The sequence below is a fragment of the Molossus molossus genome, unplaced genomic scaffold (assembly GCF_014108415.1).
Source record: "Molossus molossus isolate mMolMol1 unplaced genomic scaffold, mMolMol1.p scaffold_m16_p_15, whole genome shotgun sequence".
NCBI lineage: Eukaryota > Metazoa > Chordata > Mammalia > Chiroptera > Molossidae > Molossus > Molossus molossus.
In genome coordinates, this window is record NW_023425350.1 from 52,400,723 (window position 1) to 52,534,522 (window position 133,800).

At 37.2% G+C, this 133,800-nt stretch overlaps 1 protein-coding gene across 12 annotated transcripts; it reads left to right on the forward strand.

The window, feature by feature from the left end:
• The first annotated feature begins 35,624 nt into the window (after positions 1 to 35,624).
• On the forward strand, positions 35,625 to 119,292 carry ZNF638 (zinc finger protein 638). 12 transcript variants are annotated; one of them, XM_036263276.1, is made up of 29 exons: positions 35,625 to 35,725; positions 54,622 to 56,137; positions 60,535 to 60,596; positions 64,118 to 64,198; positions 65,939 to 65,977; positions 67,052 to 67,344; positions 68,928 to 69,205; positions 71,306 to 71,452; positions 72,821 to 72,943; positions 78,326 to 78,384; positions 78,593 to 78,645; positions 83,494 to 83,544; positions 86,200 to 86,271; positions 87,460 to 87,546; positions 87,807 to 87,875; positions 88,256 to 88,296; positions 89,871 to 90,002; positions 94,067 to 94,195; positions 95,604 to 95,645; positions 95,839 to 95,973; positions 98,837 to 98,962; positions 103,953 to 103,993; positions 108,734 to 109,946; positions 110,540 to 110,605; positions 111,914 to 112,865; positions 113,856 to 113,960; positions 116,440 to 116,541; positions 117,486 to 117,604; positions 118,978 to 119,291. In XM_036263276.1, the coding sequence occupies exons 2-29, from the start codon at positions 54,824 to 54,826 to the stop codon at positions 119,047 to 119,049; spliced, it is 6,003 nt and encodes a 2,000-aa protein (XP_036119169.1). In that variant the 5' UTR covers positions 35,625 to 35,725; positions 54,622 to 54,823; the 3' UTR covers positions 119,050 to 119,291. The 12 variants fall into 12 exon arrangements, with proteins under 12 accessions (XP_036119169.1, XP_036119170.1, XP_036119171.1 ...); XM_036263277.1 differs by lacking the exon at positions 64,118 to 64,198 and having other exon boundaries at positions 118,978 to 119,290; XM_036263278.1 differs by lacking the exon at positions 64,118 to 64,198 and having other exon boundaries at positions 35,625 to 35,715; positions 118,978 to 119,290.
• Positions 119,293 to 133,800: the final 14,508 nt, after the last annotated feature.

Below are 133,800 nucleotides of genomic sequence, written 5' to 3' on the forward strand. Positions count from 1 at the left end.
CATAGGAGATAATCAGAGATTCTTGTGGGGTGATCTTTTTAAAAAATCTTGTGGTTTTGATTCTGAGAGATAGCAGTATTCTAGGTAGTGGAGTTATGAATAAATTATAGAAGCAATAATGTGTTGGGAGTTGTCAGGAGATAGCAAATATATCAATTTGGCTGTAGCAGATGGTCTTAAGTATTATTAGCTGGTACAGTGTGAGAGGTTGATTGGGATCAGGTTATGTACTAAATACCAGGTGGATGAGTTTGGTTCATATCTTATAGGCAGCAGTAAAAGGTGCAGATTTTTATGTTGAGTAATGATCTGAAAGTGTTTTAAGGATATTAATTAGTTAGTGACTGAATTAAGATGGAGGCCAGCTATAATGTAGAGTGATGAGGCTTGTAATAGGGAGGTCATGGTGGTGAAAGGAAAAAGAAAAATACATGTTAGAGATGTTGACAGGAATACACAGAATTTTATGATTCGTTAGAAATTGAGAATAAAATAATTGGAACCTTGTTGACTGAGGGAATTGGTGTAGAGAACAGAGATTTGAAATTTAATAGTTTTTGGAGAAATTTGAATAGTCATTATAAACTGGCTAATAGTTGGCATAAGGGAGATAGGTTCTTTTTTTTTATTTTTATCCTCACCCGAGGATATTTTTCCATTTTTTTTTTTGTACAGATAGAGTGGGAGGGAGAGAGAGGAAGGGAGAGAGAGAGCGAAACATCGACGTGAAGGGACACATCGAGTGGCTGCCACCCGCACGACCAACCAGGGCTGGGGACAAACTGCAACCGAAGTACGTGCCCTTAGCGGGAACCGAACCCGGCTCTCTCCAGACCGCAGGCCGATGCTCTAACCGCTGAGCCAAATGGGCCAGGGCGGGAGATAGGTTCTTATAAAATAATTTTTTTCTGTGTTCATGGATGATTTTATCAGATAGTCCCTGAATTTACCAAAGATTTGAATGTTTTAACTGAAGCTACATTTTTGTCTTGTACTAGAATTTTGTAGCTTTGTGAGAAATACTTCATTAATAGGTTTACTTATTTATAATTTTAAAAACCATTCCAGCAGAGCTGTCTCATTAATTTGATTCAGAAATTTTAACCTTGACTATTCTAATTTTTATTTCTTTTAATTTTTTTCTTTATTGATTTTAGAGAGGAAGGGAGAGAGAGGTAGAAACATCGATGAAAGAGAACATTGATTGACTACCTCCTGCATGCCCCCCACTGCAGATCTGGCCCTCATCCCGGGCATGTGCTCCAACCCAGAAGCAAACAGGTGACCTCTTGGTGCATGGATCGAAGCTCAACCAGTGAGCCACACCACCCGGGCTTTAAAGTTGATAAATACATGTTTAGCTAGACCTTGTTATGTGAAATCTCACTTCCCTCAGTTCCCTGAAAACTATGTTACTAATCCTGTAAAACTCAATTCAAGCATTCATGACCTGTTCCAGAAATAAAATCTTTTTCTGATACCTGAGCATTGTAATAATACTAACATACCGTACTGCAGTTGGTTTACTTTGTTTTTCTTGTTAGATTGCTTGTACTTTTGCTATAGGAATCATGTTTTATTTGACTTTAAAGCTCCAGGGACTAGCATCGCTATCATTATTATTAAATTCTCAAAAAATGTTTAAGAAATTGAATGAATGATTCTGTATTTATCCCTTTCTACCAAAATCAAAAAGAAGGGGAAAGAGATCTGTGGGAAAGAAACAGCTTCTGTAACAGTCTGAGGAATGGGGTAGTCCCAGAGACGTGGAAGTGGGGTACAGACTGACAATCCCCAGAAGAGGGGGTGGTGGGGGAGAGATAAACCACAGAACTTATATGCATGAACAATGGACATGGACAACAAAACTGGGGACAGGGCAGGCAGGGAGGGGGAGGGGAGAATCAGTGGGGGAAAAAGGAGAAACCTGTAACAAAAATAAATTAATTAATTTAAAAAAAAAAGAAACAGCCTCTGAGAATTTATTGACCACAGCAAGTGGATATATCCTTCTCGCTCCTTCCCCAGTGTCATGCAGTATTTGGACACTTCTAAGGAAATTATCAGTGTTTCTCAACTACTGATGCTGCCTATTAAATGCTTCTCTCTGCCAAAAAATCAAAACAACAAAAAATAAAGCTGAGATGTACAGAAGTGGTGATAGCAGCAAAAAGCATCAGGTATGTGGCAGTGTAGGAGAGCCAGTACCTAAAAATTGGATATGGGGGAGAAGTAGTGCATAGGGAGTTATCACAGCCACCTAAGTTTAGGCCTTGAAGTGCTAGATTTTGAAACTCCTAAATAGGACTTGTTAACTATTTTGGGTTATAAACCTTTAAAAAATTGGATGATAGATTGTCTCAGTTTGAATTTACCCCCAAACAACAAAACCACTTTTGCAGAGTATTTTTTCACATGCTGGTTTCAATATTTACAATTTGTCTTTTGGCTCCAAATTCTGAAGCTCCTTTTCAACCCAGAGTTTAAAGTGTGGTTCCCAAGCCTAGTCATTAATAGCCTTTCAGTACTGTGGCCTGTGCTGTTTCTGAAAAAAATGTTTTTTATTTAGAACATCAGTTGAGCCCTGGCCGGTTTGGCTCAGCGGTTAGAGCATCAGCCTGCGGTCCAGAGAGACCCGGGTTCGGTTCCCGCTAAGGGCGCGTACCTCGGTTGCAGTTTGTCCCCGGCCCTGGTTGGGTTGTGCGGGTGGCAGCCACTCGATGTGTACCTTTCACATCGGTGTTTCTCTCTCTCTCTCTCCCCCTCCCACTCTATCTGAACAAAAACTGGAAAAATGTCCTCGGGTGAGGATAAAAAAAAAAAAATTAAAAAAAAAAAAGAACATCAGTTGATTTCTTAATTTTATTTTAATTTAAGCTGTATTTCTCCCTAAGGCAGTGAATGCTGTATGTTGCATGACTGGAAGAATAAGAAAAATGAAAAATTATAATTCCTTGTTGAAGCACATTATTAGAAGTATTTGTTTTAAAAACATTTACATTTGAAATGTAAAGGATTACTTTTTTAGCTATTAAGAGACTCAGTTATCCAGACAATGGTTTCTTCTTTAATGGTTCTGGATCATAAAGATTATCTTTGCTGTATCAAGCATTTGTTCTGAATGTATGGCTATCACTTGTTACCTTGATTGTATAAATTCTGTCATAGTAACAGTATTTAAAATTATCAAATTAGTAAATGCCACTGTTGGTTAAAAAACAAAACAAAACAAAAAACCCTTGGGTTTCTTCTAACAGCAGATTTGGAATACCTAGGACTCGATTACATTTCCCATTTTGGGGTAAGAAACCAATTTGACTTTAGATGTAGGTGAAGTGAAGTAATATTATTTACATAAGTAATACTATTGTATGGGCATTTCATCTTTAAACAGAATTTTATTTTATTGTCCATAGGCTAAATATAGAAAAGGAAAATAACTTGAAGTTTTTTTCATCCATTAGTTCTTATCCTTAAGATCTATCCTAACAGGGATGTATAGTGACATTCCTTGTTTCCCATATGCAAAATATGTATATACCATAGTTTAGTCAACCAGTTTCCAGTTTCTGCAAACCCTCTTCTAATTGTAGAGGTGTTAAAAAGGAAACATCCCGGAGATTTCTAACTATATTTTATCATTTTGGTTTCTTCAATTCTTATGGGATATTAGCTTCATCTTAAAAACTACAGTGTTGGCTCTATGAAAGAAGGGATCTGTTCTGGCTTAATAACCTACTTCTTCACCTAGAACAACGATGTCAGTTATTTTTTAATGGATAACATCTGGATTTGAAATTACTCTGATATATTTATCGTTACAAAGATGGTTTCTCTAAGTTTTTTTTTTTTTTTGGTGTGTGCCCCTAGCGAGAACTGAACCCTGGTCTCTGGTCCACAGGCCGAAACTCCCCAACTGCTGAGCCAAACCGGCCAGGGCAGATTTTTAGCATTTTTAAAAGATATCCTGAATGACCTGATACTTGATTTTGGAGTTTTATTGGCGTGGATCTATTGAGAACACCATACATTTCTGTGTTTCTATCAGGTGTTAGTATTTGCATTAAGTAGTTTTATCCTGAGGCATCATTGACAGCATTAAAGTTTAAACATGAGAAAGGGGAGAGCCCTGGCCAGTTTGGCTCAGTGGTTAGAGTGTAGGCCTGTGGTCCGGAGAGACCGGGGTTCGGTTCCTGCTAAGGGCCCAAACCTCGGTTGCAGTTTGTCCCCGGCCCTGTTTGGTTGTGCTGGTGGCAGCCACTCGATGTGTCCCTTACACGTCGATGTTTCTCTCTCTCTCTTCCTCTCTCTCCCTCCCACTCTGAACAAAATATGGAAAAATGTCCTCGGATGAGGATAAAAAAAAAAAGAAAGAAAGGAGGTTGGTGGAGGACACTTATTGAAAGTGACATTTGTGTGCATTGATAGATTTTCCAGGATATACGTGACAAGAGAGAAACTTTAGCTAGATGATGTTGGAATCAGAATACTTAAATAACTGGCTATACAGACCTTTAACTTGTCTTACCACTGTGGCTGAACAGGACTATAACTTGTCTTACCAAGAGACGGGGAAGATCTGTTTGGGAGAGCTAGGACTGTTAAATTTGTCGTCATTATATTAGATCTCACAATGGACTAACTATATAGGAAGTCCAGTGTGAGTTTTTTAAGGCTGCTAAAAAAATGCAGACCAGCCAAAACTCTGCTTTTTGATAGTTGAAATTCTTTAATTAGGAAAAGGCCTTTTAATTCTTCTCTTGTATATATTTGACTATTGTGTGAAAAACTGGTGTCTTTTCAGGACTGATACTCAGTGACTGCACACTGGTACAGATATGCTGGTTGTTAAAATACTGAAATAATTTTTCCCTGATTAGTAAGTAGCTGTTGCCCCAAAGGTGGACTTCTGTTTTCCCCACTGTTGTACTTCCTTCCTGAGGACCACCCTGCCATCACCTTATGCACAGCAGCTGAAAACTTAATGGGAGTGGAGGAAGAAGGGGCTTAGGGCCCTGCTTACACACAGTAAGGCACAAATTGTTGATTGTTCACTGCTTGTGCTTTACCAATTACTAAATATTCCGAATACCACTCCTGGGTATATACATGAAGGAAAATTCAAGGTTGGGAAGTGCGAAATGAGTAATGGTTTTTTGATAAACAACAGTGGACCTCAGAGCCTTTATTAAATAAGCCTTTAATATGACCTCTAAGAAACATAGCATGTGAATACATTTCATACTTTTTTGACAAGAGAATTCCTTTGTAGAAGACCTACAATCTTACAGGACACTAGTTTCTAAACACATTATGTGAAGGGCTGCTCTCTTGCAGTCTATAAATGTATACTTGTATCAATGTTAAGAGCACTGGTCACATTAGGAAATATGTACATACATAGTTTTTTCACTTTTAAAGACTTAAAATGTAGGTACTTCTAATGATACATGTTCACAATTCCATGTAATAATTAGATGACTGAAATCGGTTTCTTTTGGTTTATTCTGGGGGAAAACAATAGTTGGAAGAGTTTGTGCTTCTGAAGTTGTGTAAGGAATCTTTACCAATTCAGGAAAATAGTACAGAAAGAATGTAACTAGATGACAAACTGCTTGCTTGCATAACAATGATTTTTTCTTTTTTTGCATTTATCTTCAGATAGAGCAGGAGAGAGAGGGGGAGGAAGAGAGAGAGAGAAACATCCATGTGAGAGAGATGCATCGAGTGGTTGCCACCCACACAACCCCAACCAGGACTGGGGACAAACTGCACCCGAGGTTCATGCCCTTAGCAGGAACCCAATCTGGGACTCTCCGGTCCACGGGTTTACACTCTAACCACTGAGCCAAATCAGCCAGGGTGCAATGATTGTTTTTAAGGACTGGGTCAAGACAAAGTTGTTCTTGGAAGTGCTTTTATTTTGTAAAGGTAGGTACAGTTTTTTATGATTTATGATTGTTGAAAAAGACCTGGAATTTGTGATAAATAAGCATTATTTACAGAGAATTTATGTATCATTGTATAGTAAACTTATGCCTGCTGCTTGCATCTGGTGAATCAGAAGCTTTTGTAATATTGTATTTTTGTATTGTTTCATTCTAATTTGAAAATTAATAATCTATGCCAATTATGAGTACTTTGGATGTGATCATTCAAATAGCTTAAGAAGTATTTGAGGGTATTTTGCATAAGAATAGAGTTATATCCTTGGGCGATAAGACAACAATGAACATGCCTTCAGTTAGACTAGATTGTTGAAAAAGACTGCACCTGTGAACACAAAAAGAAGATAATAAAAGGTACGAGTCCCAAAATGGTATAAGCAGTAAATAAAAAAGTTTGTTGGAAGACTCACTCTGGGCCTTGGTGGTCAAGGAAGGTTTAATGGAGTCTGACTTTGAAGGATGGGTAAAATAAAATAAATCAAGTCTATGGCAAAGTTGTTTTGTTCATGTGTTGTTTTGTTTTGTTTCTTATCCTCACCCGAGGATATTTTCCATTTTTTTTTGTACAGATAGAGTGGGAGGGAGAGAGAGAGGAAGGGAGAGAGAGAGAGAAACATCGATGTGAAGGGACACATCGAGTGGCTGCCACCCGCACGACCAACCAGGGCCGGGGACAAACTGCAACCAAAGTATGTGCTCTTAGCGGGAACCGAACCCGGGTCTCTCCGGACTGCAGGCCGAAGCTCTAACCGCTGAGCCAAACCGGCCAGGGCTGTTCATGTGTTTTTGATTGGAAGGGAAGAAGTGAGGTAGAAAGAGGAATACGAGCAAAGGCCTAGCTGAAATAAGTGTTTAGTAAAATTAGAAGTGTAGAGGTTGCCTAGATTGATTATACCTTTCACATAAAACCAAAAAGTAAAGGGGATGAGATTCTCTTGGATTTTTTTTTTTATCCTCACCTGAGGACATTTTTTCATTTCTTTGTTCAGATAGAGTGGGAGGGAGAGAGAGAGAAACATCAATGCGAAAGGTACACATCGAGTGGCTGCCACCCGCATGACCTAGCCTGGCTGGTGACAAACTGCAACCAAGATATGTGCCCTTAGCAGGAACCGAACCCTGGTCTCTCTGGACCGAAGGCCGACGCTCTAACCGCTGAGCCAAACCGGCCAGGGCTCTCTTGCAGTTTTGAGTGGAGAGTTGTGGTAAACCACAGAATTTATATGCATGTATGCATGAACAATGGACATGGACAACAAAGCTGGGGACAGGGCAGGGACGGGGGGTGGGGTGGGGGGAGGAGTATCAGTGCTGGGAAAAAGACACATCTGTAACAAAAATAAATAATTAATTAAAATAATTTTTTCTAAAGGCCGCTTGGCTGAAACTCAAAGTATTTTCCCAGAAATAATATAATAAGGGAAATAAATCTGCAAAGTCTCAAAAAAAAAAAAAAAAAAGGTTAATTGTGGTGGCAGCCTGTAAGATGGTTGAAAGAGTGTTATCAGATAAAGCCCATTTCTCAGCCAAATCACCGTTTCACTAACATATATAAAGAAGATAGTGTATAGTGGAGTTGTAGATGAAGTAGTTTGAATCAGAAAGTGATGATTATAAAATAGGATACATAGTCTGGGTTTTCCATAGTAGGCATAAGTGCCTGAATATCTCACATTTCCCACCATGCATTTCTATTGGGTATAAAAGTAGGCACTTGATAGAAAGCATAGGAATGGTCTGTGGTTTTTCTTTTTTCTTTTTTTTTTAAACAAAGAGAAGGGAAGTTCTGTGACTGCTGACCACGGTCCTGAATGATAGCTCAAGTACTATTTCTCTGAGAAGTGGGTTGGAATGAGTTATGCTGCATTCCAAAGGGCTGGACAGCAACCTTTTTTAAATTTTTTTATCCTCACCTGAGGACATTTTTCCATTTTTGTTGTTCAGACAGAGTGGAAGGGAGAGAGAGGAAGAGAGAGAAACATTGGTGTGAAAGGGATACATCGAGTGACCACCACCCTCACAACCCAAGCAGGGCTGGGGACAAGCTGCAACCGAGGTACATTCCCTTAGCAGGAACTGAACCCGGGTCTCTTGGGACCGCAGGCCGACACTCTAACCGCTGAGCCTAACCAGCCAGGGCTCTGTAGGAGGATAGTGGAGGTTAATTTTAACCAACAAGTCGAGAAAAAGGATACAGTCCTTTTTACCCACTCTTTAGGATTTGATGACCAGTAAAATGTGAGAAATAAGAGAAGAATAAATAATGATATCGTAAAAGTAGCCCAGTTTCCTGGAGAGAGCGCTGAACTTAAAGTCAGAAGTCTTGGTTCTAGCCTCTGTCACTTAACTAAGCCATGAAACCTTGGGCATATCAGTTTTTAACTCTCTTGGTTTTGCTTTCTTTATCTGTGAAGAAATAGGGATAATAATGATTTTACCTACCTATCTCACACAAGATAAATGCTAAGTGAATGATTTGTATGTGAAAGGGATTTGTGAAGTACTATGCAACAGTGTAAGGCATTTCAGCTACTGAAGGTAATCAAGAAGGCTTGGAACCAGTTTCTGTCTTTGTCTTCCCCCAAGATCATATTATGCAGTATCAGCTAACATGAAAGTGCTTCTTACATATTGTTTATTCTGCTAGGTTTTAACTTGTTTTTTCACTTGTGATTCTTACAAGGGTCTTAGTCCATCAGTTTGGGCTAGTTGGGTTGTTTTTGTTTTTTGAGTTTTTGTTTTTTGTTTGGAAGGGCTTCAGTACAGGGCATCAGAATTATTCTCTGCTCACATCCTTTTCCCCTTAATCCACATTCTTTTCCCCAACCCAACTGCATATACAAGGTAACTCTTGACAGTAATTATTGAACTTCTATTACCCTTTAAATTCTTTCTGGAACAATTTATAAATAAAATGAGCTGTTAGCTTTAGTCTATTTCCTTTAAATTCATTTAATAAGGTTAAACAGATTTACCTATGTAGTCCTTACATCAGAGAATCTTGGAAGAGTGGTTTGGTGGGATTAACTAAGGAAGATTTACTTAGAGAGGGAGCCATAAATTAATCTTTGAAGGAAGGGATTATCTAAAGTTTGCTTTACAAAGGTTGTAAATTTATTTTAAATGACCTTTAAAAAAAAAAAAGTGGATGACTTCAGTTGATGAAGAATCTGACTTTAAGTATACAGAACCAGAACGAAAACGCAAGAAGACTGAGGACTCTTCCTCAGGGAACTCAGTGGAAGTTGATGCCTCTGAAGGTGAAGTAACAATAACATTTTTTTTCTTTTTTATTGACTTTTAGAGAGAAAGGAAGGGAGAGGGAAAGAGAGATAGTAACATTGATGAGAGAGAAAATCGATTGGCCGCCTCCTGCATGCCCCACAGCGGGACTGGGCCCACAACCTGGGCATGTGCCCTGACCGGGAATCGAACTTGCGACCTCCTGGTGCATGGGTTGACGCTCAACCACTGAACCACAACATGACATTTTTTTTCTTATCCATATGAAATAAAAATTCAGTGCCATAACAGAGGTTCCTTTGTTTAGAAGAGTGATGGAATAACCTTGCTTAGATGATTATTTTAGAGTGGAAATTAGCAAGTTTGGCACTTCTGTAGATTTCACCTAGCAAGGATATTTTATTGATTGTACTCTTGAAGTCTAGGATATGTCCCTTTTCTAATTTTTTTATTTGTGGTACTTTCTTTACTACTCTGGTAAGAATTGAATTAATACTTGCCCAGGTAGAAATTTTATTTTAAGTAGAACATACTAAAAAGCTTAGCTAACAAACTTTGTTCATGGCTAGCTAAGATGATCTAAGGGGCTCCTTATTTGTCAGAATAGTCCTCAAGCAGACAGTTGCCCATCATTCTGCCTCTTTCCTGTTTTATTTTAATAGGGGATTCCAAAGAGGTTTATTTCAAAGACTCTCTATGAGAATAATTTCTAATGAATTTCTGTTGTGAAGGAATTCCCTGGCATTCCTGGGGCTCTGGAATATTATGGAATTTGCTAAATAAAGACCTAGTTTTTGTGATTAAAAGCTCAATTGCTCTTGATCCCTAGATATATAGTAGTGTATATTACGTTTGTATGTAAGTATATACTGTGCTTAGTTTTTTGTCATGTTTAGATAAATTAATTAACATGGCTAAAATATCATTTTTCTCCTTTCTCTTTCCCCTCTCTCTTCTTTTCCTCTGATTTAGACTTTCTTATACTGAAGCCTGGATTCTTCTGTGCAGTTTGTTCTCTCTTCTGCTCAGGTGAAAGAGCAATGACAAATCACTGCAAGAGTACTCGTCATAAGAAAAATACAGAGGTAAATTATTTTTATTCTCAACTCATCAAATCTTCAGGTGATGGTATTGTAATCATGCTAGTTAAGTGTCCACCTAAAATGTACAGTTGATTTCTCTTAAGTTCAGAATCCTATTCCTCTCCTTCATTGTACGTGCCGGTAACTTCTAATCTTTCTTTCCTCTGGCAGCATTTGCCAGAGTAGATTGTGCAGGTCACTAGCCCCATGTGACACTTCTTTAAGTGTGGGAAACTGTATTCTAGTACGCTCTTGCAGAGTCATGGGCACATAGCATATTACAGTTTCTGAATTGTCTAGTCAGAAAGAACCGCTTCACTATAGCCCATTTTCTAAACTGATTTAATCACAACCCCTCCCTTTTTTCCAACTTGTACACAACTTCAGGGAATGCTACTCTAAAGAATCATGGTCAGCCATAGTTCTGGTTTCTCCTGTTTGAATAGAGTTGTTTATACATTTTCCATATTGAATTTATGGCACAGACACTCACCTAACATTTAAGTTCTTATTTGCTGGTAACTTGTTTAATTTCCCCCTCATCAATTTTATGAGGTGGAGGCTATCATTCCAATTTTAAAGATGAGGAAATAGGCTTAAAGAGTATCTAAACCCAAGGTCATATCGCTAGTTAATGGAAGACCTAGGATTTGAACGTAGCTTTGTGTTATTGTAGGCTCAAGCCCTTAATTGCTATGTTCCGGGGTTTTTTTTTTTTTGCTCTTTGTTTATTTTATGTACACAAAAGCCCTGTTGCTGCCTTTATACTTTTATATTGCTGGTTATTCTTCATCTTTTAGGTTTCTACTTAAATATCAGCTTTCCAGAAAGGGTTTTGCCTAGAAAAGACCGAGCTAAAGTGGAATGTTCTCTCCCCCACATGAAGGGTCAGTCTTAATTGATTACCTTATTAATTTTTTTCTTTATAGGGCTTACCACCACCCAAAATTATCTTATCTATTTTTTTATTATTTCTCTTCCCCCACTAGAATGTAAGCTCCATGAGGTAAGGGGCTTTACCTATCCTTTTGACCTCTGAGTCCCCAAGCAGCAAGCATAATGCCTGGTAACCATTAATATCAGATGACTGGTGAGTGGAAGGAAGGAATGTTAATGTAAGGCACTGTGTTTCAGATCTTTATTTTATAGGATCGGGCTCTTTTAAATTGTAAATGCAATGAAATATATTAGATTTGTTTGTATACGCAGCAAAGCAACATTAATAAATACTTTGTATTGCAAATTGGTTTTAACAGAAGTTCATGGCCAAGCAAAGAAAGGAAAAGGAGCAGAATGAGGTTGAAGAAAGAAGCTCCAGCTCTAGGTGATTGGGGGAAAGGGGAAAAATTTGTTAGAAATTTGTTTAGGGTCCAGTTGATTTGTGTATTTTTGTTATCACGTAATTTGTAGTTTTTGTTTCAGAAGCAAATATTCATGTTGTACAAATTTCTTTTTTTTTTTTTTTTCGATATTTTTGTTCAGATAGAGTGGGAGGGAGGGGAGAGAGAGAGAGAAACATCCATGTGAAAGGACACATCGAGTGGTCGCCACCCACACGACCCAACCAGGGCCAGGGACAAACTGCAACCGAGGTATGTGCCCTCAGCGGGAACCGAACCCGGGTCTCTCCAGACCGCAGGCCAACGCTCTAACCGCTGAGCCAAACCGGCCAGGGCCATGTTGTACAAATTTCTGATTGCCCTTGATGTAGAGACTGATGGGGAAAGTATGATGGGTTTGATTTTTATATCAAATCATCAGGCATGGAGAAATATCTTTTAGAAGTGTTAAAATAAATGTTCCTACTGTATATTTAAAATACCATCTTGTGTTTGTGGTGATTTATTAAAGACTTGTTTACCTCTGATCACATACAAGCTTATTCTCTATGACCACGGTGGCTTGGAATATTTGGGAATTCTTCAAGTATTAAAGCATGCCAGTGTTTTACTTTTCTTCAGCTATCCATGTACAGGTCAAAGATTTCATACAACTCTCTATTTTTCTGGCTAAAATTAGTTTGCAAGATGTTTGGCCCAGATCTGTTTGAGTAAAATTCTACTTGATTTTTAAGATGTGTTGGGAAGCTATTTTTTTCTGCTTCTGGACATAGCTACTATTTCTGCCACAACTATTTCAGGTAGCTTCTTACAAGTCATTTAATATTAGTCTGAAACAACAAAGACAAAGCAGCCTTTACTTCTATGCACCATTAGAGTCACATTTTTTTCCCATGAATTTTGTTTTTTAATCATTTGATGCTTGCAACATAAGCTACAAAGAAATGTATTTTAATTTGTCTAAAAATTCTAAGATTATGAATAACTGAAAAGGTTTAGCAATGAGCAAACATGCCTAATACAGGAAAGAAGAGGTGAGAATGAACTCTTACCCTGAATTAGTTTAGAGATAAATCAATCTATTAGTCTTTCCCATAAAATGTTAGAAGCAGGTAAGATGACTTTAATAAAACATATACCAAAATAGATGAAATTTTATAGCCTTCCTTTGAGATCAAATATGCTGTCATAGCTCTTGATTTTAGATTGCATATACGCAAATTATTATATTTTAAATATTTGCAATAGGAACAAATGCAACTTCTTTCATTGAAAAATCCTTAATCCAAAGCAATTACTCATTTTGCTTCAAACTTTTATCCCCCCCAAAATTGAATAACAATACCAGTGATAATAACAATCTTTAGCACTTCTGTACCAGGCATAATGCCATGTGCTTTACATACATTATATTTTTTGAACTCATATGACAAATTTAAGAGATAGGAATAGAGTCGCTTTTTAATCATTTGACTTATTATTTAATACAGTGGATTGTAAATGCTGGGCACAGTCCTGTACTATAAATTTTAGATTAGGCCATGCTTCAGAAATAAGCCTGCTGACTTTGAATTATTTTGGTACCTGATATTTTAGCTCTTCCAAGTTTAGAATGTATCAATTAATAATAGAGATTAATAATAGAGGGTGAGTGAAGGGAATTTCAATACAACATTTTCAACATTTTTAGGTTTCTTTCTCATCACAGCACAAGAGTTACCTCCCAACAAGAGTGAAGTGAAGAACAAAAAGCAGCAACTTCTAGTTCTTGCTCACCAAACTCACTGCACACTCAGTTCAGACTTAGCCTCAGCCTGAGAGAAGTGACAAAATACTACATGACATAGACTAAGTAGTGGGATGGATTGTGAGGTGAGAGAAGAGCTTTTAACCGTTTGGAGAATAAGATGCCAACAAGCTAAAGCAGAGTAAATAAGAAACTTATTTTTAAAGAAACTTCTCCTGAGTTGCTTCTGAAACTTTTAAAACCAGAGAAGTTGCCCTGGTCCCTGAGGCTCCGTTGGAGCGTTGTCCTTGTACGAAAAGGTCGTTCATGGTTTCGGTTCTTGATCAGGACACATACCCAGGTTGCAGGTTTAATCCCAAGGTGCATGCTGGAGGCAACTGATTGATGATTCTCATTCTCTCTCTCTCTCTCTCTCTCTCTCTCTCTCTCTCTCTCTCTGTCTCCCCCCTCCCCTTTCTTTCCTCTCTCTCTCAAATCAATGGGGGGAGAAAAACATCCTTGGGTGAGGATTAAAATAAAAAGGTTATGGGCCTCCTAAATCTTGTCTGGATCAACATTAGAATTTAATCTTAAGAATTTAAGTGTGAAACTCTTATTTCTGTCAAATTAATTATGTAGACAATGGAATTCTAAATTAGAATAAAAGGAACCGCTAAAGCATAAAAATGGTAAGGCCGATTTTTCTGTTCATCCTAGTGATAGACATTGATAGTTAGCTATAAATAGTAAATAATGTTCCTTTCTGCTGCTTTTTGCACTTAAGACCAGGGATTTTTATCACAGGGCTCCAAATACAAAAGATTTTTGTGTTTTTCTAAAAATAAATATACATGCCCTGGCCGGTTTGTCTCAGCAGTTACAGCGTCAGCCTGCGGACCAGGGAGTCCCGGGTTCGGTTCCCACTAAGAACTTGGTTGCAATTTGTCCCCGGCCCCAGTTGGGGTCGTGTGTGTGGCAACCAGTCGATGTGTCTCTTTCACGTCGATATTTCTCTTTTTCTCCCTTTCTCCCTTCCTTTCTATCTTAATATAAATGCAAAAATGTCCTCAGGTGAGGATAAAAATAAAATAAAAAATAAAAATAAATATATGCTCTGGATATTTTAGAATTGTTCTAGATATTTTCAGAAAACCTTTAAATACCTCCTTTGTTCACACTTCACATATTGACTGTCATCTAAGTAGCAGTTTCTGCTTACTAGTTGTTTGAGGAATATAAATGGATTGCAGCTTACTTTTTTCTATCATTTCATCATCTAGACACCAAAGCAAGAAAAGATTGCATTCAACACCATCTCTAATAAGTTTTTAGATTATGTTACCCTTCTGGCACAGAATGCTATGAAAGTTGGCCTGTCCGAAACTGCTTCTTTTACATTTATTTTTTAGAAAGAAATTTATGAGGAAAAATGACAACTAAACTACAGAACAACCATCATTCAGAACCGCCTGACATCAAGTTGAGTGAAAGTCCTACAACTATGAGATTAAAGAAGCAGCCACATGGAGACTGGTGGTAGAGGCGGAGGTGGATGGGCTGGTCCCACAACTACGTGTGATGGATAAAATCAGAAGGATACCTTGGCTAGGAAGGTTCTCCCTGAGGAGTAAGGGGTCCTCGTCCCACACCAAGTACCCAGCTCAGGGTTCCAGTTCCAGGAAGAGAATCCCCATCACTTCTGGCTGTAAAACCAGTGGGAACAGGCTGAGGAAAGTTGAAGCTGCTGGAGCCCCAGGCAGTTTCTCTTAAAAGATAGTCATCTTGGTTGTAGGCTGCGCACAGACTTACTTGGACCCGCTCCCTCCAGGCTCCAGCATGAGGGAGACAGATTGAAAGGCACCAGAGGCCCTGGCCAGTTTGGCTCAGCGGTTAGAGCGTCGGCCTGCGGTCCGGAGAGACCCGGGTTCGGTTCCCGCTAAGGGCACGTACTTCGGTTGCAGTTTGTCCCTGGCCCTGGTTGGTCGTGCGGGTGGCAGCCACTCGATGTGTCCCTTCACGTCGATGTTTCTCTCTCTCTCTCCCTTCCTCTCTCTCCCTCCCACTCTATCTGTACAAAAAATGGAAAAATATCCTCGGGTGAGGATAAAAACAAAACAAAACGAAAGGCACCAGAGACATACAGGGAAGAACCGAGTTGTTTGGCATTGGCGTGAGAGCTATAGTATAGGGCAGCTTTCTCCCAGACAGACATGCTGGTGGAGGAAAAGCAAGGAAAAACCAAGTGAGGAAAAACAACGACCTACAACCAAGATGACTCTATCCTGCAAAGCTATCATTTAGAATTGATGGACATAGAGTTTCCCAGACAAGAAAAAGATAAAGGAGTTCATCATCACCAAACCAGTATTATATGAAATATTGAAGGGTCATCTTGAAGAAAAAGTTAAAAAATATGAACAATAAAATGGCAATTAATACATATCTATCAATAATTGAATCTACAAACAAAATGAACAAGCAGAACAAACAGACTCATAGATACAGAGAACTTTTTGTTGGTTGCCACATGGGGGATGAGGGGACTGGAAAAGGTGAAGCAATTAAGAAGTACAAATTGAAAAAAAAAAAGGAGTACACGTTGCTTGTTAGCCTGGGGAACCTCAGAGGGAAGGGGCGGGAAGAGATAAACCAAAGAGCTTATATGCATATATGCATAACCAATGGACACAGACGATAGTGTGGGGAAAGGCAGAAGGGGGGTGGGAGCAGGGAGGAGGGAGTCAATAGGGGAAAAGGGGGGGACATCTGTAATACATTCAACAATAAAGATAAGTTAGAAAAGAAAGATACATCAACTGGGAAGAACACAGGATACTCAAAAAAAAAAAAATGAGTCAGCCCTGGCCGGTTTGGCTCAGCGGTTAGAGCGTCCGCCTGCGGTCCGGAAAGACCCGGCTTCGGTTCCCGCTAAGGGCATGTACCTTGGTTGCAGTTTGTCCCCGGCCCTGGTTGGTCGTGCGGGTGGCGGCCACTCGATGTGTCCCTTTCACATCGATGTTTCCCTCTCTCTCTCTTCCTCTCTCTCCCTCCCACTCTGTGCAAAAAATGGAAAAGTGTCCTCGAATGAGGATAAAAAAAAAAATAAAAAAAAATGAGTCAGATTTTATAGTTTAAAATTTTTATTTTAACATTTAGTTTGTAGAAAACATCAAGCATAGCCCTGGCCAGTTTGGCTCAGCGGTTAGAGCGTCGGCCTGTGGTCCTGAGAGACCCGGGTTCGGTTCCCGCTAAGGGCACGTACCTCGGTTGTAGTTTGTTCCCAGCCCTGGTCGGTCGTGCGGGTGGCAGCCGCTCGATGTGTCCCTTTCACGTCGATGTTTCTCTCTCTCTCTCTGTTCCTCTCTCTCTCCCACTCTACCTGAACAAAAAAATGGGAAAATGTCCTCGGGTGAGGATACAAAATAAAATTTAAAAAAAGAGAAAACATCAAGCATATTTCCACAAAGAATAGGATAATTTACCCTTATATACTATACCTAATTTCAACAATTATTAACTCAAGGTCAATTATATATTTCCACTTTTACCTCGTATTATTTTAAAGTAAATCTCAGCATGCCCTTTTACCCATAAGTATTTCATTATGTATTTCTAAAAGGAGGATCTTTTAATGCAGCCAATAATATCATTGAAAGTATTTTTTTATTTAAATAAAATCCAGTTCAGATTTTCTGCTGTCTTAGAAATGATTTCTGTTTTGTTTTACTGCGTTTAGATCAAGATCCAAATAAGGTCCATACATTGTGACTGGCTTGATAGGCCTTTGAAATTATTTTTAATATATAAGCTCTTCTTGGAATTTATTGGATAAGAAAATGAGATGATTTGGTTCTGCAAAGCCATGCTACTCAAATTTACATCTAGTGCCAGCCCACGAACTGTTTGGTACCAGTTTGTGATGGCGTAAGTACAGAAATTGAGAATGTTTAAAACGTTTATTGTAGTTTGACTTTTCCGTTTGTTGAATCTAATAATTAAATATGGGATTTGTATGTTTTTGTGGTTTCTTTTTATTTTAATTTTATAAATCTTTTGGCATTTTACAAAGTCTTAGTCTGTGATGGATTAGAAATTAGGGGTAAAGGAAAAATAAACTGCTCCAACATGATAAGTATGTGATGCCTTTTCGTTACCAATTTTTTTCAGAATTTAACATGTTTGATACTGAACATATTTGCAGTATTAGCCTTGTTGATGCTCAAATTGTCTACTTTTTGGCCTTTTTGATTTGACTTCTAGTTTCTTTAAATGTTACACTACTAATTTTCATAGGTTCCTTACTATCTTGTTTATGAAGATACAGGTTTACCAGATACACTTCCTGCCCCAGCCCTGAAGTCAGGCATTTCTTTAAGGAAGAGTGGCTACTTAGGACATTCACTGCTTCTGTTGTGGTTATTGCTTCTTAGTGGACAGAACTTGGAAATACATGTTCTGTGTTTTTTTGTTTTTTTTTATCCTCACCCGAGGACATTTTTCCATCTTTTGTTCAGATAGAGTGGGAGGGAGGGAGAGGAAGAGAGAGAGAGAAACATCTCGATGTGAAAGGGACACATCAAGTGGCTGCCACCCGCACGACCAACCAGGGCCGGGGACAAACTGCAACCGAGGTACATGCCCTTAGCGGGAACCGAACCCGGGTCTCTCCGGACCGCAGGCTGATGCTCTAACCGCTGAGCCAAACTGGCCAGGGCCATGTTCTGTGTTTTAAGATAAAATGTATCATGATTATACTGATTCTTCTGGTTCAAATTCAGGACTCTCAGGTTTTTATTCACCTTTTCTATCTTAAATCTAAGTCATCTTTGCCCTATATCAGAAATTTTAATTCTCAAGGATAATCAGGATGACAGAATTTATCACAAATTGCTTAGCTGTATCTCATTTTACATATATCACAGTCAGAATCATGGTACTAAGACCGCAACAGTGTGATTATTAAAAATGGTTTAATTTTTTTTCCATTGAAAGTCCTAGTCATAGCAATCAGATAAGACAAATAAAAGACATCCAAATTGGAAAATAATAAGTAAACTCTCATTATTTGCAGATGACATGATACTGTGTATAGAAAATCCTAAAGACTCGACCGAAAAACTATTAGAAATAATGACTTCAGTAAAGTGCTCTGGCTGCCATTCCCCAACCGTAAGTTTCTCTAGGCTTTGGGGAAAAGGTGTGCTGTGGCCAGCAAAGCAGAGAAAGAGCATACCTGGGTCAGGGTGACATCCTTATGCTATTGGATCAACCAGTGTGGAAGCCTTTACCTCCAGATAACTGGTTCTGAGAGCTGATTTAAATATTTTTTAATCCTCACCCGAGGGCATGTTTGCATTTATCTTCAGATAGAGCGGGAGGGAGGGAGGGAGGAAGAGGGAGAGAAACATCAATGTGAGAGAGATACACCGACTGGTTGCCACCCACATGACCCCAACCGGGATTGGGGTTGAACCACATCGAAGTACGTACTCTTAGTAGGAACTGAACCGGGGACTCTCTGGTCTGCAGGCCAGTGCTCTAACCACTGAACAAAACTATCCAGGGCTGATTTATATTTTTTTAATCCTCACTTGAGGATATGTTTATTTTTTTTTATTTTTATATTTTATTTATTTATTTATTTATTTTATCCTCACCTGAGGACACTTTTCCATTTTTTGTTCAGGTACAGTGAGAGGAAGATAGAGAGAGAGAAACATCGACGTGAAAGGGACACATCGAGTGGCTGCCACCCACACGACCAACCAGGGCCCGGGACAAACTGCAACCGAGGTACGCGCCCTTAGCGGGAACCGAACCCGGGTCTCTCCAGACCGCAGGCCGACACTCTAACCGCTGAGCCAAACCGGCCAGGGCGAGGATATGTTTATTGATTTTCTTTTTTGCAGAAAGAGGAAGGGAGTGGAGAAACATCAATTGGTTACCTCCCTTATACACCCCAACTGGAGATCAAACCCGCAACCTAGGTATGTGCCCTAAGTGGGAATTGAACCCTCAGTCTCTTTGGTGTTAGGGGATGAAGCTCCAACCAACTGAGCCACTTGCCCAGGGCCCAGCAAGTTTTTCTGTAGATATGGACAAGCTTATTCTAAAGTTTACGTGGAAAAGGAAAAGCCAAAACAGTTTTGTAAAAGAAGAATAAAATGGGAGGGATCACTTTCCAGTATTAAGTCTTACTATATAGGTGCTGGCAGAGGGAAAGATACCTAGATCAATGGAATAGAAAAGAAAACCTAGATATAGATGGACAGAAATTTACATTTCTGTCCCATTTATTTACAAATCTACCCATTTATTTACAAAGAAACAAAGAGGAAGAGGAGCAATTGGGCATCCATCAGCAAAAAAGGAACTTCAACCTAAATTTTTCACGAAGTGAAACTTTTGTTTTGCAAAAAACCCAGTTAAAACTATGGAAAGACAAATTATAATTGGCATAGAATGTATACAAACCACATAGTCAGCAAAGGCCTTATATCTAGAATATATAAAGAAGTCTCAAAAGTTTAAAAATTTGCCCTGGCTGATTTGGCTCAGCAGTTAGAGCGTCGGCCTGTGGTCCAGAGAGACCCTGGTTCGGTTCCTGCTAAGGGCATGTACCCCGGTTGTCCCCGGCCCTGGTTGGGTCGTGCGGGTGGCAACCACTCGATGTGTCCCTTTCACATCGATGTTTCTCTCTCTTCCTCTCTCTACCTACCACTCTATCTGAACAAAAAATAGAAAAATGTCCTCGGGTGAGGATAAAAAACAGAAAAAAGTTGAAAAAATATTTTAAATGTATATGTGTGTTTTGTTTTTTTCTTTATTGATTTAGAGAGAGGAAGGGAGAGGGAGAAATAGAAACATCGATGAGAGAGAACATCAATTGGCCGCCTCCTGCATGCCCCACACAGGGGATTGGGCCCACAACCTGGGCATGTGCCCTGACCGGGAATCGAACCAGCGACCTCTTGGTGCATGGGTCGACTCTCAGCCACTAAGCCACACCAGCCAGGCTCAAAAGTTGAAATTTTTAAAACTCCAGTTAGAGGGGACTTCCAGTCAAGATGGCAGGATAGGTAAACGTGGTATCGCGTCCTTTCACAACCACATCAAAGTTACAACTAAACTACAGAACAACCATCATTCAAAACTGCCTGAAATCAAGCTGGAAGTCCTACAACTATGAAGTTAAAGAAGCAGCCACATTGAGACTGGTAGAAGGGGCAGAGGTGCAACAGGTTGGTCCCACACCCACGTATGGTAGAAAAAATCAGGAGGATTCCTCGGCTGGGAAGGTCCTCCCTGAGGACTGAGGGGTCCCCATCCTACACCAGGCATCCAGCTCAGGGTCCCAGTGCCAGAAGAGAAGTCCCCATAACTTCTGGCTCAGGGAGGCTGAGGCAGTTGGAGTCCCAGGCAGCTCCTCTTAAAGGGCCCACACATGGACTTACTCAGATTCGCACCCTCCAGGCTCCAGCGTGAAGGAGGCAGCTTGAAAGGCACCAGAGACATATGGGGAAGAACTGAGTTGTTTGGTATTGGAGGGAGGGCTGGAGAGGCGGCTTTCTCCTGTACAGACGTGCTATCAGAGGTCTTTGTTCCTTTGGTGAGCCCTTTCCTGTGGCAGCAGACAGCCGCCATATTCGGGACTCCAGCAACCTGGCTCATACTCTTTGTCCTGCTCTGGTGATTTCCGGAGGCCCTGCCCAATCCAACTTTCAGGCCCACCCAAGCTGTTGCCAGTTGCTATACCATAGGAATAGCCTGTCTTGGATCCTGCTTCAGGTTTTCCTAAATTCTTTCAAACAAGCAGCTAGCCCCATACCTCTTGTTAAGTAATACACAGAAACAAATACAGGGAAGCAGCCAAAATGAGGAGACAAAGAAACAGGTCCCAAATGAAAGAATAAAACTCCAGGAAAAGAATTAAGCAAAATGGAGATAAGCAACCTAACAGATGCTGAGTTCAAAACATTGCTTATAAGGATGCTCAATGAACTTAGTGAGAACCTAAGTGAACTTAGTGAGGGCCTCAAGAGCATAAAAAAGGAGCAGTCAGAAATGAAGGATGCACAGTCAGAAATGAAGGAGACACTAATGAAATAAAGGAAAATTTACACAGATTTCAGTGGTAAAGTAGGTAAAGCCAAGAAGCAAACCATCAATTTGGAATAAGGAAGCAAAAAATACCCAATCAGAACAGCAAAAAGAAAAACAACCAAAGAAATGAGGACAGTGTAAGGAGCCTCTCAGACAACTTCAAGCGTAACAACATTCGCATCTTGGGGGTGCCAGGAGGAGAAGAGAGAGAACAAGAAATCGAAAACTTATTTGAAACAATAATGGCAGAAAACTTCCCTAACTTGGTGAAGAAAACAGACATACAAGTCCAGGAAACGCAGAGAGTCCCAAACAAGATGAACCCCAAGAGGCCCACACCAAGACACATCATCATCAAAATACAAAAGGTTCAAGACAAAGAGAGAGTCTTAAAAGCAGCAAGAGAAAAGCAGTTACCTACAAGGGTGTTCCCATAAGACTGTCAGCTGATTTCTCAAAAGAAACTTTGCAGGCCAGAAGGGAGTGGCAAGAAATATTCAGAGTGATGAAAAGCAAGAACCTACAACCAAGATTACTCTATCCTGCAAAGCTGTCATTTAGAATCGATGGCCATATAAAGAGTTTCCCAGACAAGAAAAAGCTAAAGGAGTTCATCACCACCAAACAATTATTATATGAAATGTTGAAGGGTCTTTTTGAAGGAAAAAATAAAAAATATGAACAAGCAAAATGGTAATAAATACATATCTATTGACAACTGAATCTACAAACAAAATGAACAGGCAGAATAGAAGCATTCTTATAGATACAGAGAACATTTTATTGGTTGCCAGATGGGAAAGGGTTAGGGGAATGGGTAAAAAAGGTAAAGGGATTAAGAAGCACCAATTGGGCCCTGGCCTGTTTGGCTCAGCAGTTAGAGCATTGGCCTGCGGTCCAGGGAGACCTGGGTTCGGTTCCCGCTAAGGGTATATACCTCAGTTGCAGTTTGTCCTTGGCCCCGGTTGGGTGATGCAGGAGGCAGCCACTCGATGTGTCCCTTTCACGTCGATGTTTCTCTCTCTCCTTCCCACTCTATCTGAACAAAAAATGGAAAAATGTCCTCAGGTGAGGATAAAAAAAGAAGTACAAATTGGTTGTTAGACTGACAAAAGTTAAAGGGAAGGGGGTGTGGGGGGTGGGAAGAGATAAACCAAAGAACTTGTATGTATATATGCATAACCAATGGACACAGACAACAGTGTGGGGAAAGGCAGGAGGTGGGTGGGAGTGGGGAGGAGGGGGCTCAAAGGAAAAACAAGGAACATCTGTAATACATTCAACAATAAAGATACATTTAAAAAAATGAAGATACATTAAAAACAAATAAAAATAGAACTAATTAGATGACAATTTCTCTAAAAAAATAAAAGTCACAATTAGAAAATTGTGAAAGACAAGACATTTCGCCAAAGACGATACATCAATAACAAACACATGAAAAGATGTTCAACATCATTAGTTATTTTTAGAGAAATGCAAATTAAAATAATGAGATATCACTACACAACTATTAGAATGGCTCAAATGAAAAATAATAATATTAAATGTTGACAAGGAAGTGGAGACACTGGATTACTTATACATTGCTGATGGGAATGTAAAATAGCACAGCCACTCTGCAAAATTGTCTGACAGGTCCTTTCAAAAACTAAACATGGACTTCATATGACCCAGCACTTTTCACTTGTGGGCATTTATACCAGAGAAATGAAGACTTATTTTTACACAAGAACTTGTACATGGATATTCATAACAGCTTTATTTATAATAGTTTCAAGCTGGAAACTACTGAAATACTCTTCCTTCAGTAGCTGAATGGTTAAACGGTGGTACATCCACACTGTGAAATGCTATTCAACAATAAAAACGAAAACTTGGATGAACCTCAGGGAAATTATACTGAGTAAAAAAATTTGTTCTCAAAAAGATACATCTGACATTTCCTTTATGAAATCATAACAATGAAAAAGATGAACAGCGCTGGCCAATTTGGCTCAGCAGTCAAAGTGTCGGCCCGCGGACCAGAGTCATGTGTTTGATTCTGGTGAAGGGCACATACTTCGGTTGTGGTTCAGTCCCTGGCCCTGCTCAGGGTTGTGTGGGAGGCAACCAGTCGTGTCTCCCTCACATAAATGTTTCTCTCTCTCCCTCTCATTCTATCTGAATATAAATGGAATAAAATGTCATCAGGTAAGGATTAAAAAAACATGGAGAATAGATTACTTATTGACAGGGATTAAGAATGGGAGAAAAACTCGGCTGGTGTAGCATAGTGGTTGAGCATCAACCCATACACCAAGAGGTAACCAGTTCGATTCCCGGTCAGGGCACTTGCCCAGGTTGTGGGCCAAATCCCCAGTGGAGGGCATGCAGGAGGCAGCCAGTCGATGTTCTCTCTCATCAATGTTTCTATCTCTCCCACTTCCCTTCCTCTCTCTCTAAAAATCAATAAAGAAGAAAAAAAAAGAATGGGAGAAAGGATGGGGGTAGCTATAAATTGATGGAATGATAGTACACTCGAGGATCTTGATCATCATGGTGGTGGTTATGCAAGGCTACACATCACAATTGCATAGTGCTATATAGACACACATGAGAGTACATGTAATTGGTGAAATAAAAAATGTTTTATGCCATTTGTTGACTTTGATATAGTTTAAAATGTTAACAATGGACCCTGGCCAGTTTGGTTCAGCGGTTAGAGCATTGGCCCATGGTCCAGAGAGTCCTGGGTTCAGTTCCCCCTAAGGGCACATGCCTCGGTTTCAGTTTGTCCCCACGTGTGGGTGGCAGCCAGTCGATGTGTCTCTCTCACGTCGATGTTTCTCTCTCTCTATTCCTCCCTCTCTTTCTCTCGCTCTGTCGGAAGATGAATGCAGAAATGTCCTCTTTCTTGGTGGATGAGGATAAAATAAATAAATGAATGAATTTAAATAAAATGTTAACATTGGGGAAGGGTGCACAGGACTTTCCTGTACATTTCTTTGCAACTTCCTGTGACTCTGATTATTTCAAAATGAAGTTTTAAAAATTGGCTTCAGGGGTTGAGTTGGTCATATATTAAAGGGGTACATGTATAACCTCTTTGCCAGGGGTGAATAGGACGCAGTAATCTGGGGTGTGCAATGTCATCACAGTTATTCAAATTATCACCAGTGGCATCAAGAAACGAAGTGCAGGTAGAAGGCAGGAACTGGAAGACCAAGTATTTGTGGCACTGAAGTCACTACGACAACAATAGTGACTACAAAGAGTTTTTTGTTTCTTACTGCCCCACTAAGTATATTTAGGGGAAAAGAGAAATAAAAGTATACAATTGAAATGCACGGAGAAGCAGAGGCCTGGGGCAGCTTTGAAGGAGCTTTTTATCTGCTGGTGTCACAAGGAAGGTAACGGTGAGGAGCCCCTGATGAACACATTCTCCTAGGGTATGTGTACCCTACTTTGTAGCGGGTCAACTATATTTAACCCCTCTAAATATAGAAGGTACAATGCTTGTCCTCAACAGGGAAATTACATGTTCTGCATATGGATTTGCCTTCCCTGAGAACTCAGGGCTTCTGATAGTACCACCATTTGTAGACTTATGAATAAATTTACCCATCACCATGGAATAATGCCTAACATCACTCTGATAAGTAGATACATTTTTTGTAAATGGACATGTGGGCCATGGGCTCACACCCACAGACTTCACCAGTTGTATTATGTGCTCCATCACCCAGAAGCAGCTGGCTTGGTAGGTGGAATAACCTAGTTAAGACTAGTTATTGTGCCCTGGCCAGTTTGGCTCAGCGGTTAGAGCGTCGGCCTGTGGTCTGGAGAGACCCGGGTTCGGTTCCCGCTAAGGGCACGTACTTCGGTTGCAGTTTGTCCCCGGCCCTGGTTGGTCGTGCGGGTGGCAGCCACTCGATGTGTCCCTTCACGTCGATGTTTCTCTCTCTCTCTCCCTCCCACTCTATCTGTACAAAAAATGGAAAAATATCCTCGGGTGAGGAAAAAAAAAAAAAAAAAAAAAAGACTAGTTATTGTACAAAGTAGAGACAACAGTTGGCAGTGTGGGTGTTGTCCTATAGATGCTTTATATACCGTAGAGACCCTTATGTGGTGCTATCTCCCCCATGGCCAGAATTCATGGGTTTGGGGATCAAGGAGTAGAGGTGGGAGTGCTCCCTCTCACTATTATACTGACTAACCCACTTGAAGGATTTTTATTTCTCATCACTGTGACCTTGGCCTCAGTCTTTTTGGAAGTCCAAGAGCCCAAGAGAAGAACGCATACAGCAGGAAATAAGGGTACGGTTCCAATGAATTGGAATGCGAGGCTGCCCTCTCACCTTTTGGGGTTCCTCATGTCACTGAACCAACAGGAAGGGAAAGAGATCATGGTACCCAATTGCTCTCGCTTACCAGAGGGAACTTGAACTACTGCTATATAGTAGACTATGTTTGGAACCCAGAAGATTCATGGGAATGCCCCTTACGACTTGCCCAGCAGTCCTCTCAATGGAAAACTGGCAATTTGGTCAAGACAAGACCAGCAAAGATTCAGATCTGCCCTGTCTTTATGCTGGCATAGGGTAGGAGGAGGATGGAATGACTAGTACAAAAATGCAACTGTGATTATCAACAAAAGCCTTGTTATCAGATACAGATGTTGGGATTATAGCAGCCATTTGGTATGAGAGCAGGCGATGGAGGTCCCAGCTCAAGCAGAGAGTAAATTTACCCTTTGCAGTGTTCTTCTCAGTCTTTTCGGCCTTCAAAAGACTGAATGATGCCCCCCTGCACTGGTGAGGGTGATTTTCATTCAACCTACTGATTCAAATGCTAATCTCTTTCAGAAACACCCTCAACAGACACACCCAGTAATAATATTTTAGCAGCTCTCTGGGCATCCCTTAGGTTAGTCAAGTTGACCTAAAGTTAACATCATAAGCACTTATCCTATGAGGAAGATGTACTGATAGTCCCCATTTTACAGATAAGAAAACTGAGGCTCAGGAACGGTACGGTAACTTGCCCAAGACCATACAGCTAGTAGGTAAAGAGAACTAAGGATTGAATCCAGGTGGTCCAACTCCAGAGTCATCCTTTACACTGCTGCCATTGTTCTCTTCATGTCCTACTGGTTATATGGCTTTTAGGTGAATACTATCTTCCTCGCCTTCTCCCCACTCCTCCGATGCTGTCTTTTTCCAGACAGTCTTCTCAGTCCTTGTTAAAATGTACTCCATCTGGATTCATGAGTGCATTCATCTGGCATTTTAGATTATGATCCAAAGAGCCAAAGCCTGTTCTTTGACAATACCTAGGCCTGTGTTCTTGGTCTTTGGTCAGCCCAGAATAACTGGGGAGCTTTCAAAAGCCAGATTCCTGGGCCATTTTCAGAGATTTTGATTCCATAGGTTTAGGAGTACAGGAGACCTCGGTGTCTCCATTTTTTACAGGAAGGTTCTAATGCAAGAAACACTTTAAGAAACATTGATAAGTCAAATATTCACTTCTTTTTTTGGGGGGGGCGGGGGGACAAATATTCACTTCTTTTGGTTTCCTTTCATTTCCAAAATGCCAGCCTTTGGCCAAGGGAGAAAAAAAACTGGAAATGCCAGCAGTTTGTTGCCCTCCTAACTCCTAGAAATATTCTCTAGGCCTTTTCTGGTGGTGTTTCCTCCTAAATCAACAGGATCCCTTTGGTATGTGAGCTTCAGGAAGCTGTCTGGTTCATCTCTGCCCTGAGACACAGCAGTGATGCCTCAGACCTGCTCCCCCTCATCTGCAGCAACCCTGCACTCATTCTGTACATCATCCATCACTGAACCTGACTCTTCCCCTGCTGAGGCCTGGGACAGATTTCCTCACATTTGCCAACATCAGTGCATCCTGGAATATTGTGACCTCTCCTAGAAGATGAGGTCATCTCACTTTAGAAGAAGTTTCATTTCTGTTCTACCCTTCACTCCATCACCTTAGTTTGAATCTTCCTGCTTCCTCAGAAGCACAAGCTCGCTTTTCCTCCTGTTCCCACCCTGTGCACCATGCTTTCCATCGTCCTGTCTAGAGACTCCTCATTCTCTAGAATTAAGTAAAAAGGAAGACTGTGCCATGAATGACCCAAAGCACTTCACCCTGCCTTTCAGCAGACAAGCTGCTCTCCGCTCTGCTCAGGGTGAGGGCTTTCAAGGGGCATTTTAGACCAGAGGAACCCCCAACCCTCCATTCTGAGCACAGTCCTTCCTGCTGTGTCAGCAGCCAGGCCTGGATGGATTAAAATGCTTCTCTATTTTTTGAATGTTTATTAAGTGTTAATTATGGCAGATTCTTTCGTGGGAAACTGACTCTGGCACTACCAGGAGTTTTTCTTTGGGGAAGCAGATGAGATAACCAGTCTGTGACCAGGGTCTGTGGTCCTTAGCAAGCTGTCACAAAGATCTGTGTGCAGACAATATAACAATCATGTCATGTATTCACATGATCTCTTCTGTTAAAAATCTGTTGCTGCTTTTTTTTCTTTCTTTCTTTCTGTTTTCTATTGGAAAATAGTATCAAAACATGTCCCTTGGTTTCTCAGTGAAGTTGGAGAGCTGACCCTCCTTTTTTGCCCTTTTCAACGATGTTCTGGTTGCGCTGTCAGAGGCTCAGTGTGTTAGTTTCCTGTGGCTGCGCTAACCAATTGTCACAGCTGTGGTGATTAAAAGAACAAATGTAGTGTTTCACCGTTCTGGAGACCAAAAGTCCAAGATCAAGGTATCAGCAGAGACACGCTCCCACCAGAGGCTTTGGGTAGAATCCATTCCTTGCTTCTTAGTTTTTGGTGGCTGCATGACCCATGACCTCATCACCTCAGTCTCTGCCTCCATCTTTACATCGCCTTCTCTGCGCCTGTCCAATCTCTCTCTGCTCTCTCTGACAGGGTGCCTGTGATTGCATCTGGGCCCAGTAGGATAACCTGGGATGAATCCCTCCTCTCTGGATCATTAAATTCATCACGTGTTTTGCCATATAAGTAATATTCACAGGTTCTGGGGATTAGGAAAAGAATATGTCTTTGTGGAGGCATTTTTCTGCCTACCTCACTTGGCTATGGGAAGTAGGAAGCCTATGTTGTTAGCCCCCAAAGACCAAGAAAGAGAAGTCCACCCTCATGGCTCTGGACCATTCAGGGAACTCAAGAATCTCACATTTTGCAGAGGGCAAAAAAGGAGTGGACATTTTTTAACATTTGATAGGAAATAAAGGATTAATAAAAATTTGATTATCTTCTGTATCCTGGTGTGTTATAATGTCTTACCTGCTATGATTAAAAAAATAAAAGTCAAAAAAGAAAACGCCAGAGCAAGTAGAAGGGGGGAAATAGTAAAGATCAGAGCAGAAATAAATGACATAGAGATCAAAGAAACAATTCAAAGGATCCATAAAACAAAGAGCTGATTTTTCGGAAAGATAAACATGATTGATGGACCCTTAGCTAGACTCACCAAGAAACAAAGAAAGAAAACCCAAATACACAAAATCAGAAATGAAAGAGAAGTAATAACTGACACCACAGAAATAAAAAAGATCCTTAACAACTACTATGAACAATTATATGGCAAAAAATTCAACCATCGAAGCAAAATGAACAAATTTCTAGAAACACATAATCTCCCAAAACTGGACCAGGAAGAGATAGAAAACTTGAACAGACCAGTAACAACTAAGGAAATTGAAGAGGTAATCAAGACTCTCCCAGCAAACAAAAGCCCAGGCCCGGATGGCTTAACGGGGAGTTATACCGAACATTCAAAAAAGAACTAACACCCATTCTCCTCAACTCTTTCAAAAAATTCAAGAAGAAAGAAGACTTCCAAACTCGTTCTATGAGGCCAGCATAATTCTAATTCCAAAACCAGAAAAAGACACTACAAAGAAAGAAAACTACAGGCCAATATCCCTCATGAACATAGACATCAAAATCCTGAACAAAATACTAGCACATCAGATCCAGCAATACATCAAAAAAATTATTCACCATGACCAAGTAGGATTCATCCCAGGGATGCAAGGCTGGTACAATATTCGCAAATCAATAAATGTGATATACCACATAAATAAAATGAAGAATAACAACCACATGGTCATATCAATAGATACTGAAAAAGCATTCAACAAAATCCAGCACCAATTTCTGATAAAAATGCTCAGCAATGTGGGAATAGAGGGATCATATCTCGACATAATAAAGGCCATATATGAAAGACCTACAGCCAACATCATACTCAATGGGCAGAAACTAAAAGCATTTCCCTTAAGAACAGGAACAAGACAGGGATGCCCACTTTTGCCATTCTTATTTAACATAGTACTGAAAGTCTTAGCCACAGCAATCAGACATGAAGAAAAAATAAAAGGAATCCAAATTGGAAAGGAGGAAGTGAAACTGTCATTATTTGCAGATGACAAGATATTATACATAGAAAACCCTAAAGACTCCATCAAAAATCTACTATACTTAATAAATGAATTTGGAAAAGTAGCAGGATACAAAATTAACGTCAAGAAATCGACGGCATTCTTATACACCAATGATGAACTCACAGAAAGAGAAACTGAAAAAACAATCCCATTTACCATTGCAGCAAAAAATTAAGATACCTAGGAATAAACTTAACCAAAGAAGTAAAGGGCCTATTTGCAGAAAAGTACAGGACATGGAAAAAAGAAATGGAGGAAGATTTAAAAAAGTGGAAGCACATACCTTGTTCATGGATTGGAAGACTTAACATCATTAAAATGTCCATATTACCCAAAGCAATCTATAGATTCAATGCAATCCCCATCAAAATACCAATGACATATTTCACAGAACTAGAACGAATACTTCAAAAGTTCATATGGAACAAAAAAGACCACCAATAGCCACAGCAATCTTGAAAAAGAAAGACAAAGTAGGTGGGATCACAATACCAGATATCAGGTTATACAACAAAGCAACTGTAATCAAAACAGCCTGGTACTGGCACAAGAACAGGCATATAAACCAGTGGAACAGAACAGAGAACCACCCAGAAATGGACCCAAGACATTATGCTTAATTAATATTGGACAAAGGAGGCAAGAGCATACAGTGGAGTAAAGACAGCCTCTTTAACAAATGGTGTTGGGAAAATTGGACAGCTACATGCAAAAAAAAATGAAACTAGACCATCAATTGACACCATACACAAAAATAAATTCAAAATGGATAAAAGACTTAAATGGGACCCATGAATCCATAAAAATCCTAGAAGAAAATGTAGGCAACAAAATTTCGGACATCATACACAGCAGAATTTTCACTGATACATCACCTACGGCGACAGAAACAAAGGAAAAAATGAACACATGGGACTACATCAAACTCAAAAGCTTCTGCACAGCAAAAGAAACAACCATAAAAATGGAAAGCATTCCACTGTATGGGAGAGCATCATTGCCAATGATACATCAGATAAGGGGTTAATTTCCAAAATATATAGAGTACTCATACAATTGAACAAAAGGAAGACAAAGAACCCAATTAAAAAATCTGCAGAGGAGCTGAATAGACACCTCTCCAAACAGGACATACAAATGGCCAAGAGACATATGAAGAAATGCTCAACATCACTAATCATCAGAGAGATGCATCACCAAATCATCAAACAGTAAGGGCTGGGGAGGGTGTGCAGAAAAGCGAATTCTAGTACACTGCTGGTGGGAATGCAGACTGGTGCAGCCATTATGGAAAACAATATTGTGTTTCCTCAAAAAATTAAAATTGAAATGCCAATTGACTCAGTGATCCCACTTCTAGGAATATATCCTAAGGAGCCTGAAACACCAATCAGAAAGAATATATGTACCCCTATGTTCATAGCAGCACTATTTACAATAGCTAAGATCTGGAAACAGCCCAAGTATCCATCAATAGATGAGTGGATAAAAAAGCTGTGGTACATTTACACTATGGAACTCTATGCAGCTGTAAAAAAGAAAGATCTCTTATCTTTTGAGAGGACATGGAGGGACCTGAAAAGTATCATGCTAAGCAAAATAAGCCAATCAGAGAAAGACAAATATTGCATAATCTCACTTATTTGTAGAATATAATGGACAAAGTAAACTGATGAACAAAACAGACCCAGAGACATAGAAAGGAGTATGGTTCAGACTGACAAGCCTCAGAAGAGGGGGGTGAGGGGTGGGGAAGTGATAAACTAAAGAACTTATATGAACATGTGAGTAACCAATGAACATAGACAACAATGCTGGTGGTGGGAGTGGGATTGGGAGGAGGGTGTGGGAGGGGGGAAGGAGAAACATGTGTAACATCAAAAAAAAAAATGCCCTATGTTATGGACTAAATTATGTTCCCTGCAAATTCATGTGTTGAAATCTTAAACCCCAGTCCCGCTTAGAATGTATTTGGTGATTTGAGTGACATGAGGCCATAGGGTGGGCCATAATCCAGTGTGACCAGTGTCCTTATACGAAGAGGAAGAGACAGCAGGTATACACGTGTACATAGAAAAGCCATGGGAGGACATAGCAAGAAGGTAGCCCACTTGAAAACCAAGGAGAAGCCCTGGCCGGTTTGGCTCAGTGGTTAGAGCATCGGCCTGCGGTCCGGAGAGACCGGGGTTCGGTTCCCGCTAAGGGCACGTACTTCGGTTGCAGTTTGTCCCTGGCCCTGGTTGGTCGTGCGGGTGGCAGCCACTCGATGTGTCCCTTTCACATCGATGTTTCTCTCTCTCCCTCCCTCCCTCCCACTCTATCTGTACAAAAATTGGAAAAATGTCCTCGGGTGAGGATAAAAAAAAAAAAAAAATCAAGGAGAGAAGCCTCAGGAGAAAGCACACCTGTCCACACCTTATCTTGGACATCCAGTCTCCAGAGCTGTGAGAAAATACATTCTTGCTGTTCAAGCCACCCAGCTGTGGCATTTTGTCGTGGCAGTCTGAGCAGACTAATGATACAGTCTGTAAGTAGTCCTGGTTACTCTCACTTCATCTAGGTTCTCTCTTACTCATGCTGTTGTAGTAACTGGCCTTGCTGTTTCCCAAGCATGCCAAACTGGCTTTCACCTCAGAGCTGTTTTTGCCATCAAGGCTGTATGTGCCATGAGGGCAGGAGTTAGTGATGTCATCCAGTTTGCAACTGATTTATTTTGGTTTTCAGAAGAGTTCCTGGAACAGAGGAGGTCCTGAAGTAATATTTATTGGATCAGTTAATGCATAAACAAATGGAAGTGATCCATGGGTAGAGAAATAGATAAGCAACACAGACTAGAAGGTCCATACATTCATTTTTCATACAGTACTTAATAATTTATTCCTGTTGCTTGTTTGTTTTTGTTTTTTTTAAAGGGAAGAGGCATTTCAATGAAGGTGGAGGAAGAGTTGTTACCTTGTATCTAGAAACTTCATAATTAATTAAATACATTTGGAAGAAACCAAAGTTAGATCCCTACTTCATATCACAAAAATGTGCTTTAGATTAATCAAACATTTAACTATAAAAAGAAAATTGTGAAGTTGCAGACAAAAATTTTAAAAGCTTAGGAGAAATTTTGTATAATTTCTAGGTTCGTATGCTTTTGGGTGTGGGGTATGTCTTCTTAGTCAAAAAGAACACTCAGAAGTCATAAAGAAATGGATTGACAAAAACAAAAGAAAACAAAAAAAAAAGAAAAGGATTGACTACATTCAAATTTTATACTTACAGAAGACACTCAGAGACAAAATATTAATGGGGAGAAACCAGTTGCAACATATTTGATAAAAGGTTAATATTCTTGTATACTAAGAACTGCCACCAGATTTAAAAAAAAAAGACAACCAGCTCCTTAGAAATATGAACAACGAATATTAAAACTTTTTTTTTTTTAAAGGAAGAAATTCATAGGGCTAGGAGATCTGAAAGGATGCTCAACAGTTTTATTCATACACAAACACACACCCAGAGTTTTTTGCCCATCACAGTCATTCATTCATTCATCAAATACATACAGAGTTTTTAGTGTGTGCCAAGTATCATTTTAGGTATTAGAGATGAAGCAGTGAAGAAAACAGAGAAATACCCTGACATGATGGAGCTCATGTTCTAGTGGCGAGAGATAGATAAGAACAATAAGAAATAAAGTATATGACATGTTAGAAGGTGATAAGTGCTATAGAATTAAACAAAGCCTTGTAGTACTTGGGTTGCAGTTTGTCCTTGGCCCTGACCCAACCAGGGCCGGGCAGTAGGCAGCCACTCAGTGTGTCCCTTTCACGTCAATGTTTCTCTTTCTCTCTTTTTCTTCCTCTCTCTCACTCCTACTCTATCTGAACAAAAAATAGAAAAATGTCCTCGGGTGAGGATAAAAAAAAAAAAATTGTGGAGAAGAAGACATTGTAATCAAATTATATATCATAAAATACCTAGAGAAAGATGTTCAAGAGCAACCCCTAGAAAAAGCACCAGACAAAATATTTCAGAGGTGAATTCTACCACACCTTTAAAGAACTGGGAAGTCCAATGACATTTAAGTTATTTCAGAGTTCAGAGAAAGAAATAATGTTGTGGAGAAATGGTCATTCTCCTTTGTATTTAGTGGACGTGGAAATTTGTACTGTATAAACTGTTTGGAAAATATTCCAACAATATCTATTAAAATTATATACATGCATGTGATTATTTATTTATTTATTTTAATCCTTACCCTAGGATATTTTCCCATTGATTTTTAGATAGAGCAGAAGGGAGGGAGGGGGAAAGAGAGAGAGAGACAAACATGGTTGTGAGAGAGATGCATTGATTGGTTGCCTCCTGCACAATTGCGACAAGAGAAGGGCCAGGGATAGAACCTGCATCCCAGGTATGTGCCCTTGACCAGGAATCAAACCAGAGAACCTCTGTCAGTTGGGTCCAGGCTCTAACCGCTGAGCCAAACCAGCCAGGGCTGTATATGTCTTTTAATCAAGCATGCTCACTATTGGAATTCTAGGCTTTAGAAATAGAAACATCAGTTCATAAGGCTAATTGTATATAGCAATGTTTGTAGTATAAAAAAGACTCAAAACAACTTCAGTGTTCATTAACGGATTGAATAATTGATGATAGAGCTGTGCTATGCATATTATACCACAGTTTAAAAAAGAGAGGAGACTATATATATTTATATATATATAGATAGAGATAGATATGTATATATGTATATATATGTATATAGATATAGATATATAGATAGAGATATATCTTTATCTCTCTCTCTCTCTCTCTCTCTCTATATATATATAGTTTATGTGGAGAAATGCCAGTGATCAAAAAAGCAAATACCAGACTAACATGTAAATTTTTGGAAAAAAGAATAAAGAATATTTCCGAATACATACTGATAATATGTTTGTGTTTATTTGTATGAATAGAAAGAAATGTATGGATGGAAACACATCAAACTTTAACATTGGTTATATGTAGCTGGGGAGAGCTTGTTGGTCTTTGTTGTTCTTGGCTTGTTGCCTTTGGCAGGATTTTTAGTTTGAAAGGAAAATCTGATAAGATATATTTCATAAAAAATGTTCCCTTCAGCCTTTTCTAATGTGGATAAAAGAAAGACATCAACTTGGATGCTAGGAAAAATTGATTCATGAGACTCAGGGTACGTGGTAGGATTTGTTTGCTATCCATAAAGGCAGGACTTGCGACTTTTCCCAGATTCTTCCCAATGATTGAGCTTTGATGTTGAAGGTTTTAATTAAATTCGAATTCACTGATATTTTGAGTGGCTATGATATGTGCTATAAGGATGCAAAAAAAAAAAAGTGCAAGGCGAGATGCTAAAGGCAGGTAAAATCTTAACCATGCAAAGCATGATATCAAGTGCCAGACGAATATATTACATAATGTATTATTGAAGACAAAAATGATCAGGAAGACCATGGAAGGAAGAGGTGAGACAATACAGGTTAGCGATGCGCATGATTTGGATGGGACTGGCAGAGAACATGCACAGGTATTGATACTGCCTGGAGCTTGAGTTTTACTAGATGCCTGAGTAGATGCGAGAGCGACCCCTTCCGGAACCAAGCTTGCCTGGCCCATTTTTCGTGCCTCCGGGCGAGCGCGGTGCCCGCGGTACGCAGGCGCCGGGAGCTGAGGAGGGCAGGCAGACTCCCGAAAGGCGCGCATGCGTGCAGTTCAGTGGAGGCGGTAGCTTCTTCGGCGTCGGGACTGGAGGCTGGGAGCTAAACTGTGTGGGGCGCAAATGGGATCCGGCTGTTAGTCGGGTAGGCATAGGTAGGACTGCTGCCTTGTGGGGACTAGGGGCTTGGAAGGCGGGAGCCTACAGCGTGGGGGTCCTGAACCTTTCCTATGAGATCCGGGCCGACTATTGTATGTGTCGCAGCGGCTGCGCACAAAATGGCGGCGGGCAGGCGGCGGGGGCGGGAGGAGGCTGGGGGACCCTCGGGATGGGAAGGGAAGTCGGGCTGCCCTGCTACCGCGTCGGCTCACCTCACTGCCCCGGAGGGCCGGGTCGGGCACCCGTGCTAGGACCCTGCTTCAGGAAGAGCCGCCCGCGGCCGCTGCACCGGGCGGAGGAACGAGCAGCAAGCCTTTGGCAAGGCCGTGGCGGCCCCTTCCCCATCGGCGCCGGGCCTGCCGAGACCGCGCCAGGCCTGACAGCCAGAGCAAGCGGTGGTGAGGGAGCACCAAGGAGGGAGTAACCGTCCCCGCTGGGCCTTGAAGAGAGGCGCTGGAGCTTGAGCTGAGCCTTTTGGCTGGCGACGTTGTGCAAGAAACGTGGCGAGAGAAGAGCATGTTTGGTCCTGGGGATGGGGAGTCGGATGAAAGGGGAATGTTACAACCCAGCAGCTTCTGCTGGTCGGTGCTTCGTACGCCTACCGTATGCGGGTCCGAAAGCAAGGAGATTGTCACCCCGGTGCGGGACAGGCTCCCAGATGGCTGTGCTGTTTGTGTCCAGATCTCTCAGAGGAAAGTTGATCGTTAGTGTATTTTTGTGTGATTCCCGGCTTGGGCCCTGCTTGTTGAAGGCGGTGGGGAGAATGTATATACCCCATACTTGCATCCTTGAGGACGTTTGAAACTCTCTTGTTGAGGTAAATGCGAATGAAGAAGACGTATTCCTACAAAATCTTTAGTTGAACTAGACAATGAAGACTGCATCAAGCTAGTTGTTGTTCATCTTAAATTTTACAGTCAGGCAGAATTTGGGGGGAAATATTATTTTAATCTGTTCTGGGGGAAAACTTGTTGCCGGCATCCTGCGACTTGTGTTGATTCAAATTATTTTACTAACGAGCTTTGGAATTGTGCACAAAAAAATTTCCCCCCTTTATTTGATGTAAAGTGTTAGTTTATTTTTCAGGGATGTGTATTGGTTCAGGTTTGTAGTTAAAATTGATAAACTGAAAAAAGACTTACAAAAATGATTAATGAAGTTTATACAGAAAAATGCGTAAAATACATTGTTTCAACGTAGCTTTAAATTCTGTGGAAGTTTAGGTATTCTAGATTTAGTGGGCTTATGTTGCTCTTTAGACAAATTTGACAGCATTTCATTACACTTTATTTTGTATTTTCATACACTTTAATACACACTTTTAAATCCTTACGTTTACTCAACATGTTAATACAGTACTCTATGCTGGGCTAGTTCCTTCTTGGTTGTTCATGTTCAAGCAAGTAAGGGTAAAGATAAAACAGTTGGAAGAAGTCACAAAATCTCACTCATTTTTATTAACTAGTTATTCATGTCACACATGGCTGTTATCTTGAATATTGGTTGTGTTTTAGTTATGTAATCCTTTGCCATGTAATCTTTCACTATCAAGGTGTATATAGCAGGTACTTTGGTTTAAAAAATGCTTCTTATGATCGGTGGTTACTTTGTACTTCATGGCTGTCTTAAAGATTTTTCTCTTGGGTGCTCTCAAGGTGATCCCTGGAAATTTTGTTTTCATGTAGTGAAAGAAAATGAGAGAAATAGTTTAGTGGAAAGAGAATAGGCTTTAGAATCAGAAGATCTGGATTCAAATCCCTGTTTTTCCTCTTACTATATGTGTGGGGTGTTGGGTAAGTTATTTTAGTCTTTCTGAATTTGTTTCCTTATCTGTAAAATGATGAGAATACTACCTGCTTGGGATTGTGAGCATTAAGTGAGACCATGTATGGAAAGCTCCTATCCCTTGGCACATAGTGTTTAATGTCGGTTGTTAATTTTATTACAGATTTTTAAGTGCTTAGCATCTTTTGCTAGAAAATTGTGACCTGTGCATACTCCGTTTTAATTAAAAAGAAGGGGCTTAAAGGACTTTAGATTAAATTGATAAAATTTTAGAGCTGAAAAAGTCACCTCATCTTTTATTAAAATATTTTGTGCATCTATCAACTTTATACATGCCTCTCTTGTAGCACTTATCAAAACATTGTAACCATTTTTTTGTATGATTGTTATGTTCAATTTTGTGTCTGTCCCAGTGCCTGGAAGGTTTTAGATGCTTACAATTAGAGTAAATGAACTCAGCTGGTAGTTATTAGAGCCAGGATAAGAACACAGGACAGAGCTTTGGAGTCCAAATTCTGCTCTTTCTACTATAACTATATATTTTGTATATTGGTCAAAGTTTGGATAAATCTTTCCAAATTCTTAATAAAATGCTGTACATACTAGGAAATAGTGTTTCTATTATGGCTATCTGATAGCATAATTTGGGCTGGTTTGTGTAGAAATGAGCTATTGAGTGTTGAACTGTAGTTTAGAGATCCTCCCAAACTGAAAGTAATTATATTGTGGCATGCTAGTAAGCTCCTCTTTGTGTCCAACTTTACTGACTCATTGCTTCAGCTTTATTTACTGGGGTCTGAATTTGTGATTGAAAATCAAAATAGAAGGTAAATAGATATATGGAAGATAAAAAGGGAATCATGAAAAGGAAGAGAGTAGGGAAAGAGTGAGGTGTTGATCTAAATCACAGCTATAAAGATCAGTGAGGGTTAAGAATAACAATGTTTTGCTTTGAAAAAAAGTTTGGAAAGCATAGGAGAAAGTTTTAAGATGCATGTATTTTCATATTTTCTTAGTGGTTACGTTGGGGTACCTATATTTTGGGTTATTTTTCATCTCAACCCCTTAAATACCAAAATGTATTTATTGTCCCATTCTTTTTCAAGCTTTTATACTTTTTGCTTCATTTCTGCAGTCTTCATTTTATTAAACTTTAAATTCATTTCCCTATTGTCCCTGCTAATGACCAAATATTGCCAACTTTCTTTACTTTTGAATTTCCTTCTTTAAAAATTTTATGGTAAAAAATTTAAACCTGCATGAAAGCAGAGAATATAATACATTGATTCACCACCCATGTACCTATCACGCAGCTTTAAATTTTTTTTTTTTTATCCTCACCCGAGGACATTTTTCAATATTTTGTTCAGATAGAGCGAGAGGGAGAGAGAGAGAAACATCGACGTGAAAGCAACACATCGAGTGGTTGCCGCCCACATGACCCAACCAGGGCTGGGGACAAACTGCAACCAAGGTACGTGCCCTTAGCGGGAACCGAACCCGGGCCTCTCCGGACCGCAGGCCGACGCTCTAACCGCTTGAGCCAAACCGTTCAGGGCTCACGCAGCTTTAAAAAGTAGAAGCTAAACGGTCAATCTTGTCTCAGTCCTTCACCCTATTTTTTTAAGCAGATCCTCTGTCATTCATCAATTAATAGTTCAAAGGTTTTCTAAATATTTAGAGAAAAACATGCTTTATATACCTAAAATAATAATTCCTTAATGTTAGATAATCAGCCAGTAGTCAGATTTCCGATTGTGTCTCATATACTACTCACGTGTACATACATGTAATCATGTTTCTGCTACCATATAGAAAATTTCTGAAATTATGCAAGTCTTAATAAAATGAACACATGTTCCTGCTTCCTAAGTAAAAGATTTTGTTTACTGTCTAACATTTTTTGAGCAACTGTGGAGGTATATTTTAATTATTCTTCACATCATCATTCTTTTTTTTTTTTCTTTATTGATTTTCAGAGAGGGGGAAGAGGGAGAGAGAGAAACATTGATGAGAGAGTACATCAACTGGCTGCCTCCTACATGCCCCCCACTGGGGATTTAGCCCACAAACTGGGCATGTGCACTGACCGGAATTGAACCGGCAACCTCTTGGTGTATAGGTCAATGCTCAACCACTGAGCCACACTGGCCATGCACACATCCATATTCTTAAGTGGGTATTGTTTTCATTCCCATTTTTTACATGACCAAACCGAGGCTTACTTGCTTGGGTGATATTTTTAGCAAGCAGCAGGACCAGAATTAAAACACTGAATCTAGGGTCTATGTTCTTCAAAAACACTATGCTACATTAGTGTTAAATTTTACTTATGGGAGTTAACCACTTTTGCATGAAGTCAGTGGCACCCCTCCTACAGGGCGGGTGTCTTCAGATCAGTGGAAATTTCCCCAAAGATCAGATTATTGTGCATTGCATAATGGGCTGACTAACAGTCAATAGTTAGGGAGTGAGCATGTTGTAGAAAAAGAAGGGGCCATCCGGACATTTGCTTAGGGCTGATGTTCTTCATCATATTGCATCTTTTCTTCCTGTTGGCATATTTGCTTATAGTCTAGTCCCTTTTTGACTTAGTATATAATATATAATTAAGAAGTTAGATAGTACAGTGTTGGATTTAAAACTTTGGGTTATTAACTATTTTTGAATGAAGTAAAGCCCTGGTTGAGGGGAATTCCCTGTCTCTCCCTCTTTCTTTCCTCTGTCCTACCACACCTCCCCACAGAACTATTCCCCCTGCCCTGGGACTATTTGAGAGTAAGTTGCCAACATTGTGCTCCTTTACCCTGGTTTATTTCCTAAGAATAGAATATTTTCTTTCATAGTCATAGTACAGTTACCATCTCAGTAAATTTAACATTAATAAAACTAATTTACCGTATTATGATTTTGTGAAATGACCCAAAATGTTCTTTATAGTAGTACCTGTTTTTGTGTCATGTGCCACCCACCCCAGTACAGACTTAGTCTAGGATTATATAATTGCCTTTACTTGTCATGTCTCTTTATTTAAAAAAAAAAAATTTTTTTTTAATTGGTTTGAGAGAGAGAGGAAGGAAGAGGGAGAGAGAAGCATCGATGAGGGAGAGTATCAGTTGGCTGCCTCCTGCATGCCCCTCACTGGGGATTGGGCCCACAATTTAGGCATGTGCCCTGACCAGGAATCGAACCGGGACCTCTTGGTGCATGGGTCAGTGCTCAACCACTGAGCCACACAGGTCTGGTGTGTCATGTCACTTTGGTCTTCTTTACTCTGCAACATTTCCATAGCCTTTTTTTTTTTTTTTCCCCTCACCTGAGCACATTTTTCTATTTTTTGTTCAGATAGAGCAGGAGGGGGAGAGAGGAAGAGAGAGAGAAACATCGACATGAAAGGGACACATTGAGTGGCTGCCACCCACACGACCCAACCAGGGCCGGGGACAGACTGCAACCAAGGTACATGCCCTTAGCGGGAACCGAACCCGAACCCGAGTCTCTGGACCGTAGGCTGATGGTCTACCCGCTGAGCCAAACCAGCAAGGACTCCATAGCCTTTCTTTATCTATGAAATTGATGTTTGGAGAATACAATGTACTTTTTTTTTTTTAATAGAACTTTTCTCATTTTGGATTTGTCTGATGTTTCCTATTGATTAGATTCAGATTATAAAATCCTTGGGTCGGAAAATCACGTAAGTGATGCTGTGTTTCCATGGTATGTTTGGTCACATATTTGGTCTAAATGTTTGATATTTATGCCCACTTCCCCATTTTCCTTGAACTAACTGACCTGTGAAGAGACATTTTAGGATTATGTGCAAATGTTCTCTTCCTCAAAATTTCACTCTGTATTTAACATGCACAGATGATTCTTGCCTGAACCAATCTTTACTATGGTGGTTACAAAAATGATGATTCTCCAAGTAAGCACTCCCTCTCTATTTACATTGCTCCAGTGGTATGGAGTCCTGGACTCCTGGTTTTCTCAGTTGTTTATAAGGTTTATAATTTTTGCTATCCAGTTGTTTCTTTTCCCCATTTTATATTTATATATTTCTTCTTCTATAGTGAGAACACTGGCTCCAAGCACTATCAGAACACACATTTGCTCAATCCTGGATCTAAAGTAGTTTAAGAATTGTTTCACCCATACCACTACAAAAATAAAATAAGAAGAGTAAGAAATTATTTGTAGCTGTCTCCTTTTTCCTAGCTACCCCAAAACTGAGGATATATAAATCAAATAATGGGTTCATAACTAACTTGCATTAGTTTTTTTAAAAATATGTTTTTATTGGTTTTAGAAGAAGGGAGATGGAGAGAGAGAGAAACACTGATGAGAGAGAAACATCAATCAACTGCCTCTTTCCTGCATGTCCCCTATTGGGGATTGAGCCTGTAAACCGGGCATGTGTCCTGACCAGGAATCATACTGGCGACTTCTTGGTGTAGGGGTTGTCACTCAAACCAACTGAGTCACACCGGCTGGATGCTTTAGTTTTCTTTTTCTCCTACAGTGGGCTATAGGGTTAATTTGAAAAATGATTGAATTAGTTGGCTTTTAATTTTGTATTTTTTCCCTCTTTCTCATTCTTGTTTTATTTTATTTTTTTAAAATTATTTTTCTTTATTGGTTTTAGAGATGGGGGAGAGGAGAGAGAGAGAAAGATAGAAACATCAATGAGAGAGAACATTTATTGGCCGCCTCCTGCATGCCCCCTACCAAGGATTGGGCCCATAACCTGGGCGTGTGCCCTGACTGGGAATCGAACTGGTAACCTCTTGTTGCATGGGTCAACGCTCAACCACTATGCCACACTGGCCAGGCTGTTTTAATTTCTTTTTTTAAATATAGATTGTTAACATGCTTTTAAAAGTCAAAACTAGATAATAAAATGTACTCCATGAAATATCCCCCCCCCCTTTTTTAAACCTGTCTATTACCTTTTATAGATAACCAGCTTCATTGTTTTCTATGTTATCCTACCTATGTTTTTTTGGTAACCATAAACAGGTATGTGTTTTCTTATTTCCATTTCTTATACAAAAAGTAACATACTATATAAGTTCTTTTGTACTTTGTAAAGACTTTAAGGCATTTGGCATTTTAGGCATAATTGAAGATTTTGGAAACATATTTTAGGCAGATGGGAACATTTTTTTGGCTCATGCCCTTCATGAAAGAAGTGAACAACCAAATGGCAGGGAGGGCAAGGATGCAGGTAGGCCTCAGGAACAATTGGAACTGGGTAGTGAATGTCTTCAATACTGTCTTTACCTCTTAGTCCTACTTACCTCTGTTATATTAGCTGTATTTTGTTTCAGTGTTTGCGCGTTCTTACTAAAATCGTAAATATGCTGTCAACAACATTAGAGTTTTATCAGCATCCACCACTTTTCTCATTCCTGGTTTTAAAAAATCCCCAGGGAAGACCAAATTGGATCAGGTGGTTTCTCTTGGACTAATGTATTATATTTGGTGAGGGTAGCAAAATAAGCAGGACCACCAGTGCACTTCTAGTATTATTTACTATGAATATCATGTTATATTACTATGAATACAGTTATGTATGCAGTTCATATGATCCTTACAAAAAGTGTATATCTGATTATACACATTCTGTTTATCAAATAGTTTTCCTGGAAATAACTACTATTAAATCATTGCTATGGGGTTGTTAATCGATGGTTCTTGTGGTGATTTGTTCCTGTCATTAGCAAGTTGATCTTCCAATTCCTTTCTGATCTGAAATCACGTTTGTCTTCCCAGGTAGCAGTGAAGTTTGTGATGCCCTTCATGTTACCAAATAATGTTTCTGATTGTTTACTTATTGTTTCTTTGACAATTTTCTTGAGGTACCACATTTTTGCATTTTAACAATACAGCGTGAAACTTTCTGTCCACACTTAATGGCACCTTCAGAATTATGATCTGCATATCTTTTGTTAGATCTGAGGGTACAAAACTAATGGTAGAAAAGAGCTGGCTGAGTGGATCTATGTATATACTAGGAGAAATTAGCAGATTGAGTGCCAGTTAAACTGAGGAAAGAACAGATGATATGTACTCTTGTATTATTAACTAGCCAGGGTAAAACCTGCTTTCTTAGGTGTATTTAATACAGGAAAATAAAGTGTTGATTGAAAATGGCAAATAGCGTAGTTCTAATTTCATGCAGTAAAGTTTGGTGAACTTTCCTTCTCTTACCATGCATGCATATGCATGTATACAAAACTAGAAGAAATATCAAAATGTTTGTTCACTTTAGGTGATGGTTTTATTGGTAAGGATTTCAGTTACTTCTGTTTATTGTTTTGTTTTCTTTTCTTCTCTCTTTTTTTTTTTTTGGTACGTGCCCTTAGCGGGAACTGAACCCGGGACTCTCTGGTCTACGGGCCGATGCTCCAACTGCTGAGCCAAAACGGCCAGAGTTGTTTATTGTTTTCTATAACAAGCTTAATGTTTCTTATATTATCAGGAATAAAATTTATTTTAAAGGTTTAAAACTATTTAATTGAAATTGTTTTCAAAGGAGTTAATAATTAAGAACTCCGATTGCAACCCAGATTTTTCCTAGTTAGTTTAATTTCATAAGTTGGCTGTCTGTAAATTCTTCTAGCTAAATGAACCTCTTTATGGCCAGAGCTTTTGGAGTTAAATGAAAAGGGCTTTATAATGAATGGTTGTCTTTATTTGTTCAGTTGTTTTCCAGGTGTTAATGCCAAATTAATCTTTCTCTTACTGGTTCCTGTATTTTAATAACAACGTTTTTAGGTTATATCAGTATCTCAAAAGACAGAGAGGGTTTATTTTCTTGGGTGTGGCATAACTTAATTCTTAATCAGCGATTTCTTATTAAGAACCCTTGGCTTGTTTTGTTTAATTTTACTTTTTGTTTCACAAGTTAGTGTTGTTCACCAAAAAGGTATAATGAAATAGAAAAAGAGTAGAATATGAAATTATTTAAGAACTGATAAGTCAGTTAAGTTATGTGGGAAGGATGGGTGTAGAGAATAATCAACTAAAATGAGATTTTTTTACTTAAATCTGCATTTGTTATTTGTACATTGCTTTTTTTTTTTTTTATTCTTACCTGAGGACATTTTTGCATAGGGAGAGAGAGACACGACCCCAACCTGGGCGGGATCAAACTGCAACCGAGATACGTGCCCTTGGCAGGAACCAAACCCAGGACTCTCTGGTCCGCAGGCCAACGCTCTAACCACTGTACCACACCAGCCAGGGCTGTACATTGCTTCTTGATCATAATAAGTTTTGGCTTTTGTTAGACTTTGGTTGTAATAATGTTAGTGTTGGTTTTATACTCCCATTTTTGTTTTCTATTAATGTCATACTTTATATTTAGCACTCAACTTTTTATTCTGAAAATGTTCAAACATAAAAATGTAGAGAAGAAAGGTAATAAATCCTTATTAAACTGTCATTCAGCTTCCACATAAATGTTTGCCAGTCCTGCTTCCTCAAACCTACTCATACACACACCATTATTTTCTAGAGTACTTAATTAATTAATATTTTTCTTTATTGATTTTAGAGAGAGAGGAAGGCAGAGGGACAGAGAGATAGAAACATCGGTAAGAGAGAACATTGACTGGCCTCCTCCTGCATGCCCCCCACTGGTATTGGGCCCACAACCTAGGCATGTTTTTTGACTGGGAATCAAACCAGCAGCTTCTTGGTACGTGGGTTGATGCTCAACCATTGAGCCACCCTGACCAGGCTCTAGATTATTTTAAAGAAAATCCAAATTTATCATTTTGCTTGTAAGTATTTGAGTCTATAATGTTGATTTTTATACCACTTCATCAGTAAATCTATGTGGATAACTAGATTTTCAGTTTAAATAGCCAAGGAAAAAGTGTAACTTTAGACTGAAGCAAACTATTGAGCAGTTTGGGGAGCTTGATTTCTTTGCATTTTGAGTGTTTTTTTTTTTTTAAAGTGCAGATGTTTCTATTATTAGTAATTACTACTTTAAAACACTATTTTAAAAAATAGCTGACATTTTGAATTGCTTTTACCTCTGGGGTTCCAGAGCACATTAATTACATTGTTCTTACAAAATGGGTTTTATTTTCTAGAGATTTAACAATGTTTTTGTGAATTTGTTTAGAAAGATATGTGTGAACAGCGATAGGAATTATTACTATAATTTCTGCTTTTTGCATCTTACCCCACCCTCACCCCAAATTTAACCACATCTTTGCAAAAGCAGCGATTTAAAATCTGTTGTTGCTCAGAAATGTGATTTGTCTGCTCAAGGAAGGAGGAGTGAAAGGAGAGTGGACCTAACATTTATTGGGCAACTCTTTTGTGAGACACTGTACATATTTGTATTTTATCTAACTTAGTTCTCAACAACAATCCAGAGAGGAAGATACTTTCCCCACTTTGCATGCAGACGGGGAAACTGATGCTCAGGACGTTAAGTAGCTTGTCCAAGATCTCACTAGTAAATAATGAATCTGTTAGAATTCAAACCCTTCTCATCTGGTATATATTGCTAGCTTAGAAATGAATTTGAAACATCGCATATATTACTGCATTTATTGAGCTGTGTTAGATTAATACCTTAATGTGTGTCATAGGAGATAATCATAGATTCTTGTGGGGTGATCTTTTTTAAAAATCTTGTGGTTTTGATTCTGAGAGATAGCAGTATTCTAGGTAGTGGAGTTATGAATAAATTATGGAAGCAAGAATGTGTTGGGAGTGGTCAGGAGATAGCAAATATATCAATTTGGTTGTAGCAGAAGGTCTTAAGTATTATTAGCTGGTACGGTGTGAGAGGTTGATTGGGATCAGGTTATGTACTAAATTAAATGCCAGGTGGATGAGTTTGGTTAATATCTTATAGGCAGCAGTAAAATGGTGTAGATTTGCATGTAGAGGAATGGTACTAAAAGTGTTTTAAGGATATTAATCAGTTAGTGACTGAATTAAGATGAAGGCCAGCTGTAGTGTAGAGTGATGAGGCTTGTAATAGGGAGGTCATGGTGGTGAAAGGATAAAGAAAAATACGTATTAGAGATGTTGACAGGAATACATAGAATTTTATGATTTGTTAGAAATTGAGAATAAAATAATTGGAACCTTGTTGACTGAGGGAAGTGGTGTAGAGAACAGAGATTTGAAATTTAATAGTTTTTGGAGAAATTTGAATAGTCATTATAAACTGGCTAATAGTTGGCATAAGGGAGATAGGTTCTTACAATTTTTTTCTGTGTTCATGGATGATTTTATCAGATAGTCCCTGAAGTTACCAAAGATTTGAATGTTTTAACTGAAGCTACATTTTTGTCTTGTACTAGAATTTTGTAGCTTTGTGAGAAATACTTCATTAATAGGTTTACTTATTTATAATTTTAAAAATCATTCCAGCAGAGCTGTCTCATTATAGTATTTGATTTAGAATTTTAATCAAGGCTATTCTAATTTTTAAAAAGTTGATAAATACGTGTTTAGCTAGACCTTGTTATGTGAAATCTCACTTCCCTCAGTTCCCTGAAAACTATGTTACTAATCCTGTAAAACTCAATTCAAGCATTCATGACCTGTTCCAGAAATAAAATCTTTTTCTGATACCTGAGCATTGTAATAGTACTGACATACTGTACTGCAGTTGGTTTACTTTGTTTTTCTTGTTAGATTGCTTTTACTTTCGCTATAGGAATCATGTTTTATTTGGCTTTAAAGCTCCAGGGACTAGTATCCTATCATTATTATTAAATTCTCAAAAAATGTTTAAGAAATTGAATGAATGATTCTGTATTTATCCCTTTCTACCAAAATCAAATAGAAGGGGGAAAGAGATCTGTGGTAAAGAAACAGCCACTGAGAATTTATTGACCACAGCAAGTGGATATATCCTCCTCACTCCTTCCCCAGTGTCATGCAGTATTTGGACACTTGTAAGGAAATTATCAGTGTTTTCTCAACTACTGACGCTGCCTATTAAATGCTTCTCTTCGCCAAAAATCAAAACAACAAAAAACAAGGATGAGATGTACCGAAATGGTGATGGCAGCAATAAGCATCAGGTATGTGGCAGTGTAGGAGAGCCAGTACCTAAAAATTGGATATGGGGGAGAAGTAGTGCATAGGGAGTTGTCACAGCCTCCTAAGTTTAGGCCTTGAAGTGCTAGATTTTGAAACTCCTAAATAGGACTTGTTAACTTTTTTGGGTTATAAGCCTTTAAAAAATTGGATGATAGATTGTCTCAGTTTGAATTTACCCCCAAACAACAAAACCACTTTTGCAGAGTATTGTTTCACATGCTGGTTTCAACATTTACAATTTGTCTTTTGGCTCCAAATTCTGAAGCTCCTTTTCAACCCAGAGTTTCAAGTGTGGTTCCCAAGCCTAGTCATTAATAGCCTTTCAGTACTGTGGCCTGTGCTGTTTCTGAAAAAAATGTTTTTTATTTAGAACATCAGTTGATTTCTTAATTTTATTTTAATTTAAGCTGTATTTCTCCCTAAGGCAATGAATGCCTTAAGGTATGTTGCATGACTGGAAGAATAAGAAAAATGAAAAATTATAATTCCTTGTTGAAGCACATTATTAGAAGTATTTGTTTTAAAAACATTTACATTTGAAATGTAAAGGATTACTTTTTTAGCTATTAAGAGACTCAGTTATCCAGACAATGGTTTCTTCTTTAATGGTTCTGGATCATAAAGATTATCTTTGCTGTATCAAGCATTTGTTCTGAATATATGGCTATCACTTGTTACCTTGATTGTATAAATTCTGTCATAGTAACAGTATTTAAAATTATCAAATTAGTAAATGCCACTGTTGGTTAAAAAACAAAACAAAACAAAAAACCCTTGGGTTTCTTCTAACAGCAGATTTGGAATACCAAGGACTCGATTACATTTCCCATTTTGGGGTAAGAAACCAATTTGACTTTAGATGTAGGTGAAGTGAAGTAATATTATTTACATAAGTAATACTATTGTATGGGCATTTCATCTTTAAACAGAATTTTATTTTATTGTCCATAGGCTAAATATAAAAAAGGAAAATAACTTGAAGTTTTTTTCATCCATTAGTTCTTATCCTTAAGATCTATCCTAACAGGGATGTATAGTGACATTCCTTGTTTCCCATATGCAAAATATGTATATACCATAGTTTAGTCAACCAGTTTCCAGTTTCTGCAAACCCTCTTCTAATTGTAGAGGTGTTAAAAAGGAAACATCCCGGAGATTTCTAACTATATTTTATCATTTTGGTTTCTTCAATTCTTATGGGATATTAGCTTCATCTTAAAAACTACAGTGTTGGCTCTATGAAAGAAGGGATCTGTTCTGGCTTAATAACCTACTTCTTCACCTAGAACAACGATGTCAGTTATTTTTTAATGGATTGATAACATCTGGATTTGAAATTACTCTGATATATTTATCGTTACAAGGATGGTTTCTCTAAGTTTTTTTAGGGTTTTTTTGGGTTTTTTTTTTGGTGTGTGCCCCTAGCGAGAACTGAACCCGGGTCTCTGGTCCACAGGCCGAAACTCCCCAACTGCTGAGCCAAGCTGGCCAGGGCAGATTTTTAGCATTTTTAAAAGATATCCTGAATGACCTGATACTTGATTTTGGAATTTTATTGGCGTGGATCTATTGAGAACACCATACATTTCTGTGTTTCTATCAGGTGTTAGTATTTGCATTAAGTAGTTTTATCCTGAGGCATCATTGACAGCATTAAAGTTTAAACATGAGGAAGGGGAGAGCCCTGTCCAGTTTGGCTCAGCAGTTAGAGTGTAGGCCTGTGGTCCGGAGAGACCGGGGTTCGGTTCCTGCTAAGGGCCCAAACCTCGGTTGCAGTTTGTCCCCGGCCCTGTTTGGTTGTGCTGGTGGCAGCCACTCGATGTGTCCCTTACACGTCGATGTTTCTCTCTCTCTCTTCCTCTCTCTCCCTCCCACTCTGAACAAAATATGGAAAAATGTCCTCGGATGAGGATTAAAAAAAAAAGAAAGAAAGGAGGTTGGTGGAGGAGACTTATTGAAAGTGACATTTGTGTGCATTGATAGATTTTCCAGGATATACGTGACAAGAGAGAAACTTTAGCTAGATGATGTTGGAATCAGAATACTTAAATAACTGGCTATACAGACCTTTAACTTGTCTTACCACTGTGGCTGAACAGGACTATAACTTGTCTTACCAAGAGACGGGGAAGATCTGTTTGGGAGAGCTAGGACTGTTAAATTTGTCGTCATTATATTAGATCTCACAATGGACTAACTATATAGGAAGTCCAGTGTGAGTTTTTTAAGGCTGCTAAAAAAATGCAGACCAGCCAAAACTCTGCTTTTTGATAGTTGAAATTCTTTAATTAGGAAAAGGCCTTTTAATTCTTCTCTTGTATATATTTGACTATTGTGTGAAAAACTGGTGTCTTTTCAGGACTGATACTCAGTGACTGCACACTGGTACAGATATGCTGGTTGTTAAAATACTGAAATAATTTTTCCCTGATTAGTAAGTAGCTGTTGCCCCAAAGGTGGACTTCTGTTTTCCCCACTGTTGTACTTCCTTCCTGAGGACCACCCTGCCATCACCTTATGCACAGCAGCTGAAAACTTAATGGGAGTGGAGGAAGAAGGGGCTTAGGGCCCTGCTTACACACAGTAAGGCACAAATTGTTGATTGTTCACTGCTTGTGCTTTACCAATTACTAAATATTCCGAATACCACTCCTGGGTATATACATGAAGGAAAATTCAAGGTTGGGAAGTGCAAAATGAATAAACATTTTTTGATAAACAACAGTGGACCTCAGAGCCTTTAATAAGCCTTTAACATGACCTCTAAGAAACATAGCACGTGAATACATTTCATACTTTTTTGACAAGAGAATTCCTTTGTAGAAGACCTACAATCTTACAGGACACTAGTTTCTAAACACATTATGTGAAGGGCTGCTCTCTTGCAGTCTATAAATGTATACTTGCATCATTGTTAAGAGCACTGGTCACATTAGGAAATATGTACATACATAGTTTTTTCACTTTTAAAGACTTAAAATGTAGGTACTTCTAATGATACATGTTCACAATTCCATGTAATAATTAGGTGACTGACTGAAATTGGTTCCTTTTGGTTTATTCTGGGGGAGAAACAATATTTGGAAGAGTTTGTGCTTCTAAAGTTGTGAAAGGAATCTTCACCATTCAGGAAAATAGTACATAAAGAGTGTAACTAGATGACCAACTGCTTGCTTGCATAAGCAATGATTGTTTTTGTGGACTGGGTCAAGACAAAGTTGTTTTTGGAAGTGCTTTTTTTGTGTAGAAGGTAGGTACAGTTTCATATGATTTATGATTGTTGAAAAAGACCTGGAATTTCTGCTAAATGAGCATTATTTACAGAGAATTTAGATATAGTTTTTCAGTAAACTTATGCCTGTTGCTTGCATCTGGTGAATCAGAAGCCCGTGTAATATTGTATTTTTGTGTTGTTTCATTCTAATTTGTGTTGTTTCATGCTAATGTATTTTTGTGTTGTTTCATTCTAATTTGAAAATTAATAATCTATGACAATTATGAGTACTTTTTAAAAATTAATTTATTTTTGTTATAGATGTTTCTCCTTTTCCCCCCACTGATTCCCTCCTCCCTCTCCCCCCCCCCCCCGCCCTGTCCCCAGCTTTGTTGTCCATGTCCATTGTTCATGCACACATGTATATAAGTTCTGTGGTTTATCTCTCCCCCACCACCCCCTCTTTTGGGGATTGTCCGTCTGTACCCCACTTCCACGTCTCTGGGACTACCCCATTCCTCAGACTGTTATGTTTATTATATTCCACAAATAAGTGAAATCATATGATACTTGTCTTTCTCTGTTTGGCTTGTTTCGCTTAGGATAATATTTTCCAGGTCCCTCCATGTCTTCTCAAAGGATAAGAGATCTTTCTTTCTTACAGCTGCATAGTACTCCATTGTGTATATGTACCACAGCTTTTTTATCCATTCACAATTATGAGTACTTTGGATGTGATCATTCAAATAGCTTAACAAGTATTTGAGGGTATTTTGCATAAGAATAGAGTTATATCCTATGTGGTCAAGAAGACAACAATGAACATGCCTTTACTTGAGACTAGATTGTTGAGAAAGACTGTACCTGTGAACACAAAAAGAAGATATTAAAAGGTACGAGTCCCAAAATGGTATAAGCAGTAAATAAGAAAGTTTGTTGGAAGACTCACTCTTGGCCTTGGTGGTCAAGGAAGGTTTAATGGAGACTTACTTTGAAGGATGAGTAAAATAAAATAAATCAGGTCCATGGCAAAGTTGTTTTTTCTTGTGTTTTTTGTTTTATCCTGAACCTGAGGACATTTTTCCATTTCTTTGTTCAGATAGAGTGGGAGGGAGAGAGAGGAAGAGAGAAACGTCAATGTGAAAGCAACACATCAAGTGGCTGCCTTCCACAAGACCCAAACTAGGAACGGGGACAAACTGCAACTGAGATAGCCCTGGCCGGTTTGGCTCAGTGGTTCAAGCATTGGCCTGCGGTCCAGAGAGACCTGGGTTCAGTTCCCGCTAAGGGCGCATATCTCGGTTGCAGTTTGTCCCCGGCCCTGGTTGGTTGTGCGGGTGGCAGCCACTCTGTACCGCAGGCCGACGCTCTAACCGCTGAGCCAAACCGGCCAGGGCATTTTTTTTTTTTTTTTTTTTTATCCTCACCCGAGGATATTTTTTCCATTTTTTGTTCAGATAGAGCGGGAGGGAGAGAGAGGAAGAGAGGGAGAGAGAGAGAAACATCGATGTGAAGGGACACATCGAGTGGCTGCCACCCGCACGACCAACCAGGGCCGGGGATAAACTGCAACCGAGGTACATGCCCTTAGCGGGAACCGATCCCGGGTCTCTCTGTACTGCCGGCCGATCCCGGGTCTCTCTGTACTGCAGGCCGGCAGCCACTCAATGTGTCCCTTTCACATCGATGTTTCTCGCTTGCTCTCTCTTCCTGTCTCTCCCTCCCACTCTGTCTGAACAAGAAATGGAAAAAAATGTCCTTGGGTGAGGATTAAAAAATCAAAAAACAAACCTGCAACCAAGGTACGTGCCCTTAGCGGGAACTGAACCTGGGTCTCTCTGGACTGCAGGCCGATGCTCTAACCACTGAGCAAAAGCAGCCAGGGCTCATGTATTTTTTATTGGAAGAGAAGAAGGGAGGTAGAAAGAGAGGAATAGGAGCTAAGGTCTAGCTGGATTAAGTGTTTAGTAAAATTAGAAGTGTAGAGATTGCCTAGATTAATTATACCTTTCACATAAAGCTTAAAAGTTAAGGGGATGAGATTCTCTTGGATTTTTGAGTGGAGAGATGTGGTAAAAATGTTTTTATAAAGATTAAATGTGGCCGCCTGCAAGATGGTTGAAAGAGAGAGTGTTATCAAATAAAGCCCATTTCTCAGCCAAATCACCATTTCACTAACATATATAAAGAAGATAGTGTATAGTGTAGTTGTAGATGAAGTTGTAGTTTAATCAGAAAGTGATGATTATAAAATAGGATTCATGGTCTGGGTTTCCATAGTAGGCACAAGTGCCTGAATATCTCACGTTTCCCACCATTCATTTCTATTGGGTATAAAAAGTAGGGACTTGATAGAAGGCATAGGAATAGTTTGTGTTGTTTTTTTTTTTAAACTAAGAGAAGGCAAGTTCTGTGACTGCTGACCATGGTCCTGAATGATAGCTAAAGTACTATTTCTCTGAGAAGTGGGTTGGAATGAGTTGTGCTGCATTCCGAAGGGCTGGACAGCAACCATTTTTAACTAAAACAGTGCCTGGGAATTGCAAAGGTTTTCTTGCTTGCACCTATTGGTAGTTAAAAGCATGGATTATGGGGCCAAAATACATTGAGTGTAAATCTTGGCCTGGCCGCTTATCTGTGTAAGTTACTTAACTTTCCTCTGTGCCTCAGTATCCTCCTCATAAAACTGTGCATATCTCGGGGTTGTGAGAAATGAATCAGTCCATGTAAAGTAACTATGAAGTTAATCATTGTTATTGTCCATATATACAGGGGTGGACAAAAGTAGGTTTAAAGGTGTAATACAAATACTACAATAATAAATAATAATAATAATAATAATACAAGAATAAACTATTTCACATACTCACAACTATAAACCTACTTTTGCTTGCCTGTGTATCTGTCTCTCAGTCTGGAGAGGATCTAAAAGAAAAGTGACTGGTTTTGTTACATATTTTTTTGTACGTTATAATCAGTTCTCTGCTACTGTATATTTTTCTGTCAGACTGTTTTTTATCCTCACCGGAGGACTTTTTTTTTTTTTGATTTATCTTTATATAGGGTGGGAAGAAGAGAGGAAGGGAGAGAGAGAGAACCATCGATATGAGAGAGACACCGAGTGGTTGCCACCCACATGAACCCCAACTGTTGCCGGGGACAAACTGCAACCGAGGTACGTACCCTTAGTGGGAATCGAACCCGGGACTCTCTGGTCCGCAGGCCGTCTTCTGTCAGACTCTGTAGTCAAGTTGTTGGCGATACGTTTTCATCTTAAAAGAAACAACTGCAGAACCTTAAGCATAATCTAATTGCTACATGGAATTTATTAGATGTGATTCCAAGGAAGGTTGTGTCTTGGAGAAATGGGTCTGTAAAATTTTAGGCTTCCAGTGCCTACTGTCATTGTTTGTACGTCTGATAACATACATATCAACTGTGTGTGCATTTTTAAGTATTTTTAATGCCTTCATCTTTTTTTTCCCAGTATTAAAGCATGAAATAATTCCCAGTTTTTCAAGATTATTTAGGAGTTGTAATTATCGCTCACCACCTAGGACAGCACCCAATGCAACACAGTATACTGAACCTCTGACTTGAGGTTTGGGGGTGTGTGTTCTGGATTCAGGAAAGAAGAGAAGAGAAAACTTTTGGGAAAGTTTAAAATCCTCGTAAGCACTTAATTTAAAAGTGTATGAAATGCAGAATCCTTTCATGGCTTTATTTCCAAATGTTTTACACTGGCTGTAGAACCCACTTCATGAAGTAGTTTGAGTTAAAATGATCTAATATTTGTGTTTTAACTTTCAGCTTTGTGTTATTCTTGGAAAATTTCGCACCACTTGTGAATTCCTTGAACCTGGGCATTGCAAACCTACTTCTGTTGGGCCCATCTCCTTTGTACTTTGCTCAGATTAAGACTCAGTTGGCGCTTCAGCAGCTGAATGCCGTTGCCTCACATAGCTCAACACCACCTTATACTTTATTAAATCAGGCTTTCTTGAAAATAGCCATGTCGAGACCCAGGTTTAATCCTCGAGGAAACTTTCCACTTCCGAGGCCACGAGCACCTAACCCTTCTGGGATGAGGCCTCCAGGACCATTTATGAGGCCTGGATCTATGGGTCTTCCAAGATTTTACCCAGCAGGGAGAGCCCGTGGAATTCCACACAGATTTGCTGGCCATGAGTCTTATCAGAACATGGGACCACAGAGGATGAATGTTCAGGTAACTCAACACCGAACTGATCCAAGATTGACCAAAGAAAAACTGGATTTTCATGAAGCACAACAAATGAAGGGGAAGCCTCATGGTAGCCGGTGGGATGATGAGTCTCAGATATCTGCATCAGTGGGAGTAAAACAGAGTTCTGTAACACAGGTTACAGAGCAAGGCCCTAAAGTACAGAGCCGCTATACAAAGGAGAGTGCCTCCAGCATCTTAGCAAGTTTTGGATTATCTAATGAAGATTTAGAAGAACTCAGTCGCTATCCTGATGAACAGCTAACTCCTGAAAATATGCCATTAATTTTGAGGGATATAAGAATGCGAAAAATGGGGCGCCGATTACCTAATTTACCTTCTCAGAGCAGAAATAAAGAAACCTTTGGTAGCGAAGCAGTTTCAAGTAATGTGATTGATTATGGGCATGCAAGCAAATATGGCTACACAGAAGATCCACTTGAAGTACGTATTTATGATCCTGAAATTCCAACTGATGAGGTCAAGAATGAATTTCGGTCACAGCAGAGCATTTCTGCGTCTGTTCCTGCACCAAATGTGATATGTAATTCTATGTTTCCTGTTGAAGATGTGTTTCGACAGATGGACTTCCCCAGTGAGTCCTCCAATAATCAATCCTTTTTCCCAGTTGAGAGTGGAACTAAAATGTCAGGCTTACACATTTCAGGAAGACAGTCAGTCCTTGAACCTGTAAAATGTGTCAGCCAGTCCATTAACCAAACAGTTAACCAGACAATGAGTCGGTCTCTGATTCCTCCATCTATGAACCAGCAGCCTTTTTCATCGGAATTAATTTCAGCTGTAAGCCAACAAGAGCGGATCCCACGTGAGCCTGTGATTAATTCATCTAATGTACACAGATCAGGAGGAAGTAAAAAGAATTATCAGACAGAGGCTGACATTCCCATTCAGTCTCCCTTTGGGATTGTGAAAGCATCCTGGCTACCAAAGTTTTCACATGCTGATGCCCAGAAGATGAAGAGACTTCCAACTCCTTCTATGATGAATGATTATTATGCAGCATCTCCAAGAATATTCCCACATTTGTGTTCTCTGTGTAACGTAGAATGTAGTCATTTGAAGGTGAGTGTTTTTAAACATCACTGTATGATACTCAGCGCCCAAGTTTCTGCTAAATTCTCTTGTATGCTAGTGTTAACTAGGCATTAAGGAAATGGCAGAAGTTAATTTTGATTGCAACATCAACGCTTAGTTGTAATCTAAGTAGTCCTGGCCTAAGTACTGAGTTGAGTGTTAGGCTTTCTATATTCCTGTGACTGGGCACACTACATGGTTCATCTGTTTATTTTGAACTTTTAATTATCTCAGTAATTTATGCAGCATACAATTTATAGAACATAAACTGTATGCTTATAAGACAAGATCACATGAGTCACTTTAAATAAAAGAATCCGTTAGTATAAAAAGAAAAAGTTGGAATGAAACAGTTGTACTATACACTTTGAAGAGATAGTTTGTTGTAGTCTTGCATGTATCTACATATCTTGGGCTAAAGACAGTTAATGTCAATTTAATTATATTCTGACTATCTGGACTAGGATTTTTAGTGTTTCATGAGAAGAAGATTCCTAAACTAACTTAATCGTAGCAGAATTGAGTCAGTGAGTTATTTGGGGACCAGCTGGGGGTTCACTGAATGGAGTGTAAAGTGATAAAAGTTTAGAGAAAAATCTTTAAAAGAATGAAGCCTTAGGTATCTTCCATGATTAGTACAGTTAGAAGGAGGTGTTTTAACAGAGGTGAATAATGTAGAGTATACTGTTAGTAATCATTGGTGGATTTGAGTAGGAATTTTCAAGTATGTTTTATTTACTTATATATGTTTGGAAACCGTTTCTTTCATTTACTGATGTAATTTGTAGATTTATATCATAATGGTCAAGAAGAAATGTCCTTCCCATGGGAACAAGCATTGATTGAAGGCCATAGCATTATTTGTATGCTTTGAATAGGCTTAAAAATCTGTAGGTATTAATTCTCTTGTTTTTTCTCCCTTGCAGTGCTGTCCTTTTATTCTTTCTATTACTCACTCATCAGGTTTCAGCCAACAAGAATCTGATACCTAGAGCTGATGATTTTGTCTTAAGGTTAACTCCCCAAAGAAAAGTAGCATTCTACTTCATTTTAGCCAGATTTGCTGAGTTCTAATGAAATAATAGTTGCCTTACCCTGTCAAAGGGGATAGCAGAGTCTTGAAAAATCTCAGAATAATTTATAGCACTTAATTGTAACCTGTAAATAGCCCTGGCCTAAGTACCGAATTGAGTGTTAGGCTTTCTGTGTTCCATTTATTTTGAACTTCCATTTAGTCATGATAAATCTAAGAAAAATACCTTAAAATAAAGAACTTAAAAGTTTTAATTTTTGTTGTAGAAAAGGTATACATTTATTCAGTTGGTATTTACTGATTACTAGTTTTACACATAACTGTATTAGGTGCTGGGGCAGAAGTGAGGAACTATATAAAATTTAGATGTTCTTAAACAGTTTGTAGAGTCTCACTGTCTTCTAATTACACACCTAAGGAATTAAGTAAAAATAGAGGACAACACACCCTGGCCAGTTTGGCTCAGCGGTTGAGCATCGACTTGCGGACCAGAGAGTGCCAGGTTCGGTTCCCGCTAGGGTCATGTACCACACACACACACACACACAAAAAATAGAGGACAACAAAATGGTTTAGTGTATTTAACATGCTTGGGTGCGCTTAGGGGAGATATACTTCATCTTTTTATTTTGATTTCAGGCTTATATCAGTTCAGCCAGCATGAACATTTTTCAACACCCATTATATAGTCAGCAATATGTAAATAATAAGAAGTCTAAATATACTTTGACATCAAGAAACCTGTATAGATTGAGTGATGGTGACTAACTACACTAAGTCTTTCTGTACTTGAATGAACTGGGAGGGAAGACTTCATGGGATAGATTGAAATGGATTTTGAATGATGAATAAATAGGCTTCAGTATACCTGAGGGAGGAGGAATTAAAATTCATATTTGAGCAACAACTATAAGTACAAAAGGACTTGAAAAGCTAGCCGAAGAAGTTTAGACTTGAGCTGAGAGTCATTAGGAAGCTAAATTAAGGTTCTTGATATGTGATGTGACATGTAAAAAGCATATTTTGGGGAGATAAATCTTGTTGACATGGGTAAACAGTAACGAGAAGAGATAATAATTCTAGGTTTTCCTGGTGAAAGGCTGGGTTAATATAATAAAAGTAAAATTTAGAGAGGAAAATAAACCATTTAGTGATCATTAGAGTTCACTGGGATTGATTGCTATTTAAAACAAACACCTTTTAACTGTCAAAACAGCACAATAGGGCTAACTGGATAAATGCTTCACCACTAGATGACTAACTGATAGGGATTTATGAACGTGGACTTACGTGATACAAACTACCTCTCGTTTCTGTGATATATTTTGTTGCCTTGTAAGTGTGCATATATGTGACATTATAAATGCGTGGCCAATAAGTATAAGTTACCAATTGCAATTTTTTTCTTTCTAAGTAACATCTGCTAATATGATCCCCACCTCTGGGGTCTTTAAAAATGTAGCCTGAAAAAGGCAACTATAGAATGTGAAATGTATTTTTATTTCTAAATTGGGATTTAGATGTTGGATGAGTAGCTGTCCTGGGTTTTTGTTTTTGTTTTTTAATTTTTTTTATTACTGTTCTTGGTTCAGTAGGATGTGCTTGGTTTAAAAACTATCTTTTAAAAAATACAGTTGAGAAAGTACTGACTGACAAAAGATTTTTGAGGTAGTTGGAGGATAGTGAGTGAGCTCTGATATGGGTAGTTATTTTTACAGTTTGATTCTGGGCCCTCTCAACTCTAGTCTGTGCAGCATCTCCTGCTTAGTTAGGTAATTATCACTCTTTGGAGAGGCAGTACTGCTTTCGGACCTTCTTTTAATCTTTATACTGTTAAATAGATAGTCTCAACTGGGGTGGCATAGATATATTTACTGAGCTTAAAGCAAGTAGTGTCAGTGAGTGGAGTGGACCTATTAAAATACAGTAGAGAGTGGGGCGTGCATTTGTGTGTAGAACTGGAGAGACTATGCCTTAAATAGGGCAGCTATCAGCATGAGCTAATAGTTGATATATAGAACACATGTCCAGTATTATGTGTTTATATTTTTTTAAAGAAAAGTTGGAAATCTGGATTTGGGGGATTTTTAAATATTGGCACCTTACTCATATAAAACACTTTATGGTCCAAATAAATCATGCCCAATCCACTACCTGCCAGTGTGTCTGTTTGATGTAAATGATGTTCAGTTACTGTCAAAGACATGGGTTTAGCAGTACTAGAGACTTGATAATTGCTGATCTCTACTAGTATTCTATTTGTATCACTGACCAGGATATGCAAACTTTTCTTTTTTGCAGTCCGTAATTGGTTCCCTGGCTTAATGACACAGTTTAGGGTTTGTTATAACCTGTTGAGTATTGCAAGTAGCATTCACTTACTTTGAGATAGTTCTTGACAAGGCAGATTTCATAATTAGTGTCAACTGTGGTTTTAACTGGACATTTCTAGTTCGTCTTTAGCAATGACCAAATAAAGTACTATTGAAATGGAAATGAGTAATATTTTTCTCAAGGAAAGTTTTCAAATACAGAACTGTAAACTAAATTTTCTGTCTGTCCAGATACTGGAAAAACAATAAAACATTGAGTAATATATATGTTGCTTTTAACTAATTGTTTCACTTGGAGAACTGTATCTTTGAAAACTGTATTACTTCTTTTTAATCAGTTGTATCTTCCAGGAGCTATTTATGGGTACACAATGTAACTTTAGGGCAGATTTGTAAAGGAAGTAATGTATAAGAAAGCATTTTGTTCATTGTAAAGCTCTCTATGTAAGGGATATTGTGTCTCTGAAATGATGTTACTTTCCTTTAAATCTTAAAAATAAATTAGATTTGATCATCAGCTTTTCATATTTTTACTAATTTTATCCTTTGCCAATATAGTCTGGAATGGTACTGGCCTATGAGGTAGGATTTTTTATTGTTAATGTTATTAGCTTGAAACCCTGTGTTTTGAAGATGCCATTTCATATACCATTTTATTCATAGTTTTTAGTGTTCCTCTGACAGGTTGTTTTTATATCTGAGATAAGTTATTTCTGATCAATGCTTTTATTTTCTCCAAGTTTAAATATATATTTCATAAAAGAGTATTCATGGGTGTGATTTTTTAATGCTTAAATTTTTTTAAATGGCATCAATGAGATATGGTATTAGTGCCTTTGTTTGGAGGCCTTTGTTTTTCTTTGTAAAAGATTTTATTGAATAGCCAAATGCTATCTGTACGTAGATTTGTTTAATTTGTGGTGGTGGGGTGGGGGTTGCTGTGTCAACCTAAAAAGCCTAACTTCATAATGCAACACGAGAAATATTCTAATTTCAGCACTTTTCTCCTCTTACAATAGGATTGGATTCAGCATCAAAATACATCTACTCATATTGAGAGCTGCCGACAGTTACGTCAACAGTAAGAACAATTTTTTTTATAGGTAGCAAATTTACATAATAGTTAATGCTCAGGTATAACTGTTTAATACCTTTAGTGTGGTATTTTAGAGAAAAATATTTTTAGAAAGCTACTGTCTGTTTGAAGTATTCATTTTATAGAAATGTACTTAATTTTTTTTCCCAAAAGGAATTAAATATGACCATTTCTTCTGACTTCTTCCTAATTTAATCTCAGGTAGATTTTTAGTATCATTGGTTTATTCCTTGCTGGTCTGTATTTCTTGAGGTGGTTTATAGTCTTTCATTCTCTACTTTTTTGTTTGTGTGTCTCCCTACCCTTCTCCCCCGCAAAAAAAAATTCCCCAAAACACCCAACCCAAATCCCAGCATTTAATTGCAGGTCTAGAGTTCTCCTCTGGCAGAGAACCTATTTTCAGAATAAACCTTAATGTAGGAGATGAACAAGCTAGATGTGTTGGTTACTCAAATTGACTCTTACTCTTCCATCTTTTCCTTCTTTAAGATAGGGTACCTATGCAGGTGAAAAATGTGATTTTAACAGTATTCTGTTATGTCCCTTGGAGTAACACAAAATTAAGTAGTCTTTTCCCTAGCATCATTAAACATGCTGATATAATTGGATGTCAAGTTCCACGCCACTAGACTTACAGTAATGTGTTCTTGGTCAAATGAATCTGCGGCAGTTGTTTTGGTTTTATGTATTTTGTTCTTTATGAAAACTTCACCAAATTTTTTTGAGATTATTTAGGACTTGAGTTGTAAGTGATGAACCTAACTCAGAGTAGTTTTTAAAGTAAGATAATTTATTAACTCATTTAACGGGGAAGCGTAAAGAGTAGTTCTAGTTTCAAAACAGCTACCTTTGGATGCTCAACAAAATTCTAAGTGTGAGAAATATTTTGGTTTTTTGGCTGTTCTCTTCTGCTTTGGCCTCATGAGCTCTCAGGCACACTTTTCTTCATAGAGCAAAGTGACCCTTATAGTTATGGACTTAAGTGATCTGTATAGCTAGGAGGTTTTTTGTTGTTGTTGTTAAGTAAACATATCTTTCATCAAAACCGCTGCAGCCCTGGCCAGTTTGGCTCAGCGGTTAGAGCGTCGGCCTGTGGTCCAGAGAGACCCAGGTTCAGTTCCCGCTAAGGGCACGTATCTCGGTTGCAGTTTATACCCGGCCCTGAATGGGTCGTGTTGGGTGGCAGCCACTCGATGTATCCCTTTCACGTCAATGTTTCTCTCTCTCTCTATCTTCCTCTCACTCCCTCCCACTCAATCTGAACAAAAAATGGAAAAATGTCCTCAGGTGAGGATTAAAACAAACAAAAAAAACTGCTGCAGAAGTCTTTGGTTTGACTCTTTCGGTCTACTTTGGGTTAGTCGTTCACCTCTAAGCTAATTCTAATGATTATAGGAACAGGGTTTTCTACCTCAGTTGTTGTCATGTGCCTACTCTTTGTGTGTTGTGTATAATATAAACCCTACTTGAATCATAAAGACTAAGAATAGAGATGGCAGTTGCTTCCTTATATAGAGGCTGTGCAGAGAAACATAGGTTATCATATGGAGATAATTGTTACCTGAATTGGGTGTGTCACTGTTAAGTGGAAAAATCTCTAAGCCACAAATTTTCCCACTGATACAAATGGGATGCTTATGAAGGTGAGAGATTTAGGTGGGAATGAGTTATGTACTCAGGGATTTAGGTAGGAATGAGTTACTTGCTGTAGGTAGGCATTAATGATAGTGATAGGATTCTACCTACGTGGACTGTCATTAATTTACTAGAGCAAATGGCATGGATGCCTGCTAAAGCATTTTCTGTAAATAAGCCTATTTTTCCATGCGTATATTTTAAAGCACGTGCTTTCTCTATCCTACGTTATTACCTCTTTTCAGGTTATATGTTCTTGAATTCCTTCATGGCTTTGTCTCCACTGCAAAAAAACAAACAAACAGATAAATTAAATTAAATTAGGCATTTGGAATCCTTCCATGGCCAGATAGTATATGTTACTCTGTTCTTTGTTTGATTTTAAGCTTCATTGTATTCCATTGTGTATATATACCTTAATCTATTTAGTCATTTCTCTATCAGTGTATATTTAGGTTCTTACTCCTTTTCTTAAGGCTTATTGCCTTTTGATTCTCTTTGTCTTTGTTGGATCTTTCTGGACAAAAGAATTGCTGGGTAACTTGAGAAAAGATACAGTGCATCAGAGTTTTAATATTAAAAATAATAAAAACTATATGCTTATTGTGTGCTGGGCATTATTTTAAGTGCTTTACATTATTTATTTATTCTTGAAAGCAACCCTATGAGATAGATGTATAATGATTATTTGTGATTTTACCAGTGAGGAAACTGAGGTACAGTGGGGTAAATTTCATACTATCACACAACAAATATTTGACAAAACTAGTCTGTCTATCTCATGGGTCTTGGCTTCTTTTTTCCCCTTTGACATTTTGTTCTGAAACATTTCTAAGCTGCAAAAAAAGTTGAAGGGATAGTAAACATATTATCTTTATGAACTATTTGAAAATAAATTTCAAACTTTATGACAATTCACTGCTCAATTCAATGTCTGTCTTCCACCTGTTTTCGCCTTTTATAACTATTTCTGCCTACCCTTTCTTTTCCATCCACACTACCAATTCAAGATTCAAATCAAGATTCATGCATTTCAGGGGGAAAAAAGGAGAATCATCTGTAACAAAAATTAATCAATAAAAAATAAATTAAAAAAAAAAAAGATTCATGCATTTCAGTCTCTGAATGTAGAACAGTTCACTCTGTGGCCTTTATTTTTGAGGAGGATTTTTCATGATGTTTACTTTGTTTGTTCCTCATTGTTAAATTCAGGTTGAATATTTTCTGTCCCAATTTTTATGGGTATATTTATTATATCACGGTGGGACACACAGTGTCTGTTAGGTCCTTGTTCTTAGCCATTATATTACACAGCATATATAAGGAGTATCATGCTTCTGAAACACATTTTAAACTCTATAGGCAATATATAGACAGTCCAAACTCTACTTGCAGAATAGTATTTGTACTTTATCTTTCTTTCTGGGCAGCCAAAACAAGAACATGTATTCTAGCAGTCAGCCTAGTGAAGAACTGAATATTATTACCAACTATTGAATGATAGGCCTCAAAATCCTGTGAAACCATAAACTGGAAAGCTCTAGAAATTCAGTAACTTTGCATGTGTTGACAGCCAGCTGTAATTTCCAACATTGTACATACAAGAAAGCTAAAACTTAAGTAACTGGCTGTCAGATACACAACCATTAAATGGCAGCACCTACACTTAGATCCAACTTTGTTTGATTCCAAAGGTGTTGCATTAAACACTATACCATAATATTAGAAATTGATCTGCTTAGATGGTACAGAGTAACAAAAGTTTTAAAAAGTGTAGGAGTAGATGAAACAGAATTATCCATGTTTTGACAGTTGTTGATGTTAGGTGATGGACACATTGAATTAAAGTTAACTTTTTTTTGTCTTCATAGTTTGTCACCTCAAAGCAAGAAGAAGGAAGCAAAAGCTTTCTCAGAAGTCTTAGAATCTATCACTGACTATCTTCTAAGGAGGTTGGGAAAGCAAATATTTAGCCTTGTTAGCCATTGTAGTAGAGGCAGGCAAGGTAAAAAAAGAAGTTGAGAATTGCTGTCAAGTTAACCTGCTAACAATGTCTGAAACAAATAGCAAAAAATAAAAACCACTTTAGCCCTGGTTGGTATGGTGGGCCCAGTCCCAGGAAGAGGGCATGCAGGAGGCAGCTGATCGATGTTTCTCTCTCTCTCTTTAAAAGTAATAAAAATATATTTTAAAAAACAACAATAGAACACTTACTTTACATTTACTAAGGTTATTTTCCTGCCAGGTGACTCCTGAAAGAGTCTGCTGCTTCCATTTCCTTAGGTGGCTCTCTTCTTGGTTACTGAAATTATATACTTGAATACTGGTGTTTTCTAATGGTTTAATGTAATCACCATTTCCAATGAACCTTTAGAGTCCACATTCTCTAGCAAAGTTAAGGATCAGGGTGTCTTTTTTTTAGGCTTCTACATTGTTACTGTTCCTCCTACTTTTTCTTGCTCTGAATACCCCTTAATCTCTTTCATTGGTTTATCTTTATTGTACTCTTAAGTGTTGGTGTGCCTAAGATTCTTTCCTCAACCCTCTTTTTTTTCCCTACAAATTCCCATTCTGTGTTAGTCTTTTATTCTTAGTACTATAGTATGGCTTCTCCATATCTCAACCTTCATCTTTCCCCCTAATTCCAGATGTTTATTTCTGATTATTCTAAAAATATTCCTGTATTCTCTTCACTTTAGAAATAAATACTATGTTCTTCATAGTCTTTTATTTATGTGTACCCTCTTTACCTGATTTTAAGAACTTTCACATTTTGTCTCTCAGATAACTTTACAGGTTTTTTTCCTCCTCATGATTCCTTTTCAGCATTTTCATGCTTCAGCCAGACTGGTTTCTGGAATAGAGTACATTTTGCCTCTAATCCTCTGTGTTGCCTGATCCGTGCCTGTTGATAGACTTTTTTAAGGGCTACCTGAAAAGCAACCTTTTTCCGTGAATTCTCTTCCTGATTCTTTGTGCTGGATGTATCTCTGAGGACTACTTGGTACAGTGTAAGGTGCACCATTCATGTTATATTCTGTAGAATAGTGTTCCCTGAAGTTCTGCAAAGCATGCGAAGTGTCTTTCTTCTTTTAATCCTCCTCCCTACCTGAGCTTCTATCTCATACATCTTCTGTACCTTTATGTGTACTCCTTGTTCTATTTGCAAAAATTTTGAAGTCCTTAAAGTATGGGGGATCTGTTTTTTTCCCCTTGGAATTGCCTACTAGCATAATATTTTATTTTTTGAATAAGACCAGAGATTTTTCAACTTTTTTAAAAATCTCATGACACACATAAACTAATTACTAATATTCTGCAACACACTGAAAAACATATTTTTGGCCAGTCTGACAAAAGAATAGGTATAATTTTGATTCAGTCATACCAGATGGCTATTGTGTTGACTGTTGCCATTTTTTGTATTTGACAATCTAAGGGAAAAGAGATCATTGCCCCTGACTAAATAGTCAGGTATTGCATATTTTAAAAATTCTTGCAGCACAGTGATTCAAAATCGCTGAATGTGAGACACTCAAAATATTTTATTCCCAAGAAAATTTTGTATATTAATATACTAATAAATTGCTATGTAAACATGAGTTTTGAACAGATAGATATATTGCAGGGAAAGATCACTTGAGCCTTATGATCCTATTTTGACTGTTAAATTATATTTATTTTCAAAATAGGTATCCTGATTGGAATCCTGAGATCCTTCCATCAAGAAGGTAATTATATTTTTATATTTAAAAAAAAAATTTTTTTTTTTTATTTTTGCATCACCATTTATGCCCTCTATGCCCTCTTCTACCTCCATCCTCCCTCTGCCCCCCACAATCACCACAGAAGGTAATTATTTTTTTAATAGTGATGTTATTGAAACTGGATTTTTTTTTGAAAAGTAAGCAAGTCCTGACTGGCCAGTGTGGCTCAGTGTTTGAGCATTGACCCATGCACTAAGAGGTTGCTAGTATGATTCCTGGCTAGGACACATGCCCAAGTTGTAGGCTCAATCCCCAGTGAGGGGTATGTAGGAGGTGGCTAATCTCGTTCTCTCTCATCGATGTTTCTGTTTCTTTCTCTCCCTTCTTCTCTCTCTAAAAAATCAATAAAGAAAAAAAATTATAAAAAGAAAGTAAGCACATACTTTATACTAAACAAAGGTATCGTTTTGAATTGAGTTTTACCCCAATTTAAATGCTGTAGTTCTCCTCTTCTAGACTTTCATTCAGTCTTTTCTTAATATACTTTATGCTTTTATTATTTTATATTTATGGAATCTTAGATTATAAATGCCTTGAAGGATGGTAATGGTTTTATTAAACTTTGTATTCCCTAGGGGTGGTCCCTATTCATTGTGCATATATACAAGTATAGAGGTCAAATAAATATCTGTAGATGGCATAACCTTTTAGGGAAAAAAATGTTGAAAAGCATTTTTCTATATAAATCATTTCCTAAATTCTTTTTTTTTCTTTTGTTCTAAATTTTTTATGTAACTTAATACTTCCAAAATATATTTGGATATAATAGTGGTACAGGAAAAGGCCAAGAAATTGATGATGATATTCTTCTGTAAGTTAGCAAAACAGAGGGGTCCATGCAGTTAGAGGGCTGATTATTTCTTTCTTGTCTCAAGGCTAAATTACATCATAATAAACAAGTTTTTGTTTATAATAAACACATAGTATCAGAGTTTGCTATTGTTAATAGCCTATTTTTAAGAAATTATTTCTGCAATTTAAATAGCTTAAATTTACATTAAATTGCTGAATTTTGTGTGTCTTTTTTGTACTTTGTAGAAATGAAGGCAATAGAAAAGAAAATGAAACTCCAAGAAGACGTTCTCATTCCCTCAGTCCTAGACATTCTAGGAGATCAAGCTCAAGTCACAGATTCCATCGATCTCGAAGCCCAACACGTTATATATATAGGCCAAGAAGTCGAAGTCCAAGAATTTGCCATCGTTTCATTGCTAGATACAGATCCAGGTCTCGTTCACCATATCGAATGAGAAATCCATTTAGAGGTAGTCCAAAAAGCTATCGATCAGTTAGTCCTGACAGGATATCAAGGAGATCAGTGAGATCATCAGGTACACTTATGATCATGAATAAGTTTACTTTTTTGACTAAATTTTTATATTTTAATAAGCTTGAAATGATGACTTGCATACTACTATTAAGATTTAACAAATTTGACATTTGAGCTATTTGCCTCAGCTCTTTAAAAATTTTTAAGAAATGAGAAAGTTTATTTTATGTATTTATTTATTTATTTATTTTTTATTTTTATTTTTTATCCTCACCCGAGGACATTTTTGCATTTATTTTCAAATAGAACGGGAGGGAGAGAGGAAGGAAGAGAGAAACATCGATGTGAAAGAGACACATCGAGTGGTTGCCACCCACACGACCCCAATTGGGGCCGGGGACAAACTGCAACCGAGGTACGTGCTCTGAGCAGGAACTGAACCCTGGACTGTCTGGTCCATGGGCCGACGCTCTAACCGCTGAGCAAACCGGCCAGGGTGAAAAATTGTATTTTATTACATTTTAGAATTGCTATATGAAATCTGACCGACATCTCAACGTAGTTTATTCTTCTTCCCTGTATTAACTATTAGAAGAAATGTACAAATGTGTATGTACATATCCACCTAACATCAATTTTAAAAACCAAGGCTATATAAACATCTTAGTTTGCCTTAATAATTGATTATAGACGTGTCTTCTGTGAATTAATGTAAAGCTTTTTGAAATTATTCATGTTTTCAACCTGGTATTAATTATTGGTTTAATGATCTTTTCAGAAATAGTTCATATGAGATCTCAAAGATCTCATCTTGGAGATCAGTGGTTCTCAACCTTCCTGATGCTTTGACCCCTTAATACAGTTCCTCATGTTGTGGTGACCCCCAAGCATAAAATTATTTTTGTTTGTACTTCATAACTGTAATTTTGCTACTGTTATGAATTGCCATCGGAAATATGTTTTTTTCAATGGTCTTAGGCGACCCGTGTGAAAGGGTCGTTCGACCCCCAAAGGGGTTGCGGCCCCACTGTTTGAGAACCGCAATGGGAGGTCTTTACAGAGGTCTGCTAGGTCTTCCTTTTTCAACTAATTACATGTTTGTGTGAAGCTGAATTTTTTTTATATATTTCAACCAGAAGAACACATTCAGCAGAATGTATACAGAATTAGATATAAGAATTCTAATTAAGTCCAACATTAAAGTGTTTGGGAAAATGTACAACCGTGCTACTCATCAATTTTTTTGTTTTGGGAATTCAAATTTTTCATAAAAATATTTTACGTTAACACAGGAGTTTATTATTAAATTAATAAATGTTTTAAAAATACTATTTTAATTTCTTTTATGGTAAATATTGATAAAGTTTACACAAAACCTTTTGGAGTCCTCATGGTTTAGAGTGTACAGGGATATGAAACCAAAAGTTTGAGGACTACCACTGAATGAAGGAAGTTCATGTAAACCTTTTAAGTGAAGAATTAAAGACTAAGAATTTTTGTGTGTATATGCTTCTCGTTTGTCTTGACAGTGGCTCTATGTGATAAATATTTGGGCAATTGAGGGATTATTATTTTTTATGTGATAAGGTGGTTTGTACCTTAAGTTCTTTTCAAGTAAAGTAGTATTTATATCCTTTTCACTAGAAAGAAAAAGAGCATTAGAAGATGTAGCACAACGATCTGGGCATGTGTCAGAATTCAATAAACAGAAGCATTTAGAAGCAGTTGATAAGGGACAGTCACCAGCACCAAAGCCTAAAACGGGCAGTGGATCAAAGCCATCAGTTAAATCTACAAGCTCTACGAAGAATGATTCAAATTTAGGAGGATGTTCTATTCGTTACAAATCAAAGAATCTTGAAGATGGCACATTATCAGAATGTAAACAGGTGTCTGGTAAAGCTGTTTCTGTCCAGCGTAAGGTCAGTAATTCTTTAATTTGTTAGTGCAAGTGTGTGCATACATTTGCTATTATGACAGAAAACAGAGTTATCTGAATTTTTTTATTTTCATTTTGCCAAAAGTTTGAATAGTGACTTGTTAAATTCTGTTGGTATGGAATATTTTATTGTTTTTTTCTTATGAATCTAATAAAAGTGCAATAATTCTAAATCTTGTAGTTTACAAGTCCTAAATGTTTGGCATTTGATCTATCAAAAGTGAGAAGAGTGTGAAGCTTTGGTGTTTTTGGCTAGCAACATAACCAAATCATAATGAGTTTTGCTATCTGGTTGGGAAAGTGAATGTAATCAGCAGTAGCATTAATGTTTTTGTAATATTTGTTAGTAAGCTATAAGAGTGAGTCTCGCCCTAGCAGGCATGGTTCAGTTGGTTGGAGTGTCCTCCCATACACCAAAAGGTGGTGGTTTTGATTGCCAGAGTACATACCTGGGTTGAGGGTTCCATTCCCTGGTCGGGAGGCATATATAGGAGGCAACCCATTGAGGTTTCTCTCTCTTTCTCTCTCCCTCCTTTTCTCCCTCTTTCACTTCCTCTCTCCCTCTCTTCTGCCACCTTACTCCCTCTCTAAAATCAGTTTTTAAGAAAGAGTGATTCTCTACTGAGAATTGATTATTTTCAACTTGTTTTATACTTTTTTTAAATCCTCACCCAAGGATATTTTTTCATTGATCTTTAGATAGAGTGGGGGAGATGGGGGGGGGGGGGAGACATTGATGTGAGAGAGAGACATCAATTGATTGCCTCCTGCACGACCCCAACCAGGGCTGGGGACCGAACCGCAACCCAGGTTTGTGCCCTTGACTGGAATTGAACCTGTGACTTTTTGGTCTATCTGCTGATGCTCTAACTGCTGAGCCAAACCGGCCAGGGCCTGTTTTACACTTTTCACAGTACAATTCAGAAGTCAAATACTTTGTTATCAAGTATGGAATTGCCTGTTTTCTGGGTACTGTTTTTTTTTTTTGGTGTTTTGTGACTTTTCATTTGCTATTTACAGTACTGAGTTACTATTTTATTGTTTATGTTAAGTAAATTACTATTATCGTAAGTACTATATAATGCACCTTGAGATTATCAGAGTAACTCCTAATTGGCAAGTTTATGAAATGTTTAGGTTGTTGTAATCTTCAGAAGTCTTCAAGTATTTAGTTACTCATTACTTTAACATTAACTGCTTTCAACAACTACAGTTCCCTGCCCCAAAGACCTTGTAAAGATAAACTTAAAATTATCAACCTGTAATTACATAATTTTGAAGAGCATTGGGCAGAAATTTTGAGAAAGCTGATGGTTTATTTTTTTCTTCTTCAAGATTTCTAGGTGATGGCCATGGGATTTTTTTTTTTTAAGTTGGTTTTTACCATAGGTGGTAAATTTGATATTAGTTTATTCAAAATGTATATATTACATATGAGTCTTTAAAAATACTATAACTTTTAAGATACTGTCAATTATTAGAACACAGTGAACAAAGCTGTAATTTCAGCTTCATTAGTGATGGACCATACAGATTCATATAGAAAAATATTAATAGTTTTGGACCATTTCATAGGTCTTGTTTGTTATAAAATGTTTCTAAACAGAAAAGAGCATCTGTGATTGGTTACCTATAAACTCATTACCACTGTTAGGTTTGAATGGTAAAATATATGACATATTTCTTACCACTTTTCTTTAACATTTAAAACTTTTTTTTTTTTTTATCCTCACCCGAGGACATTTTTCCATTTTTTGTTCAGATAGAGCGGGAGGGAGAGAGAGAGAGAAACATCGACGTGAAGGGACACATCGAGTGGCTGCCACCCGCACGACCAACCAGGGCCGGGTACGTGCCCTTAGCGGGAACTGAACCCGAGTCTCTCTGTACCGCAGGCCGACGCTCCAGCCGCTGAGCCAAACCGGCCAGGGCTAACATTTAAAACTTTTTAACTGTGCTAAAATATTTAGAAGACTTTAAAGGACTAAGAATAATGGTAGAGGAATTTATATTGGGAATTATTGTTATTGTACTTTGTGTGTTAATTTGTTTTATTTTTAATTTTCTTTCATCCCCAAAATAGCTTCGGAAAGACCAGCCTTTGTATTATGGTTCAGTTCTTCTTATATCTGAATTACCAGAAGATGGCTATACTGAAGAAGATATTAAAAAACTATTTCAACCATTTGGAAAAGTTAATGATGTCCTGATTGTTCCATATAGAAAGGAGGTGAGTCATTCAGTCTTTTCTGAAAATACATACAAAGTTATTGCTTAAAAAAATTGTTAGATCTTTTAGCTACTTTCACAACATACATAACATATATAACATATATAAATTGTTCACTGAAAGTTATATAAATATTTGGATTCAAATGAGCAAGTTCCCAGAATACTATTTAATATTCTTTAAACAGGGGTTGGTACACTTTTTCTATAAAGGGCCAGGTAGTAAATTTTAGGCTTTGCATGCCATAGGTTTGCAGCTACCCAACTCTGCCACTGTAGTTCAAAAGCAGCCATGATACTATATAAATGAATGAGCATGGCTGTATTCAAAAAAACTATTTTTAAAAACAGGAGGCAGGCCCTGGATAGGTGGTTCAGTTTTTATTGGAGAATCATCCTGTACACCCAAAAAATAGGTGTGGGTTTGATTTTCGGTCAGGGCACATACCTAAGTTGTGGGTTTGATCCTCATTCAGGGCATGTACGGCAGACAACCAGTCAGTGTTTCCCTCTCTCCCCCTCTCTCTCTTTCCTTTCCTTTCTCGAATCAATAAACATGTCCTTAGGTGAGGGTTAAAAACAACAAAACAGATGGCAGGCCTTGGTTTGCCAACAATGGCTTTAGACACCAGTAAGGTTATACTAAAACATGATTTTGTACAGTAAGTATTTTTTACGTGTGGATTGTGTTCCTGTTACTCACATAATAAAGTTCACCAAAACCATGAACAGCCTCAGACTAAGCACAACATAAAGTTGTGAGATAAAACAAGGGAACATGGGGTGGAGATTGGTTAGTGTTTTGTTGCAAGAGCTTTAAAAATATCAGACTTGATCTAGCCAGGTGGCTGGGCTACAGCGTTGTCCCACACACCAAAAGGTGGCAGGTTCAATTCCCCATCAGGGGAGATACTTAGATTGCTGGTTCGATTCCCGGTTGGGGCTTGTGTGGAGGATAGCCCATCAACGTTTCTCTCTCCCATCGATATTTCTCTCTCCCTTCATCTCTCTAAACATATCCTTGGATGGGAATTTAAAAAAATGTCAGACTTAAAGCAACTAGACTACATCCTGCCTTATCATTGATTGTTCATTGATCCCTGTCCTTCCATTTCTCATTGTTCCATGAGCCTACCATGGGTCCCTGTTTCCCTCTTCTTATCTTGGTAAAGGTATAGAAATTCTATAAGGTTAAAGGTCCATTTCATGTGTGAAAATATCCTAAAAATCAAATTACACTTTAGCAAAACAATAAGCAAGGTAAAATCAGGACTTGAGGTAATCATAGCTTTATGTTTCATGAAGTAGTATTAAGTCATGCAGAGAATTTTAAGTTAGATTTTTTTACTAATAATATATTTTGTTTTAGGCTTACTTGAAAATGGAATTTAAGGAGGCAGTTACTGCAGTCATGAAGTACATTGAAACAACACCTCTTTTGGTAAAAGGGAAAAATGTGAAAGTATGTGTTACAGGAAAGAAAAAAACACAGGTAAAGTGGATTTAGTTCTGTTTCATTATTGTTGATTTGTTTAAGTTTTTTTGCCTAAGTGTAGCACATACAGAAAAATGCATAAAACAAATGTTTACACAACAGATTGTATGCGTATAGATTCAGAAACACAGGAATTAGCAACCTTTTTATATGTATATATATTATCGTGTTTTGCCAAACAATGGGGATACGTTCTGAGAAATGTGTCAGCAAGTGATTTTGTGATTGTAGGAACATCACAGAGTGTACTTACACAAACCTAGATGGTATAGCCTACTACATACCTAGGCTATATGGTGTAGCCTATTGCTCCTCGGCTTCAATAGAAACCTGTATGGCATGTTTCTGTACTGAATACTGCAGGCAGCTATAACACAGTAGTAAATGTTTGTATCTGAACATAGAAATGGTACATCTATATAGGGCACTTAGTATAAACAGAGCTTATAGGACTGGAAATTGCTCAGGGTGAGTCATTGAGTGAGTAGTGAGTGAATGTGAAGGTTTAGGACATTACTGTACACGACTGTAGACTTTATAAATACTGTACACTCAGGCTAAACTTAATATTTTTCTTTCTTTAGTAATAGCATACTGTAATTATTTTACTTTATGAACTTGAAAATTTAAAAAACTTTTGACTCTTTTGTAATAACACTTAGCTGCTTCTGTAACACCTCTGGAAGGACCTGCCTGAGACTTTTCTTGAGATGTCACTGTTTTCAGGAATATGTCCATGATGTTTTGTTTGCTCTCTTTTTTTCCTCATAGATTTGCTTAGAAGCAGGTAATGCACCATGAACATTCCTTTCGGTTAATGAAACCTTTCAGTGTAGGGGTCCATGTTTGAAACTTTTTAAGTCTCTTTATTTTTGTGTCAGTACTGTGTGATTTCAATTGTTATAAATATAAAATTTATAGTATTTGCCTATTTTTCTAGTACAATCCTTTTTCTTTGTTCTTTATTTAAATTTATTTTGCTTAATCCTGAACATTTTACTCCTTCGTAGTAGTTTCAGAATTAGTTTAAGTTCTCTGAAAAGTATTTTTGGGCCCTGGCCAGTTTGGCTCAGTGGTTAGAGCGTCGGCCTGCGGTCCGGAGAGACCCGGGTTCGGTTCCCGCTAAGGGCACGTACTTCGGTTGCAGTTTGTCCCCGGCCCTGGTTGGTCATGTGGGTGGCAGCCACTCGATGTGTCCCTTCACGTCGATGTTTCTCTCTCTCTCTCCCTTCCTCTCTCTCCCTCCCACTCTGTCTGTACAAAAAATGGAAAAATATCCTCGGGTGAGGATAAAAAAAAAAAAGTTTTTTTTGGGAGGTTAATCAATACTTATTGAACTTGTATTGATGTTTTTATAATACTATTTTTCTGTTAAAAAAACGTGGCTTATCTCTTCAGCAAGTTTTCTATTTCAATAATATTTTTATACCTTTTTGAAGGGAAGTTATTTCTTATATTTACTTGTATGTATTATAAGTATTTAAATTGCTATGAGAGAAAGGACTTTTATTTCTCGTTTTCTGCTAGAGTAATGCATCATCCTAGTTCATATCTGCTCTGCTGCATGCTATCGTTTTATTCCCATTGTGCTGATTTGAATAATAAATTATATGGTAATCCTAGTCATTACCAATTTTGTCATTTAGAATTTTTTCATTTCCAACCAGTGTTTATTAAACAAATAAACTTTTTACCCATAACAGGAAATCTGCAGGTAGGTAGTCCATGTCTGGTACAGCAGCTTTATTATATGTTTAGGAACCCAGCCTTTTTGTTTATCTGCTCCACCATCTTTAGCATGTACTTTTCATCCTCAGTTGTAACATGGTTGCTGTACCTTCTGACATCATTTCTATCTTCTAAGCAGAAAGAAAGGAATAAAAATCAAGAGGAAAATGGGTTTTGATTTTTATTTATTTTGTCTGGGAAGGATTTTTTTACCCACATTTGATTTACCAGAACTGTGAAACATAGCCATCTCTAGTTGTAGAGGAGGTTAAGGGGAAGCAAGAATTAAATGCATAATTTAAGAACTTAAACTTGATCCTGTAGACAGTTAAATATTATTTGAGTAGAGGTATGTCCTGATGAAATGAATGGTTTAGAAAGATTCATCTGGAAGAATGAATTGAGCAAATGACTCTGAATGCAAGGAAAGCTTAGCATATTGAGTAAAGGGGTGAAGAGAAAAGATCGCTTAAGTCCAGTCCACTCGTGTAGTCATTAGCCTGTTGTGATAATAGAACAGTTTTAGGTAGACCTTGAGAATAGAAACTGGAACACATTATACTGGTGACTCTTGAGCAAGACTTGGCTGATCATTACATTTGGAGAACTAGGGAGAAAGATCAGTCTTTTTTTTTTTTTTTTTTTTTTTTTTATCCTCACCTGAGGACATTTTTCCTTTTTTTTTTTTTTTTGGTACATGCCCCTAGCTGGAACAGAACCCGGTACTCTCTGGTCCACAGGCTGGCACTCTAACCGCTGAGCCAAACTGGCCAGGGCTTTCATTTTTTTGTTCAGATAGCATGAGAGGGAGAGAGAGGAAAAGAGAGAGAGAGAGAGAGAGAAACATCGATGATACATTGAGTGGCTGCCTCCCACATGACCCAACCAGGGCCGGGGACAAACTGCAACCGAGGTACGTGCCCCTAGCGGGAACCGAACCTAAGTTTCTGGACTGCTGAGCCAATCCGGCCAGGGCTAAAGATCATTCTTCTTTAATTCTGAAAAGTTCAATCTGGGAAAATTGATGAGTAAGGATACGTTTAAGGTCTTAGAGTATTTCACATAGATTAAAATAATTATCTTGGGTGACTTTTTGTTGAGGTTGGTAAGGTAACACTAAAAGTCCAATAGCCCAACCATATTTGCTATCCTGATTTTCATAAAAATACATAGTGGATGCCCTGGCTGGTTTATCTCAGTGGTTAGAGCTTTGGCCTGCGGACCAAAGACTCCTGGGTTTGATTTCGGTCAAGGGCACGAATTTCAGTTGCGGTTCAATCCCCGGCTCTGGTTGGGGTCATGCAGGAGGTAACCTGTCAGTGTGTGTCTCTCTCACATCGATGTTTCCCTCCCTCCCTTCCTTCCTTTCACCCTACCTGAAAATCAATGGAAAAGTATCCTCGGGTGAGGATTTTTTTAAAAAAGCATAGTGCAAAGAATCAGCATTGGAAACTAGAAAACATACCATCTACCTTTCAGAAACATTGATGATCTTTAACTAAATATGATTTGGATGGTGTTGAATTGAAGTAGCTTTAGAAGGCTAACCCAAGATTCCTTGTTGAGACAGAGCATCAGGCTCAGGGATTGACTGGAGGGGGAACCCCCAACAGAACTCTGGTTATGGCTTCATCAGGGTAGATGTATATGGGGACGGTCTTTTCAGCCTGTTACTCCACAGGGCACATTACATTAATTTTTCCTGCCAGAACAAGTCCAAGAGAGCTGGAAGACCAAACTAGGAAAAAGAAGGGCAGTTACTATGAAAAAGTGTTGCAGGTCAACCCTTTGTAAAAACAAACAAACCTCAAGACTTTAAAATTTTTAATTTTAGCCTTTTCAGCAAATTTCATGGGGATGTTACATCCATTACCTAGAACAAATAGTCAGCTAAGGTCCAAGATGTCATGAAAACGAAAAATAATGCTGGGAACAGTGAACACTGGTTTGAACATTATGGAAAATCTAGTGAGTAACAAGGAGATAAAACGAAAAAGATAACAGTCAGAATTAAGATGAGAGTTCAATTTCATTCAAATTAAAACCTATTTTTTAAAATTTATTTTCAAGTTCTTTTCTGAGGATATTTTTCCATTTATCTTCAGGTAGAGTGGGAGGGGAGGAGAGAGAGAAACATGGGTTGGCTGCCTCCCGCGTGACCCCGATGAGGGCCGGGATCAAACTGCAACTGAGGTACGTGCCCTTGATTGGAATCGAACCCACGACTCTTTTGGTTTGTGGGCTGATGCTCTAACCACTTAGCAACCCAGCCAGGGCTAAAAACTATTTTTAAACATCTGTCAAGTGTTAGGCATTGTGGTATCTGCAGATGATGCAGTGGTGAACAAAAGAGACGTGCTTCCAAACTTCTTGGAGGTTAGTCTATTTAGAAGGTTAAAGATCCTAAAATGATGAAGAGGAAAGACACGGTGTATACATTTACTAAATCCAAACTGCATTTAACTGGAATTACAGAAAGAGGACACCATTTAAATACTGGTGAAGATTTTAAATTTCATACTTACATTGGGGCAACATATAGTGGTCCAGAGCCTGAAACGGTATAACTATAAAAAGGAATAGTCTAGCCTTAGGTAGCAAGGCACCACATTTTCAAGGTTGAATGGGGGAAAGATTGATTCATTGTGGTTCACTACATTTATATCAAGACAAATACTAAATTTTGTCCTCTGGTAGTATTCTCACCATGGGCTCATAAAGTAGTGCATCTATATATCTTTCCTAAAATATTACTATATAAATGAAGAACATTAAGAAATAGAGAAGTTATGATGTAAAATGATGGGTAATGAGCAATGAGACCACTTAAACAGTAAATCTAAGCATATATTTATAAAATAATAAATTGAAAAAAATGTTACTTAAAATAGCCAAAAATCCCTGGCTCAGTGGTTGGAGCATCGGCCTGTGGTCTGGAGAGACCCAGGTTTGGTTCCCGCTAAGGGCACATACCTTGGTTGCAGTTTGTCTGTGGCCTTGGTAGGGTCGTGCGGATGGCAACCACTCGATGTGTCCCTTTCACATCGATGTGTGTCTCTCTCTCTCTTCTTCCTCTCTCTTCCTCCCTCCCACTCTCTGAACAAAATATGGAAAAATGTCCTCGGGTGAGGATAAAAAAAAAGCTAAAAAAAATTTCTTTGGTCTAAAACATACCATCAAAAATTGGTATGTAGCCAAGGGAGTAAGGACTAAATTTTTAAATTTATACAGAAGAAATCTATTGTTTCAAATTTCTTTAAAAATTAAAAATAACTACTAATAGGATTAAAAGGCAGTGAGACTGTTAACGAGGTTATTGTAGTCACAATAAAAGATGGTGGTAGATTGATCATTGTGATAGCAGTTAGACATCTGGAATGTCATAGTGCTATTTGGAGTGTTTTTAAAAGATAATGATAAGATATAGATGAGTAGTAAAAGGTAGGATGTGAAATTATGCTATATGTGATCACAGACTGAAGAAAATATTCTCATTCTATCTGTAAATAGAGAAAGATAATATGCATTTATACTTTTGGGTAGGAAGTTAAAAAATTTTTTAAAAAAATTTCTTAGGCTTTTCTGTGTTTTCTAAAGCATATTACTTGAAAAAGAAACTAAATTTTCTTAATTTTTTTTATTTTTTTGTAGAACAAAGAAGTGAAGAAAAAGACAGCAGATTCCAAGAAAACATCTGCACCTACTTTAAAGTAAGTGATGTTTATGATTTCGTATGTGAGAATGAATGTGCATATGTACTAAAAATGTTCAGTTTTTACAACTGCAATTTTAATGTTTGATTACTAACTCTAGTTTAAATGGGACAGTGTTCAAATTGAATCGTTTTAAACTTATAAACTTTGCATCTTTAGAAGTTTTAGAACTTAGAATTTACTAAATTTTTCTTCTTTTAAATAGAAAAGATGCAGATGCTTCCAAAGCTGTTGAAACTGTGACTTCATCTTCTGCTAGTAAGTTGTTACTTTTAATAATCCTTCTCCAAATGAGTGTATTTTGTAAGTTTACTATATTCTTCTTGCAAAATGATGCTAGGAAAACATTTCTTGTGCTTTAGTAGTAGGGACCCAAAATGGCTCCTGTATTAGGCTGTTTACTACTATGTAGTTAAAGGACCTCTTCTGGAATACCTGTCATCATTCTATAGTTAATAGCTGTTTACATTAGTTTTGCAATACTTCTCTTCATCCCCTCCCAATAAGCCCAAAAGACAAAACATAAAGTATGTTAAGATTGCTTTTCTGGTCCCCTTTGTTTTTGAAAGAGCCAAAATAAACAAAAAAGTCTAAACAGAAATAGATATTATACTCATGTTTCTTTCTTTTTTTTTTTTTTTAATCCTCACCCGAGGATATTTTTCCATTTTTTGTACAGATAGAATGGGAGGGAGAGAGAGGAAGGGAGAGAGAGAGAGAGAAACATCGACGTGAAAGGGACACATCGAGTGGCTGCCACCCGCACGACCAACCAGGGCCGGGGACAAACTGCAACCAAAGTACGTGCCCTTAGCGGGAACTGAACCCGGGTCTCCCCGGACCGCAGGCCGACGCTCTAACCGCCGAGCCAAACTGGCCAGGGCTATACTCATGTTTCTTTATACACAGGAAAGCACATCAAGCAAGCCTTTATTATGAATCTAACTAAATGAATTGTTTATGCAATTTTAATAAACTGGGTTACATTTTTTTCTTACTCTGTTTAGGATTGGAAAGGTGGAGACAAGGAATTTTTTCCAAAATATACACTCTTGAGTCTAGTAAGATAAACAGCTTAATAGTGAGGGATAAGACAAAAACTAAAGTGAAGTAGACATAAAATATATTCAGAATGTTAAATTGTGTTTTATATGTTCTCTTTTGGAAAGGCAGGTGTATAGTATGTTCTGGATTTATTTTCAGAATAGATTAATTAGCTTTCAAGAAACTAATATTCAAGTGACTGGAAAATTGGGTTTCATAGAATATTTCAGTTTTCCATAATGTTTTGTTGAACAGTATGCTAAAGTTACTGGAAGTTAGTGAAGGTGATTATGGATGGCTTCTGGAGGGCAGTGAATTTTGACTAACGTTTTAAATGTGAATATGTAAACAGATAATATATAGGGCAGAAAATACTTCAGTTCATAATAAAGGTAACAGAATTGAGGAGTTACTTTATAGAAAGCCTTGAGGATTCATGCTAGGAAGTTTTGTCATTTGATCCCATTAATATTATAAGTTTTCATTTATAACATTTTTGAAATAATAAGATAGAGATAGAGAACAGATTAGTGGTTGTCAAGGGTTGGAGGGGAGGGAGGGAGGTGGCTGTTGCTATCAGTGGGTAATAGGATAGATTCTTGTAATGGAACTCTACTGTATCTTTGACTGCTGGTCACAGTAATCTACATGCATATGATAGAATTTGATAAAACTAACTATACATTAATTTGTGCATGTAAAACTGGGGAAATCTGAATAGTGGTAGATTGTATCCATATCAGTTTCTTCTTTGTGATATTATACTATAGTTATGCAAAATATTACCATTAGGTGAAATTGGGTGAAGGTTATATGGTATCTCTCCCAGTTATTTCTTAAAATTTCATGTGAATTTACAATTCTCTCAAATTTAAAAGTTAAATAAGTTCGGTAATGCTGATAAAGCTATCGTAGTAAATTAAAACTAAAATAATTTCACTTATGAATATATTGATATAACATTTTAAAGTTAAATATTAGCATGTGGTATCTGGGAGCACATTAAAGGAATAATATACTGTGCCCAAGAGGTCATATCAGAAATATAAAGATGGTTCAAAATTAGGCAATCTGTTCATTCAGTTGACCATATTAGAGGAAGATAAATGCTTAAAAGATATTTAGTAAAGTTTAACATTCATTCTTAGCATTTAAAAAATTCTTAAAGTAGACTACTACCATCTTAATATGATAGTGTTCTTTGTGTATTTGTACTTTTATTCATATACATAGAAATATATATTCATATATCAAGTCAAAAGCCAGCATATGCTTAATAATGAAACAGTTGATGTTTTCCCATTAAGACTGGCAACAAGCGCAGTGGCCAGTTTGGCTCAGCGGTTAGAGCGTTGGCTTGCGGACCAGAGAGTCCCAGGTTTGGTTCCGCTAAAGGCATGAAACTCCGTTGCAGTTTTTCTCTGCCCCGGTTGGGGTCGTGTGGATGGCAACCAGTCCATGTGTCTCTCTCACATTGCTGTTTCTCTCTCTCTCTTCCCCTCTCTCTCTTCCCCTCTCTCTCTTCCCCCCCCTCTCCCTCCTGCTCTATCTGAAGATAAATGCAGAAATGTCCTCCGGTGAGGATTAAAAAAAAAAAAATGACTGGCAACAAGCCCTGGACCATTTGGCTCAGCAACTAGAAAGTCAGCTCATGGCCCTGGTCGCCAAGGTCATGCGGGAGGCAGCCTGTCAAGGTGTCTCTCTCACCTTCACTGCTTCTCTCTATCTCCCTCCCTCCCACTCTATCTGAAGAGAAATGGAAAAATATCCTCAGGTGAAGATTAAAAAAAAAAAGATTGGCAGCAAAACAAGAAATACTCTCACTTTTTTGAATTTACATAAATATTACAACCTTGCGCTGGCTAGTGTGGGTCAGTGGTTAGCGTGTTGGCCCTTGTACCAAAGGGTCACGGGTCTGATTCCCAGTCAAGGGCACATACCCGAGTTGCAGGTTCGAGATCCCCAACCCTGGTTGGGGCAGGTGTGGGAGGCAAATAGTTGATGTCTCTCTCTCTCTCACATTAATCTCCTTCTCTCTCTCTTTCTCTCCCCCTCCCTCCCTCTCCTCCTTTCCCTTCTTCTCTTCCTTCCTCTCTTTCACTCTTTTCTAAAACTCAATGGAAAAAATATCCTCAGGTGAGGATTAACAGCAACTAAATAAATAAATATAATAGCCACTGGCCAATGCACTGTAAATCAAGAGGCATACACATTAGAAAGTAGGATAGAACATTATTATTTGCAACTATGTATGTATGGTGGAAAAGTCAAGTAGGTATGGAAAATCCAAGAGACTATTGAAATGCTGTTAAATATAATTAGCCCTCTTACCTAATTTTCTAATAAAGTGTTTTAATTGCTTTTATATACAAAGAATAACATATAATTTAATAAAATATTTCATTTGCAATAATAAAAAAGGTAAAAGCTATGAAAAGAAAACGTTAAAATACTAAGAGGCACCTAGCTGGTGTGGCTTAGTGGTTGAGCATCGGCTAATGCACCCAGAGGTTGTTGGTTCAATCCCTGGTCAGGGCACATGCCCACGTTACAGGCCCAATCCCCAGTAGGGGGCATGTAGGAAGCGGCCAGTTGATCTTCTCTATCTCCCTCTCCTTCAAAATCAATAAAGAAAAATTATTTTAAAAAAATAAGTAAAATACTAAGGCATTAAAAAATGAGAAATTAAATGAGAAAATGGCTCATTTTTAGATAGAAAACCTCACCATTAGAATCTACCCTTTTTAAAATATATTAAAACAAATATGAACCTGGTAAAATACCAGTAAGATTTTAAAAACATGTAAGCTGATTATAAGCTGATTTTTTGTTGTTGTTGTTAATCCTCACCTGAGGATATTATTTCCATCAATTTTTTTAGAGCGAGTGGAAGGGAGAGAGGGGGAGAGGGAGAAGAAAGATCATTGTGAGAGGAACACACCGCTTGGTTGCCTGCCACATGCGCCGCCACTTGGGGGGTCAAACCTGCAACCCAGGTCTTAACTGGGAATCGAACCTGCGACTCTTTGGTTCTTGGGCTGACAGTCTAACTACTGAGTAATTCCGACCAGGCCATAAGCTGATACTTTTTATTTTTTATTCACAAAAATTTAATTTAGAATAGGCAGGAAGGTTCTGCAAAGGAAGAGTAATTAGGATGGACTAGCACTAACAGATATTAAAATGTATAAAGTTAAAGATTCAGAGTAGTTCCATATAGCTGAATAAATAAACAGAAGATAACTAGGATAGAAGAAATAATTCTTCAAAAGATTGAATATCAATAAATTATTATGGTAATGTTTCAGAATAATGAGAAAAAGATCAGTTATTCATTAAATTAACTATCCACTTTATAAAAGTAAAGAACTTATAATGTCAAAATAAATCATAGATGGATCAAAGATTTAATATTATACATAAGATGCTAAAGTGTTGAAAGAAAATGTGAGGTTTTTGTATTTTAAATTTCAGAGTGAGAAATGTCCTAACTGTAATCAGGAAGACATTTGACTACATAAAAAGTATCTTTTTATAAGTATTATGTATAACTTTTTAAAAAATTGTTACTGATCTTCCTAACATATAAAGAGCTCTAATAAATAAGACAAACCTCAACAACCCCAAAGAGAAATTGGCAAATAATAGAGATTAATTACACATATGAAAATTGACACAACTTTACTAGTAATTAAAGCAACAAAAATTGTCATACCCGTTTCTATCTCAAATTGGAGTGGCGAAAAACTTCTTTTACATACTGTGTTTGTGTGGAAATGGGGAAGTCCCATTCTTATATACTATTTATTAATGTGAATATTAATTGGTACAACGTTTCTGGAGGACAATTTAATGTTAATTGTTAAAATTTAAATCTGTGCCTTTGTGTCAACAAGTCCAAGTCTAAGAATTTACCTATAGTTACAGTTCCACGTGTATACAAAGATGAGTATAGAAATGTTTCTTGCTGTTTTTTGTTTTCAAAATCATTGCCAGGTTAGCTCTTTAAAAAATCTAAATTGTGTTATTTATACTATATTATTGATATGTTTTTTGTTCTAGCCAAAACTGGACAAGCCAAGACATCTGTAGCCAAAGTGAATAAATCTTCAGGTAAGGTTTTTATTAGGATTTTAGGCATCTTAGTTAACCTTAAATCATTTAAGAAGTATATAGTAGTAGTGTTGGATTTCATGTGATGTAGTAGATGTTAAGTGCATATTAATCTTTGAAATTTATAGTCATCTAGAAACTTTGAGGGAGGAGATTTAGTAGATAATGCTCTTTCCTTGCAGTGATTATAAATATCAAAATAAGATAATTTGACAGGGTAACTATTTCTTATGATGATATCAGAGATATTTTCCTCATTCTCTTTTATTGAGGTCTTCTCTCTACTTTCTTTAATGAAATAGTGCAGATAAATTTACTGCAATTTATGTTCTCGTTGTCGTTTTTATGGGCTATTGTGGGTTTAAAAGTAATTTTTAATTTTTTTCCCTTTCCCTAGCATTACCTTCCTTTCTATTTGCCCTCCCATTTCTGCTAAATGCCTGTTAATTTAGTGGGTAGAGGTCAGTGTATTAAATGCTTCCCTATAGTGGTAGAAAGGAAATGAAGCAGCATTGAACTGGCAGATATCATTGTTAATGGCAAAGCCAGAATGTTCATATAATAGTTTCTTTAAAATCTTTTTTCTTTATCCTCACCTGAGGACTTTTTTGCATTTACCTTCAGATAGAGAGGGGGGGAGAGAGAGAGAGAGAGAGGGAGAGAAACATCGATGTGAGAGAGAGACATCTACTGGGTGCCACCCACAAACCCCAACTGGGGCCAGGGATGAACTGCAACCAAGGTACGTGTCCTGGCTTAAAGGGAACCGAACCCAGGTCTTTTAGGTCCGCGGGTTGACGCTCTAACTGCTGAGCCAAACCGGCCAGGGTGTATATAATTGTTTCTTTTTTTTTTATTTTTATTTATTTATTTATTTTTTTTTTATCCTCACCGGAGGACATTTTTCCATTTTTTGTTCAGGTAGAGTGGGAGGGAGAGAGAGGAACAGAGAGAGAGAGAGAAACATCAATGTGAAAGGAATACATCGAGTGGCTGCCACCCGCACAACCGACCAGGGCTGGGGACAAACTGCAACCGAGGTACATGCCCTTAGCGGGAACCGAACCCGGGTCTCTCAGGACCGCAGGCCGACACTCTAACTGCTGAGCCAAACCGGCCAGGGCTATAATTGTTTCTTAAAAGCAGTAATCCGAGGATGCCAGGGATGGCTAGAAAGTTGTTTTGAAGATGTGTTTATTTAACAGACAGTTTTATATTACTTTGATAGTAAGTTTATGTGAGTCATTGGTAGAGATTTAGGTGAGTGAGTGCTAAAGCCACTAGCCACCCTTTTAACTGGTGGAAATTAATTTTAGATATTTTTTTCCTTACATTCTGGTCCCCTTTAGAGTAGTAAAGTGAACTGACTTGTGGTAGCAACATAGAGATGGGTGAAAGAAATAATTTTAGGACTCATTAGGGCTCAGGTTACTGCAGTGTGACAAAAATTTTTAATGACTGGTTCAGTGACAGTTTATAAGGATTGGTATTGCTCTTTTTGAGCAAAGATTAGGTCTGTCTTTAGATATAAAGGGTGGATTTGTAAACAATTTCAATTGATTTTTGTGGATGTCAATAATTATTTTCCTTTGTGTAACTTTTCTAAGCATGATCACATTCTCACAGGGCTCTGTTAGGTGTTATGGCAATTACCACCCTTGTTTATAAATGGGGAGATGTGTACAGAAATTGGTTAGTGCACCTAAGTCTTCACAACTTAACTTAGATTTGAACTTGGACCTAATGGCTTCTGACCTGGGCTTTCTCTTCATACTACCTTGTTATGAATCCTAATTTTCAGAGCTAAGCCTCCTGTTGTTCTCTGAATAGAAAGGGTTTTGGCTCTGTGGCGATCTTATTGTTGACACTTTGATAAACAGTCTTTATAAACAACATCATCTTGGAAAATAAGCAACCATAATAGATGCGTATATAAGAGGAAAGTCCAGAGCAATGTAAATACTCCTGTTCAGATAGGGCCCGCTAGAAACGAGTCAAAGTAATTTTTCCATGGCCTGACCATGATGTAGGTGTCCTTGAATGCTTTTCATCTTTTCATCAACTGGGAGCCAAAGAAGCATGAGCCAGGAGACCCTAAATATAATTGTTTTTGGAACCATTAAAAGCTACACGGGACTGTTTTTATATCCTTTTAGTAATTTTGCCTCAAGTTGATCCACCCATTCAGAGATTTATTTAACTTGCTATTTTTATGTACCTGAATTCTTACTTCAGTAATGTTTTTCTTCCTGAAGACAATATCATCATTGCTAGGTTTGAAAAATGGTCTGTGTTGCCCTGGCCGGCTGGCTCCGTTGGAGATTGTGGATTTGATTCGCGGCCAGGGCACGTATCTAGATTGTGGGTTCAATCCCTGGTGTGGGCACCTACAAGCCAATTGATGTTTCTTTCACATTGATGTTTCTCTCTCCCTTCCTCTCTCTAAAAAAAATCAGTCATAAAAATACAACATATTCTTAGGCGAGATTTAAAATAATAATAATAATAAATAAAAAACGGCTGTACACCAATAGGTGATAGCATTATATGTTTCGAATAAAACCTAGCCCATCACTCTTATATTCTTTCTTTGTGAGGTTCTTTGGGGATTGTTGATATTAAACCAATTTTGACTACAGCTTTATTGTGATTTAGGGAAATCAACGGGTTCTGTAAAATCTGTGGTAACAGTAGCTGCTAAAGGTAATAAAGCTTCAGTCAAAACAGGTAAGACCTTTGGGAGGGGAGAGGTCTAATTAAGCATGGTTTTGTTTTTCTTGCAGTTCACATTCAGTTGTATTAGTGTCAGGTGTACAGCATAGTGGTTAGACATTTGTATAACCTACAAAGTGATAGCCCCCAACAAGTCTAGTACCCACCTGACACCATACATAGTAATTAAAATATTATTGACTGTATTTTCTACTTCAAACTATATTTTATCTACTTATTTTTTTACTGAACTTATGGGAGTGGCATTGGTTCACACAGCCATACAGGTTTCAAGTATATAACTCAATAAAACATCTGCACACTGCATCACACCCCAAGCAAAGTCTCTTTTTGTCCTCATTTTAAGTATATTAATCTGCCTTAAAAAATAGTATAAAATGATATCAAAACCAAATTTTAAATTTATACAATTTGTAGTACCTAATAACATCTTGAAAAATTTAGTAGATACTTCTTTAATATTTAAAACCTAAAACAAACAGAACTGTAAATTTTTGGTACTTTGATCTTTGATGTTATCTACTATCGTAGACATATTTTTGTGTGGAAACCTTTTTGACAGCTATACAGGGTGGGAGTGAGTATGCAAAACAATTTATTCTTGTATTATTAATTACTGTATTATTTTCCATACAAACAACTGTATAATTACAGGCTCTTCTGCTACTTCCCCCCGACAAATTGTTTAATCTTTGTTTTCCTTATTTTATAAAGCTGTCACTTCATATTACCTTCCTTAGCTTGTTCAGTTCTGATGTTTATTACTGTAAATATTTTTTCTTTCCATATTACAAGAATGTATTTCCTTTATAAAGAAATGGAACACTGTTTTAAATAAATATAACATGTGTAAACTAACATGATCTTTTTCAGTATACTAAAGTAAAGTACCTTTGTAGAAATTATAAAATGTGATTTTTGTGTATGTGATTATAATGTGTTCTGTCATCTGAGGGTTAAATAATGTGGCTCATTAATGGCCATCAACAAAATTGTATCTCAGTTTAAATTTGCTTTAAACCTGATTGGTAAACACATATTGAAAATAAATAGAAATAAATATATAGAAAAGAACTGCTTTTATAATAAAGTTGAACTACTTATTTAGTAATATATTAGTGTGACACATACTAAATGACCAAACAGACCCTTAGAATAATGGTTCGATTTTGCTTTTGACAGCAAAATCCAGTGGAAAGAAGTCTCTAGAAGTCAAGAAGACTGGCATTGTCAAAAACAAAGATGTCAGTAAACCTATGGCTATATCAGGTAACCTTGAAATGCTGTCATTTAATGCTTTCTTTTCTTTAGATCTCTTGGTGTATATTGAAGGTATATTTTGAAATTATTACTTAACAATCTTCAAAGGAATTGTTTTGTTTTCAAAGTGAAACTTATATTAGCTATGACTTAAATCAGGTCATCCTCAAAAGAGTTGGAATAAACTAGCTAAAGTTCCTGTTTAGATTCATTAGTTTAATTATATTAGTGTGTTTTTCTAGACTATTAAAGCAGATTATTTCATGCAGAAAACCCTGAAGTAAAGACCAGTGTGGAAGTTAAAGCCACTGAAAATAGTGCTAAAGAAACTATTTCAGGTAGGCCAATAGAAAAAAAAAATTTTTTTTCTCATGTTAAAGGTAGAAAATTAAAATTTTAGGAAAATGTAGTATTTCATTTTTTGTCATGTCTGTATGTTTGTGTGTATATTTTTAAATATGAGATTCATACCTAATTGAAATTAATATTATGGTTTAGATCTTCACTCTGTCTCTTGATTATTCTGAAATTTTGTTCTTGGGATAAAACTACATGTTTTATTTAAAGGCCATTGTTACTTCTGTAGCTATTTCCTACTTAAATTCGCTACTCTTTTGTACGTTGTATACATATTCATGTAATTACTATTTAATACATTGTAGGGTCTTGATAAATAAAATATATCTGCGTGAATTCTTATTTTATTTTGTATTTTAAGAAGCTGCTTTGGTGGTCACAGAAAATGAAACAGTTAACAAGGTCAGTTTTTATATTTTATATACTTTTGTAAAGTTTAAGAAATTTTGGCACAACCTAATTTTCTTTTACTATAAACCCACATTAAAAATGTATAGGGTTTGGCATGGTAAAAAATTCCAGTTATCCTTTTACTTTTAAAATACGGTTTGAGTTAAAAAATCTTGAGCTGCAGAGTAAGTCCCCAGAATTTAGGAACCGAATATTAGTAAGTGTACATGTTTATGAGGATTAATTTTCACTGAGAACAAAACATTAGGCCAAAATGGTGTTTTGAGTAAACAACAAGTTGTCAAAATAAAACCATTGGGATTTTATGAAATCCTTTTTTTCTTTTTAGCTAGAGGCAAAAGATAAATATGTTAATATTTAGAACACCAGTTCTTTGTGCTTTTAGAGGAGCAAGTGGGGTTTGCTATTTTATTTGAAGGGCATAAAGTTCACTTTATTGTTTTCCTGTGGTTACATCTGTTATGAATATATTAAAATCTCATTAATTTAGATTTTATTGGTTAAGATTTTGAGATCATTCAGGTGTTAAGCATAAGTTTACTTTTGACTGGGAGGTAGATTAATTCTCCAAATGGTCAGTAGTATGTCTTTCTATTTTTTTTAGGAAGAATATATATATATATTTTTTACCATCCTCACGCAAGGACATTTTTCCATTCTTTGTTCAGGTAGAGTGGGAGGGAGAGAGAGGAACAGAGAGAGAGAGAAACATCGATGTGAAAGGGACACATCGAGTGGTCGCCACCTGCACAACCAACCAGGGCCAGGGACAAACTGCAACCAAGGTTCGTTCGTGCCCTTAGCGAGAACCGAACCCGGGTCTCTCCGGACCGCAGGCTGACACTCTAACCGCTGAGCCAAACCGGCCAGGGCTAGGAAGAATATTTTAAAGCACTAATAGAATGTTTTAGATTCACTTAAAGTAGTTTAGAAGGAACCATTTATGAACACAGTAGTTAAAATCATTCTCAGCTGGTTTATGAAAATTATAACTTCCCACCTTTTTCCTAAAGGAAAAGTCGGAAGTTGCCAAATTTACTATTGTATACCTTTGGGGGATTTCTCCAACATCTACTAAAGGAAATATTGGCATTGATGAGTCATCTTGAAGAATAAAATAGATCTGAGAGAAGAGAATGTAGAAAAGAAAGTACTTACTTTTTAGTGGGGATTGTGTTATGGGGTATAAGAATGCTAAGAGACTAGGTAAGCTTTTTGTACATTGCTTAAACGTGATTATTTTATTCAATAAGATAAAACGATATATAACTAAAAGGAAGTTATAGTCAGAGACAGGCAAACTTGTGTTTTTGAACCATTGTTGAAAAGAGAATTAAAGACCTTGACTAGATGCAGAGGTGGTATGGCCGAAATTATTCTGTGTACTTGAAGAGAAGTTTGCATTTTGTTTTGTTTTTAATTTGAGATTCAGACCAGCCTTCTAAATTGATTAGTTTTAGTATTAAATACAACTTAAATACTAACATAACATTATCTGCAGTGTAAGCTTAGGTAAATATAAGAGCAGTTATATTTTATTGTCAATTCTTAAATTTGTTTTGAAGGAAACAGAGGAAATGTGTGTGGTACTCATTTCTAATTTGCCAAATAAAGGATATTCTATAGAAGAAGCTCATAACCTAGTAAAACCATTTGGTGATGCAAAGGATATTTTGATTTTATCATCTCATAAAAAGGTAAGAGTTGATAACAAAGCTGTTCTCTGCAAACACGTTTTAAAAAACATTAAGTTCACAAAGAAAAGGTTTAAAAACAGTATCTCAAAATAAGCTGGTTTAGGCTAAGGAACTTTTAAAATGTAAAACACAGATATCCCTTATTTTGTATTATTTTAATGAAACATTTTTATTGAATGGGAGGAATGGCTTACTAATGTGTCAAAGTTTTGCTCAAAGTTTTAGTTTAATAGAAAAATTTACATTTTTATTATGTTAATACAAGTTTTTAAATGACTTACAAAATTTTGTAGGGTACTTTTTTTTACTAGTATTTCTGCTGTTTTACCAATGATACTCAAATGGGAAGTAACCATTTTCAGACTCAAACTAACGATGTTATCAGTACTTTGAACAACCTGGGTTTGTTGTATATTTTACATTTTCTATGATATCCTCCATGATAAGTATATTTTACTTTTGTAATTGTAAAGCAAAAAATGTATTGTTAATAATGAACTCATTATGGAAGGTATTTTATAGAAGATGAGCTAGATTTCAGGAAAATTTAAATAGTAGAAACAACACAGAGTGGTGGAAAGTGGTGTTCTTATAACAGAAGAGAATTGGTGATCTCTAGAGATCTTTGCGAATAATAGAGTAAGGTGTATATATGTGATGGTAGTTAGTGTGCTTAAGAAAACAGGATAGGGACTTCCGGTCAAGATGGCGGCGTAGGTAAACGCAGTATTGTGTTCTCCCACAACCACATCGAAGTTACAGCTAAACTACAAAACAACCATCATTCAAAACTGCCTGAAGTCAAGCTAACTGGAAGTCCTACAACTACGGAATTAAAGAAGCAGCCACATCGAGACTGGTAGGAGGGCGGAGGTGGACAGGCTGGTCCCATACTCACATGCGGCGGAAAAAAATTAGAAGGATACCTTTGCTGGGAAGGTCCTCCCTGAGGACTGAGTGGCCCCTGTCTCACACCAGGCACCCCGCTCAGGGTTCCAGTGCCAGAAAGAGAAGTCCCCATGATTTCTGGCTGGAAAAACCAGTGGGAACTGAGGCTGAGGGAGGGTGAGGCAGCTGGAACCCCAGGCAGCTCCTCTTAAAGGGCCCACTCACAGACTTACTCGGGCTCACTCCTTCTGTGCTCCAGCATTGGGGAGGCAGCTTGAAAGGCACCAGAGACATATGGAGAAGAACTGAGTTGTTTGGCATTGGGGCAAGGGCTGGAGAGGCAGCTTTCTCCTGGACAGATGTCCTGTCAGAGGCCTTTGTTCCTTTGATGAGGCCTTTCCTGGGGCGGCAGACAGCCGCCATATCTGAGACTCCAGCAACCTGGCTCAGACTGCTCTACCCTGGTGATTCCCTGAGGCCCCGCCCCACCCAACTTTCAGGCCCACCCAAGCTGTTTCCAGTGGCTTTACCTACCTCTTGTAAGTAATACATAGAAACAAACACAGAGAAGCAGTCCAAATGAAGAGACAATAGGTTCCGAATGAAAGAACAGAACAAAACTCCAGTAAAAGAACTAAGGGAAATGGAGATAAGCAACCTAACAGATGCACAGTTCAAAACACTGCTTTATAAGGATGCTCAGTGAACTTAGTGAGAATGTCAGTGAACTTAGTGAGGGCCTCAAGAGCATATAAAAGGAGCAGTCAGAAATGAAGGATGCACAGTCAGATAAAGAATAATTTACACAGATTTCAATAGTAGAGCAGGTAAAGCCAAGAAGCAAACCATCGATTTGGACTATAAGGAAGCAAAAAATACCCAATCAGAACAGCAAAAAGAAAAAAGAATCCAGAAAAATGATAGTGTAATAAGCAGCCTCTGGGACAACTTCAAGAGTAACAACATTTGCACCTTGGGGGTGCCAGAAGGAGAAGAGAGAGAACAAGAAATTGAAACCTGTTTGAAATAATAATGGCAGAAAACTTCCCTAACTTGGTGAAGGAAACAGACATACAAGTCCAGGAAACGCAGAGAGTCCCAAACAAGAGGAACCTCTTGGGCCCAAGAGGCCCACACCAATACACATCATCATCAAAATGCAAAAGGTTCAAGACAAAGAGAGAATCTTAAAAGCAGCAAGAGAAAAGCAGTTACCTACAAGGGAGTTCCCATAAGGCTGTCAGCTGATTTCACAAAAGAAACTTTGCAGGCCAGAAGGGAGTGGCAAGAAATATTCAGAGTGATGAAAAGCAAGAACCTACAACCAAGATTACTCTATCCTGCAAAGCTGTCATTTAGAATCGATGGCCATATAAAGAGTTTCCTAGACAAGGAAAAGCTAAAGGAGTTCATCACCACCAAACCATTATTATATGAAATGTTGAAGGGTCTTCTTGAAGGAAAAGATAAAAAATATGAACAATCAAAATGGTAATAAATACATATCTATCGACAATTGAATCTACAAGCAAAATGAACAGGCAGAATAGAAGCATTCACATAGATACAGAGAACATTATGTTGGTTGCCAAATGAGAGGGGGTTGGGGGAATGGGTGAAAAAGGTAAAGGGATTAAGAAGTACAAATTAGTTGTTAGACTGACAAACCTCAAAGGGAAGGGGGTGTGGAGGTGGCAGGAGATAAACCAAAGAACTTACATATATGTATACATAACCAATGGACACAGACAACAATATGGGGAAAGGCATGAGGGGGTCAGTAGGGGAAAAATGAGGAACGTCTGTAATACATTCAACAATAAAGATGAATTAAAAAAAAGAAAACAGGATAGGAGAGGAAGATTAGTACAAGTGAATCATATGCAATTCACATTAAAAGTAGACTATTTGTAAACATACTGAAACCCATTGAATTGTATACTTAATAGATGAACTTTTTGATATGAATATTATATTTCAGTACAGCTGTTAAAAATGTTATTTGTAATGTTTAGAGAGAGACAAGTATAAAAGAATGCATTTTTTTATATAAAACTTTTTCTATGACAATGCATTGAAATAGAAAATCGTGAGAATCTGGGAACAAGTATTCAAATTCATACTTTACATTATATACTAAAATATATGTATGAGTAGATAGGTAAGTATAAAATAAAAATATGGGAAATCTGGATTATTATCTGTCCAATTTTGATTAGAGTTGGGCAGGAGTATTAACTTTTTGGAAATGTTATACTTTTTTAGATATTTGGAAAAGCATCAGATTCAATTATATAAACATTTTAAACATTTGTAAAAGTAACATAATAAAAGCAAAATGGAAATAAATATTTGTAATGTGCAAAAGGACTCATCCATATCATGCTATAAAATAGTTAAGACATTTACATTTTCAATAGACAAATGACAAAGTGTAATAATTTTTATTGTTAATCCTCACCCAAGGGAGGGTATTTTTCCATTGATTTTTTAGAGAGAGAGGAAGGCAGACGGAGGGAGGAAGGGAGGGAGACAGAAACATTGATATGAGAGATACACATTGATTGGTTGCCTCCTACATGAGCCTGGACCAGGCCGGGCATCGAACCTGCACCAGGTATGTGCTCTGGACTGAGAACAAAACCCTTGACCCTTAGATTTTCACCTAATTAACTAACCTCTTTGCATACCCAGGTATGAAAATTAAAACCCAAATGTATGAAGCTACAATTTTATACCTATGAAAATAGCAAAATTAAAAACAACTTGTTGATCATTACATATTTCTTTGGTTTTGTCATTTCTCATACTTCTCCTATTTTATTGACCATTAAATGTATTAGCAAATTTTCACTGAATGTCTGCTATATGCTATCAAGACACTGTTCTAGGTATTAGGTATACAGTGATAAGATTATCCTTAATGTCATTTACTAGAATGTCCTCTCCTGTTTTTTTCTTTAGTATTTGTTTATGAGTTCAGTTATTCATTATTTCTTGCTTATGGTTGTATTATTCTGAATTTATTGGCCTCATGTTTCTGAGGAATGCATTTTTTATCTTAAAATATTTACTAATTTATTCAATTTATTTGACTCCTAAGTATTAAATCTTTTCACGAAAAAGTAACTTAAATAAGACACTTATTTTCATTTTTGTAATTTCTGTTTTAAAAGGCAATTATAGAAATAAATAGGAAATCTGCAGAGTCTTTGGTAAAATTTTATACCTGTTTCCCAATATCAGTGGATGGAAATCAACTCTCAATAAGTATGGCTCCTGAAAACATGAGTGTAAAAGATGAGGTAAATAATACCATCATTTTAATTAAAATTTTTATTAGATTTATTATAGTCTGTTATATTTTCTAGTTTTCTTTTTTGGTGCACTTTTTCTCTCAGACGGCGAGAAGCTTCTTTCTCTCCCTCCACAGCCTTGGCCATCCCACTGTATTAACTACATTTTAAGAGAATCCTATTCTTTGTGTATGTTCGGTTGGGGAAAATGTTAACTATTGTCTGTAGAATACTGTCTGTACCCTTATTTCTCTGCCATTATCTGTCATACAATCTAGAATCTCAGAGGTTATCTTCAGTTTTTTTCTCTTATTTCTTAAGTTTGTTACTGGGTCTTATCTCTTTTTGAATCCTAAATATTTCTGGACTTTGTTCTCTGCTTATCTGATTCACCATTGCTTCACCTCTTAAAACCTCCGAGGATATATTTTTCATCGATTTTAGAGAGAGAAAGGGAGAGGAAGAGAGAGAAACATCGAAACATCGATTGGTTGCTTCCTGTATGCACCCTGACTAGGGATCAGAACCGCCACCCTACCATACATGGGACAACACTCAGTACATGGGAGCCACACTGGCCAGGGCTCTACCTTCATTTTTGTCTCCCTGAAAACCTTTTCCACAGAGTCATGAGACCAACATACGATTGAAATCTGTTCAGGTCTATTTAACTGATTTGGAAACTTTGTTGTTTTTGTGTGGCTTATTATCAACTAACTGCTAAAATGCAGGAGGCAGAGATGTTAGAATCTCTAGAGTAAGGTAGAAATGCATGTAATTTGAAAAAGCCTTCTATTGAGAATCACTTAATGTGATGCAATTGCTGGGATTATTTTATACATGTCAGTAGTATTGAAGAGAATTTTAAAAATTAAGAACCATAGTCTCATAAGTAAAAGTTCATTTCCTGTACATGTAAGCCTTCCATTTGCTTTGACATTCTTGTCTCGTGCCACTCTTGACCTCTTTATAATTCAGCAGCACCCAGTAGATAAACATTTAATACCTTGCCTTTTATTTTTTTTTTTTTTTACTAGCCTACATCTTTGTTCTTCCTCATCCCCTACTTAGCTTAGTTAACTTGTTTTTTATAATTTGAATCCTCTTAGTATTTGCTAAATTAAATCTCTTATTCCTTGTATATGCATTTGAGTGTCCTCCCCTAACTGGTACCACTTTATTGATCTTTAATGTACCTAGGGGAATAGGATAAATTAGGTTTATGGGTAGGGTGGGACTTGCATAATTTGTTTAGGAAGAAGGAAAGATTTGTAGGTAATAATTGCTGACTCTTCATTTTATGAAACAGTGCTTATTGATTATTTATAAATGTTATTTTATTATAAATCTTGACTAATTAAACATGTGAATGAGGAATAGCTTACACCTTTAACCTTGTTGCACTTTGCTTTTCTAGGAAGCTACATTTATAGCCTTGATTAAAGAAAATGATCCAGAGGTGAGTTTTGCATTAACTGCTTTCCTAGACTTGCTTAATTGATAGAACATTGGTTGTTTGTATCCACCTGCTAAAAATTAAAAGAAACCTTAGTACTAATTTTAAAATTAAACTACTATTAATCTGTGTTTTACATTTGATACTTCAGTTGATTTCTCCTTTTCTATGCTGTCTCTTTAAAATGAAAATACAGGCAAATATAGATAAAATATACAATCAATTTGTACATCTTGATAACTTGCCTGAAGATGGACTTCAGTGTATACTTTGTATAGGACTTCAGTTTGGAAAAGTGGATCATCATATATTCTTGAGTAATAAAAACAAGGTAACCAAGTCTCTCCTATTTTGACTCTGTGTTCTATAGAAAATATAAAACTGTATCCTGTGTTCTTTTGGTCTGCTTCTGAACTGAAGCACCTATAAGCACTATTCAACCTCTAAGCAGAATTATGATAGACCAGTGTATTTTCTTTGGGCTGTGGCAAGAAGGAAGAGATGATCTTTCTCCTAGAACTTCCTAGTTATTTATTTATTTATTTATTTATTTATTTATATCACAACAGCTTTATGTAGTGGTGTAGGCTGTTTACATACATTAAATAATTTTTAAAACTTCAAAGAACCTTATGAATATTTCTATTTTACACATGGGAAAGGTTAGGACAAAGCCCACACAGAGGCAGAGGCCAGGCATTAAATTCAATCAGGACTGTTTTATTTTATTTTATTTATTTTACTTTTTATTTATTTTTAAAAAATTTTTCTATTGTCATTATTTTATTTTTGTTACAAATGTTTCTCCTTTTTTTCCCCGTTGACACCCACCCTCCTCCTCATCCCCCCACCCCGTCCCCAGTTTTGTTGTCTGTGTCCATTGGTTATGCGTACATGCATGTAAGTTCTGTGGTTTATCTCTTCTCTCCCCCCACCACCCTCTCTTCTGAGGGTTGTCAGTCTGTACCCTACTTTCCACGTCTCTGGGTTTACTCTGTTTCTCAGACTGTTGTGTTCATTATATTCCACAAGTAAATGAGATCATGTGGTATTTGTCTTTTTCTGCTTTGCTTGTTTCGCTTAGGATAATATTTTCCAGGTCCCTCCATGTCGTCTCAAAGGTTAAGAGATCTTTCTTTCTTACAGCTGTATAGTACTCCATTGTGTGTATGTACCATAGCTTTTTTATCCATTTGTCTACTGATGGATACTTGGGCTGTTTCCAGATCTTAGCTATTGTAAATAGTGCTGCTATGGACATGGGGGGTACATATATTCTTTCTGATTGGTGTTTCAGGCTTCTTAGGGTATATTCTTAGAAGTGGGATCACTGGGTCAAATGGCAATTCAATTTTTAAGTTTTTTGAGGTAACACCATAGTGTTTTCCATAGTGGCTGCACCAGTCTTCATTCCCACCAGCAGTGTACTAGAGTCCCCTTTTCTTCACACCCTCGCCAAAACTAGAACTTCCTAGTTTTAAGGAGAAATAAAACTTGCACAATGCAGAAAGGTAATATAGTGCAAACAATATTATCTTATGGGGAAGTTTTAGACTTAGACTCATCTAGCTTTAACTTTCTTTGTACCTTGGCTAAGTTGGTTTACACTTTTACTTCTTAAATGTAAAAGGAAAAGGTGTTACTAGGTATTTTTCTAAAGCAACAAAACACATAGAGAGTTAGGTCTCTTTGTTTAGTGATATGGAAAGAAGTATAAAATGATCATTCTTTACTTCTGTGCTTTGACTTACTTTCTTAAAAGAAATTACTGACTTTATATTTGCTATGCCCTCTGTGTTTATATTTAATTTAGATATACGTCCATTAAAAGGAGATTTTCGTTAACCTTATATTACCTAGAAAGTTAGGGTTTCGTATAAAAGTTGGAAATATTTACTTTATAAAAAATACTTAATTGATCAACAGCTAGTTATTAATTTCTTTGACATGCTTCTGATACATAGAACATTTTTGGTATTTTAGAAATAGTGATACAGGATGGAAAAGAGATGACAGGTGGCATAAGGAATTCTACACCTTTAGACATCTTTTATTCTCTTTAAATATACCATCCTTTTTATTATTATCAATGTTATTGATTTTAGACAGTAATGAAGAAAGAGAGAGAAAAACATCTATGTGAGAGAGAAACATCCATCTGTTGCCTCCCACACGCACCCAGATTGAGGATCGAACGTGCATCCTGCGTATGTGTCCTGAGTAGGAATCAAATCCACTACCTATTGGCGTATGGGATAACGCTCCAACCACCTGAGCCACACCAGCCATGTCCCCACCATCCTTTTCAATTTTGTCTTGATTTGGCAACATTTTAAGGATTGCTTTCTCTTTTTTTTTTCTTTATTGATATTAGATAGAGAAAGGAGAGAGAGAGAAACATTGATGAGAGGGAACATCGATTGGCTGCCTCCTGCATACACCCTACTGGGGATTTGGCTCACCACATGGGCATGTGCCCTGACCAGGTATCAAAGCGGCGACCTCTTGATATTTGGGTCGGCGCTCAATCATTGAGCCACACCAGCTGGGCTCTCTTGTTTATGCTGAAATAACCTTATCTTTTAATCACCTTTGAAGTCTGAAAAATATATATTCATACTTTAAATATTAAAAATATTTCTTTTTATTGTAAAATATACATAATACAATTTTCCACCTAACTGTGGGTAAGTGTCAGTTCAGTGACATTAAGTATATTCACATTGTTGTGCAGTTATCACCACTATCCATCTTTCCATTAAACAATAACTCCCCATTCTTCTTCCTAGCCCCTGCCAACCTTTCTGCTTTCTGTCTCTATGAATTTGACTACTCTAGGTACCTCATATAAGTGGAATCATCCAGTATTTGTCCTTTTGTTCAGCTTATTTCAGTTAGTGTAATGTCTTCCAGCATTAATGGTAGCATATATCAGAATTTCCTCTTTGAGTCTGAATAATATTCCATTGTATGTATAAACCACACTTTGTGAACAGACACTTGGGTTGCTGTCACCTTTTGGCTATTGTAAATAAAGTTGATATGAACATGGATGTACAAATATCTGTTCCAAGTCGCTGCTTTCAATCCTTTTGGATATATACCAAATAGTGAAATTGCTGGATAATATGGTAATTCTGTTTTTTATGTTTTTAAGGAACTATTTATGCTTTTTTTTTTTATCTTCTCCAAAGGCAATTCTTCAGTTAGATAGTCCTGAATCTGCTCAGTCAATGTACAGCTTTCTGAAACAAAATCCACAGAACATAGGTGACCATGTATTGACCTGTACATTATCTCCAAAGGTGGACTCATTAGAGGTAAGATTTCTTTGTGTCAACTTTGTGCTTTTAGAAAATGAAGAAAGCATAAAGATCATTCTTCCAAAGCTAGATGATATACACTGAAGGTAATTTTAAGAATTATTCTTGGGCAGTAATCAAACTGGTTCTGAGTTTAGATTCTTTCATTTAAAAATTTGTTTTGCAATCACTGTTCCAATTTTTATGTTTTATGGCGCAATATAAATTTGAGAATAAATTGAGGTAATTTTGAAAAATGTAGCATAAAACTTACTTTGGACATATGTGTAGAGTGATCCCATGTATATAATATGATTACCTCCAGAATGCAGAGACTACTTTGACTTCATTTGGCTTTGTACTATTATAAAGAGGTTTGTTTTTGTTTGTTTTTTGTTTTTTATTACTCTTCACCCGAGGACATTTTTGCATTTATCTCCAGATAGAGCTGGAGCGAAGCGGGAAAGAGAGAGAAAGAAGCATCAATATGAGAGGGAAACATCGATGTGAGAGAGACACATCGAGTGGTTGCCACCCATACAACCCCAACCAGGGTCAGGAACAAACTGCAACCAAAGTATGTGCCCTTAGAGGGAACTGAACCCGTGACTCTGGTCTGCAGGCCAATGCTCTAACTTCTGAGCCAAACTGGCCAAGGCAAAACATTTGTTTATTTTATTTGTTTAAATTATATTTATTATAAACTCTTCTTGTAGAAGAAATTAGGTTCTGGGCTTATACAATAATAATACATGTATGAAAGCTATGAAATTCAAACTCATGTTTACTCTTTCAAATAATTTCATTGTATATCAGTAGCAGCAGGTAAACAGTATAGGGCTTATATTTGGCGATTGCATGTTTTTTGTTTGTTATGTAAAAAATCTTGCACTAGCTCAAGAAAATTAAAATTCACATTAAAACCAAATTAAATGGAGCACCTATAAGCACAAATTGAGGGAGTTGTTTAACCTGATAATTTTAGGGAAAAATTTAAAGGTTTTTAGTCTTTTCTCAGTAGAACATTTTAAGATTTTGTTGTTAAGATTTTGTTTTTTATACTTTTTAAGTTATTGCTTTGTTCAACTAAGTTCAGAATTATAATAAACAGTGACTATACAGAAATTTTTCTTCCAGAAATACAGTCCAAAATTCTTAGAGTTAAAATTAAACAAGTGAAAATTACATTAAACCTCTGCCTGAATTTATACTTCCCAAACCCTTTCTCAGAACCTTATTCTTATGACTTAGTAGATTGGAGATCTCATTTGGCTTATTGTAAAAGTCTTAGCTACACCACTGATAAACTAGCCTTGTGATCTTGAGCATGTCACATAGTGTCTGTTACATACATTCGATGAAAGATTTATTGGATAATAGAAACAGACTAATTTTGAAGTATTGTAATGGTCTATATAAGAGTGAAAGCCTAAGCTAGAGAATAGACTATAAAATCGAAGTGAATCCTGTTCCCAGAGTTTTTAATTTACCATATTTATAATGAATTCTAACATTTTTATATTACATGCTCTTCAAATGGTCCTCCCCATTTTTGTTATCTGTTAAGTTACTTCTACATGTAATATGTTTCAGTCTTTAGTTCTGAAGTTATAGTTTCCTGTATCTGAAGCAAGAAGGCTTAATTTTAAGCACTGAAAACCAGTGTCTACATTTTTTGATTATGAAGATACTTATTGCAGAATTTGCTAGTAAGGAGTATGTCTATAACTAGTACACCTGGAGGTGATTCTCTTATATTCTCAATCATTTCTCAAAATGATGTTATGTTTTTGTTTTCTTCGTTATTTATATTAAATGGCTTTTCTGTACGGTTTAGAAATTGTTTTTTGTTGTTGGAAAAAGAAGACTGTATTATTATTCAGGTCATATAACTTACTATTAAATAGAATCTATTATCTTCTTAGAGCTGTTCTTCTTACTCCCTGTACTAAATTTATTGCCTTTTTTTTTTTGTAAAGCAACCTTATATCTTTGATTTTTTAAATTTTTTTATTCTGAATTATTTTTGTTATTTCTTAGGTTCTGTATCTCCCACGCTCTTGGATTACTTTTCTTTTGGCTGGAGTGCATTGTCAGATAATTTTCCGCAGAAAGTGTGTGTGGGCAGTAAACTTTAAAATATAAATCTCTGCATATTTGAAACTGACTTTATTTTGCCTTTACATATTTCAATGATAGTTTGCCTAGGTAGAGAATTCAGTGCTCAGATTGTATTTTCTTTTATTGTTTTTCCTAACCAGTATTGTTGAAAAGGGTGATTCGAATCATACCTTTATATATTCTATTTTTTCTCTCTGAAAGCTTTTAGTGTTTGTTTGTTTGTTTGTTTATTTAATCCTCACCCGAGGCCATCTCCTCCCCCCCACCCCCCCGCATTTATCTTCAGATAGAGTGGAAGGTAGAGAGGGAGGAAGAGAGAGAAACATCAATGTGAGAGAGACACATCGATTGGTTGCCACCCGCACAACCCCAACTGGGGCCGGGGACAAACTGCAACCGAAGTACATGCTCTTAGCGGGAATCGAACTCGAGACTCTCTGGTTCGCAGGACGATGCTCTAACCACTGAGCAAAACTGGCCGGGGCTTAGCTTTTATTTATTAAAAAAATATTTATCTCATTTCTTTTCTATGCCAGCCCTGCTTTAGACATTGGAATACATTGATGGAACTGAGCAGTCAATGTCCTAGTCTTCAAGGAGTTTATTTAGTGGAGGAGGTAGACTATAAATAGATAAGAAATATTTATAATGTCAAGTAGTAAAAAGTGCAGTAAAGACAAATCAAAATAAAAGGATATAGAGAGTGGTCGATGGGAATGACCCTCTGAGATAGAGTTATTTGAGAGATATGAATATAATAAGACAGTAATAATTCTATGAATATATCAAGGAGGAAGAGGTTTTTAGAAGAGTGAAGTCCTTGAAGACATTTGGTGATTTGAGAATCTTCAAGGAGGATCATAAGGCTAGTGCAGTGAGCAAGGCATTATCTTGATTTGGAACTTATTTTCTATATCCTGCTTAGAGCACTGAAAGGATTTATAAAAATTAGTGTGATTCTGCACCTGAGGAATGTTTTCCTCTTACTATTTCTTTGATTATTTTTCTCTTCAACTTTAATGTTCTCTCTTTCTGGAAATGACACCGTACCAATTTTGTGGACGCTATATTCTTTAGAGGTAATTTTTAAGCTCTTTAGTTCTTTGCAATACTTTCAGCCATTTTTGTATACTTGTTTACTTTTGTACATTTGTTTTTTTTTTCCTCTGTTATTCATATGAAAAAAGCAAATTAGCTAATAAAGGTATCTGGTATAGATTTCCTTTACTATCATATAGCATTGTTTATTTCTTTTTTTCTCTTAATGGCTTCTCCATGAGTGAGAAGATTGCTTGGAAACACTGTGGATCGAGTTTATCAACTGCCATCTTTAATTTCAGTAATAAGTCATTACCATATAGACTGGATACCCCACCAGATACCCCAGTAAAGAAGGCCTTTTCTGTGGGACATCAACGCCCACGCCAGGAATTCCTTCTGGGCACATTATTCAATTCTTTTTTTAAAGTACAATTCTCTGTTTTTAATTTATAGAGAGCAGGCTGACAGCTGGGAGGGGAGGGGGAGGTGGAGAGATTGAGCAAAAATAGAGAGAAAGTGCCCTGGCCGGTTTGGCTCAGCGGTTAGAGTGTCAGCCCATGGACAGAAGGGTCACGGGTTTGATTCCCAGTCAAGGGGTACATACCTGGGTTGCGGGTTGCAGATTTGATTCCCTGGCCCCAGTGAGGGTTGTGCGGGAGGCAACTAATCAATATGTCTCTCTCACATTGATGTTTATCTCTCTCCCCCCCTCCCTCCCTTCCACTCTTTATCTAAAAAGCAATAGAAAAATATCCTCAGATGAGGATTAAAAAAATAAATTTAAAAAGAGAGAAAGCTCATTGACACAGACAATATCGTGGAGATTGTCACGTGGAGGTGGAGGAGGATATGGGGGGAATAAGTGGTGACAGACGGAAACTTGGAGTGGTGAACACACAGTACAGTGTACAGATGATGTGTTGTAGAATTGTACACTTGATATTTGTGTAATTTTGTTAACCAGTGTCACCCCAATACATTCAATGAATTAAAAGGAAATAAAAATAGAGGGCACATATTTTTGCTTTTCACTCACTGCTGTGTCCTGAGTGCCTGGACCAGGTACATAGACACTGAATTTTAATTCCTGCTTCCATTTTGAGCCCCAAAGCATTGCTTTCTTGGTGGTTCAGACATGAGTCTAAAAGGATTATTGTTAAATTTTGTTCAGCTTTTCTAGGTGTTTTGAGTAGAAAGCTTTTTAAATCAACTAGTTTCACTTACAAGTAGACGTTTTTTTTAAAGTAATAATTGCACGATGAAGATATTGATATTTCAGGTTGATTGTTTTTATTCTTAGCAAAAGGTGGTATTTCCAGGCTTTTAAAGTTAAATTTTTATTTCCCATTTATGTCAACATTAAGGAAACTTATTTTTCTCATTAATTACTGTGTGGTAGTTTTTCTCTATAACCTAATTTTATCTAATGAGAAAAAAATTCTAGAACCTGATAGTTATGTGGACACTGAAAATTAACTTGAAATATGTTTCTAAGATGTAGTTTTTTGTTGTTATTGTTTTAATTTTCTTGTTCTTTATTGATTTTAGAGAGAGGAAAGGGAGAGAGAGGTAGAAACATCAATGAGAGAAAGCATTGATTGGCCACCTCCTGCATGTCCTCCACTGGGGATCAGGCCAACAACCTGGGCATGTGCCCTGACCGGAAATCAAACCGGCGACCTCTTGGTGAATGGGTCAATGCTCCACCACTGAACCACACCGGCCGGGCAAGATGTAGTTTGTTTGCTTTAGCTTAGATTTTAAGAACTGAAATCATTGCAATGATGGGTTAAATATTTAAAGTTCAGTAGAATAGCCTCTAATACAATGTGGAATTATGTTACAGGCTCAAGCTGAGAAAGAAGACCAAGAACTAAGAAAAGAAAGGTATGTTGCTTTAAGTTTGCTAACATTTTCTTATGGTATTTAGTTAATTACTGCATTTCATTTCTGTATTTTGTAGTAATTGTTCACATGTAGCAAAAAATTCATATTTAACAAGTTCATTTTGTATATATATGAGTTTTCTTTTGGATTTGTTTGATCAAGGGGTGGTTTTTGTTTTTGTTTCTGTTTTTGTGTCAGTATCTACTGATTTTATTTTATTTTTTTGCAAAAAAAACTGTATAAGCACAGTTTGAATTAAATATATAAATATGACTTCTTCATGAAATGTTTTACTAAGAAGCTTGAATAACTCTACTCTGATGAGTGTTATATTCTAGTTGGATTTTCTTTTCCAAAATAGTTATCAATAGTAAAACTGATCTGTTTGCATAATCTTTAAAAAAAACCCAAAAAGGTAATATTCCATGTATATTTTGATACTTTTTAAAAACAATTGTGAGGGAGAAGGGATATCTATAAAACAAAGTAATATGTACGCCGCTTTATGTTTTCAGAGGATGAAAGATTGTTCTTCAGAACCTACAAAAAGTAGTGACTCACAGCTTTGTTTTGACCACATTGTCTTTTCAGTCACTTTCTCATCCTGATGAATCCACTCTTATCACCACTTTTGCCCCAGATGAATAACCTGCCTTTTACTTCTCTTCATTGGGTTTTACAGATTTAAACTTCTTTCCCTCCCTTATATAATAAGTAATTTACCCTTATTTGTTACAATTCATGTAGTAAGAGCTTTTAAGTATGAAAGAGCATTTTGAAAATGTTTAAAATGTCGAGAGTTTATTTTATTTGATGCACTAATTTTAAGAGGCCTGAAAACAGGAAAACAGGATGTCTTACTGATTTTTATTCTCTGTAATTTTTATAAAATGAGAGTTTTAAATGATAAAGATGGTTATCAGTACATTAAAATATGTTGTAACTTTAAGCAATAGATTTGATGTATGTGTCAGCACCACTTTTTTAAGTTGTACATCATCATACCAATTATATTCATTCGCCCAAGAAGTAATACCAAAAGCAGTGTTTGATGTAAAAGCCCATGAAGGGCCTAATACGTAGCAATACCACATGTAGTAATATATAGACAGACATATAGTTTGGCCACAGTATCTCTGGCTGGTAAGTAAGTAGGCTCTTTGAAAAAATCTGTTTTAGCCCTGGCCGGTTTGGCTCAGCGGTTAGAGTGTCCACCTGCAGTCCAGAGAGACTCGGGTTCGGTTCCTGCTAAGGGCGTGGACCTCGGTTGCAGTTTGTCCCCGGCCCTGGATGGGTCGTGCGGGTGGCAACCACTCGATGTGTCCCTTTCACGTCAATGTTTCTCTCTCTCTCTCTCACCCTCCCACTCTATCTGAACAACAACAACAACAAAAAAACACGAAAATATGTCCTTGGGTGAGGATAAAAAAATAGAAGAAGAAAAATCTGTTTTATATGTTTCAGATGACAGATATTCTTTGAGGCCTGCAAGAATAGGTATCCTCTGTGTTTGGGTTATTTTTTTCACCCTCTATTGTTTTGACTTTTAAAATCAAATATATTTCTTAATGAATTTAGAGATAGTTGTTTAATCTTAAAATATTTTAAAATTCTAGCACTAATAACTTTTTAATTCTCACTTTGCACTGTTTTTTTCTAACTTATATATATGACATTAGAAAAAAAAGATGTGGTGTTCAGCCCAGATACTTCACATTTGTTTATTGGAGTAAACTGATCCTGAGAAAATACTGGTGCTTTTTTGCTTTTGTTTGTTTATAGTTGGAGTATTTAAATATGTTTCCTACTGAAAGAAAATTTCACATGGATGTATTAATAATTTAATAATACTTCTACATTTTGCCCGTGTCACCCCCCTACCCCTGTAAACATTATTCATCATGTGATTAAGGCTTCAAATAGGGACACAAGATAGAATTTTCACCAGTTCATTAATAATGTTGGGAAGTATCCAGTAGCCCTCTGAAATAAATACTAATCTTCAGTGTTGTTAAGTCTCAGTCTAAGGTTTTTCGTAAAGTGTATGGTATAGTGTTAACATTTGTTCTCATGCCTAGATTTTATTGTATACCTTTTCTGAAGATTTTGAAACTGGTATTAGGGGCATGGGGATGGGCAGTTACCTGTATCCTGAATGCCTTCCTGGAATCATTTTTGTGCCAATTCCCAGAATATGATTGTGTTTTCCTCTGATCTTTTGAAAGACTGGTTGTTTGACTCTAATGTTAATAATTACATTTATTTGGCATTTCAAACAGACTTGCCAAGCTAATTTGATAAACACTGAGCCTTTTCCCCATATTAGCCAGAAAACTAGGTATTACTTTTTGGTAAATGAATTCTATGAAGAGAGCAGTGTAATTAAAAAAAACACACAAGAACAAATATGGAATTGAGCCATTTTCCAAGTAGGTGTGTGCTCTCTGCTTGAAATGTAGAACTGCTGCATAGTGATTTGTTTTGTTGAAAAGATACTAGCTTCTGTTTTAAAAAATTTTATTATTGACAAACTTTAAATGTGGTAAAGGGGAAGGACTTGCTTTTTATTGTAGAGCCAGGAGTAAAAATCTCTATTGCTATACTTCTAGACCAGTTGATGGTATTTTTGTAATAGCCTTAATTTGTAAAGGGTTTAGGGTTAATGTGCAGTTCTGTAATGATGCAGGAATCTGAATTTAATCTTTAACATTTAAAATGAGTCTTGTAATTTAAAAACAAAAGTTTATATTTTGAGAAATAATTACGTAACTGCTGTAACTGAATGTCATAACTTTTTCTTGTCTTTGTCCTACTTGTACTTAGCCACAAGTTATATTTTGACTAGTCCTAAGAATTTGGAACACTTAAAATCAGCCATTCGTAGTTTTTTAAAATAAGGGATGTGAATTATTTCAAATAACTTTAACCCTTCAGCTTGCAAAAGGTAGCTTATATACTTATATAAATGAATAGAATATATATTTAATAAAGTCTGTAGTTACTGGCTGTTGAATTTAAATTCCTCAACCTCTTTGCCTTTACATTTAAAAAAATTGTTTTTATTGATTGTTTTTTTGTTGTTGTTGTTGTTGGTTTTTTTTGTTTTTTTTAAGAGAGGAAGGGAGAGAGAAGTAGAAACATTGATGTGAGAGAGAAACATGAACTGGCTGCCTCCTGCAAGCCCCCTAGTGAGGATCAAGCCCACAACTCAGGCATGTGCCCTGACTGGGAGTCGGACCTGGACCTCTCAGTCCATGGGATGACTCTCAATCCACTGAGCCACAGCTATAGGGCTGCCTTTACATTTTTCATCAAGAGGTGTGTTTCTGATCTCTTATAAAAGTTTTCTCCTTTGGGAGTTTAAACTTACCAACTTTAGGGGGAGGACTAGTTTATTGGCTGAAATTATTGGACCCTCACCTCAAATGGTAGCACTTTTTCCAAACTTCTAAAATATTATTAACATGTCAGGACACAGATACACATTATCTTGTATTAAATAAAGGATATATGGCCATCCATTGAAAAGCATATCATAGGGGTTGTCTCATCACCTCTTTTTTAAGTAGGGAAAAAATTTATACTATGTGGTATTGATGTGGCATGATCACCTTCTGTCTGGTGTCTTCCTCCAACCTGCTGCTTCTGATGTAATCAAGTGAATATATTTGTTGAACTTCAGTTTGTGTTGATAATATGCTGGACAGTGTCTTTGTAAGCTTGAATTTTCCTTGTTACTCTTGAAGATTACATCTGATCTTTGGAATAATAATATAGTTTATTCTGTCTCTGCCTCAGTGAAAGTAGTTGAATTTACAGAATCACACTTTTGTTTACTTTGGATTTGGGGAGACCACAGTGAAATAAGATCAACTATGTATACTTGCCTTGTATTTCCTCCATTTCTTCTGAATAATTTTACTTACATTTTTAAGTAATCTATTAGAATTTTAAATTATTCTCTGTAACTGGAAAGCTTTCTTTCTCATATTCTTTCTCATAATATAACCAAAGGCATGTATTTTATAATAAGTCTACATATTTATGTTAGGGTGATTCTATCAGTTTCACCTCTAAGTTTAAATCTCCAGCAGAGTATTTAAAAGATACTTCTAAAGAATGTTTTAAGTATTAGTAATAATACAGTTCTTGGGAAATTAAAAGCAAATCTGTCTCATTTAAAACAGTGAAAGAGGTTTAAGAATATGGCCTTTTCTCCCTACCAGTACTGTTTATGTTCGTTTTAGGTAAGGTTCACTTACAATTTTTCAAATTTCAATATGTGGATTATTTTTTTATAGATCTATACATATAAATATTTTATTATTTCAGTTGCCACTATTGGAAAGAGGACTTTAATAATAATTTGAGATGTTTACATTCAGCCTTTCAATGTCAGATGCAAATTTGACACAGAAGGAAAAAAAAATTGGTTATAACTTACACGAGTACAAGAATCCTGTCAATGAGTATAATTTTGCCATTTCCTTTGAACTACAAGGAACTCTCCAATGCAGTGGAGGATCTCTTTAAAATTTTTATATTGTTGACATATTTACATCAAAACATCTTAACCATTTTAATGCTGATTGGCTGGATTTCCCAATGCTTATTTAATGCATCAGGAAGTCTTAACAATTGGCATCAACAGAATTATTTATGATGGTTGAATTCTCATCATAGTTTGATTTTTGTTTGTGTTGTTTGTGTTCTTTTTTGTTTGTTTTTAAATACTTTTAGCCCTGACTTGAAAAACAACCCAGTTGATGAAAGTGAGGTGCAAACAGCAGCTGATAGTCCCACTGTTAAACCTAGTGAGGTTGAAGAAGAAACTATTCCCAGCATTCAAACAGAAACTTCTGTACAACAGGAAGAGTCTTGTGAGGAAGAACCTGAAAAAACACTCTGTGACTCTGACTTTACTATTGAAACGTTAGAAGTTGAGACTCAAGGAGAGGAGGTCAAAGTGGAAATTCCTCTTGTAGAATCCATTCCAGCCAGTATTGAATTATTCACGGAAAATGTAGAGGAGTCTGTTTTAAATCAGCAGGTGTATACCAATGACTTTGGGAAGGAAGAGGCCGAGATTATTAATTCTGAAACAGAATTAGCAACATCTGACAGTGCATTTATAGAAGAAAGAAACATCCAAGGAATTCTAGAAGAATGTCCATCTGAAGCAGAAGACTTCTTTTCTGGGATTACAGAGGCTATGATAGAAGCTATAGCTGAAGTAGACAAACATGAAACTGTTCCAGAAATAGTACCATCTACTTGTGTTGTGGCCTTAGTTCCAGGAATTTCCACTGGGGATGAGAATACGAGCAAAAAGGGAATTTCTGAAAAAAATAACATGGATGAAAAGGAGGAGAATGAATTTAATATTAAGGAAACCAAAATGGATCTGCAAATAGGAACAGAGAAGGCTGAAAAGAATGATGCTAGGATGGTTGCAGAGAAGTTGGAAAAGATTGTGGTAGCAGTGAAAGAAAAGCCTGCAGAAAACACTGTGATCAAGGCATGCCCAAGTAAAGGAGTGGGTCAGGCCAATAAGCCTGAGGAAACTAGTAAAACTAGTATGCTGGCTGCATCGAATGCACCTAGCAGTAAATCAAGCATCAAGGCTGGTATGGGCTCTTCTCCAAAGGCAAAAACTACAGCTTCAAAATCTGAAAACCAGAAAAGTTTTCTAAAATCTGTACTCAGAGATCAAATAAATGCTGAAAAGAAACTTTCAGCCAAGGAATTGGGTTTTAAACCTACAAGTGCCAGGTTGGCTGAAAGCAGCAGTAAATTCAAATCCACTCAGAGCAGTATTACCAGAGGAAGCGGTGGAAGGATCTCAGTCCTGCAAGAGAAGGATTCTAAACTGGATTACAGGGATATTACAAAACAGTCTCAGGAAACAGAGGCTAGATCTTCCATCATGAAACGGGATGACAGCAACAATAAGGTGAGGAGGGTAGGAAGAATGTATCAGTGTATTTTTGAAGTGAATAGCTCTTCTGTTGTAGCTTTGGAGTAGGAGATGTAATCTTGTTTTATACTTTCATGTCCTCACTTCACTCCCAAGCTCCCTTTTCCCTTTCTAAGTCCATTGATCTAAGCCAATAGACATTTAGAATAATAAACTCAAGTTCATAATTATTAACAGGTTTGAAAAAGCATTATTTGGATAAAATGTGGTCAGAAACATAACTTTGAGGTTTAAAAATAAAGTCTACAGTGAGTCTCCTGAGGTGATGTAGTACTCTGCTTTTGAGTGGGAGGTTTTTCTCTTTTAAATTGAAGCTTTATTTATCAGCTTATTAATTGTCCAACTTAGACATTGTTGGGAAAGGTCAATAAAACTGAATTTAACTACAACTTATAGACTATACCTATACTGTTATTAACTGTTGACTTAGTTTGGTATACCTGCTAAATATTGGCATAACAATGTGTTTGGATAATGTTTATTGTTTGAATTATCTTTCTCTTTTTAAAGAACATTAATAACCTAGTTGTAAATTCTTTTTTTTCTGTATTTTTTACTTAATATTTCAGACTATGGTTGGGCAAAACATTAAGAATCCTAAAAGCACCACTGGTAGAAGTTCCAAATCTAAAGAGGTGAGAAATAGTTTATTAAAACGAACCCTTCTGTTCTATCCATTCATGGAAGAGTTCATCTATCTTAAAACTTGTGTCTCTCCTGTAATAATTAGATTGACGTAGAGCACAGGATAGGAATGAGATGTTTTATTTTCTTTGGATCCTACCACCAATTTGTTTTTGACCTTAAACTAGGCTAGTTTGTGTTCTTGGTGCAGGGCAAAAAGTTACCCAGGGACAGAAAGAGAATTAGAGTAGGAAAATACTTTCAATTTTATATTGACAAGAATAGGTTATAAACACAGAATAATATCATATATGAAAAGAAGAATGGCCTTTGACTGGATCCCCTCATTTTGCAGTACTTCCCAAAAGGTGATCATTTTGATAAATGGATGGGTTCTAAGATTTACTTTTCTGGTACTCAATTATACACCACCAGATATACATCTTATATTTTGTATTTGGTTGTTGCTATTTCAGGTTTCCACCATTTATAGAGTCATTTTCCTTGCCTTGGTAGGGGAGGAATTTGGTCCTATTTTATTGGGGTAAGGGGAAATGTTAGTTTAAGAAGCAGGAGTAGGAATATGGTTAGTTCTGTTGGCTTAATAGATTGATAATACAATTGCTTACCGATTCCCCTCCCCAAAAGTACTCAGTATATATTCAAATGTCATTATTATATGTACTAATAATTGATCATTGATAGGATACTAAATGTTATAGGAAGGCTGCTAGGAATTTATTTTTTTCAGTATTGACATTATTTATGGAATCACAGATTTTTTTTTCAAGTGCAGTAATATTTGGCATTAAGTCTTAGTAATTTGCCATATAACTTTATCAATATGTAAACTTTGTATCCTAGTGTTACATTTCTTAAAATATATATTATGTATAAATTGGTCAATGGAACATTCTAGGTAGCTACTTTCTAGCTTTATCGAGATATTTAACATATGGAACAGGAAATTCTTTACATTATAGTGCTTGATAAATGCTTTGAATGTTGTATTTTTGTGCATCATTTTTAAAACTTGTACATCATTGAATTAATTTTAGTCTTAATGAAATTAAGTGAAGGTGAATTTAGTTTGTTATTACTAGGATTTTTACCCTTGGCATTGTTTACTTTGTGAATTATAGCTAATTAATTTGTGGGGCTTTTAAAATGAACTAATTTCAACATTTAGGAAACCTCTCTGCACTGAAATTCTCACAAATGATACTTCATGCACATTTACTGGGACTATTTGAAACCTAGTCAGTTTTTTAGTAGTTGTTCACAATTCTGTGGGTTTTTTTTTTAAACCTTTCCAACAGGAATCATTATTTCCATTTAATCTGGATGAATTTGTTACTGTGGATGAGGTTATTGAAGAAGTGAATCCTTTGCAAGCCAAGCAGAATCCACTGAAGGGAAAAAGGAAAGAAGCTCTCAAAAATATCCCTTCTTCTGAACTTAATTTAAAGAAGAAGAAGGGGAAAATTTCTTCCCCTCATGTTGTTGAGGGAGAATTATCTTTTGTAACATTGGATGAGATTGGGGAAGAGGAAGATGCAGCTGCACATCTAGCACAAGCTCTTGTCACTGTAGATGAAGTAATTGATGAAGAAGAAATAAATATGGAAGAAATGGTAAAAAATTCAAATTCACTTCTTACATTAGATGAGTTAATTGATCAAGATGATTGCATTTCCCACGGTGAACCTAAAGATGTTACTGTACTGTCGGTGGCTGAAGAACAAGATCTTCTCAAACAGGAACGCTTGGTAACTGTGGATGAAATTGGAGAAGTAGAAGAGCTACCTTTAAATGAGTCAGCAGACTTAAATTTTGCCACTTTAAATACTAAAGGAAATGAGGGAAATACTGGAAGGGATTCCATTGGGTTCATTTCTTCTCAGATGCCTGAAGACCCTTCTACTTTAGTTACTGTTGATGAAATACAGGATGACAGCAGTGATCTGCACTTAGTGACTTTGGACGAAGTAACTGAAGAAGATGAAGACTCCGTGGCAGATTTTAACAACCTTAAAGAAGAGCTTAATTTTGTTACTGTTGATGAAGTTGGAGAAGAGGAAGATGGAGACGATTTAAAAGTCGAGTTAGCACAAAGCAAAAGTGATCATCCCACAGATAAAAGGGGGGATAAGAAGAAGAAAGCTGTGGATACAAGGAAGACAAAACTTGAAGCCTCGTCACAAGTGGATCCAATAAGTGAGAATGTTACAGAAGAAGATCTGAACACCATGATTGAAAGGCACTTAGCAGGTAGATCCTTATAAATGGTAGTTTTTCTGTTCTATGAGGGTATTACATTTAAAATTTTAAAAATATGTGTTGCAGCATTATTAATACTTTCACTCTGTATTGATAGTTATGGCCAATGATCTTTTCCAAAGAAATATGAACAACTTTAAGAAATTTCTCCTAGTTATAGAGTAGGTCTTGTCCTAAGTTGTTATGCCTCAAGAAAAGATAACAAAACCAAAAAGCAAACTAGAGTGCCCAAATTAGAATTGGAATGAAAACCAGCTTTTGGTAAGTAGAAGGGTGTTGATACCAGACTGCTTCTCAGTTTTTGCTCAGATTTTGATTTAGAAAAATTCAGGAAGGTACCATTTCACTTTTAAGTAATATTTTGAGGGTATAGAATAATAGGTCAGCTCACTTTAAGGCCTGAGGGAGAACAAAATAATTTCCAATAAGGAAATCTTGAAAGAGTTACCCATACTAAGAAGAAGAAAAAATACACCCGGCCAATGTGGCTTACTGGTTGAGCATCGACCCATGCACCATGGGGTCACCGGTTCGATTCCCTGTAGGGAAACATGCCCAGGTTGTGGGCCCAATCCCCCAGTGCAGGGTGTGCAGGAGGCGGCCAGTCGATGTTCTCATCGATGTTTCTCTCTCTCTTCCTCTCTCTCAGATCAATAAAGAAAAAATATTTTTAAAAAAATACTAGGAAGGTATCACAGGTTTGTGGAACAAAATAGATAAATATGTATAGACTTCTTGGGGAAAACAGGTAGAAAGATATAGTTTGGGACAAGATAAATCAGAAAATAAAAGGAGAATATTTAGACTAATGCTGAATGTTTTTTAATCGAATTATTTTATTTTATATTAGAAATAAGCCTTCTTCCCAAATTGTAGTAGTATCTTGTTTGCAAAAAAGATGTTAAAATTGTTATTGAGATTTAAAAGTGATTTAAATACTGTTACTGTAGCAATAAATTAGAATTCTTTTTTTTTTTTAAGCTAAAATGCCTACCAAGAGAGTTAGAATTGAAAAAACTCCACCATTGGAAAAAGCTGTTGAAACAGAACCAGAGCAAGTTGAAGAGGCCTACCAGATTAGTGAAGGTAAAGCGATTAATGGAAGGAGCGGGGCAGGAGAGGAACACAGCAGAAGGTCTTAGAAACACAGTGAAATGGAGGGGGCAGGCAGACATATAATGATTAGAGCTGAATAAAGATTTTTATCTTTGTACTTTAGAGAGATAGTGGAATATAATGAAATGGAATAATAGAATAGCAGTATCAAATGGAAATCATTTATTAACCAGCCCTTATTTGTAGAGCAGATCTGTTGCTTTGTGGATGCTGCCAAGCAGCCAGACAGTGAATTAAGATGTTTTAATAACATTAATAAATTTTTATTGAAACAAATAGGGAACATTGTCTAAGGGAAGGAGAGTTCTCTAGTCATGCAACAGATATTTGTCATTGTGTCTGTTGTATTTATAGCAAAATGCTAAAACGAATAGGGGAAAAAAACACACCTTGCCAAAGGTCAAGTTTATTGATTCAGAGAGGTAAAGCAAAAAATCAGCTACCAAATGACTTAGCCCATGTCCATTCTCTTTGCAGCACCCTTCTTGCCCTCTTGATTTTCTATCAAAGAAAAAACTACTGTCGTTCAGTCTAAGTTCATTGAATCTGTTCTTAGCTGGACCTTCAGTGCTGCTCTATAATCTATTATAGGCCTCCTTCCTTTCCTATTTCCTAACCACCTATAAATAAGCCTTTTATTCCCCTCTGCATCACCTAGTCCATTCCTCACTGGATAACCATGCTTTCATTTCTGTTTACCAGAATGAATATACAATCTCCCGTCTACCCACTTGTATTTTACCTATGTTGGCTCCTCACACATGAAGTATACCCAGGTCTTTCCCATTTGAAGAACCATGCCCTTAACTTTGGAATCTTTCTAGCTGTCATCTTTTCTCCTTTCTTTTACAGCAAAGCATTTAGAAAGAATATCTATTGTTACTTCTTCATCTCCCATTGAGTGAATGTATTTTGGCTTTTTTCTGAACCACCTTCCTGAATTGGTGTTGATAGAGAACTTCATTGGGTTGTTGTGAAACTTGAGTGAAGTTTTTCATCTAAGTTTAGTTTATTTGACTTCTCTGCATCATTTGTTACTATTTATCATGCCCTCTTTCTTGATGCTGTCTCCCAATCCGGTAGTCCTCTATCTTTGGGTCTTCTCTGTGACCTCTCCTTGATACCAAGCCATCGTTAGTGGCCTAGCTGAAGAGTGAAGAATAGAGAAAGAATGATTTATTTACTACTTCTGTAACAATTTATTTCCATTAATGGAGAGAGTATTTTTGGCAGTATGTTTGCAAGCTTACATACAAAAAGACCATTTTTTAAACTTAAAATAGTTGTTTTATTCTATTAAATTATTATGTAATTATTATTATGAGATAAATATGTCTTTGGAGTTTCAGGAGCAAATGTGAAAAAGTATATTACTTTGATGAGGGAATAAACTTTTGTAGGAAGATACTGGAGGTTATTTTAACCAACAAGTCAAGAAAAAGGATACAGTCTTTTTTATCCACTCTTTAGGACTTAATAACCAGTAAAATGTGAGAAATAAGAGAAGAATAAATAATGATATTGTGAAAGTAGCCCAGGTTCCTGAAAAGAGCACTGGACTTGAAGACAGAAGTCTTGGTTCTAGCCTCTGTCACTTAACTAAGCCATGCAACCTTGGGCATATCAGTTTTAACTCTCTTGGTTTTGCTTTCTCCATCTCTGAAGAAATAGGGATAATAATAGTTTGACCTGCCCATCTCACTCGAGATAAATGCTTAAAGAATGATTTGTATGTGAAAGAGATTTGTCAAGTACTGTGCAACAGTGTAAGGCATTTCAGCTACTGAGGTAATCAAGAAGGCTTGGAACCAGTTTCTATCTTTGTCTTCCCCCAAGATCGTATTATGCAGTGTCACCTAACATGGACGTGCTTCTTACATATTGTTTATTCTGCTAGGTTTTAACTTGTTTTTTCACTTGTGATTCTTACAAGGGTCTTAGTCCATCAGTTTGGGCTAGTTGGGTTGTTTTTGTTTTTTGAGGTTTTGTTTTTTGTTTGGAAGGGCTTCAGTACAGGGCATCAGAATTATTCTCTGCTCACATCCTTTTCCCCTTAATCCACATTCTTTCCTCCAACATAACACTTTGCATACACAAGGTAACTCTTGACAGTAATTATTGAACTTCTATTACCCTTTAAATTCTTTCTGGAACTATTTGTAAGTAAAATGAGCTGTTAGTTTTAGTCCAAGTAAAATGAGCTGTTAGATTTATTCCATTTCTTTTACATTCATTTAATAAGGTTAAACAGATTTACCTATGTAGTCCTTACATCAGAGAATCTTGAAAGAGTGGTTTGGTGGGATTAACTAAGGAAGATTTACTTAGAGAGGGAGCCATAAATTAATCTTTGAAGGCAGGGATTATCTAAAGTTTGCTTTACAAAGGCTGTAAATTTATTATAAATAACCTTTTTTTTTTTCTCCTTAAAAAAAATTAATGACTTCAGTTGATGAAGAATCTGACTTTAAGGATTCAGAACCAGAACGAAAACGCAAGAAGACTGAGGACTCTTCCTCAGGGAACTCAGTGGAAGCTGATGCCTCTGAAGGTGAAGTAACAATAACTTTTTTTTTTTTCTTTTTATTGACTTTTAGAGAGACAGGAAGGGACAGGGAGAGAGAGATAGCAACATCAATGAAAGAGAGCATCGACTGGCTGCCTCCTGCATGTCCCACAGCGGGATTGGGCCTACAACCTGGGAATGTTCCCTGGGGAATCGAACTGGCAACGTCCTGGTGCATGGATTGACGTTCAACCACTGAGCCACAACATGACATTTTTTTACTTATCTATGTGAAATAACAATTCAGTACCATAACAGACGTTCTTTTGTTTAGAAGAATGATGCAATAACCTTGCTTAAATGATTATTTTAAAGTGGAAATTAGCAAGTTTTGCACTTTGGCACTTCTGTAGATTTCATCTAGCAAGGATATTTTATTGATTGTACTCTTGAAGTCTAGGATATGTCCCTTTTTTAATTTGTGGTACGTTATTTACTACTCTGTAAGAATTTAATTAATACTTGCTCAGGTAGAAATATTTTAAGTAGAACATACTGAAAAACTTAGCTAACAAACTTTGTTCATGGCTAGCTAAGATGATCTAAAGGGCTCCTTATTTGTCAGAATAGTCCTCAAGCAGACAGTTGCCCATCATTCTGCCTCTTTCCTGTTTTATTTTAATAGGGGATTCCAAAGAGGTTTATTTCAAAGACTCTCTATGAGAGTCATTTCTAATGAATTTCTGTTGTGAAGGAATTCCCTGGCGTTCCTGGGGCTCTGGATGTTACAGAATTTGCCAAATAAAGAAAGACCTAATTTTTGTGATTAAAAGCTCAATTGCTCTTGATCCCCAGATATATAGTAGTGTATATTACATTTGTATGTAAGTATATACTTTGCTTAGTTTTTTGTCATGTTTAGATAAATTAACATGGCTAAAATATAATTTTTCTCCTTTTTTTTTTTCCTCTCTCTTCTTTTCCTCTAGATTTAGACTTTCTTGTACCGAAGCCTGGATTCTTCTGTCCAATTTGTTCTCTCTTCTACTCAGGTGAAAGAGCAATGACAAATCACTGCAAGAGTACACGTCATAAGAAAAATACAGAGGTAAATTATTTTTATTCTCAACTCCTCATCAAATCTTCAGGTGATGGTATTGTAATCAAACTAGTTAAGTGTCCACCTAAAATGTACAGTTGATTTCTCTTAAGTTCAGAATCCTATTCCTCTCCTTCATTGTACGTGCCGGTAACTTCTAATCTTTCTTTCTTCTGGCAGCATTTGCCAGAGTAGATTGTGCAGGTCACTAGCCCCATGTGACACTTCTTTAAGTGTGGGAAACTGTATTCTAGTATGCTCTTGCAGAGTCATGGGCACATAGCATATTACAGTTTCTGAATTGTCTAGTCAGAAAGAACCGCTTCACTATAGCCCATTTTCTAAACTGATTTAATCACAACCCCTCCCTTTTTCCCAACTTGTACACAACTTCAGGGAATGCTACTCTAAAGAATCATGGTCAGCCATAGTTCTGGTTTCTCCTGTTTGAATAGAGTTGTTTATACATTTTCCATATAGAATTTATGGCACAGACACTCACCTGACATTTATTAAGTTCTTATTTGCTGGTAACTTATTTAATTTCCCCCTTATCAATTTTATGAAGGGGAAGCTATCTAATTTTAAAGATGAGGAAACAGGCTTAAAGAATAAACCCAAGGTCACGTAGCTAGTTAATGGAAGTCCTAGGATTTGAACCTAGCTTTGTGTTATTGTAGGCTCAAGCCCTTAATTGCTATGTTCCAGGTTTTCTTCTCTCTTTATTTTTCGTACACAAAAGCCCTGTTGCTGCCTTTACACTTTTATTTATTTTTTTGGTTTGTTTTGGTATGTGCCCCCAGTGGGAACTGAACCCAGGAGTTTCTGGTCCGCAGGCCAATGCTCCAACCGCTAAGCCAAACTGGCCAGGGCTCCCTTTACACTTTTATATTGCTGTTCCATTTGTATTGCTGGTTATTCTTCATCTTTTAGGTTTGTACTTAAATATCAGCTTCCCAGAAAGGGTTTTGCCTAAAAAAGACCGAGCTAAAGTGGAATGTTCTTTCCCCCACTTAAAGGGTCAGTCTTAATCAATTACCTTATTAATTTTTTCTTTATAGAGCTTACCACAACCCAAAATTATCTTATCTATTTTTTTATTATTTCTCTTCCCCCACTAGAATGTAAGCTCCATGAGGTAAGGGGCCTTCCCTATCCTTTTGACCTCTGAGTCCCCAAGCACCAAGCATAATGCCTGGTAACCATTAATATCAGATGACTGATGAATGGAAGGAAGGAATGTTAATGTAAGGCACTGTGTTTCAGATCTTTATTTTATAGGATCAGGCTCTTTTAAATTGTAAATGCAATGAAATATATTAGATTTGTTTGTATACGCAGCAAAGCAACATCTAATTTGTATTGCAAATTGGTTTTAACAGAAGTTCATGGCCAAGCAAAGAAAGGAAAAGGAGCAGAATGAGGTTGAAGAAAGAAGCTCCAGCTCTAGGTGATTGGGGGAAAGGGGAAAAATTTGTTAGAAATTTGTTTAGGGTCCAGTTGATTTGTGTATTTTTGTTATCACTTAATTTGTAATTTTTGTTTCAGAAACAAATATTCATGTTGTACAAATTTCTGATTGCCCTTGATGTAGAGACTGATGGGGAAAGTATGATGGGTTTGATTTTTATATCAAATCATCAGGCATGGAGAAATATCTTTTAGAAGTGTTAAAATAAATGTTCCTACTGTATATTTAAAATACCATCTTGTGTTTGTGACTGATTTATTAAAGACTTGTTTACCTCTGATCACATACAAGCTTATTCTCTATGACCACTGTGGCTTGAATATTTGGGAATTCTTCAAGTATTAAAGCATGCCAGTGTTTTACTTTTCTTCAGCTATCCATGTACAGGTCAAAGATTTCATACAACTCCCTATTTTTCTGGCTAAAATTGGTTTGCAAGATGTTTGCCCAGATCTGTTTGAGTAAAATTCTACTTGATTTTTAAAATGTGTTGGGAAGCTATTTTTTTCTGCTTCTGGACATAGCTACTATTTCTGCCACAACCATTTCAGGTAGCTTCTTACAAGTCATTTAATATTAGTCTGAAACAACAAAGACAAAGCAGCCTTTACTTCTATGCACCATTAGAGTCACATTTTTTCCCCCATGAATTTTGTTTTTTAATCATGTGATGCTTGCAACATAAGCTACAAGGAAATGTATTTTAATTTGTCTAAAAATTCTAAGATTATGAATAACTGAAAAGGTTTAGCAATGAGCAAACATGCCTAATACAGGAAAGAAGAGGTGAGAATGAACTCTTACCCTGAATTAGTTTAGAGATAAATCAATCTATTAGTCTTTCCCATAAAATGTTAGAGGCAGGTAAGATGACTTTAATAAAACATATACCAAAATAGATGAAATTTTATAGCCTTCCTTTGAGATCAAATATGCTGTCATAGCTCTTGATTTTAGATTTCAGATATGCAAATTATTATATTTTAAATATTTGTAATAGGAACACAATTGCAACTTCTTCCATTGAAAAATCCTTAATCTAAAGCAATTATTTTCCTTCAAACTTTTATCACTCAAAGAATTGAATAACAATACTAGCAGTAATGATAATAATCTTTAGAACTTCTGTACCAGGCATAATGCCATGTGCTTTACATACATTATATTATTTGAACTCCAATGACAAATTTAAGAGATAGGAGTAGAGTCGCTTTTTAAACATTTGAATTATTATTTACTACAGTGGATTGTAAATGCTGGGCACAGTCCTGTACTATAAATTTTAGATTAGGCCATGCTTCAGAAATAAGCCTGCTGACTTTGAATTATTTTGGTACCTGATATTTTAGCTCTTCCAAGATTAGAATGTACCAATTAATAATAGAAGGTGAGTGAAGGAAAATAATACAACATTTTCAACATTTTTAGCTTTCTTTCTCATCACAGCACAAGAGTTACCTCACAGCAAGAGTGACGTGAAGAACAAAAAGCAGCAACTTCTAGTTCTTGCTCACCAAACTCACTGCACACTCAGTTCAGACTTAGCCTCAGCCTGAGAGAAGTGACAAAATACTACATGACATAGACTAAGTAGTGGGATGGATTGTGAGGTGAGAGAAGAGCTCTTAAACGTTTGGAGAATAAGATGCCAGCAAGCTAAAGCAGAGTAAATAAGAAGCTTCTTTTTAAAGAAACTTCTCCTGAGTTGCTTCTGAAGTTTTTAACCCAGAGAAGTTGCCCTGGCCCCTGAGGCTAGGTTGGAGCGTTTTCCCCTGTACTAAAAGGTCGTTTGTGGGTTCAATTCTTGGTCAGGGCACATACCGAAGTTGCAGGTTCAATCCCAAGGTGCATGCTAGAGGCAACCGATCTATGATTCTCTCTGTCTCCCCACCGCCCCCTTCCTCTTTCTCAAATCAATGGGGGGGGAAAAACATTCTTGGGTGAGGATTAAAAAAAAAAGGTTATGAGCCTCTCAAATATTGCCTGGATCAACATTAGAATTTAATCTTGAGAATTTAAGTGTGAAACTCTTATTTCTGTCAAATTAATTATGTAGACAATGGAATTCTAAATTAGAATAAAAGGAACCGCTAAAGCATAAAAGTGCTAAGGCTAATTTTTCTGTTCATCCTAGTGATAGACATTGATAGTTAGCTATAAATAGTAAATAATGTTCCTCTCTGCTTCTTTTTGCACTTAAGACCAGGGATTTTTATCAAAGGGCTCCAAATACAAAAGATTTTTGTGTTTTTCTAAAGAAAAATATACATGCCCTGGCCGGTTTGGCTCAGCAGTTAGAGCATCAGCCTGCGGACCAGAGTGTCCCGGATGTGTGTCTCACGTTGATGTTTCTCTCTCTTTTCCTCCCTTTCTCCCTCCCTCTCTGTCTTAATATAAATGCAAAAATGTCCTCGGGTGAGGATAAAAATAAAATACAAAATAAATATACACTCTGCATATTTTAGAATTGTTCTAGATTTTCTTCAGAAAACCTTTAAATACCTCCTTTGTTCACACTTCACATATTGAATGCCATCTATATAGCAGTTTCTGCTTACTAGTTGTTTGAGGAATATAAATGGATTGCAGCTTACTTTTAATTTTCTATCATTTCATCATCGGGACACCAAAGCAAGAAAAGATTGCATTCAACACCATCTCTAATAAGTTTTTAGATTTTGTTACCCTTCTGGCACAGAGTGCTATGGAAGTTGGCCTGTCCAAAACTGCTTCTTTTATCTTTATTTTTTAGAAAGAAATTTGTGATTCAGATTTTATAGTTTATATTTTTTATTTTAATATTTAATTGTAGAAAATATCAAACATATTTCCACAAAGAATAGGATAATATACCCTTATATACTATACCTAGTTTCAGCAATTATTAACTCACGATCAGTTATATATTTCCTCTCTTACCTTATATTTTAGCATACCCTTTTACCCATAAGTGTTTCATTATGTATTTCTAGAAGGAGGAATCTTTTTAATGCAACCAGTGATATCATTGAAAGTATTTTTTATTTAAATAAAATCCAGTTCAGATTTTCTGCTGTCTTAGAAATGATTTCTGTTTTGTTTTACTGTGTTTGGATTAAGATCCAAATAAGGTTCATACATTGTGACTGGCTTGATAGCCTCTTAAATTATTTTTAATATATAAGCTCTTCTTGGAATTTATTGGATAAGAAAATGAGATGATTTGGTTCTGTAAAGCCATGCTACTCAAATTTACATCTAGTGCCAGCCCACGAACTGTTTGGTACCAGTTTGTGATGGCGTAAGTACAGAAATTGAGAATGTTTAAAACGTTTATTGTAGTTTGACTTTTCCGTTTGTTGAATCTAATAATTAAATATGGGATTTGTATGTTTTTGTGGTTTCTTTTTATTTTAATTTTATAAATCTTTTGGCATTTTACAAAGTCTTAGTCTGTGATGGATTAGAAATTAGGGGTAAAGGAAAAATAAACTGCTCCAACATGATAAGTATGTGATGCCTTTTCGTTACCAATTTTTTTCAGAATTTAACATGTTTGATACTGAAAATATTTGCAGTATTAGCCTTGTTGATGCTCAAATTATCTAATTTTTGGCCTTTTTGATTTGACTTCTAGTTTCTTTAAATGTTACACTACTAATTTTCATAGGTTCCTTACTATCTTGTTTATGAAGATACAGGTTTACCAGATACACTTCCTGCCCCAGCCCTGAAGTCAGGCATTTCTTTAAGGAAGAGTGGCTACTTAGGACATTCACTGCTTCTGTTGTGGTTATCGCTTCTTAGTGGACAGAACTTGGAAATACATGTTCTGTGTTTTAAGATAAAATGTATCATGATTGTACTGATTTTTCCAGTTCAAATTCAGGATCCTCAGGTTTTTATTTACCTTTTCTATCTTAAATCTAAGTTATCTTTGTCCTATATCAGAAATTTTAATTCACAAGGATATTCAGGATGACAGAATTTATCACAAATTGCTTAGCTGCATCTCATTTTACATATATCACAGTCAGAATCATGATATTAAGACCAACACAAACTGTGATTATTAAAAATGTTTTTTTATTTCCTTTGAAAGTCCTAGCCATAGCAATTAGATGAGACAAATAAAAGACATCCAAATTGGAAAGTAATAAGTAAACTCTCATTATTTGCAGATGACATGATACTGTGTATAGAATTGACCCAAAAACTATTAGAACTAATAATGACTTCAGTAAAGTGCTCTGGCTGCCACTCCCCAGCCGTAAGTTTCTCTAGGCTTTGGGGAAAAGGTGTGCTGCGACCAGCAAAGCAGAGAAAGAGCATACCTGGGTCAGGGTGACATCCTTACACTATTGGATCAACCAGTGTGGAAGCCTCTACCTCCAGATACAGTGATACCTCGGTTCTCGAATGCCTCGGTTTTCGACCAAATCGGTATTCGACCAGGAGATTCGAGAAACTTTTGTCTCGGAATCCGAACAAATATTTGGAACTCGAACTTCCGAGATGAGCCGAGTTGAGCCGAATGGCGTTCATTCGGCCCAGCGCGCCTTGCTTGCGTCATCAGTGTGAGTGCAGAGAGAGAGTCACGCTTTGTGGAGTCACGCTTTCCTATTGGTCATTGCTTCGGTTCTCGAACAATTCGGTTCTCGACCGTCCTCCTGGAACGAATTATGTTCGAGAACCGAGGTATCACTGTAACTGGTTCTGAGAGCTGATTTAAATATTTTTTAATCCTCACCCGAGGGCATATTTGCATTTATCTTCAGATTGGGAGGGAAGGAAGGAGGAAGAGGAGAGAGAGAAACATCAATGTGAGAGAGATACACTGACTGGTTGCCACCCACATGACCCCAACTGGGGTTAGGACGAACCACAACCAAGGTACGTGCCCTTAGGAAGAACCAAACCTGGGACGCTGGTCCGTGGGCCAACGCTCTAACCACTGAGTCAAACTATCCAGGGCTGATTTAAATTTTTTTAATCCTCCCTTGAGGGTATGTTTATTGATTTATTTTATTTTTTTCCAGAGAGAGGAAGGGAGAAGAGAAACATCGATTGGTTACCTCCCTTATACACCCTGACAAGATCAAACCCGCAACCTACGTATGTGCCCTGACTGGGAATTGAACCCGCACTCTTTGATGTTAGGGGATGAAGCTCCAACCAACTGAGCCACTTGCCCAGGGCCCAGCAAGTTTTTCTGTAGATATGGACAAGCTTATTCTAAAGTTTACATGGAAAAGGAAAAGCCAAATAGCAAAACAGTTTTGTAAAAGAGGAATAAAGTGGGAGGGATCACTTTTTAGTGTTAAGTCTTCACTGTATAGGTGCTGGCAGAGGGAAAGATACCTAGATCAATGGAATAGAAAAGAAAACCTAGATATAGATGGACAGAAATCTACCCATTTATTTACAAAGAAACAAAAGCAATTCAGTGAAAGAGGAGCAATTTGACATCCATCAGCAAAAAAAGGAATTTCAACCTAAATTTTTCACGAAGTGAAACTTTTGTTTTGCAAAAGACCTAGTTAAAATTATGGAAAGACAAATTATAATTGGCATAGAATATATACAAACCACATAGTCAGCAAATACCTCATATCTAGAATATATAGAAGTCTCAAAAGTTGAAATTTTTAAAAGTCCAATTAGAACATCATGAAAGACATTTCACCAAAGGATATATCACAAACACATGAAAAGATGTTTAACGTCATTAGTTATTTTTAGAGAAATGCAAATTAAGATAATGAGATATCACTAGAATGGCTCAAATGAAAAATAATAATAAATGTTGACAAGGAAGTAGAGACACTGGATTACTCATACATCGCTGATGGGAATGTAAAATAGCACAGTCACTCTGCAAAATTGTCTGACAGGTCCTTTCAAAAACTAAACATGGATTTCATATGACCCAGCACTTTTCACTTGTGGGCATTTATTCCAAAGAAATGAAGACTTATTTTTACACAAGAACTTGTACACAGATATTCATAACAGCATTATTTGTAATAGTTCCAAGCTTGAAACTACTGAAATATCCTTTAGTAGCTGAATGGTTAAACTGTGGTGCATCCACAGTGTGAAATGCTATGGAAAAATAAAAACCAAACTATTAATACAAAAACTTGGATAACCTTCAGGGAAATTATACTGAGTAAAAAAAACCCATTCTCAAAAGGATACATCCAACATTTTATTTATGAAATCATAACAATGAAAAAGCCCTGTCCACTTTGGCTCAGGGGTTGGAGTGTTGGCCTGCTGACCGGAGAGTCCCGGGTTCGATTTCCGCTAAGGACATGTACCTCCATTGCAGTTTGTCCCTGGCCCTGTTTGGGGCCCTGTGGGTGGCAGCCACTCGGTGTGTCTCTCTTACATTCTCCCCATCCCACTCCCTCCCATTCTGTTTGAAGATAAATTTAGCCTCAGGTGAGAATTAAAAAAAAAAAAAGTATCAGCCTGTGGACCAAAGAGTCCTGCATTTGAATCTGGTTAAGGGCACATACTTTGGTTGAGGTTCAGTCCCTGGCCTTGGTTGGGGTTGTGCGAGAGACAACCAGCAGATGTGTCTCTCTCATATCAATGTTTCTTTCTCTCTCTCTCTCTCTCTCTCTCTCTCTCTCTCTCTCTCCCCTTCCCTCCCACTCTATCTGAAGATAAATGGAAAAAAATATCCTCAGGTAAGGATTTTAAAAAAAGATGGAGCCCTGGCCGGTTTGGCTCAGCGGTTAGAGCATCGGCCTGCGGTCCGGAGAGACCCGGGTTCGGTTCCTGCTAAGGGCACGTACCTCGGTTGCAGTTTGTCCCCGGCCCTGGTTGGTCGTGCGGGTGGCAGCCACTCGATGTGTCCCTTCACGTCGATGTTTCTCTCTCGCTCTCCCTCTCTCTCCCTCCCACTCTATCTGTACAAAAAATGGAAAAATATCCTCGGGTGAGGATAAAAAAAAAAAAGATGGAGAACAGATTAGTTATTGACAGAGATTAAGAATGGGAGAAAGGCCCAGCTGGTGTGGCTCAGGTTGAGCCTCAGCCCATGCACCAAGAGGTCACTGGTTCGATTGCCGGTCAGGGCACTTGCCCGGGTTGTGGGTCCATTGGGGGCATGCAGGAGGCAGCTAGTTGATGTTCTTATCAGTGTTTCTCTCTCCCTCTTCCCTTCCTTTTTCTCTAAAAATCAATAAAGAAGAAAAAAAATAGAATGGGAGAAAGGATGGGTGTAGCTATAAATTGATGGAATGATAGTACAGTTGAGTATCTTGATCATTGTGGTGGTTATGCAAGGCTACACATAACAATTGCATAGTGCTATATAGACACACGAGTGTGCATGTAATTGGTGAAATAAAAAAATGCTTTATGCCATTTGTTGATTTTGATATAGTTTAAAATGTTAACATTGGGCCCTGGCCAATTTGGTTCAGCGGTTAGAGCATCAGCCTGCAATCCAGAGAGATCCAGGTTCAGTTCCTACTAAGGGCACATGCCTCAGTTGCAGTTTGTCCCTGCGTGTGGGTGGCAGCCAGTTGGTGTGTCTCTCTCATGTCAATGTTTCTCTCTCTTCCTCCCTCTCCCTCTCACTCTGTCTGATGATGAATGCAGAAATGTCCTCGGGTGAGGATAAAATAAATAAATGAATGAATTAAAATAAAATGTTAACATTGGGGAAGGGTGCACAGGACTTTCCTGTACATTTCTTTGCAACTTCCTGTGACTCTGATTATTTCAAAATGAAGTTTTAAAAATTGGCTTCTGGGGTTGGGTTGGTCATATATTAAAGGGGTACATGGATAACATCTTTGCCAGGGGTGAATAGGACACAGTAATCTGGGGTGTGCAATGTCATCACAGTTATTCAAATTATCACCAGTGGCATCAAGAAATGAAGTGCAGGTAGAAGGCAGGAACTGGAAGACCAAGTATTTGTGGCACTGAAGTCACTATGACAACAATAGTGACTACAAAGAGTTTTTTGTTTCTTACTGCCCCACTAAGCATATTTAGGGGAAAAGAGAAATAAAAGTATACAATTGAAATGCACGGAGAAGCAGAGGCCTCGGGCAGCTTTGAAGGAGCTTTTTATCTGCTGGTGTCAGAAGGAAGGTAACGGTGAGGAGCCCCTGATGAACACATTCTCCTAGGGTATGTGTACCCTACTTTGTAGCGGGCCAACTATATTTATTTATTTAAAAATCGTTTTTATTTATTTCTTTACTTTTGTTACAGATGTTTCTCCTTTTTCCCCCATTGACAACCTCTTCCCCATCTCTCCCCGCCCTGTCCCCAGCTTTGTTGTCCATGTCCATTGGTTATGCGAACATTCATAGAAGTTCTGTGGTTTATCTCCCCCCCATCCCCTTCTGAAGATTGTCAGAAACTACTTCCACGTCTCTGGGACTACCCTGTTCCTCAGACTGATATGTTCATTATATTCCACAAATAAATGACATCATGTGATATTTATCTTTCTTTGCTTGGCTTGTTTTGCTTAGGATAATACTTTCCAGGTCCCTCCATATCATCTCAAAGGATAGGAGATCTTTCTTTCTTATAGCTGCATAGTACTCCATTGTGTATATGTACCACTGCTTTTTTATCCATTCATCTACTGATGGACACTTGGGCTGTTTCCAGATCTTAGCTATTGTAAATAGTGCTGCTATGAACATGGGGGTACATATATTCTTTCTGATTGGTGTTTCAGGCTTCTTAGGGTATATTCCTAGAAGTGGGATCACTGGGTCAAATGGCAGTTCAATTTTTAATTTTTTGAGGTAACACCATAGTGGCTGCACCAGTCTGCATTGCCACCAGCAATGTACTAGAGTCCCCGTTTCTCCACACCCTCGCCAACACTTGTTTGATGCTTTGTTGATGGTGGACATTCTGATAGATGTGAGGTGATACCTCATTGTTGTTTTAATTTGCATCTCTCTGATGATTAGTGATGTTGAGCATTTCTTCATATGTCTCTTGGCCATTTGTATGTCCTGTTTGGAGAGGTGTCTATTTGGTCCTCTGCCCATTTTTTAATTGGGTTCTTTGTCTTCCTATTGTTGAGTTGTATGAGCACTCTCTATATTTTGGAAATTAACCCCTTATCTGATGTATCATTGGCAGTTATGCTCTTCCATACAGTGGGTAGCCTTTCCATTTTGTTGGTTGTTTCTTTTGCTGTGCAGAAGCTTTTGAGTTTGATGTACTCCCATGTATTAATTTTTTCTTTGTTTCTCTTGCTTTAGGTGATATATTGGTGAAAATTCTTCTGTGTTTAATGTCTAAAATTCTGTTGCCTACATTTTCTTATAGGATTTTTAGGGATTCACGAGTCACATTTAAGTATTTTATTCATTTTTAGTTTATTCTTGTGTATGGTGTAAGCTGATGATCTAGTTTCATTTTTTTTGCATATAGGTGTCCAGTTTTCTCAACACCATTTAATAAAGAGGCTCTCTTTACTCCATTGTATGCTCTTGCCACTTTTGTTGAATATTAATTGAGCATAATATTTTAGGTCAATTTCTGGGTTCTCTGTTCTATTCCTTTGATCTATATGCCTGTTCTTGTGCCAGTACCAGGCTGTTTTTATTACAGTAGCTTTGTACTGTAACCTGATATCTGGTATTGTGATCCCACCTACTTTGTGCTTCTTTTTCTTTTTTTTTTTTTATCCTCACCTGAGGATATTTTTCCATTTTTTGTACAGCTAGAATGGGAGGGAGAGAGAGGAAGGGAGAGAGAGTGAGAAACATCAACGTGAAGGGACACATCGAATGGCTGCCACCTGCACGACCAACCAGGGCCGGGGACAAACTGCAACCGAAGTACGTGCCCTTAGCGGGAACTGATCCCGGGTCTCTCCGGACCGCAGGCCGACGCTCTAACCGCTGAGCCAAACTGGCCAGGGCTGTGCTTCTTTTTCAAGATTGCTGTGGCTAATCGGGATCTTTTGTGGTTCCATATGAACTTTTGAAGTATTTGTCCTAGTTCTGTGAAATATGTCATTGGTATTTGGATGGGAATTGCATTGAATCTATAATTGCTTTGGGTAGTATGGATATTTTAATGATGTTAGTTAATTCTTCCAATCCATGAACAAGGTATGTGCTTCAACTTTTTAATATCTTCCTCTATTTTTTTTTCAATGTCCTGTAGTTTTCTGCAAATAGATCCTTTACTTCTTTGGTTAAGTTTATTCCTAGGTATCTTAATTTTTTTTCCCTGTATTGGTAAATGGGATTGTTTTCTTAGTTTCTCTTTCTGTGAGTTCATCATTGGTGTATAAGAATGCCGCCAATTTCATGACGTTAACTTTGTATCCTGCTCCGTTGCCAAAATCACTTATTCAGTCTGGTCGATTTTTGATGGAGTATTTAGGGTTTTCTATGTATAATATCATATCATCTGCGAATAATGACAGTTTCACTTCCTCCTTTCCAAATTGGATCCCTTTTATTTTTCATGTCTGATTGCTGTGGCTAAGACTTCCAGTACTATGTTAAATAAGAATGGCGAAAGTGGGCATCCTTGCCTTGTTCCTGTTCTTAAGGGAAATGCTTTTAGTTTTTGCCCATTGAGTATGATGTTGGCTGTAGGTCTTTCATATATGGCCTTTATGTCAAGATATGATCCCTCTATTCCTACATTTATGAGTGTTTTTATCAGATATGGATGCTGGATTTTGTTGAAGGCTTTTTTGGCATCTATTGATATGATCATGTGGTTTTTATTCTTCATTTTATTTATGTGATGTATCACGTTTATTGATTTGCGAATATTATACTAGCCTTGCATCCCTGGGATGATTCCCACTTGGTCATGGTGAATAATTTTTTTGATGTATTGCTGGATCCGATGTGGTAGTATTTTGTTCAGGATTTTGGCATCTATGTTCATCAGGGATATTGGCCTGTAGTTTTCTTTCTTTGTAGTGTCTTTTTCTGGTTTTGGAATTAGAATTATGCTGGCCTCATAAAACGAGTTTGGAAGTCTTCCTTCTTCTTGAATTTTTTGAAAAACTTGAGGAGAATGGGTGTTAGTTCTTTGTTCGGTAAAACTCCCCCATGAAGCTGTCCGGGCCTGGGCTTTTGTTTGCTGGGAGAGTCTTGATTTCATCTTCAATTTTCTTCATTTTATTTATTTATTTTTTTTATCCTCACCCGGGGACATTTTTTCCATTTTTTGTTCAGGTAGAGTGGGAGGGAGAGAGAGGAACAGAGAGAGAGAGAAACATCGATGTGAAAGGAACACATCGAGTGGCTGCCACCCGCACGACCAACCAGGGTCGGGTACAAACTGCAACCGAGGTACATGCCCTTAGCGGGAACCGAACTCGGGTCTCTCCAGACCGCAGGTCTACGCTCTAACCGCTGAGCCAAACCGGCCAGGGCTTCAATTTTCTTCATTGTTATTGGTCTGTTCAAGTTTTCTATCTCTTTTTGGTTCACTTTTGGGAGACTGTGTTTCTAGAAATTTGTCCATTTTGCTTAGATTGTCCAAAGTGTTGCCGTATAATTGTTCATAGTATTTGTCAATGATCCTTTGTATTTCTGTGGTGTCAGTTGTTACTTCTCCTCTTTCATTTCTGATTTTGTGTATTTGGGTTTTCTCTCTTTGTTTCTTGGTGAGTCTCTAGCTAAGGGTCCATCAGTCTTGTTTTTCTTTTCAAAAAACCAGCTCTTTGTTTCATTGATCCTTTGAATTGTTTTTTTGGACTCTATGTCATTTATTTCTTCTCTGATCTTTACTATTTCCTTCCTTCTAATTGCTCCGGGGTTTTCTTTTTGTTTGCTCTTTAGTTCTTTAAGTTGTGAGGTTAGATAGTCTATTAGAGATTTTTCTTGTTTTGTTTTTTTTTTTTTTTGCGGTGGGCCTGTAGTGCTATGAACTTCCCTCTCAGAGCTGCTTTCGCTGCATCCCATAGATTTTGTGTTGTTGTGTGTTTATTTTCATTGCTTTCCAGGAAGTTTTTAATTTCTTCCTTGATCTCCTCAGTAATCCATTCATTGTTTAATAACATGCTATTTAGCTTCCATGTGTTCAAATGTCTTTGCATGTTCTTGTTGCAGTTGATTTCTAGTTTCATGCCATTGTGATCTGAGAAGATGCTTAATTTTATTTCAATCTTCTTGAACTTGTAGAGACTTAGTTTGTGTCCTAACATATGGTTTATCTTTGAGAATATCCCGTGTGCACTTGAGAAGAATGTGAATTCTGTAGTTTTGGGGTGTAATTCTCTGTAGATATCTATTAAATCCATTTGGTCTAGTGCTTCATTTAGAGTCTTTGTTTTCTTGCTAATTTTTTGTTTAGAGGATCTATCCAATGATGTCAGCGGGGTGTTGATGTCCCCTGCTATGATTGTATTGCTATTGATTTCTCCTTTGAAGTCCTCCAGAAGATTTTTAATATATTTTGGTGCTCCTATATTGGGTGCATATATGTTTATCAAGGTTATATCTTCCTGTTGCATAGATCCTTTCAATATTATGTAGTGGCCTTATTTGTCTGTAGTTGTGGCCTTTATTTTGAAATCTATTTTATCAGATATGAGTATTGCTACCCCAGCTTTTTTTTTCCTTTCTGTTTGCTTGGAAGATTTTTTTCCATCCATTCACTTTCAACCTATGTCAGTCATTTGTTGTGTGGTGGGTCTCTTGTAAACAACATATATGTGAGTCATGCTTTCTTATTCAGTCAGCTACTCTGTGCCTTTTAATCGGAGCATTCACATCATTCACATTTAAGGTGATAATTGAATGTACTTATTTATTGCCATTTTTGTTTAGTGTGGTTATATTTTTCTTCCTATTTCTTCTACTTATTACAGCAGTCCTTTTCACATTTCTTGCAGTGCTGGTTTGGTGCTAATATATTTCCTTAGCCTTTTTTTTTTTTTGTCTGAGAAGCTCTTTATTTGACCTTCTATTTTCAGTGATAATCTTGCTGGATAAAGTAGTCTTGGATTCAGATCCTTGTTTTTCATTACCTTAATTACTTCATGCCATTTTCTTCTGGCTTGTAGTGTTTCGTTGAGAAGTCAGCTGAGAGCCTTATGGGTTTTTTTTTTTGTTTGTTTGTTTTTTTGCTAGGTAACCTGTTGCTTATCTCTTGCTGCCTTTAGGATTCTCTCTGTCTTTAATTTTTTGCATTTTAATTACTATGTGTCTTGGTGTGGGTCTATTTGCATTCTTCTTACTAGGGGCTCTCTGTGCTTCTTGACCTTGAATGCCTTCTTCCTTCACCAAGTTAGGAAAGTTTTCTGTCACAATTTCTTCAAATATATTCTCTAACCCTTGCTCATTTTCTTCTTCTTTGGGGACTCCTATGATGTGAATGTTATTACTCTTCCAGTTGTCCCACAGTTCTCTTAAGCTGGCCTCCCGTTTTTTAATTGTTTTTTTCTTTTGGTTTTCTGATTGGTTGATTTTTTTCTACCCAGCCTTCTAATTCACTGATTCAGTCCTCAGCTTCCTCTACTCTGCTGGTTAGTCCTGCCAATGTGTTCTTTATTTCCGCTATGTCATTCTTTATTTCCACTTGGTTGGTTTTCAATATTTCTATAATCTTTACTCATGCTTTTGATGTCCTTATTCATGCTGTTGAGCTTCCTCAAGATAATGGCGCTGAACTCTACCTTTGATAACTTGCTTAACTGAATTTCATTTATCTCATCTTCGGTAGAGTTCTCTTGTTTTTTCATTTGGGATTTGTTTCTTTGTTTCACCATTTTAGCTATTTTAGTGGGTTTTGGAGCCTGCCAAATTTTTCCTGTGGGTGTTGGTATTCTGTTGTTTGTGACTCCCTCTACTGGGTTTCGATGAACATGGGAGGACCCATATTAAACAACATTGTCAAGTCTTACTTTCCTGGGTAGATTTTCAAGCCCAGGAAAGGTTCAGTTATCCTCTAGCTTTTTGCCCGGAGGTTATTAATCTCAGTTACTGGAAGAGCCATGGGTTCTCAGTTAAATGAAAAACTCCCTCAGGTGTTCAGTGTAAGAGGATTTCCAGAGGATGGGGCAGACGCTGGTTGTTAATAAGCCTCAATTTGCATTTCTTTGCCTCACCTGGGTGGGGCTGAATCTCCGAGGGAGGGGCTGATGCTTCTCCCCACAGCTCCGGGAGCAGCTAGCTGGCCACCATACTGTATGGCCATGTCTCAGCAAAAACTCTGAGTGCCCTCCAAATCCCGAGTGTCCCCACAGAGTTCCAGTCCAGTCTGCCCTCCCTCTGCCAGAGCCCAGGGTGAGTGGCTGAGGCTAATTTAATGCTCTCTCCTGGGCCTCTGCACTGTGGAGCTGGCCTGGGATCGGTCGACTGTATTTAACCACTCCCAATATAGAGGGTACAGTGCTTGTCCTCTATAGGGAAATTACATGTTCTGCACATGGATTTGCCTTCCCTGAACTCAGGGCTTCTGATAGTACCACTATTTGTGAACTTATGAATGGATTTACCCATCACCATGGAATAATGCCTAACATCACTTTTATAAGAAGATACATTTTTTTAGTAAATGGACATGTGGGCCATGGGCTCAAGCCCACAGACTTCACCAGTTGTATTATGTGCTCCATCACCCAGAAGCAGCTGGCTTGGTAGGTGGAATGACCTGCTTAAGACTAGTTGTGGTACAAAGTAGGGACAACAGCTTGGCAGTGTGTGTTGTCCTACAGGTGTTTTATAAGCCTTAGAGGCCCTTATGTGGTGCTATCTCCCCCATGGCCAGAATTCGTGGG

Excerpts from the sequence above, each read along its gene's own strand:
- ZNF638 (XM_036263276.1), top strand. The coding sequence starts at position 54,824 with ATGTCGAGACCCAGGTTTAATCCTCGAGGAAACTTTCCACTTCCGAGG. Across the intron at positions 67,345-68,927 it reads GAGATCAGTGAGATCATCAG|AAAGAAAAAGAGCATTAGAA; the intron begins GTACACTTATGA and ends CCTTTTCACTAG. Across the intron at positions 112,866-113,855 it reads GATTGAAAGGCACTTAGCAG|CTAAAATGCCTACCAAGAGA; the intron begins GTAGATCCTTAT and ends TTTTTTTTTAAG.